The following is a 144,179-nucleotide window of genomic DNA, read 5'->3' as shown; positions in this document are numbered from 1 at the left end:
AAGTAGAGATCAGGCCTGCAAGCAGGTCTGAACTTGACCTCAGAGACTGGTGAAGTGAGGTTTGTGGTCAAGAAAATGGAGGAGTACTGTGACAGCTCCATATAGACACAGGACAACCTACTTACTTCATGGAGTCATTATTTCTCTGTTCATATCCATGCATGGTTGATGAATTGGTTACTTGACTATCCTGCAGATAAATATGTAAAACAATGCTTTTTATTGTTGCGGTGTAATAACCTCTAAATGTTTTTAGTCACTTCTAATATCCTTGTATTATTCTAGCTAATTTTTGTGAGCCTCTTTCATGCAATGTATGCATGCGATTTAATAGTTTACATGATCACTTTGCAAAGGAGCAGAGAAAGTTTGTGAAATCCATACACTTGAAATCTCACAGTTTACGTAAAACTCTTCTGCGGTGTTTTAGGCTTGATTTGTTTTAAAACTATGTTGTGCCTATCAAAGCAGCAATTCCCCTCAATGACAAAGGATGAAGGCTATTGATGGGTCATGGCACCAAGATAAAGGATCAGCCACAATTTTATGAATGGCAGAGCAATTTCTTGCAGTCGTGTACAGTGCAGTTGCCATACCAAGCAATATGCATCCAGATAGAATGCATTCTATGGTGAATCAATAAAGTTGAAGAATTTGTTGCAATGAGAGGCTGTGGGGGCTAGGTCAATGGTGTATATAAGGCAGAGATTGATGAATTCTGGAACGGTAAGGGTTATCGGAGAAGGCCTGAGAATGTGGTTGAAAACAATACAGAGCCATGATTGAATGGTGGAACAAATTCAATGGACAGAATGGCCTAATTCTATTACCATGTATAGTGGATTCCAGTTAATTGGGCCATTGATTAATCAAAGCAGCCACTTACTAGGGACAACTCTTAAAGAACAAAAACTCATTGAGAAAATTGCTGGGATTCCCTTAGTTTATTTGGGGCACTATGCTGCTTAAATGTAGACTGTTGCTGGATAGTTTCTAACTAGCATCAGTCATGTGCATGTTATCTGACCATTAGACACTACACCGTGCCTAGGGTGAACAGTTGTTTAAATACCATTACTTGCGTGCGTGTTTGTGATCAAAAAGCCGTGATTTTTGTCACTGACAGTCAACAAGTAATAAGCAGTAAGACAATTCAGAACCGTTTTCCTCATGGCAGTTTCAAGCATTCAAGCTTGGAGATGCCAGAAACGGGTGGGAGTGAAAATACAATTTCACTACAAGTTGGGAACTACAAAGAATTTAAAGGTATCAACAGTCATCTTGAATGTTACAATGAAATCATCAAAAGCATTGTTTGGAGACAGTCTATTATCTGCAGCGATTTTGTTCATTTACAGTCAATCAAAAGAACACAGCGGCATACTCTTGATTAATTCCTCTGTTGATGACCATTAAGATCCAATACTCAGTTTTGTAGCACCGTAGTCGTTTTGATAGTGTTATAATATTTTCTGAATTTCATTTAAATTATAATTTGTTCCTCAGTTAAATGGTAGTTTGTCTTTTTTTATACCTTTTTAATTACTTCCATTAAGCTTCGGTTAATTGTGGCAGCCTCTTAATTGGCCCAAGATGTACTGATCCCAATGTGTCCCAATTAACGAGAAACAACTGTATATGGTCTTACTGTTCACTTATAGTCCCATACATGACTTACCGTGTAGAGGTATGGGGAAATACATACAAAACAAATACAAACTCAATTTTTCTACTCCAAAAGAAAGTCATACAAATTGTAATAAGACAAGTTATTATGAGCCAACCAATCCACTATTTATTCAACTAAACACTTTAAAATTCAGAGATTTTGTAGATTTTAAAATAATACAAATTATGTATAAAGTATAAAATGGACAGCTACCACAAATTATCCAAAGGTTGTTTAAAATGAGAGAAAGTCAACATGATTTGAGAGGAACATGTGTATTTCAAAAAGAAAGGATAAGAACAAATGTAAAAAAAATTATTGTATTTCAGTCAGAGGGGTGAATCTATGGAACAGTTGTAATGAGAATTTAAAACATGCACCACACTTAAGTTTAAAAGTTATTTAAAAATAATTTAATGAACAAATACAAAATATATGATTTTAAATGAATGGGAATAATGTAAATAAATTACACTTGGAATTGGATTTTATGTTAAAAGATTATGAAATTTTTTGTTTTGATGTGATGATTGACACCAAATATGTTGTTGTATAAGTAAGAGGGGTAGGCGTAATAAGCTGTAGCTTCAGCCTACACTCTTTCAGTCTGTTTTAAAGAATATCTTTTTTGTTGTTGTTATTTTGTCCTATGAAATCATTGTTGAAAATGATGCTTTTTGTTATGTTTGTACTGACCAAAATATATTTAATTAATTAATTCATTCATTCATTTCTGGCTATATGCTTATCTAGAAATGTAGCACGGCATAATCACTTCTCATTGGGTTGCAGTCATGCCCAATGAGAGGACATAATTCTTTAATTTAGAAAATGTTTTCTAGAAATTGGTACAATATTGTAATATTTAAAGCAGCACACACAAATGTTGGAGGAGTTCAGGTCAGGTAGCGTCTAGGGAGATGAATAAACATTCAACATTTCGGATCGCAATGGGGAATGGATAAGATAAAAGGGGGAGAGGGAAAAATTACTATAATTTAGAGAAACTAATGTTCATGCTATCAAGTTGAAGGCCACCCACCCGAATTATGCGATGTTCTGGCCTCCCAATTACCCCTTCTCTACTCATCTGCCCATGCCTCCATCTGGTGCCCCTCCTTCTTCCCTTTCTCCCATGGTCCATTCTCCCCTCCTATCAGATTCCTTCTTCAGACCTTTGCCTCTACCACCTGTCACCTCCCAGCTTCTCACTTCATTCCCCCTTCCCACCCCACCCACCTAATTCCTCTTCTGGTTTCAGCTATCACCTTCCAGCTTGTATTCCTTCCTCTTCCCCAGCCCCCACCGCCTTCTTACTCCGGATTCTCCTTCCTTTCTAGCCCCGCTGAAGGGTCTCAGCTCAAATTATCGACTATTTATTCCTTTCCATAGATACTGCCTGATTTGCTGAGTTCTTTCAGCATTTTATGTGTGTGTGTTTCTGGATTACCAGCATCTGCAGAATCTCTTGTATTTGTGAGACTTCGTAGATTGAAAATTAGGTCCCATAGAATACAGGGAGAGCTGGTTGGGTGGATTCAATTTTTTTCTCGGAGTTAGGAAGCAAAGGGTTGTGGTTGAAGATTACTTCTCAGAATGGAGGCAATGGTGTTGTTATTGGGACTCTTGTTATTGGCTATTTACATAAATGATTTGGATGTGAGTGCACAAAAGTTTACAGATGTCACAAAATTTGGAGGTCTTGTTGATTGTGGAGAAGGTTATTGTAGATTACGGGGAATCTTGGACAGTTAAGGAATTGGACTGTGAATTGGCAAATGAATCTCAATACAGATAGATGTGAGGTGATACATCTTGGGAAGTCAAACTAGCATAGCACTTACTCTAGTGCTCTATTTTTGATAGAATAGCCGGCAGAAAGACCCAAGGAGTACAAGTGCATTTCACTGAAAGCAGTGTCACAGGCAGACAAGTTGGTGAAGAAGGTGTTCAACACCCTGTCCTTCATCAGTTAGGGCATGGACAATAGAAGTTGGGACATTACGGTGCAGTTGTATAAATCATTGGTGAGGCCAAGCGTGTTGTATTATGTACAGTTTTGGTCATCCCTGTTGTTGGAAATATTATGCAATTTTCTGCAGAAAATATTCACCGGATACTTCCAAAACTAGAAGGCCTGATTTATAGGGATTGGTTGGCCAGGCTAGGTTTTTATGGGAGATTGAGAAAGTGATAGATAGGAGCTGCAGGATGTCGTCACAACTAGGCTGCTGGAGACAGATACCTGTGTGATTGTCAGGAGAGGGAAAGGGAATAGGCAGCCAGTGTAGAGTACGGTTGTGGCTAATCCCCTCAATAATAAGTACTGTATGCAACTTTTAATACTGTTCTGGGGAGACAGCCTACCCGCAGCGAGCATGTCCCTGGCATTGAGTCTGGCTCTGTTTCTCAGATGGGAAGGGGGAGAAGAGGACTGCTGTGGTGATAGGGGATTCGATAGTTAAAGGAGAAGAGAGGCGATTCTGTGGACATGAAAAGGACACCTGGTGGTATTTTGCCTCTCAGCTGCCAAGGTCAGGAATGTTTTAGATCAGATCCACAGCATTCTAAATGGGGAGGGTGAGCAGCCAGAATTCATGGAACATATTGATACCAATGACATAGGTAGGAAAAGAGAGGAGGTCATGAAGAGAGAATATAGGGAGTTTGGTGGAAAGCTGAAAAGCAGGACCTCCAGAGTTGTAATCTTTGGATTGCTACCTGTGTCTTGAGCCAGTGAGGGTAAGAAAAGGATGATGTAGCAAGTGAATGATTGGCTGAGGAATTGGTGCAGGGGTCGAGGCTTCAGAGTTCTGGATCATTGAGATCTCTTCTTGGGAAGGTATGACCTGCACAAAAAGGTTGGGTTACACCTGAACCTGAGGGGGACTGATATCCTTGTGGACAGGTTCACTGGAGCTTATGGGGAGGGATTAAACTAATTTGGCAGGGGAATGGAATGGGGCAATTGGTGCACAAGTAGATGCAGTGTGTAGTGAGACTGTGAGGAAGGACAGGCAGATGATAGGGCAAGATGGCAGACAGTGGGGTGAGTTGAAGAGTAATATGTGGGCAAAATGTAAAAGAATGATGAATACAAGACTGAAGACATTATATTTGAATGCACACAGTATACAGAATAAGGAAAACGCTCTTGTAGCGCAATTAGAGATTGGCAAGTATGATGTTGTGGGCATCACTGAGTCATGGCTGAAAGATCATAGTTGGAAGTTTAATATCCAAGGATACACCTAGTATTGAAAGGACAGGGAGGTAGTTGCAGGGGGTGGGGTGGTTCTGTTGGTAAAAAATAAAATAAAATCCTGAGAAAAAGGTGGCATAAGATCAGAAGATGTAGAGGCTTCATGGCTAGAGTTAAGAAACTGCAAAGGTAAAAAGACCCTGATAGGAGTTATATACAGGCTTCCAAAATAGTAGCCAAGATGTGGGATACAAATTACAATGAGAAATAGGAAAGGCATGTAAAAAGGGCAATGTTGTGATAGTCATGGGGGATATTGATATGCAGGTAGATTTGGAAGATCAGGTTGGTGCTGAACCCCAAGAAAGGGAATTTGTAGAATGCCTTTGAGATGGGTTGTTAGAGCAGTTTGTGGTTGAACCCACTAGGGGAAATGCAATTCTCGATTGGGTGTTGTGTAATGATCACATTTGATGAGAGAACTTGAAATAAAAGAAGCCTTAGGAGGCAGTGGTCATATTATGATAGAATTCACCCTGCAGTTTTAGAGGGTGAAGATAAAGTCAAATATATAACAGTATTACAGTGAGTGAAGGGAATTACAGAGACGTGAAAGAGGAGCTATTTTAAGGTGATTGAAAGGGGACACAAGCATGGATGATGGTAGAACAGCAATGACTGGATTTTCTGGGGGCAATTTGGAGAACATAGGATAGATACATCCCAAAGATAAAGAAATATTCTGAAGGGAGGGATGCAATGATGACTTCAAGTGAAGTCAAAGACATCATAAAAGGATAAGGAGGGCATATAATATAGCAAAAATTAGTGAGAATATAGGGAATTGGGAAGCTTTTAAAAGCCAACAGAAGGCAACTAAAAAGACAAGGAGAGAAGCAATGAAATATGAATTAGCCAATAATATAAAAGAGGATACTAAAAGTTTTTTCAAATATCTGAAGAGTGAAAGAGAGATGAGAGTGGATATCAGACCATTGGAGAAGTAATAATGGGAGATAAAGTAATGGTGGATGAACTTAATAAGTATTTTGCATTAGTCTTCATTGTGGAAGACACGAGCAGTATGCCAGTAATTTGAGAGTTTCAGGAGGCAGAAGTGAGTGTAGTTGCTATCACTAAGCAGAACGTGCTTGGGAAGCTCAGAGGTCTGAAGATAGATAACATTACTTGGACCAGATGGAACGTAAACCCAGGGTTCTGAAAGAGGTACCTGAAGAGACTGTGGGGCATTAATGATGAACTTTTTAGAATCACTAGATTTGGAAATAGTTCCAGAGAAATGGAAAATTGCAAATGTCACTCCACTCTTTAAGAAGGGAGGGAGACAGAAGAAAGGGAAGTATAGGCCAGTTAGCCTGATTTCAGTGGTTCGGAAGTTGTTGGAGTTAATGAAGGATGAGGTTTCGGGGTACTTGGAGGTATACAATAAAGTAGGCCAAAGTTAGTGGCACAAAGACTAGAAAATCTACGGATGCTGAAAATCCAAGCAACACACACAAAATGCTGGAGGAACTCACCAGGCCAGGTAGCATCTATGGAAAAGAGTAAACAGTCGATGTTTTGCGCCAAGACCAAAAGATCAGGAGCATGGATTCTTTAAGAGGAAATCTTGCCTGACAAACCTGTTGGAAGTAACAGGCAGGATAAACAAAGGAGAGTCAGTGGATGATGTTTTCTTGGATTTTCAGAAGGCCTTTGACAAGGGGCCACACATGAAGTTGTTTAACAACGTAAGAGCCCCATGGTATTACAGGAAAGATACTAGAATAGAAAGAAGAGCAATGGGATTGAGAGGGATAATAAATCAGCCATGATGGAATGCAGACAAGACCCAATGGGCTGGATGGCCTAATTCTGATGCTAGTCTTCTGGTCTTCTAGTCTTTATTCCTTGGAGCGTGGGAGAATGAGGGGAGACCATATGGAAGTTTTTAAGATCACAAAGGGCATCAAAAAAGTAGATGGTGATGGTCTTTCCCATAGGGTGGGGCAGTGCATAACAAGGGGGTATAGATTTAAGGTGAGAGGGGAAAGATTCAAAAGGGTCTTGAGGGGAAACTTGTTTTTCCATGAAGAGGGTGACAAGTATATGGAAACTGCCGGAAGAAGTGTTTGAGTTACGTATAATAGGATTATTTAAGAAGCACTTGAAAAGGCACATGGGGGGATCAGGGTTTGGACAGATGTGGGCTGAACACAGGAAGTTGGGATTAGATGGGTGATCATTGTGGTCAGCATGGCCTTGTTGAACCACAGTGCCTATATCTATGTTGTTTTGCTCTGTAACCTGACCATGGGCAAACTGAATTACAATTATTTTCGTACCATATATCCCGATAGAATAGCATGCTGCTCGTAATAGAGAAAAATAGATTTGTAAATCAAAAGCACATACCCATGGAGTCAATGGTGTCATAGCTATAGTTTGTTTATTCATTTAGAGAAACAGCACGGAATAAGCCCTTCTGACCCTTCGAGACACACAGCCCAGCAAGCCCCGAGTTAACCCCATAAATCAAATAATTGTAAATAGAAGATTTGATGTTGGGCAGTACTGTTTAGCCCAATGATACAGGTGAGAAAAGAAACCATTAGTGTGCCACCATGCATCAACACTCAAATGGGAAGAGAGTGCAGCCATGCCAATGTATAGCACTACTGTTGGATTACAACATCACAGCAGATTATAACTAATAAGTAATGAAGAGAAAATCTAATGCTCGTCAAAATACATTTCATAAGTGTTTTATTGGTACAGTTATGTTACAATGAGTATATTAATGAGACAAATCCATCACTACTAATTATGAAATATATATGACATTTAATTACAAGGTGAAGTTTCTGGGTACATAATGGAATACTGCCTTCTACCTGATGACACTGTGCCCGAGTACATTCTTCACACTCAGCTAGATCCCTTACAGGCCGAGCCTTTTTGAAGTCCTCAGGGCCTGCTAATTGCCTGAGGGGGAACCATGTCTGATGAGATGTTTAATCATGATGAATTTAGAGGAAAGCACATGAATTAGTGAATGACATTTTATTTAAAATGAACAAAACTGCAGGTGCTGGAAATCTGAAATAACAACAGAATACTGTAAATATAATATGACAACTTATATTGTGATTTTGAAACTATGTAAGCTCTTCTGAGTAGCAACAACAGCATTTAATGTGGTTGTGTTATGCCTGACATCATGCATTCAGATTGAAAGTGAACAGAAAATGATAATATATTCCAATTAATATTGTGCATCTTGCGTAGTAAAAAATCAATCTAATCCTGAGGCATATAGAGAGATGGTAATGCGGGACAACAAATCTTAGTCAAAATATTGAAGTGGAATCTCAACAAGCAGGTTGAGGGTTGGAATTTGAGGTGGGAATTCCAGAATTTAGTAGCCCTGGCTGATTTTGGGGCAATGCTGGGAAAATGAAATCAAAGAGCACGAGTCCAGGCCTAGTTAAGTATAGATAGTGTATCTTGGCAGGCTGCAGAGATGGTGCTGTGGAGAGAAGATACTTTATACTTTATTGTCGCCAAACAATTGGTACTAGAACATACAATCATCACAGCGATATTTGATTCTGCGCTTCACACTCCCTGGATTACAAATATTAAATATTAAAGATATTAAAAATAGTTAAAATTAGTGGATATTAAAAATTTTAATTATAAATCACAAATAGAAAATAGAAAAATGGGAAGTAAGGTAGTGCAAAAAAAACCGAGAGGCAGGTCCGGATATTTGGAGGGTACGGCCCAGATCCGGGTCAGGATCCATTCAGCAGTCTTATCACAGTTGGAAAGAAGCTGTTCCCAAATCTGGCCGTACGAGTCTTTAAGCTCCTGAACCTACTCTCGGAGGGAAGAGGGATGAAAAGTGTGTTGGCTGGGTGGATCCTGTCCTTGATTATCCTGGCAGCACTGCTCCGACAGCGTGCAGTGTGAAGGGAGTCCACGGACGGAAGATTGGTTTGTGTGATGTGCTGTGCCGTGTTCATGACCAGACCCTGGAGAGATCTCAAAATGTGGAGAGGAATTTGAAAATTAGATACTGCCAAAGAGAGATGTGTGCAGGTCAGTAATGGAGGTGTGGTGGTCATTGGGATGTGATTCAAGTTGTTTTCAATAAGTTAAAAATGAGCCAACCAATTAAATGCTTTACAATGAAGAATGTTGATGCGAAACAATGAACTAATGTATATAGAGTAATAAGAAACAACTATTATTGACAATAACTCTACCAATATTGTTTTGGGAAGATCTCATTCAATCTGCCCAGTGAAGTTGGTAACTAGCATCCATAGACCCAACATAAGCTATGCACAGGAGCGGCATTTGTGTGTTGCTCCTTCGAATTGATTGTAAGGATTTGAAGAAGATGATGCTGATGATACTTTTCCAAGGCACCCAGATTTTACAGGCATTGAAGCAGCTTGGTTTATCGATGCCACTGCATGGTGTCTGAGAATTGTGATGGTTGAATGCGGGGTGTATTTGTTCTCATAGGCAGAACCTAGTAGCCATTTCAGTGCTGGATAAAGTTCCCACTATTGCATTCTGCTTTTTGGGTTTGTCCAGAGGATGGTTGACACCTGGTAACGGTGTAAGCTATCCTGACTGATTCATGGTGAGGGTGTACACTGTCTAGGAGATGATCTGGCTATGGTGTGGGTGTGGCCTATCCAGGGGACAGTTCGTACATGGTGGGGGCATGGTCTGTCAAGGGTTGGCTGGTGTCACACTTTTATTCTTTCTACTGATGGCATTTGAAAAGATGGTCCGCCCGATATCCTCTGTATGTGCTGTGATATTACAGTCATCAGCATCCACAAATTCAGTGATTGACATTCTGCTGGTTTTGAACTTGAGGAGTAGATGAGCAAGACTGGTAAGTTCTTATGTATCATTTCGATGGTAGCTGCTTTTGGAAGGTGGTCTGTGAGAAACAGGATGCAAGCAAAATAAAAGGTTGGGCAACAATTGGTTCGTGCTGATGAGAAAAGGTTCCGTGTCGGGACCACTGCCCCGGACCGTGGCAGTCATGTGGCTCTGCAGTAAGGCTACTATATTAACAAACTTCTCCAGGGATCAGAATTCAATCAGCCATTTTCACAGAACTTCACAGTCAACAGTGTTGCAAGGGAGAGTGGATGAAAGTAAAGTGTAAATGGGTGATTGATGATCAGCATGACTCAGTGGGCAGAGGGCCTGTTTCTGTGATTCAAAGACTGCAGAGGGATTAGTGAGAGACACGAACAGCTCCACAAAATACATTCTGGAGTTTCCCATGCTAGTCTCAAACCACAGTGCAAATCCAGCAGGATTTTCCCAGAAAGGGGAAGGATACTGTCTAGGAGAGTTTGATGAAGAGGAGTGAGGCGCCATGGTAGTTCACACAATGACACCTTCTTCACAAATGTGCTCACTGTTTCAATATTCCCTGGATCAACGGGAATTTCTTCACAATCCCACGTATCACAGCCATGAGGTTCTGACAAAAGCATCCTCCACGACATTATCATTGTTTTTCCTTCTGCAGGAGCTGCTTGGCTTCCTGAGAGTTTCCGGCGTTTTCTCAATTCATTTCAGATTTCCAGCACTTCAAGTATCTTCTGATTTCCACAACAAAGTTGTGGCATCTCCTCTGGTTTTCAAGTTTTTTTGCTGGAATGCTGTCTTGTTCGGAGTCCTTGTTCTTTCTCATCATCTCAACAGTACGGCAAAGGTCACTGCCTATGAGAACAAATACACCACGCATTCAACCATCACAATTCTCAGACACTGTGCAGTGTCAATAAGTTAAAAATGAGCTAACCAATTAAATGCTTTACAATGAAGAATGTTGACTCGAAAAAATGAACTAATGTATATAGAATAATAAGAAACAACTATTATTGATAGTAACTCTATCAATATTGTTTTGGGAAAAGCTCATTCAATCTGCCCAGTGCAGTTGGTAATTAACATCCATAGGCATGAAGGGCTGAGGTTAGAGTGAAGGCTTACCAAAAGTGGGGGACCTGGTGGCCACCCATTTCAATTTGACTTCCCATTTCCCATTCTGACTTGTTAGTCCATGGCCTCCTCTATGGTCATGATGAGGCCACTCTCAGATTGGAGGAGCAACACCTCATTGACATAGTCCACCTAGGTGATCTCCAACCTGATGGCATAACATTGATTTGTCTAACTTCCAATAATTTCTTCCCCCACCCCTCACTTCTCTCTCTTTCCATTCCCGATTCTAGCTCCCCTCTTCCCTCTTCTCTTCTCCGCCCCTGCCTATCACCTCTCTCTGGTGCCCCTCCTCCTTCCCCTTCTTCCATGGTCCACTGTCTCCATCAGATCCCTTCTTCAGTCATTTACCTCTTCCACCTATCACTTCCCAGCTTCTCAGTTCAGCATGCCTCCGCCACCAACCTACTTTCCTCATTACCCGATTTCCCCGATTACTTGCCAGGTTGTATTCCTTCGCTCCCCCACCTTACTATTCTGGCTTCTTCCCCCTTCTGTTCCAGTCCTGATAAAGGGTCTCAGCCCAAACCATCAACGGTTTATTCCTCTCCATGGTGCTGCCTGACCTGCTGAGTTCCTCCAGCATTTTATGTGTGTTGTTCTGAGGCTGCGGAGATCATTTTTTGTTGTATACTGCAAGATGGATTCAATGGTGCCATCAGTTACCCGAGTCCCTGATAATAAGTGTTGAAAAGTGCATTTAACGTGCCTTCAATATGATAAAATGCCTTATAAGATCAATCTTCAATCACATCCCATTCACGGCCCACTGCAGGCAGATGATACAAGTAACTGGTGTGTCCATCAGGTTTCCTTTGACTGACCAGCTGGCATGTGCTTTAAGAAGCAAGCAAGTTACCAGCTGGAACTTGTGGAACAGAAACTTATTTAAGAAGGAGGCACTTATAAGTATTTTACACAAACCATAACATCAATTTTCACAATGATTCAATTAAAGAGCAAGTTAAATGCTATTGTATCATTGCTGCCCTGCTAGCTTCAACAATGCAGGCTTCTAACATTTATTAATTGTCCTTTCGTGAAGAACCAATTGTAATCATGGAATGTCTTTTTACTTGTGCATGAAATTTACATTTATATACGTATCAGTATTGAGCCTTTAAATACATTCAACTTCCAATTCTAAATGACAGATGCAGGTTGCTCAAGTCCTTCTTAATCCTGTGACATGCTTGAATTAACAAAAGCAAACTACATAATAAGATTCTAATTTGTCCAATGTTGAAGTGATACTATATGAAAGAATCTTCCCCTAATGAGAATCAAGTTCTTCCTTGTATATCTTTTGAAGGTGCTAATGCACTAATGGTCAAATAAGTAACTTTTTTTTTAAATAGTTTCATTTTAATTACTTCCACTCTGTGCTGTAAGAAATTAATACCATCATTAATTGATTCCATAATTGCTTCAATGGTTTATTTGCAGGATTTTTTTATTATGAGAACAATACAATTGGTAGCTGGTTTATTATTGTCACGTGAAATATCATAGAGTAAAAAGCTTTGTTTGCATGCCACCCAGACAGATCATTCCAAACACTGTGGTAGTACAAAGGGATAAAACAATAACAGAATGCAGAAGATAGTGCTACAGTTACAGAGGAGGTGCTGAACAGGAAGACAGATAAGGGTCAAGGCCATTTCACTGAAATCACCTCAGTATGATGAAAGTACCAAATTTATATTTTGAATTACATCTGCCTTTCTATGCAAACACGAGGAAATCTGCAGATGCTGCAAATTCAAGCCACACACATCAAAGTTGCTGGTGAACGCAGCAGGCCAGGCAGCATCTCTAGGAAGAGGTACAGTCAAAGTTTCGGGCCGAGACCCTTCATCAGGACTAACTGAAAGCCTCCGGGTCCAACATATTATTCTCTGTACTTCTGCCACCTCCAACAGGATCCCACCACTAAGCACATCTTTCCCTTCCCCCGCCCCCCCCCGCTTTCCGCAGGGATCGCTCCCTATGTGACTCCCTTGTCCGTTCGTCCCCCCCATCCCTCCCCACCGATCCCCCTCCTGGAACTTATCCGTGTAAGCGGAACAAGTGCTACACATGCCCTTACACTTCCTCCCTCACCACCATTCAGGACCCCAGATAGTCCTTCCAGGTGAGGTGACACTTCACCTGTGAGTCGGCTGGGATGGTATACTGCGTCCGGTGCTCCCGATGTGGCCTTCTATATATTGGCAAGACCCGACGCAGACTGGGAGATCATCTCGCTGAACACCTATGCTCTGTCCGTCAGAGAAAGCAGGATCTCCCAGTAGCCACACATTTTAATTCCACATCCCTTTCCCATTCTGATATGTCTGTCCATGGCCTCCTCTGCTGTAAAGATGAAGTCACACTCAGGTTGGAGTAACAACACCTTATATTCCGTCTGGGTAGCTTCCAACCTGATGGCATGAACATTGACTTCGCAAACTTCTGCTAATGCCCCACCTCCCCCTCGTACCCCATCCGTTATTTATTTATATACACACATTCTTTTTCTCTCTCTCTTTTTTCTCCCTCTGTCCCTCTCACGATACCCCTTGCCCATCCTCTGGGTTCCCCCCCCCCTTTTCTTTCTCCCTAGGCCTCCTGTCCCATGATCCTCTCATATCCCCTTTGCCAATCAACTGTCCAGCTCTTGGCTCCATCCCTCCCCTTCCTGTCTTCTATCATTTTGGATCTCCCCTCCTCCTCCCACTTTCAAATCTCTTACTAGCTCTTCTTTCAGGTAGTCCTGACGAAGGGTCTCGGCCCGAAACGTCGACTGTACCTCTTCCTAGAGATGCTGCCTGGCCTGCTGCGTTCACCAGCAACTTTGGTGTGTGTGATCTGCCTTTCTACTCTTTTTCTCCTTACACATATCTGAAAGCTGACCTCTTTGACCCAACTTTTTGCCTACTGTCCTCGCTCAGCAAGTTTGTTGTACTGTACTGTAGAGTCCCTTTGACGTAACCCAAAGCCAACAGCAGAGCAGTCACATATGCCAGCAATTTAGCTCCAGTTGTCTTGTATTATGACCTTTCATCACATACATACATACATACATACATACATACATACATACATACATAAAATCTAAAAGCAATTTAGACCTCTGCACTCAACTGGGCAAGTTTCAGTTCCAGTTTTTGAGTTAATTACAACAATGACAAATGCAGTCTCTAATAAACTGTAGCTTAACTTCCTGCTGGCAGTGAATGGCAAGGTTTAATCAGCTATAATTATTCAAATCATTGTTAGCATATATTATTTGGATGCTAATTTGTGCCAATAGCATTAATAGATCTAAAGTTGCTGTTCGGCATATGTTGTCAGAGGAAATGATATTGAAACTAGTTTAAAGGCTCCAAAAGGAAGAAGGTTTTCCATTGCAATCTGGGTACCCGAAAATTATATCGGCAGATTTTAAATAGTATTAAAAGTAGTTAAACAGCACTCTGCATGACACCTCTTTTAGCATGGTATTAATATCCCCTGCATAAACCTCTCCATGTCTGACATACATCTCCACCAACTGCTTGCCATTTCCAGCAAGGATGCATTTTCATAGCCTTTTTGTATCTTTGCTGCCTCAATGAAGATATTAATTGTTCATGGAATATGATGTTTAAATACAGGAGGGCAAAGGATATTCAGATCAGAAGGAAATGCAAATGGCTGGCAAGCATGTGCCAAGCAGGATGCGTTATTTTGTGATACTGTACATTGCTAATGGACGATATGTGCACAGTGGCTCAGCCAAGTAACTTGATAGTAAAGATGCTCCAGCAACCCAAGTTTGATTGTGACCTCGGGTACTGTGTACTGTTTGCACATTCACCCAGTGATCACAGGCATTGCTTTTGGATGCCCTGTTTCCTTCCATATCCCAAGGGGGTGCAGATTGGTGGATTTATTAGACACCGTAAATTGTCCCTAGTATATGGGTGAGTAGTAGAATCTGGCAGAGATTTATTTCCTTGAGGTACACTAGTACAGAGAGAAGCAATAACAGAATGCAGAATGAAGTCTTACAGTTACAGAGAAAGTTAGACAATGAAGTGCCTGGCCATAATGAGGTAGATTCTGAGGTCAAGAGTCTATCTTATCATACCTGATAACCATTTCAGTGTGGGCTCATAGCCAAGTGGTTAAGGCATTGGACTAGCGACCTGAAGGTCGTGAGTTCAAGCCCCAGCCGAGGCAATGTGTTGTGTCATTGCTCTGCGATGACACTGGTGCCAAGCTGCATGGGTCCTAATGCCCTTCCCTTGGACAACACTGGTGTTGTGGAGAGGGGAGACTTGCAGCATGGGCAACCTTGCCCAGACCTGCGCCCTGGAGAGTGAAGACTTTCCAGGCGCAGATCCATGGTCTCGCAAGACTGAAGGATGCCTTTATTATTATTTATTTATTTTAACCATTTCAATAGTCTTATAAAAATGGAATAGAAGATAGAAGCTGTCCTTGCGCCTGGTGTATTGTGCTCTCAGGCTTTTGTATCTTCTACCCAATCAGAGAGGTGTTGAGGTCTTTAATAGTGTTGGCTGCTCTACCAAGGCAGTGAGAAGTGTAGACAGAGTTCCTGGAGGGGAGACTGGTTTTCCCTGATGTGCTGAGCTGTGTCCATAACTCTCTGCAGTTCCTTACAATCTCAGGCAGAGTGTGTTTGTCCATCGTCGACGTCGATGAGGACCTCGACACCATTGACGGTGTCGAGACTAGCGCGTGATTTGGATTTAAGTGAGGGGGAGTTGCGCAGCGTCAGCCTCACTCTCTCTTCCCAATTCCCATCTGTATCCAGTGGCAAGACAGAGTCGAGACGGCTGGAGATGGGACTAGGCGCAGTGGATGACCGGGACGCCTTCTGTGTCTTGTCCTGCTCTACAAGTTCCACGACGCTTGCAGAGACCGCCTTCTTGACCGTTGGACCTTCCATTGGTCTCGTCCGCTCAATCCGCCGGAGTCTGTCTTCACATGCTGGGATAGACAACTCCCTATCTCACCGAGGGTTTGAGACCCGTCGGCTACCCTCAACTGGTTTAGCCGGCTTGTCAAAGCCATTGCCCGGGGTGTGGCTGCTGTCGCATGCAACCAGCTACGAGGAGTCACAGGTGAGAGCTGAGTGCCAGGTGGGGACCAAAGGTGGACTAACCACCTTGAAAAGGACGCGACATGTTCCCCCACCAGAGGTGCTACCCCTCCCTGACACCCCATACACCCCAGGCAGGGTAGTTACCATACCAACCTGTGATGCATCAGATAACATACTGTAAATTAGAGGGGATGACCAAGCCAGTTTTTAATGTTCCTATACTGCAGTTGTACAAGATGATGGTGAGACTGCATTTAGGATATTGTGTTCAGCTTTGGTCACCCCACCCCTGCCATAGGAAAGATGTCAGCAAGCTGGAAATAGTGCAGTGGAGATTTATGAGGATGTTGTTCAGACTCTAGCTACTGGGTCATGGAAAGAGGTGAGGAGATTGGGACTGCCGTCATGGGAGCACTGGAGAATGCTCCAGTGAGGGACACAGATAGGTTCAATACACACAGTCTTTTTCCCAGGGTTGGAGAATCAAGAATTAGATAGTATAGGTTTAAGATGAGAGGAAAGAGATTCATTAAGAGCCAAAGGAGCAAATTTTTTGCCAGTGTGTGGTCAGTATATGGATTGAGTTGCCAGAGGAAGTGGTTGAGGCAGGTACTTAAGGTACATAGATAGAAAAGGTTTATAAGGAAAAGGGCCAAACACAGGCAAATGCAACTAGTTTAGATGGGATAGGCCAGATACCCACTTCTGCTCTGTATGTCTGACTCCATGACTCTTCTATCCTCCTTCATAAAATATACATTCTCTTAAGTTAGCAATCGTTTTCTCCCTCCTCGCCCCATTGTTTTAATGCAATATGACATCTAATTGCATCTTTCTAGGCATATTGTAGAAGTTTCTGGAATAGTCATGTTGCTGTGAGTTCGCTTCTCCAGCACACATCTGATCTCATAGATTGAAAGCAAAGTTATCCTAACCTGTTTCAGCTATACAGTCATGAATATGCATTGTGATTAAGTTAATAGCATGGGCTATTTATCTGCAGAAGTATTCAAATCTCACATGGCCCCTAGGGAAGTTAAATTAATTTAATTAAGTAGCTCTGTTACAATAGTATTAGTAATAGTGGCAGTTAAGTAACTGGACTATCATAAAGAAAGAAGAAATCAAATGTCCTGGTGCAACACAGAACAGTGTGTGAAGGAACTCAATGGTCAAGTAGCATCTATGGAAGGAAATGGACGTTCAGAATGTTGCATCAAGACCCTTTATTTGGACTGAGAGAAAGAGGGATGATAGCCAGTAAAAAAGGTAGAAGGAAAAAGTGGGAAAAAAAGAGGGAGGTGGAAAAGGTGTGTGTGTGATGAGCTCACGGAGAGGTTGTGGGAGGAGAAAGAGATATGTGATAGGAGCCAATTGGATCGGGGAGAGAGAAAAGTAAAAAGAAGGAAAAGGACAGATGGGCAGCAGTTACCAAAAGTTTGAAAAATTCAATGTTTTTTTTGTGTCACCAGGTTGGACACTGCTCAGTTAGAATACGAGTTGCTCTCCCACCTCTCTCCCTTTATTCTATGCTCTATATGCTTCTGCCCTCAGATCCCATCATTTTGGCACTTTCACCTGTTACCTCCCAGTTTCTGATGCCAGGCCTATTCTCCTTTCTCCTTCAACTGCCTATCACTTCCCTCCCCGTCTGAATCCACCCATCGCCCACTCGCTCTTGTTCCACCTCTCCCCTCCACTGGTTATCTCGCTCTTTCCTTGCTCCAACATCTGCAGTCTCTTGTGTGCCCTTACTTGGTCTTGCCTGCGTGCATCTCCAAATCCAGTCAGACTTAAAAACCTCTGAAAACAGACCAACATGTCAGTTCAAGATTAATTAAGAGCAGATAAGAAACTCTGGCCTTCCTGGTGACATGCATTTCCAGTGAATGAATGTTTTATAAAAGGTCATTGCACTTTCATCTTTTTTAAAATTGGAAAATAACTTCTTTTCTCAATGCACGTGAGAACAATTGGAAACAGCATGTCTTAGCTGATTATATTGGAATGATTTTGAAATGGGAATAATTGGATAGGCCCTTCAAGAAGCCAGGCTTTCTTTTTGCTGTTTCAATGGTTCCAAATTCTGTATCTTGCATATAACATTTCAGTAGATTAGACTATGACCATAAGCCAAGTCCCACAGTCATCTAGAGTCTTTCAGTACAACTGCATCCCACAGAGTGCACCAATACATCTGCAACCCCTCCCCCACCCCATATCGATCCCAGCCCCCTACCCTCTGACAATTTAACCTCTGAAATTCAGACCCTGTGATCTATCAAGCTTCCATTGGTGACCTTGGTCCCAAGTAGACCCTTCCTACACAGCTATGATTTATTTGTACCTTAACCCAGTATCTCCTCCCCACCCAACTGACCTTTCATCCCTTTTCATCCTCCCACCCAACACTTAATTCCTGTAACTCAAACACTGACCTTGATTTCTTGCCAAACCAGTTATACTTTTCCATTCTTCCTCATCAACTCTGAATCAAGTCCTGCTCAAATACTCACACCCCATCACCTCCCCAACAACTGAAACTCTCCCTTTTTATGAAACTTCAACACACACTGTCAAGGTTATCTGCAGCCCTGTGTTAATACCAGAATGATGAGCTAGGACAATTTCTAGGCCATCAACTTTATTCTGTCAAGGTACTGAACAGTTTTCCCAAGTCTCAGCCAAACTTTTTGTAAGGAGAATCGGTGTGTATATAGGACATTTTTTGGAGAGAATACAGTGAATTTCAAAGAAGCTTTTACAATGTAGCTCTACAAATTGAATTCCTGCAAGATGAACCTTTGACTCCAAGATAGATCAATCCATTAGGTTTGTATAGAGATAACCACACACTTACAAATGTATTGTGGGACTGCAATTAAGAAAGTCACACTGTGCAATAATCATTTGACTGGGTTATAGACATGAATTCTAAAATTAATTTATAACCCATGATTGACAGTTATCTGTCTATTAACGCATATTATTTGTGGGGCTCAGTACTGATCTTGCACATAATGTCCCTGACGCATAAAATGATTCACCAAAGTTTAAGCCACAAGAGGACAGGATTTATTTTAGTTGGTTCAGTGACTGTTATTAAATATGCTGCCCTGTGAGGCACATACACCGAGATGGCTAAAGTAATGACTCGGCGGGTTAGGCTGCACCTGTAGAGAAAGAAACAGAGTCGATGTTTCAGCTCATTGACCTTCTGTGAAAGATTCCGAAGAATGTTTTCAGACTGAAATGGTAACATTTCTTTCTCCTCAGATGCTATTTGACCTGGAGAGCATTTGCAAAATTTCCTGTATATGCTTCAGATTACTGGTGTCTGCACTGTTCTCCTTTGGAGACTGAGAGGGCTCCAACTTCTCCCCTTTTCTGGCCGCTGAATTAACTCGTCCCATTTGAGATAGTGGTAGTGTTACTACATGGCATGAGTGCCTCTAAGATCTTAGAGCCATGGTAAATATAATTAAGGGGAGGAGATTCAAAAGTAGGGGGATGGGGGGGTTATTCTGAATTTAGAAGAGAATCAGAGGCCCAGGGGACATTGCAGTTTGGACTCCAAGATTATCACTGGAAGCAGAAGGGTGAGGGTTTGGAACCAAGAGAAGTAAGAAGGGGATTAAAATGTATGCTGAGGAGAGATGTGAGGGCAGGAGAAAACGGATTTTGAGGGCCAGTAGGAGGATCAAGGGGAACACAGGTGATGCCAGGCAGGCACAAAGCTGTTCCAAACATGTCCTTACCTGAGAACTACCTATTCTTACCTATAGCCCTCTATTTTTCCAAGCTCCATGTACCCATCCAAGAGTCTCTTAAAAGACCCTATTGTATCCACCTCCACCACCGCTGCTGGCAGCCTATTCCACTCACTCACTACTCTCTGCATAAAAAAATTTACCCCTGACATCTCCTATGTACCTACTTCCAAGCACCTTAAAACTATGCCCTCTCATGCTAGCCATTTCAGTCCCGGGAAAAAGCCTCTGACTATCCACACAATCAATGCCTCTCATTATCTAGTACACCTATATCAGGTCACTTCTGATCCTCCATCGCTCCAAGGAGAAAAGGTCGAATTCACTCAACCTATTCTCGTAAGGCATGCTCCCCAATCCAAGCAACATCCTTGTAAATCTCCTCTGCACCCTTTCTATGGTTTCCACGTCTTTCCTGTAGTGAGGCGACCAGAATTGAGCGCTGTACTCCAAGTGGGGTCTGACCAGGATCCTATATAGCTGCGACGTTACCTCTTGGCTCTTAAACTCAATCCTACAGTTGATGAAGGCCAATGCACCGTATGTCTTCTTAACCACAGAGTCAACCTGCGTAGCAGCTTTGAGTGCCCTATGGACTCGGACCTCAAGATCCCTCTGATCCTCCACACTGCCAAGAGTCTTACCATTAATGCTATATTCTGCCATCATATTTGACCTATTAAAATGAACCACCTCACACTTATCTGGGTTGAACTCCATCTGCCACTTTTCAGCCCAGTTTTGCATCCTATCAATGTCCCGCTGTAACCTCTGACAGCCCTCCACACTATTCACAACACCCCCAACCTTTGTGTCATCAGCAAATTTACTAACCCATCCCTCCACTTCCTCATCCAGGGCATTTATAAAAATCATGAAGAGTAGTGGTCCCAGAACAGTTCCCTGAGGCACACCACTGGTCACTGACCCCCATGCAGAATATGTCCCATCTACAACCACTCTTTGCCTTCTGTGGGCAAGCCAATTCTAGATCCATAAAGCAATGTCGCGTTGGATCCCATGCCTCCTTTCTCAATAAGCCTTGCATGGGGTACCTTATCAGATGCCTTGCTGAAATCCATGTACACTACATGTGACTGCTCTACCTTCATCAATGTGTTTAGACACATCCTCATAAAATTCAATCAGGCTTGTAAGGCATGACCTGCCTTTCACAAAGTCATGCTGACTATTCCTAATCATATTATGTCTCTTCAAATGTTCATAAATCCTGCCTCTTAGGATCTTCTCCATCGTCTTACCAACTACTGAAGTAAAACGCATTGGTCTATAATTACCTGGGCTATCTCTTGAATAAGGGAACAACATCCACAACCCTCCAATCCTCCAGAACCTCTCCTGTCCTCATTGATGATGCAAAGATCATTGCCAGAGGCTCAGCAATCTCCTCCCTCACCTCCCACAGTAGCCTGGGGTACATCCCATCCGGTCCCGGTGACTTATCCAACTTGATGCTTTCTAAAAGCTCCAGCATATCCTCTTCCTTAATATCTACATGCTCAAGCTTTTCACTCTGCTGCAAGTCATCCCTACAATCGCCAAGCTCCTTTTCTGTATAGTGAATACTGAAGCAAAGTATTCATTAAATACCTCTGCTATCTCCTCCGGTTCCATACACACTTTTCCACTGTCACACTTGATTGGTCCTATTGTCTCACACCTTATCCTCTTGCTCTTCACATACTTGTAGAATACTTTGGAGTTTTCCTTAATCCTGTCCACCAAGGCCTTCTCATGGCCCCTACTGGGTCTCCTAATTTCATTCTTAAGCTCCTTCCTGCTAACCTTATAATCATCTAGATCGCTATCATTACCTAGTTTTTTGAACCTTTTGTAAGCTCTTCTTTTCCTCTTGACTAGATTTACAGCAGCCTTTGTACACCTCAGTTCCTGTACCCTACCATCCTTTCCCTGTCTCAGTGGAACGTACCTATGCAGAACCCCATGCAAATATCCCCTGAACATTTGCCACATTTCTTCCGTACGTTTCCCTGAGAACATCTGTTTCCAATTTATGCTTCCAAGTTCCTGCCTGATAGCCTCATATTTCCCCTTACTCCAATTAAACATTTCCCTAACCTATTCAAAGTTCTATAGAAGTTCTAACCTATTCAAACCCTTTGCTGTAACTCAAGTCTCCAGGTCCTGGCAACATCGTTGCAACTTTTCTTTGCACTCTTTCAATCTTAGTAACATCTTTCCAGAAGGTAGGTGACCAAAATTGCACACAATACTCCAAATTAGGCCTCAGCAACATCTTCTACAATTTCAACATAACATCTCATCTCCTGTACTCAATACATTGATTTATGAAGGCCAAGGTGCCAAAAGCTTTCTATATGACCCATGACACCACTTTCATGGAATCGTGGATCTGTATTCCCAGATCCCTCTGTCCTACCATAGTCCTCAATGCCCTAACTATCACCATGTAAGACCAATCCTGGTTGGTCCTCCAAAGGTGCCACACCTCACACTTGTCTGCATTAAATTCCATCTACCATTTTCAGCCCATTTTCCCAGCTGGTCCAGATCTTGCTGCAAGCTCTGATGGTCTTCCTTGCTGTCCACTATACCTTCAGTTTTGGTACCATCCGCAAATTTGCTGATTCAGTTTACCATATTATCATCCAGATTGTTGATACAGATGACAAACAATGAACCTACACCGATATCTGCAGCACACCACTAATCACAGGCCACCAGTCAGAGAGGCAACTATCTACAACCACGCTTTGGCTTTTTCCACGAATCAATCTGTAATCCAATTTACTATGTTATTTTGAATGCTAATTGTCTGAACCTTCTTGACCAACCTCCTATATAGGACCTTGTCAAAGGCCTTGCTAAATTTCATATAGACAAAATCCACTGCCCTGCCTTCATCAACTTTCCTGCTAACTTCCGCAAAAAACTCTGTAAAATTGGTTAGATGCACTCAAAGCCATGTTGATTAATCCATCTAACCAAATACTTATATGTCCAGTCCCTTAGAATATTTTCCAATAACTTTTCCATGACTGATGTCAGGCTTACCTGCCTATAATTTCCAGTCTTATTCTTACAGCCTTTCTTAAACAACAGAACAACAGAAGCTATCATCCAGTCCTCCAGCATCTCATCCATGGCTTAGAATGTTTTAAATATCTCTGCTACGGCCCCTGCAATTTCTGCACTTGCCACCCACAGGGTCTAAGGGAACACATTGTCAGGCTCTGGGGATTTATCCACCTTTAGTTGCCTCAAGAGGGCAAGCACCTCCTCTTCTGTAATCTTTATGGGGTCCATGACCTCACTGTCACTTTACCTGCCATCTATAGATTCTGTGTCAGTCTCCAGATTAAATGCAGATGCAAAAAATCCACTTAAAATCCCCCCACATCTTTTTTGACCCCACACATGGATTACCACTGATCTTTCAGAGGACAAATTTTTCACCTTGCTATCCTTTCGCTCTTAATATATCTGTAGAAGCCCTTGAGATTCTCCATCACTTTGTCTACTAGAGGATCCTCTTGCCTTCTTTTAGCCCTCCAGATTTCCTTCTTACCTTTCTTATACTCAAGAACCTAATTTGTTCCTGCCAGGACCTCAATATCAATATAAACCTGTTATCCTTGCCTTTTATTTGGACAGGACCATATAAACTCTTAAAATTTCATATTTGGAGGTCCCCCATTTACCAAGTATACCTCTCCCAGAAAAGAACCCAACCCAATCCATACTTGCCAGATCATTCTGATACCATCAAAATTAACCTTTCTCCAATTTAGAATCTCAGTCAGTCTCATCCCTTTCCATAATTACTTTGAAACGAGTAACATTATGATCACTAAATGCAAAGTGTTCCCCTACACAAATCTCTATGACCTGCCCTGTCTCATTCCCTAGTAGGAGATCTAGTATTCTACTCAATCTTGGGACTTTGGGAAGTTGGGATTTCTATGTACTGATTAAGGAAACTTTCCTGAACACATTTGACAAACTATTTCCCATCCAGCCCCTTTACAGTATAGAAAGCTAGTAAAGAAAAAAGTCAAAAGTAAAGAAATCAAATGCAAAGGATACAAAGGTAACTAGATTCTAAAAGGACATTGAGTGTAAGGGCACTTTATCTGAATGCCTATAACATTTGCAACAAGGTCAGAGGACCTGTGGCACAAATTAGTACAAAGGAATATTATTTTTGTAGCTACTACAGAAATGTGGTTGCAGGGTGGAGATGACTGGGAGAGAGATCCAGCCTCAGATAACTAAGGAGCTAGAACCAGTTATAATGCTTTCCATGGTACATCTGTAGAAATTTGCTAGAGTCATTGGTGACATAACAAATCTCTTCAAACTCCTAATGTATACAACCGCTGACATGCCTTCTTTGTAATTGCATCAGTATGTGGGCCCCAAGACAGATCTTCAGAGACATTGACACCCAGGAAAACATTTACTCTTTCCACTGCTGATCCCTCACTGATGAGTACTGTATGTTCATTTGATTTCCTCTTCCTGAAGTCCACAATCAATTCTTTGGTCTTACTGATGTTGAATGCAAGATTGTTGTTGCAGCACCACTCAACCAACTGATGCATCTCACTCCTGTACACCTTCTTGTCACCATCTGAGATTCTGCCAACAACAGATCTATCATCAGAAAAACTATAGATGGCATTAGAGCTATGCCTAGCCACACAGTCATGCGTATAGACAGAGTAGAGCAGTGGGCTAAGCACACATCCTTGTGGTGCACCAGTTCTGATTGTCAGTAAGTAGGAGATATTATTTCCAATCTGCACTAACTGTGGTCAAGTTTCCAGTTGCAGTGCGAGGTACAGAGGCCCAGGTTTTGATCCTTGTTGAGTACCGAAGATATGATGGTGTTCAATGCTGAGTTGTAATCGATAAATCACAACCTAATGTGGTATTGCTGTTGTCCAGATGGTCGGAGGCTGAGTGGGCCATAAAACATGGGAGCAGTATTAAGCTATTTGGTCCATCGAGTTTGCTCCACTATTCCATCATGACTGATTCATTATCGTTCTCAGCCCCATTTTCCTGCCTTCTCCATGTAAACTTTGAAGTCCTGTCTACCAAGAACCTATAAACCTTCACTTTAAATATACTCAATGAATTGGCCTCCACAGCCATCTATGGCAATGAATTCCACAGATACCCCACCCTCTGAGTAAAGGACTTCTCCTCATCTCTGTTCTAAATGGAGGTCCCGCTAATCTGGGGCTGTGCCCTCTCATCCTAGACTCCCCCAATATTGGAAACATCCTCTCTGCATCCACTCTATTTAGGCCTTTCAATATTTAATTGGCTTCAATGAGATCCCCCTCATTCTTCTAAACGCCAGTAAGTACAGGCCCACAGCCATGAAACAGAAACATTCCTGTGAACCTCCTTTAGACCCACTTCAATGCCAGCACATCTCATCTTTGAAAAGGGGCCCAAAACTGTTCGTAATATTCTGTGTGGTCTGCCCAGTGCCTTATAAAGCCTCAGCATTACACTCTCGCTTTTACATTCTAATCCGCTCAAAATGGATGCTCAAATTGCATTTGCCTATCTTACCACTGGCTCATCCTGCAAGTTATCCTTTAGGGAATCCGGCATGAAGACTCTCAAGTATCTTTGCACCTCTGATTTTTGAATTTTCTCTGGGTTGAGAAAATAGTTAACGTCTTTATTCCTTCTACCAAAGTACATAACCATACACTTCCCTTCACTATTCTTCTACTTGTCACTTCTCTGCCGTTCTCCCAATCTGTCCAAGTCCTTCTGCAGACTCCTTGCTTCCTCAACACACCTCCGCTTATCTTTTATCATCCACAAACTTGGCAACAAGGCCATCTAAATGATTGACATATACATGAAAAGAATCAGTCTAAACACCAGCTCCTGCAGAACACCACTAGTCAGCAGCAACCACATGAAAAAGCCCCCTATATTCAGACTCTTTGCCTCCTGCCAGTCAGAAGAGCCAGAAAGATTGCAGATTGAAGAGCCAGTGAGGTTGCATCCATTTGCCTATCGTAGATAGGCAAGTTGGAACAGGTCCAGGTCCTTGCCTGACAGGTGTTGACTCTGGCCATGAACAATCTCTCAAAGTGCTTAATCACAGTTGATGTGAGTGCAACTGGGCAATAGTCATTGAGGCAACTCTCTTTGGTCTTGGGCACTGGTTTGATTGACACCCTTTTGAAGCAGGGAAGCCAGGGAAGAACCTCCAATTGCCATATTGAAAATCTGAAAATGTCTTTGAACACTCCCACCAATTGGTTGACACAAGTTTTCCAGGTACACCAATGGGTCCTTACGTCTTGTGAGATATTCAGATGTCAGCTTCTGAGACGAGATCACAAAGTCACCAGATGTTGCAAGGATTCATAGGTCTCCTATCAATTCCTCAACATCACCCCAAACAAAGATGAGGAAAGTGCTTTCACACTGGAGTAACCAGATACTCAGGATCTTTGTCATTAATATTTCCGAACAAACAACTGCAAATATCACTCCACTCTTTTGGAAGGGAGGGAGGCAGAAGAGAGGAAATTATAGGCTAGTTAGCCTGACTTCAGTGGTTGGAAAGATGTTGAAGTCTATTATTAAGTATGTGGATTCAGGGTACTTGGAAGCAGATGACAAGATAGGCCGAAGTCAGCATGGTTTCCTTTAGGGAAAATCTTTTCCAACAAATCTGTTGGAATTCAATGAGGAAATAACGGGCAGGATAGACAAAGTAGAATCAGCGGATGTTGTCAGTGGTGGTGTAGATTGATCTTCAGAAGGCCTTTGACAAGGTTCTGTGTATGAGGTTGCTTAACAAGATAAGAGTCCATGGTATTACAGGAAAGATACTGGCATGGATAGAAATTGGATGACTGGCAGGAAGCGAAGAATGGGAATAAAGAGGGCAGTTTCTGGTTGGCTGCCAATAACGAGTGGTGTTCTGCAAGGGCCGGTGTTAGGAGTGCTTTTTTTCCCTTTATACAACGTGTCAATGACTTGGATGAAGAAATTGATGGCTTTAAGGCCAAGTTTGTGGATGATACAAAGATAGGTTGAGGGGCAGGTAATGTTGAGGAAGCAGGGTGCCTGCAGAAGGACTTGGACAGATTGGGAGAATGGGCAAAGAAATGGCAGTATAGTACGGGGGAGGCATGGCCATGCACTCTAGTAAAAGGAATAAAAGTCTAGACTATTTTCCAACTGGTGAGAAAATTCAAAAATCTGAGGTGCAAAAGGACTTGGGAGATTTCATGTAGAATTTCTTAAAGGTTAACTTGAGGGTTCAGTCAGTGGTGAGGAAGGCGAATGCACTGTTTGCATTCATTTCAAGAGTACTAGAATACAATGGCAAAGAGGTAATGCTGAGGCTTTATGAGGCATTAGTCAGATCACACTTGGAGTATTGTGAGCAATTTTAAGCCCCTTATCTAAGAAAAGATGTGCTGGCAATGGAGGGGGTCCAGAGGAGGTTCACAAGAATGATCCCAGGAATAAAATGGTTAACAAATGAGGAGCATTTGATGGCTGTAGGCCTGTACTCGTTGGAGTTTAGAAGTGTTACGTAACTGGCAACAATGAATATCAATCGAGACAGGTTATATAAAAACAATCAAACATTTATTAAACACGAATAAATGATAAAAAACAAACGAAAACTTTAGCTGGAAGTTAACCGTTATGCAGCCGTTCAACAAATCGTCACTGGGCACTGGTTCGTAAAGCGTTAAGTGCAAAACAGTTCTTAAAGCGATAAAGTCAGATATTGTTCTTAAAATGGTAAATTCAAAAGTCCAACAGATTTATACGTTCAATTGGGAGAGACTTCTCTGGAGAAGGATTTCTTCATAGGTGCGACTTTCCTGCCGGTTCTGTCCAAAGGATTCACGATGCAGTAAATAAACAGTTTAAAACTACTGACCTTAATTCTAGAGAGAGCAAACCTTTGCATGAACTCTTTGCTCTTTTGGCAAGAGTTATCTTTAATGCAGGTCACTACTCCTTCAACGAAGACTCAATAAGGTCGATCCTTTATTAAACTGCCAAACGATGCCGACTCCTCTCAATCCTTCAGGTCCTGTACTTCGATAAAATCTTCACTCTCCCTTCTACTGCTGGAATAGGGTAAATCAACACATCTAGACAAAAATTTCCAGTCCAATAATATTGTATCTTCCAATAGAACGCAACACTCCATTTTAAAAATGAAACTGTGTCACAAAAACAAACACGCAACAGAAACGGAGACACAGCACGTTCTACCTGGAAATCTACCAACTAAAAACTAACTGCGTCATCTGGGGTCTACCCTTATATACCCGTGGTGCATATGTCATCACGAGACCTTACATCAGCGGGAAAATTACATCAGGTGACCTCCAAAAGACCATTACATCATTCTCACAAAAAAAAATAACAGATCTCCTTGAGGCATGTAACACTTCCCTCCAAAAAAAAAATGTTTTGGTCTCTTAAAGAACAAAATTTTAACAATTAACAATTTATACAAAAAAAAACAAAGGTATAAAATTTACAAAATACAGAATATATACAGTCTTATCCTTCAGCCCTTTACAAACAAATGTACAGTAGGAGTGATACAAATGTTAAAATATCACTCCATAAAAAAACAAATTTTCATTGTACATTTAACATCTAGACAGACAATCAGCAATCACATTATCTTTACCCTTAATATGAGTGATTAAAATATTGTACTCCTGTAACATTAGACTCTAATTTAATAATCTTCTATTTTTGTTTTTCATCTTACTCAAAAACACTGATGGATTATGATCGATATAAACTGTGAGTGGTTTATGAGTAGTACCAACATACACTTCAAAATGTTGTAAAGCCAAAACAAGAGATATCAATTCTTTTTCTATTGTTGAATAATTTCTTTGATGGGCATTAAATTTCTTAGAAAAATAAGCTACTGGACGATCAACTTCATCACCATCATCTCTTTGAAGTAACACTGCTCCTGCAGCTTCATCACTGGCATCTACAGCTAACGAAAATGGTTTTTCAAAGTCGGGAGATTTAAGTACATGTTGACTACATGTTATAGTTTTCAATTTATCATATGCCTCTTGACAAGACTCTGTCCAAACAAACTTTTCATTTATCTTCAAGAGATTAGTTAATGGAAGAGCAATGTTTACAAAATCCTTACAAAATTTTCTGTAATATCCTACCATACCCAAGAACCTTCTGAGAGTTTTTCTACCATTTGGAATGGGTACTTCTAAAATTGTCAGAGCTTTCGCTTGAACAGGTGCTAATTTCCCCTGACCCACAACATAACCAAGGTAAGTCACTGTGGCATGACCAAATTCACTTTTAGCTAAATTAATAGTTAAGTTAGCTTTTGAAAGTCTCTGAAATAGTTTCTCCACCACAGTAATATGTGCTTTCCACATATTATTTCCTGTAACTAAGTCATCAATATAGGCATCTGTATCTTCTAATCTCTGAATCACACTATTAATCATCCTCTGAAAAGTACCTGGTGCATTCTTCATCCCAAATGGAAGAACATTATATTCATATAACCCAGATGGGATTACAAATGCTGAAATCTCTCTACCTCTATCCGTTAATGGAACACACCAATAACCTTTTAACAAATCAATTTTTGTAAGGAATTTCACCTGTCCAACTTTATCCACACAATCATCTACCCTAAGGATTGGATATGCATCAGTTTTTGTCACAGTATTCACCTTTCTGTAATCCGTACAAAACCTAGTACTATTGTCTGGCTTAGGCACCATAACACACAGTGAACTCCAATTCGAATTAGAATGTCTAATAATATCATTCTCTAACATATACTTAATTTCTTGTTCAGCAAGTTCACATTTTTCCCTGTTCATTCGATACGGATGTTGTTTTAAGGATTTTGCATCTCCAACATCTACATCATGCATAGCTACGGTGTTCTTCTAGGGACGTCTGGAAATAAATCTCTATATTTAAAAATTAACTGATTCATCTGCTCTCTCCGCTCTGGCTGTAAATGAGCTAATTTTTCATCAATATTTTCTAGAATTTTTGAATTTGGTAACCTGGCTGAAATAATGTTGTGTTTAAAATGAGTTTCAAATGAATCCTCCACTAAGTTTTTATCAAGATCAGACTTATTATTGATCACAACAGTCATAGTAGCAGCTTTTCTCTCATAATACGGTTTTGTCATATTTATATGACACAGCTGTGTTGTCTTTTTCCGATCTGGGGTTTTTACCACATAGCCTACATCATTTACCTTAGACGTAATCTCATAAGAACCATGAAATTTGGCTTGTAATGGGTTTGTTTGCACTGGGAAAAGAACCAACACCTTATTTCCAGGCTTAAATGACCTCATCCTAGCTTCCTTGTCATACCACGTCTTCATCTTCTCTTGAGCTAATTTTAAATTTTCCTTGGCCAAACTACAAGCTTTATACAATCTTTCTTTAAATTTCAAAACATAATCTAGCAAATTAGTGTGTACTTCTTTATTAATCCACTCTTCCTTCAACAAGGCCAAAGGTCCTCAAACTCTATGCCCAAACACATTCAAAAGGATTAAAACCTAATGATTCCTGTACTGCCTCCCTTACTGCAAAAAGTAGTAAATGTATACCTTCATCCCAGTCCTTTTCATTTTCCACACAATATGTCCTACTCATAGTTTTTAGTGTAGAATGAAATCTCTCCAAGGCTCCTTGTGATTCTGGATGATAGGTTGAGGAAATAATCTGTTTTGCTCCTAGTTTATAAACTATCTGCTGAAACAACCCAGACGTAAAATTACTACCTTGATCCGATTGTATTTCTTTAGGCAACCCAAAATAAGTAAAGAATTTTGTAAGAGCCTTTGTCACAGTTTTGGCTGTTATATTTCTAAGAGGTACTGCCCCTGGAAACCTAGATGCTGTGCACATGATAGTTAATAAATATTGATGTCCAGTTTTAGTTTTTGGCAAAGGACCTACACAGTCTACAATGATTTTTGAGAACGGCTCACTGAATACTGGAATTGGTTGCAGTGGGGCCACTGGAGTAACCTGAATAAGTTTACCCACAATTTGACACGTATGACACGTTCTACAAAATGCCACCACATCTTGTCTTAAACTAGGCCAATAAAAATGTTTAGAAACTTAGTTCATAGTTTTCTTTACACCTAAATGACCACCCAAAGGAATACTATGAGCCATAGTTAAAATCGCATTTCGGTAAATTTTAGGAACTACTCCCTGATGATTAACTTCCCATTCCTCACTAGCAGAAATTGTAGGTGATCTCCACTTTTTCATTAATACTCCCTTTTCAAAATAATATCCTACTGGCACTTTTTCAATTTCACTATCTGGAAGAGCTTGTTCTTTTAATTTAACTGTCTCAGGATCTCTATCCTGCTCTGCAATCATCTCTTTTCGAGATAAAGACAAATCTTCCTGATCAGACTTACCAACAAAATCCTGATCAAATAATGTAGGTAAGAAAGTTTCTGATACATCCTCAAAATTCGAATCTTGATTTGTACTTTCATGGGTAACAACTTCATCCTTTACATCAGTCTTTTTAGCCATAGCTCTTGTTACAACACAGGAAGAATCTGTGTTAGAATCCCTCTGTGATTCCTCAGAATTTGAATTTATTGTCAAATGCACTTCAGGAAAAACTTGTCCGCCTGCTAAATCATTCCCGAACAAAAGAGAAACATCATTCACAGGTAAACTGGATTGTAGTCCTACTTTAACAACCTCTGTAATTTCTCCTGACCTTAAATTTACTCTATGTAAATGTACTGGCATAAGGGCACTCCCAACTCCTCTTATATAGTTTACCTCACTAATGTCAGACTCATCACTAAACGTTAGCACACTGTCTAATGTTAGTGATTGAGAAGCTCCAGTATCTCTAAGTATCCTTATTGGTACTGAATTGGATCCTTCTTTCAAGGATACAGATCTTTCTGTTATAAAAGTTTCATATCCCTTCTTAACTTGGTCAGACTTTGACACATCTTCATGCTGCACACAACCATCTGGGACTATTTCTTTCTCTTTCCTTTTCAATCAGAAGCAATTAGCTACTACATGTCCAGGTTTCTTACAACAATTACAAATAGTACCAAAATGTCTTTCCTTCACAAGTCTCCCTTCATCCTTACTTTTCTCACTAACTTCAGATTTAATTTCTGGTTTACCTTGACTCTCTGTGCTATTTTTCCTTTTAAAAATTTTACCTGGAGAAAATTTATTTTTGTGAATTAAAACATACTCATCAGCTAATTTAGCAATCTCCTGCAATGTAGCAGTGTCCCGTTCATTTAAGTATGTTCTCACTTCAACAGGAATGCTTCTTTTAAATTCCTCCTGCCAAATCACTCTTTTAATTTATTATACTCCCTATTCACATTTTTAGAGGAAACCCATCTCTCAAAACACACAGATTTCTCATAGGCAAATTCCACATGTTTTTTCTGCCAATTTCTTCAAACTTCTGAATCTTTCTCTATACGCTTCCGGAACCATCTCATATGCCTCTAATATATGTTTCTTAACAATATCATAATTCAGTGCTTGATCAGCATTTAAAGCTGTATAAACTTGTGTGTCTTGCCTTTAATTACACTTTGTAACATCACTGGCCATTGGTCTTTCGGCCACTTTAAACTCAGAGCAACGATTTCAAAATGCTGGAAATATTTGTCCACCTCAGCTTCATTAAATGGAGGAGCCAAAATATCCTCACGACTAGCAATAAACTGCTTCGTAGAACCAGAAGACTGATTCCTGGACTTTAATTTCTGCATCTCTAGCTCAAATTTCCTCTGGTTTTCAGCTTCTCTTTCTTCAAATTCCCCTTTTTATTAGCCTCTCTTTCTTCAAATTCCCTTATTTTAATAGCCTCCCTAGCCTCGAATTCCTTCTGTTTATTTACAGCTTCTAAGCAACTCTTTTCCGAATCAGCTTCTAATTGCTTTAACTTTATTTGTTCAAGATGTAACTGCATTTCCAGATTACTTATTGGAAACTTATCCAACACCTCCTCATCAAACAATTTCAAAGTAAAATAATGTTCAGTGATTTTTCTTTGTATGAATGCCTTGGTGGAATTCCTCATAATTCCTTTAATATCCAACTTCCCAGCAATCTCCGATACCTCAGGTTTTCTCACATTCACTAAAGACCCTGAGTTAGGCATGTCCATAAACCCGTCAATATCCATTGTTGCCGAATACCACTCACACACCAATCAAACTAAAAAAAATTGGATATTTCCATTTTCCAAATCAAAATGGCAATTACAAAATCGGAACACAGCCCGGACGAGCCCCCGCAGATTATGTTACGTAACCGGCAAGAATGAATATCAATTGAGACAGGTTATATAAAAACAACCAAATACGAAGAAACGATAAAAAAAACAAACGAAAACTTTAACTGGAAGTTAATCGTTAAGCAGCCGTTCAACAAATCGTCACTCGGCACTGGTTCTTAAAGCGTTAAATGCAAATCAGTTCTTAAAGCGATAAAGTCGGATGTAGTTCTTAAAATGGTAAATTCAAAAGTGTGACAGATTTATACGTTCAATTGGGAGATATTTCTCTGGAGAAGGATTTCTTCATAGACGCGACTTTCCTGCCGGTTCTGTCCAAAGGATTCATGATGCAGTAAATAAACAGTTTAAAATGACTGACTTTAATTCTAGAGAGAGCAAACCTTTGCATGAACTCTTTGCTCTTTTGGCAAGAGTTATCTTCAATGCAGGTCGCTACTCCTTCAATGAAGACTCAATAAGGTCGATCCTTTATTAAACTGCCGAATAATGCCAACTCCTCTCAATTCTTCGGGTCCTGTGCTTCGTTAAAATCTTCACTCTCCTTTCTACTGCTGGAATAGGGTAAATCAACACATCTAGCCAAAAATTTCCAGTCCAATAATATTGTATCTTGCAATAGAACGCAACACTCCATTTTAAAAATGAAATGCATCACAAAAACAAACACGCAACACAAACAGAGACACAGCACGTTCTACCTGGATATCTACAAACTAAAAACTAACTGCGTCATCTGGGGTCTACCCTTATATACCCGTGGTGCACATGTCATCATGTGACCTCACACCGGCGGGAAAATTACATCAGGTGACCTCCAAAAGACTATTACATCATTCTCACAAAAAAAAATCACAGATCTCCTTGAGGCATGTAACAAAAGGAATGAAGGGGGATCTCATTGAAACCTATCAAATACTGAAAGGACTTGATAGAATAGATGTTGAGAAGATGCTTCCTATTGTTGGGGAGTCTAGGACCAGAGGGCACAGCCTCAGAGTAGAGGGACATCCATTTGAAACTGAGAAGAGGAAAAATTACTTTAGCCAGAGGGTGGTGAATCTGTGGAAATCATTGTTAGAGACAGCTGTGCAGGCCAAGCCTTTGAGTATATTTAAGGTGGGGGTTGATAGGTTCATCATTAATCACAGTTTATGGGGTTGAGAGGGAAAATAAATCAGCCATGATGGAATGGCAGCGAAGACTCGATGGGCTGAATGACTTAATTCTGCTCGTATGTCTTATGGTCTTACACGTGTGAACTATAACCTCATCTTTTTTGAAATGTGATTTTTAGTCGGCAGGGAAGTCTGCACTCAATGGGCACTTCATTAGGTACATCCGCTCATTAATGCAAATATGTAATCAGCTATCATCTGACAGCAGCCAAATACATAAAAGCATGCATGCATACATGGTCAAGAGGTTCAATTGTTGTTCGGACCAAACACCAGCATGGGAAAGAAGTGACTTTGACTGCAGAATGATTGTTGTTGACAGATGGAGTGGTTTGAGTACCTCAGAAATTGCTGATCTTCTGGGATTTGCACACACAACAGTCTCTACAGTTTGCGGAGAATGGTGTGGGAATAAAAAACAAAAAAAAAAACATCCAGTGAGTGGCAGTTCTGTGGGGAAAATGTCTTGTTAATGAGAGGGGTCAGAGGAGAATGGCCAGACTGGTTCAAGCTGACAGTAACTCAAATAACAGTGGTGTGCAGAAGAGCACCTCTGAATGCTGAACACATTGAACCTTGAAGTGGATGGGCCACAGCAACAGAAGACCACAAACATACACTCAGTGGCCAGTTTATTAGATACTGGAGGTGTCTAATAAAGTGGCCACTGATTTTATGTCTCTATGTCACTATTCCACCCCCCAACACCCATGAATCTATGAAAAGTTAACCTGATTTTCTGCCACAATTAGCTAGCCATGCAAACCCATTTCTCCCCACAGAAATGCCTAGATTAGCCCAATTCTTCTGCTCACCTATTTCCTCAATCACTGGGTAACTAACACCTTTTTTAAATTCTCTGCTTTTCAGAACTCTGGGCTGCTTCACTTCCAGTTTATAGCAGAGATATTTCACTTCCTCACCACCCTCTTGACAGGTATTTTGAAGCCAATTACCCTTGCACTGTTTGTAAAGTATCTTTCTCTATCCTCACTTCAATTTTTTTTTGCATGATTATCTATACTTGTGTCCTCTGCCTAACCAATAAAATTAATTTCCACTACTTACATAGTATCATCAATCCCAATTAATGGCACTGAATTATACTTGGCTTCGCTACCACCACAGAAAGGCAGATAATTTGATAGCAGATCTCCAAAAAAAATATTGCACTCATACATGGATAACCCAACTCTCTGCGAAGGAACACCACCCAATCAGCATAGTTTGAGTTGACCATATTATGGTCATTTATGTGCACTCTGCTTTTCATTACTCAGATAATAAATGTCAACATATGAAGGGCACTTCTTCATAAAATCTGATGGGGAAAACATATCTATATAAGGTGCTGAAGAACCACAATAAATCCCAAGTTTTTAAACATAAATTGCAGCCTAGTGATTCCACTTCATTAATTACAGTCACTTCTGGTTACACCAATCTTCTCCCTAAATTAGAACAAGTTATCAGGGGTTACTCAAGTTCAAAACTCTATTAACTCTAAGTGCCTATTGAAGAGTTGTAGGCTGTACAAGAAGTATCGAAAACCCTTTATCTGCTAAAAACAGATCTGATTAAATCCCAAAATCAATGCCTTGCACTTAAGCCAGTAATTAAGTACACATGGGGCAGGAAAGAGAACCTAACATTGGAAGCAGCTGTGGTATTGTTTAAGAGGCCTTTAGATAAAAATGTAAATATGTAGGAAATGGAGAGATTTTGAACACATGCAGACAGAGGAGATATAATTTAATTTGATATCACGTTCAGCATCGACATTGTGGCCAAAGAGCCCGTTCCTGTGGTATATCTTCTACGTTCTAAAGAAATAAGGGCATACATAAAGGAGGTGGCTAAGGAGTGGAACTCAAATTATGGCACTATAAAAGTATTTTGAACTGCGTGAATGCAATGTACGTTGTTTCACACAGAAGTATCGTGAGGCCATATTTTCTTCTTTCAATTCCTTCACTGGTTGGTGTGAGTGCATATCTGGCAAAGGAGATTGCTCATTGTCCAATTCTGTACTTGAATTAGGTGCCTTTGTCAGAGTTAGAGTCACATATAGCCCAATAAACAGTGACAGATTTCCTTCCCTTGTAAAAATGAGTGAACTGCATTGCTTTTACAGGAACTTAGAACTTTATGATCCCCATTTTACCTACTAGTTTTCTCAAAACTGATATTTAACTAATGCAACAGATTATTTATTGATAATACTGTATCAGGCAATGAGCTGAAGCTGAAAGTGGACCAGCCATAGAATACAGCAAACAGTCAATGATATATTAGAGTCTATGTACTCAGAAAACGATCTGCTTCAAAACAGGAGACAGGAACTACGGCAAGAAGACAAAGGGGTCTATAGATACAGGAACCTTAAACAAGAAAAGCAGAATGTTCTAAGAATTCAGCAAGTCATGGAGCATAAGGTATAAGCGGATGTTTTGCGTTGAGACCCTCAGGGCTAAGAAGGAACAGAAAAGATTTCCAGTATATAGCAGTCATTTTCCAGGCTTTTGAACTGGGAATCCAGTAACATCACCACCCTAATGCCATGTCATGTTTTTTACAGGCATGAAGATCTGGGCGTTGAAGTTGAAGACACAGCATCCAAGTGTGCAAATGAAACATGGAATGGGGTATGTGGGAAATGAAGCTGAGCATCTTGGCTCCAAGAACAGATGGTTACGATCACAGAATGGATCGGTGCATGTTAGATACATTTCAATGGGAAAAAAATATGAACTGATGCATTCAGGATAAAGGAAAGAGACGCAAAAATCCGAGGGCATTGGTTTAAGGTAAGAGGGAATAAATTAAAAGGGTCCCGAGGGGCAACTTTTTCCACACAGAGTGGTATGCATATGGACAAGCTGCCAAAGGAATTAGTAAAGGCAATAATGATAGTTGAAAGACACATGGACAGGTATATAAATAGTAAATGTTTGGAGGCATATGAGCCAAACATGGGCAAAAGGAAGTAGCTTGGATGGGCATCTTGGTTGGCATGGATGCATTGGGCTGAAGGGTCTGCTTCTGTGCAGCGTAATTCTATGATTCTAAGAATGGGAAAGGTCATCTCCTTAGAATGAGAATATTTTAATTTGAGAGGAGGTGGAACTAAAGCTGCTGCAGAGAATAACTGGTTATAATACTATAAATAGATGCATTCATATGCAAAACAAAACAGAATCCTTGATTTTATCTTGTGAGCAAACAGCGCTTTACACCAGACCACATTGTGAGTATCATGTGTGTTGAGGATTTGCATTGTAGGAAGGAGATAAAGATGAATATAAAGAGATTTGCATATTCACTGGGGTGTTATTATGGACAAGTGGTCAGTTATGCTGAGAGCAGACAGGATAAATTATGGTCCCTTCATTACTTTAATGTAGTCAATATAGACTTTATGTGTTTGTGTCTATATTTTACCAGCATAAATGCAAATTACAAGCAGAGTTGGTCTCTCAACCCTTGAATGAGCTCCAGCTACAAGTAAGATCACAGCAGATTTACAAACTCTGCTCGGTAGTCCCACCAACCTATGAAATCCTTTTGCCCCCTTGCACCTGGAGTATTTCCATCTCTGCGTAAAAAGTAGTCATAAGACTCTGCTTCCAGTGCCCCTTGAGAAAGAGGTTTCCAAAAAATGACAAAATGAGCTGAAGAGTCTGTGAATTCCTCCATGATACTGAGAAGAAATATTCAGCCCCATCTCTGCTGTAAGTGAACCTCCCCTTATTTTTAAACACTGACCCTACCTAGTTCTAGAATATATTTTCATCTGAGTTCTAGAAATCCATGAAAATAAGGATAAGTGATGTCAATTATGGAGGACAGCATATGTATAAATGTCTCTCTCTAGCAGACTTCCTCATGATCATCATGACTCCAGGATTTCTACTATTTTTTAATGTTTCTTAATTGTACATATGATTTTTTTTTGTGTTCTATTGCTGAGCAGCAGTAAACCATCTCATTGGCCTATCAGAGTTCTCTTTTGGAACTAGTTGACTTGATCAGCATTTCTGATCTGGCTATTGTTCATGATTGCACTTAATAATAAAAAAAATTAACATTGTTTGAAACAGGGAAAAAATATTTAATTCATGATGAGTGTTACCTTGAATTTTACAGCCATTCTTAAATGGATGGAAAGCAAATTAGCAAAATGTTCAGAAGAAATGTTTGATAATTGGAGAATCTTGTCAAGATTATGCAGGATTGCTACACTCCTACCCTGTCAAGAGCCCATGAAATCTTTTATGTTTCAATTAAATCAACTCTTATTCTTCTGAACTCCAGTGAATGCAAGCTTGTCGATGTTCCCTTATAAGACAATCTGTTCATTTTCCAGGCAACTATTAAACCATCTCTGAACTGCTTCCAATGCAATAACATCCTCCCTCAAATGAAGACCATAATACTGTAAACAGTATTCTAAGTATGCTCTCACTAATGCAGTGTATCTGTGTTCAATTCAACTACAAATGAATGATAACATTCAGTTAACTTTCCTAATTACTGCTTGTATCTGCATACTAATCTTTTCTCAGTCTTCTCTGGAAAATTCAAATCCCTCTAGACTTCTGAGCTCTGCAATCTGCCATCATTTAAATAATATGATTTTTTAAAAAAATTCTTCTAGCCAAGATGCATAATGTAATATGTTCTCATGTTATACTCCATTTACCATATCTTTATATATCCAAGGCCCTTTGTTGGTTGGGGTCAACTGTGAATGTTGCATCCTAGCTGCAATACGTAATCCAGCACGCAAGCTAGGGCAGTATGATATGGAGATCCTGTGCAGCACGTTCCCTCTCTCCACACAGCTGATAAATCTAAAGGAACAGCAGACACTGATACAGTGTGGCATATACAATTTTATTCTAAAATCAGGATTCATTTCAATCTTTCCTGAGCGATTCTTACATAATCTCTACAAAAATGTCATCAATTGACAAGGATTTTCTTTAACCTTTTCACAATTTGCTTTCGATTCATTCAAGAATGACTTAAGGTCCAAAGTTACACAAATAACAAATGAAATATATAATACTATTCTCAACCAGTAATTTTGACCCATTTTAATTATCTATACTTTCACAAAAAATTATCATGGAGAGGAAAGTATTTTCTCTAATGACTTGCAATAATAACTTCATCATATTGGAGTTATGAATCAGAGAATCTGAACTTCATGTTTGAGAGAAAATAATTAAGGTACACCAATGGGAACACTTAGAGCTATAATTTATTATTCTACAAGTTTGCTTAACCAACAACGTCAGCTATGCCTCAGAGGTAATTCACTATGTGTGATTGATTGCTTTAGCGTATTTTATTTCTTTGACCTTGAATTTCCTTGGGTTTTTTTCAGATCCCCTTTGGCAATAGACATCCCTCCTCCCAGGAATGTTGACAACAAGGGAAAACCTTTCTTTCTCTTCCAACTGATTCCCTTCACCAGGTAAGATCACTTACAACTTCCACTGGAGCCCACACAGCTTATCAGATAGTTCAAGAAAAGTCGAGTTTATTGTCGTATGCACAAGTATAGTGAGGCACAGGTGCAATCAGAAACCTACTTGGAGCAACATTACAAGAATATTGTTTATTGTATCTGCCTCCTCCACCCCAACACTAGTTAGTAGGGTATCCAGGCAAAGTTATTATTTGCCTCAGGTACTTATGGAGGAATTATTGAACAATAAATAAGTTTCCATAGACACTGGGTTCCTTCTCTTTCAGTTTCTTTCTCTTTCTCGCTCTCTCCCATTTCTGTTCCTTCCATTCTTTCCTCCCTGTCCCCACCCCTTTTCCATTTCTTCCATTCCTACCCCTCCCTCCTCTTATTTGCCATCCTCTTCTCTTTCCCTTCTCTCCTCTCCTTCAATCTTCCCCTTCATCACCTCTCTCCTTTGCCTCCCTCCCTCCTCTCCCCACTCCCTCTCCTTCTACCCACCTTCCCCCTTCTCCCTTTCTCTTCTCCACCTCGTCTCTCCCTCCCCTACTCCCCATCCCCTTCCGTCGTCCATCCTTATTCCCTCATTTTTTCTCATCTATTTCTCCCCAACTTGCATCTCTCAGCCCCTCTCCCACATACCCTCCCCCTTCCTATTCCTTCCCTTCATCCTCCCTCTCTCTGTCCTGCTACTCTCCCTCTCTTTCATTTCTCTGATTTTCTTTGTCTATCCGTCTCCCCACCGCTCTACCTTGCTCTCCCCATTTCCTTCACCACCTGTCTTCTCTATTTTCTCTCTCTCTCTACATCCATTACCTCTTCCCCTTTCTTCACTTTCACTCTCTCCACCGCTTCTTAGCTTTCTCTCCCCTCTCTGTTTTACGTAAGCTTATTCATTACTGAAATACTAATCTCTTACTTTTCTATTTTTGTGTGGTGTGCTTTTCATGTTATTAGCTTTCCATTTTTGAAAAGATTGTCGGGTTATTATGTGCAAGGTTAGTCTTTTTTTGAGACATGAAGGTTTAATCTGTTGCTAAGTGATTGTAAAGTCTGAAGGACTGACATCCAATGTAGATCAGAGATCTGTTTCTATTTGCTTATATCGGATATCAGTTAGTACGGTAAACAGCAGAAGACAATAACTTTCAGAAGCCTTTCGCAGTCCAAAGTACCACACAGCTTGCCACTGTAATAATATGGAAAATGAAAGAATATGCATCTGCAGACCAAGCGTCAATAAACAGCAGTGCAGTTACTGATATGATCCTGATGTAGCTGAGATAGATGTGACGATGAGCTTGTACAATATGACAGCCTGTAGCCTGCTTCTGAAAAGTGGCCATATTGCAATTAATAAAAGCAAATTTCAGAAGCATCTGGTGCTATGTTATACAATTTAGAACAATGGAAATACAAGACTGCAGATTCTGGAATTTGGAGCATCAAACAAATTGTTGGAGGAACTCAGCAGGTTGAGCAGCATCTGTGAGAGGAAAGTAATTGTCAATGTTTTGTGTTGAAATCATGCAGCAGGATGGATGAAGGATTTCAACATAAAATAACAACTATGCTCTTCCACCGACAGATGCTGCTTGAGCCACTGAGTGTGAACTGAAAATCAGATTTAGCTGATAAACATGAGAAAATCTGAAGGTGCTGGAAATCCAATGCAACACACACAAAATGCTGGAGGAAGTCAGCAGGACAGGCAGCATCTATGGAAAGGAGTAAACAGTCGATGTTTCAGGCTGAAACGCTTCATCAGAATTAGCTGATAAGACCATGGGAGCAGAATTAGGCCATTCAGCCCATCCATTCCACTCCACCATTTCATCATGGCTGATCCCAGATCCCATTCAACACCATACACCTGTCCTCTCATCATATCACTTGAAGCCACAACCAATCAGGAATCTATCAACTTCTGCTTTGAATATACCCATGGGCTTGGCCTTTGCCACAGTTGTGGCAGAGCATTCCATAGATTCACCTCTCTTTGGCTAAAAAAAAAAATCCTCTTTACGTCTGTTCTAAAAGGTTGCCCCTCAATTTTGAGGTTGTGCTCACTAGTTCTGGATACCCCCACCAGAGGAAACATCCTCTCTACATCCAAAGGGAGGGCATACAATAAAGCAAAAATTAGTGGGAAGGTAGCAGAAAGGAAATTATAGACCAGTTAGCCTGACCTCAGTGGTTAGGAAGATGTTGGAGTCAATTGTTAAGGGTGAGGTTATGGAGTACTTGGTGACACAGGACAAGACAGGACAAAGTCATCATACTTTCCTTAGGGGAAAATCTTGCCTGACGAACCTGTTGGAATTCTTTGAGGAGATTAAAGGGGATGTAGTGGATGTTGTATATTTGGACTTTCAGAAGGCCGTTGACAAGGTGCCACGCATGACGCTGCTTACAAAGTTAAGAGCCCATGGTATTACAGGAAAGTCACTGGCATGGTTAGAGCATTGGCTGATTAGCAGGAGACAGCAAATGGGAATAAAAGGATCCCTTTCTGGTTGGCTGCCAGTAACTAGTGGTGTTCCACAGGGGTTAGTGTTGGGAGCGCTTCATTTTATGCTGTATATAAGTGATTTAGATGATGAAAAAGATGGCTTTATTGCCAAGTTTTCAGATGATACGAAGACTGGTGGAGGGGCAGGTAGTGTTGAGGTAGCAGGTAGGCTGCAGAAGGACTTAAGACAAATTAGGAGAACGGGCAAGAGAGTATCAAATGAAATACAATGTTGGAAAATGCATGATCATGCACTTTGGTAGTAGAAATAAATGTGCAGACCATTTTTTTAAAAGGGGTGAAAATCAAAAAATCTGAGATGTAAAGGGACTTGGGAGTTCTTGTGCAGAACACCATAAAGGTTAACTTACAGGTAGAGTCAGTGGTGAGGAAGGCAAATGCCATGTTAGCATTCATTTCAAGAGGTCTAGAATACAAGAGCAGGGATGTGATGCCAAGGCTTTATAAGGCACTGGTGAGGCCTCACCTTGAGTATTGTGAACAGTTTTGAACCCCTCGTCTAAGAAAAGATGTGCTGATATTACAGTGGGTCCAGAGGAGGTTAACAAGGATGATTCCGGGAATGAGAGGGTTATCATACAAGGAATATTTGATAGCTTTGGGTTTGTACTCATTGTAATTTAGTAGGATGGGGGAGGTAATCTCATTGAAAACCTTTCGAATGATGAAAGGCCTAGACAGAGTAGATGTGGAAAGGATGTTTTCACATGGTGGGAGAATCTAGGACAAGAGGGCACAGCCTCAGGATAGAGTGGCATCCATTAAAAACAGAGATGCGGGAAAATTTCTTTCGCCAAAGGATGGTGAATTTGTGGAATTTATTACCACAGGCAGCTGTGGAGGCTAGGTCTTTGGGTGTATTTAAGGCAGAGCTTGATAGGTTCTTGATTGGACACGGCATCAAAGGTTACGGGGAAAAGGCTGCAGAGAGGAAAAAATGATCAGCCATGATGGAATGGTGGAGCAGACTCAATGGGCCAAATGGCCTAACTTATCCTCCTTATCTAATCCTTTCAACATTCTTTAGGTTTCAATGAGATCCCCAACATTCTTCCAAATTCCAATGAGTACAAGCCCAAAGCTGCCAAATGCTCCTCAAATGTTAACACCTTCATTTTCGGAATAATCCTCTTGACCTCCATGGACTCTCTCCAATGGCAACACATTCTTTCTGAGATATGGGGCCCAAAACAGTTGACAATACTCCAAGTGCAGCCTGACTAGTGTCTTATAAAGTTTCAGCATTATCTCTTTGTTTTTATAGAAATATAGAAAATAGTTGCAGGAGTAGGCCATTCAGCCCTTCGAGCCTGCACCGCCATTTATTATGATCATGGCTGATCATCCAACTCAGAACCCCGCCCCAGCCTTCCCTCCATACCCCCTGACCCCCGTAGCCACAAGGGCCATATCTAACTCCCTCTTAAACATAGCCAATGAACTGGCCTCAACTGTTTCCTGTGGCAGAGAATTCCACAGATTCACCACTCTCTGTGTGAAGAAGTTTTTCCTAATCTCGGTCCTAAAAGGCTTCCCCTCTATCCTCAAACTGTGACCCCTCGTTCTGGACTTCCCCAACATCGGGAACAATCTTCCTGCATCTAGCCTGTCCAATCCCTTTAGGATTTTATACGTTTCAATCAGATCCCCCCTCAATCTTCTAAATTCCAACGAGTATTATATTCTATTCCCCCTGAAATAAATTCCAACATTGCATTTGCCTTCTTTACCACAGACTCAATCTGTGAATTAACCTTTTGGGAGTCTTGCACAAGGACTCCTAAATCCCTTTACACCTCTGATATCTGAATTTTCTCCCCCATTTAGATAATAGTCTGCACTATTTTCCTTTTACCAAAATGCATTTTCATACATTTCCCAACACTCTCTTTCATCTGCCACATTTTTGCCTATTCTTCCAATTTATCTAAGCCCTGCTGCAATTGCATTGCTTCCTCAGCACTATTTACCCCTCCAGCTAGCTTTGTATCATCCACAAACTTTACCACAAAGTCATCAATTCCATTATCTAAATCACTGACAAACAATGTGAAAAGAAGCGGTCCCAATGCTGACCCCTGAGGAACACCACTAGTCACTGGCAGCCGACCAGAAATCACCCCCCCCCTTATTCCCACTTGCTGCCTTCTGCCTGTCAGCCATTCCCAATTCCTGTATCTATGCCAGTATGTTTCCTGTAACACCATAGGATTTTATCTTGTTAAGCAGCCTCTTGTGAGGCGCCTAATCAAATGCCTTCTAAAAATCTAAGTAAATGACATCTACCGCCTCTCCTTTATCCACCCTGCTTGTTAATTCTGAGAAGAACTCCAACAGATTTGTCAAGCAAGATTTCAGTTTACAAAAACCGCGTTGACTGTGACTTATTTTATCATTAGTTTCCAAGTACCCCGAAACCTTGTCCTTCATGATGGACTCCAACACTTTCCCAACCACTGAGGTTGGGCTAACTGGCCTATAATTTCCTCTCTTTTGTCTTCCTCCCTTTTTAAAGAGTGGAATGACATTTGTAATTTTCCAGTCCTCTGTGTCCATGCTAGAATCAAGTGATTCTTGAAAGATCATGACCAATGCATCCATTATCTCTTCAGCAACCTATTTCAGGACTCAGGGATGTAGTCCATCTGGTCCAGGTGACTTATCCACCTTAAGACCTTTGAGTTTGCCTAACACATCTTTGTTTGTAATAGCAATGGCACTCACTTCTGCTCCCTGACACTCACAGACCTCTGGCACACAGCTAGTGTCTTCCACAGTAAAGACTAATGCAAAGTACCCATTAAGTTCATCTGCCATTTCTTTGTCCCCCATTACTACCTCACCAGCATCATTTTCTAGTGGTCCATTATTAACTCTCACCTCCCTTCTAATCCTTATATAACTGAAAATACTTTTAGTATCCTGCTTTATATTATTGGCTAGTTTGCCCTCATTTTTATATTTTCCCTTTCTTTAGCTTTTTTAGTTGCATTTTGTTGGATTTTTAAAGCTTCCCAATCATCCAGCTTCCCACTCACTTTTTCTACATTATATGCCCTTTCCTTGGCATTTACGCAATTCTTAACTTCCCTCGTCAGCCACGGTTGCCTATCCCTGACATTTGAGAACTTCCTCAGTGGGACATATCTATCCTGCGCCTTGTGAAACTTCAGCCATCTCTGCTCTGTTGTCATCCTCACCAGTATCCTCTTCCACCTGGATAAGCTCCTCTCTTGTGCCTCTGTAATTCCCTTTATACCATTGCAATACTGACACTTGACTTGTGCTTCTCTCTCTCAAATTGCAGTGTGAATTCAATCATACAAGTATGTGAAGAACAAGAGGATAATACGTGAAAGAATAGGACCTATCAAGCGTGACAGTGGGAAAGTATGTATGGAACCGGAGGAAATAGCAGAGGTATTTAATGAATACTTTATTTCAGTACTCACTATGGAAAAGGTTCTTGGTGATTGTAGTGATGACTTGCAGCAGACTTAAAAGCTTGAGCACGTAGATATTAAGAAAGAGGATGTGCTGCAGCTTTTGGAAAGCATCAAGTTGGATACTTTGCCAGGACCTGATGAGATGTACCACAGGCTACTGTGGGAGGTGAGGGAGGAGATTGCTGAGTCTCTGGCGATGATCTTTGCATCTTCAATGGGGATGGGAGAGGATCCAGAGGATTGGAGGGTTGTGGATGTTGTTCCTTTATTCAAGAAAGGGAGTAGAGATAGCCCAGGAAATTATAGACCAGTGAGTCTTATCTCAGTGGTTGGTAAGTTGATGGAGGAGATCCTGAGAGGCAGGATTTATGAACACTTGGAGAGGTATAATATGATTAGGAATAGTCAGTATGGCTTTGTCAAGGGCAGGTCGTGCCTTACAAGCCTGACTGAATTTCTTGAGGATGTGACTCAACACATTGATGAAGGAAGAGCAGTAGATGTAGAGTATATGGGTCTATGGGGCATTAGGGAGGGGTAGTACTTCTGGTGGGGGTACATGTTGCATCCTTCTCAGGGCGGTTTGTCCACCTTTGGTCCCCACCTGGCACTCAGCTCTCACCTGTGGCTCCCCGTAGCTGTTTGCATGTGACAGCGGCCACATCCCGGGCAACGGCTTCAACAAGCCGGCTAAACCAGCTGAGGGTAGCCAACGGGTCTCAAACCCTCGGTGAGATAGGGAGTTGCCTATCCCAGCATGTGAAGACAGTCTCCGGCGGATTGAGTGGACGAGACCAATGGAAGGTCCAACGGTCAAGAAGGCAGTCTCTGCAAGCATCGTGGAATGTGTAGAGCGGACAAGACACAGAAGACGTCCTGGTCATCCACTGCGCCTCGTCCCATCTCCAGCCGTCTCAACTCTTGTCTTGCCACTGGATCCAGATGGGAATTGGGAAGAGAGAGTGAGGCTGACACTGCGCAACTCTTCCTCACTTAAATCCAAATCAAGCGCTAGGCTCGACACCATCAAGCCAGCTGGTGGCGCAGTGACTTCAGCGCCGGACTCCAGGAGCGAAGGTTCCCGAGTTCAAATCTAGTTGAGCCACTCCTGGGCACGCTTTCCATCCGTGTCAGGTTGAGTGTCGAGCTAGCATCTCGACCTTATAAAAAAGTACTAATGGTGTCGAGGTCTTCATTGATGATGATGGACGAACCTTATATGGATTTCAGCAAGGCATTTGATAAGGTACCCCATGCAAGGCTTATTGAGAAAGTAAGGAGGCATGGGATCCAAGAGGACATTGCTTTGTGGATCCAGAACTGGCTTGCCCACCGAAGGCAAAGAGTGGTTGTAGACGGGTCATATTCTGCATGGAAGTCAGTCACCAGTGGAGTGCCTCAAGAATCTGTTCTGGGACCCTTACTCTTCGTGATTTTTATAAATGACCTGGATGAGGAAGTGGAGGGATGGGTTAGTAAGTTTGCTGATGACACAATGGGAGTGTTGTGAATAGTGTGGAGGGCTGTCAGAGGTTACAGCGGGACATTGATAGGATGCAAAACTGGGCTGAGAAGTGGCAGATGGAGTTCAACTCAGATAAGTGTGAAGTGGTTCATTTTGGTAGGTCAACTATGATGGCAGAATATAGTATTAATGGTAAGACTCTTGGTAGTGTGGAGGAGCAGAGGGATCTTGGGGTCTGAGTCCATCGGATGCTCAAAGCAGCTGTGCAGGGTGAATCTGTGGTTAAGAAGGCGTACGGTGTATTGGCCTTCATCAATTGTGGAATTGAATTTAGGAGCTGAGAGGTAATGTTGCAGCTTTATAGGACCGTGGCCAGACCCCACTTGGAGTACTGTGCTCAGTTCTGGTCGCCTCACTACAGGAAGGATGTGGAAGCCATAGAAAGGGTGCAGAGGAGATTTACGAGGATGTTGCCTGGATTGGGGAGCATGCTTTATGAGAATAGGTTGAGTGAACTCGACCTTTTCTCCTTGGAGCGACGGAGGTTGAAAGGTGACCTGATAGAGATAAGATAAGATGATGAGAGGCATTGATCGTGTGAATATTCAGAGGCTTTTTCCCAGGGCTGAAATGGTGCCACAAGAGGACACAGGTTTAAGGTGCTGGGGAGCAGGTACAGAGAAGATGTCAGGGGTGAGTTTTTTACTCAGAGTGGTGAGTATGTGGAATGGGCTGCCGGCAACGGTGGTGGAGGTGGATACGATAGGGTCTTTTAAGAGACTTTTGGATAGGTACATGGAGCTTAGAAAAATAGAAAAATACATGTAAGCCTAGTAATTTCTAAGATAGGGTCATGTTTGGCACAACCTTGTGGGCCGAAGGGCCTGTATTGCGCTGTAGGTTTTCTATGTTTCTATATTATGATCACTGCCTCCTAAGGGTTCCTTTACATTAAGCCAGCCAATAAAATTGGGGTTATACATCTATGTTCGGTTTAGGTCCTGACTGAAGTGTGCTAGCCACTGAAATCCCATTTTCCCTTTCACACTCCTGTCAACTGAGCACCACCATTGCACACCAACCCCTTGCAATTCTCAATCCACCAACCTATACTAAGGACAATTTTACCATAGATAATGAACCTGTCAACCAGTATGTCTGTAGTATGGGGAAAGAACTAGAGTACCCATAGTAATCTGATGCAGAGAATCTGATCCATCCATACACCACCCAAGGATAAGATTGAACCCAGGTCACAGGAGCTGTGAGGCAAATGAAGATCTCAATCAACATATCATGAGGCATCAAGTTTGCATCTAGTTTGAGACCAGGTGAAGGGTCTTAACCCAAAATATCCTCTGTCCATTTCCTCCCGAAGATGTTACCTGACTCACTGAGCTACTCCAGTGTTCTGTGTTGTATTATTTGCCTGTCATTTAAATCAAATGGTAAAACATTTCAGTCACTTTTTCCTTTGAATTGTTTTAGTTCATCAGCTCTTTCCTTCACTAACCCCATAACATTTGAGTCCCTGAGTAACTTTTTAAATGAATCCCTGCTTTGAATATGCTCAGTCACTGGTCATCTGGCCTCCTGAGTAAAAAACTTTCGAAGAATCAAGGATCTACTCTATTCACCGTATTAGAAATTTACCATGATGTGTTGGTGCGACACGTATCTAAAAGCTCCAACACTCAACAATTATAAAGAATAAAGAATTGTATAAAAATAAAGTTAGAGGTTAAAATACAGATTTAGAATAGAATTTGTAGAAATACACAAATACCAACATGGATTTACAAGTAATCAGCATTACAAGAAGTGTTTACAGTAATCAAAGTAATAGATAGAGGGGATTGGAAGAGATAACTAGAATCGTTGATCAGATTAACCACCTGAGGGAAGAAACTTTTAAAATAGTGCCAAAGTTTTGTTTTAATAGCCTTACAACACTTTCTAGAAGGGAGCTTTTGGAAAAATCAGCTTGCTGGGTGGGTAGTGTCTGTAATGACTTCTCCTGCCTGCTTCTTTGTCCCGGACAGATTCTGCAGTGACGGTAGACTGTAGCCAATGACCTTTTCTGCTGATCTGACAGTTCGCTGCGGTTTTTGTACATATTCTGAGAGGATGCTGCACCAAACCAGACATTTAATTGGTGATGTGAGGATGATCTTTGATGGCAGAGTAGGATTGCCACCAGGGTGTCCTGGGGAAGATGGAATTTTACCAACTGATGCAAGAAGCACATCCTCTGCTGAGCCTAATTTCATTGTCCTTTGATTCACTGTCTTCTAACTGAAGATACTTTTTCTTGTCTTTGTCCCAATGCCCAACTACATTTTGATAATGGTGTTGATAGGGGTCCCATCTTGTGGATGAGACATTAAGTCAAGGGCTGGTCGGCCTTTTAAGGAGGATGTTAAACAAATTGCATGAACATTTCCATTAGAGGTCCTTACTGGTGGATAATAATTACCCCTTAGCCAAGATAGCTCCTGATTACAGTGTTTCGACCCAATGTATCAACAGTTCTCTTTCACCCTATGGATGCTGCTCAACCCCACTTACAGATTGGCTGTTGCTCCAGATTCCAGCGTCTGCAGTCCTTCGGAGTCCCTGGCAGAAATAAAAGGTAAGGTTTTGTTGTGGAGTGGAATGAAGGGGAGATTTAAAGGAAAATGGTGGTGTCATCACATGGAAAGGGGACTGCTAGTGGGATGGGAAAAGGGATGAAGGGTGGGACAATAGATTGGGAAGAATAGCAGAATCCTTGTATGAAACCATTGAATTCAGTGTTGCCCAGAATGTTGTAATAAACCTAATTGGTTTGAGTGCTGTTTGAGCAATGCCAGAACATGAGGCACAAGACAGGGTGATGAGAATGGGAGGGTCATGGAAATGGAATGTGATACCCAACAGGACATCTTGGCCACACTTGTGTCTCTCAAAGGAATAGCCAGTCAGCTGAGATCAGAGAATACACACAACTTAGTTCCAAAGACGTCTAACAATATGGACAGTCAAGACATCCGGAGTTGTTATATGCAGAAATATGTATGGTGAGGTACAAGCATAATGAAAAAAATTGTTTGCGGCAGCATCATGGGCACGGGGATTCACGAAATGCACATTATCCAAGACTGAAGAAAAAGACTGCAAAACAAGACATTGATGCAAAAAAAAATCACTATCAGTGATAGATGATGTTAGTTCAAGAGGTGGTCGATTGTGTACTGCGCCTACATAGGACTAGCGTTGTGTAGATCGTTTGAAAAAAAAATGAATAGGAAAATAGCTGTTCCTGAAGATAATTGCGTGGGACTTTGGGCTTCATTAGACAGCTGGACAACACAAGTGCTGCTTCCTTGTCATGTCCAAGGAACTGTATTTAATCCGGAGGAAACTCCTGCAAACACGCAAGTACTCTTCCAGGACATCAGGGCTGAGTCGGAGAATGGGCAGGGTCGGGCGTGGCGTGGCGTGCGTGACGCTAACGCCGCCAATTAAGAGTACAGTACACAGAGAGCAACTTCGCTGTTCCACTGAACTGGTTGTGCAATGCTGGATTGAAAACCTCTCAAATTGTGGTATGGGATGCGTTGGGGGAGAAGGCGTGTGTTCGTTCTATGGGGTATCAAAATCTTGAAGGGAAGATAACGAAGTGAAGTCAGTCTAGCCCCAGATCAAGATCAAGAGGCTTGAATGTTGGTTTGGAAGATGGAGGGAAATACATACTTCTTGCCTGCACGTTGCCTCGAATCTCCTTGAACTGGGTTAACGGGTCCTGTTCTCGCTGGAGCGAGCGCTGTTCCAGACTCATCCAGCCCACGTTCAAGGCTGATTGTGAGCACTGTGGTGAGGAACTCTTACGAAGGCATGGCGTGAAGAGGAAGAGTAGGCAGTCGAGTCAGTGTGGGTGAAAGTGCGGGGAGAGTCTGCCCCGCTTCATTTTTTGATCCCTCTCTTTGGAAGAAATCTCTGGCGGTTGTCAGTTTAGTTAATACTTGTTGCAATGGTGTGGCCGTGCTTTATACACGGAACCGGGATGGGTTAACATGTATTTTTCCAACTGGGAATTGTGAGCAAATCAACGGGCTTGCAATGAAGCGAGATGGGAAAGGAAACGCTGATCTTTGTGCAGGAGGGAGGGAGTGTGCGATTTGCAAAAACTGATTTTGTTTGTAAATGCAAAGTGGCAGATTAGCGGAGACACGTGTGTGGTGCCGAGGGTTAAACGTGAGGTCCGTCCACAGAATCGAGTGCTGTTATCTGGAAAGAGTGACGGGGCTCTTCAAAAGGTTTTCGAAAATGCTTAAAAGGGATCGGTAAGGGTTGATTCGGGGAAAGTACTTGCGAAGAGGGGTTCACTGCCGTAAGAGAGTGGGATAGACGTAACGAAGTGTCCCCGACTGAATGATAGACTGAACGTGGAAGTCGCTACTGCTGTGGCACGGACGCTTTTAAGTTGGAGTGCGAGAGTGAAAGGAACAGAAAAGAGTTGGTTGCTAGGGTTCCCTGGAGAGGAATGGGAGCGAGCTGAGGCAGGCATAGAGCAGTTGGGCCGAACGGCCTGTGTGCTTGCAGTAAACCATTGTGTCACCATTCATTAAACAAACGAACCCTGACCTCGGGGGCTCAACTACGAGGGAGATCAAGTGATTTCTGGATTTTCGAGGGTCGATTGCGATCGCAGTTTGGGTTGGGGCGGGAGGGCGAACAACATAATCCTCTTGCCATTTCTTGCTCAGCTGGCTCGTGGAGAGGGGTGAGACCTGGGCAAAGAACGGTCGCTGTACGCAATGGAAACCATGTGTGAGCGCCACGTTCGACTGAAGCAACAGGTAAGGCTGTGGGAATCCGGGGCAACAGGTCACAGGGGGCGTTGAACGAGCTGGTACCGGGGTGGGGGGGGGGCGCTGGAGGTCAACTTCACTCCGAGCGCAGCAACGAGAGAGCGCTTCATGCACCACTCGGTTAGAGAGTGAAGAAGAGAAAATAAATCGGGATTGAAATTAACTTCAATATATCTCCCTCAGCCTGCGAAAGAAGGGCGAGTGCTTCAATAGACGCCGGACTGTGTCCACTTAAACTGCCAGGGATTTCTTTTGAAATATGATTTTCATTGAATAGAACTTATTTAACACGGGGAGTAGTTATCCGAAATCTCGTGTGCTCCTGTTTCTATATAAGGGAACGACACGCCTCTCCCGTCAAAACTCGGGGATCTAATCGTATACTTCTCCAAATGAGACGCCCTCTCCAACGCAGTGGTTTCGAACTCGGCGATCTGTGCTCGCTGAACGCCTCGTGAATAGGCGAACTAACTGGTTTGGCTCAAGTGAGATTGTTCTTGCAGTTTGTACCAGTCCTTTTATTTAATGCATTGTATTCTGAGTGCGCGCTCGTACCTTGACTCTCTCAGCCGATCAGAGCAAGCGAAGGTTTGTAATATCAAACAACATTCAATTATATCTACATCACACATCGTATTATTTGGGATCCTGCACTTGTTTCTGCTTGGGGATGATTGCGCGGTGTTTATTAGATTTCATTTGTACATTGGCGTTCTGTGTTGGTGTATGTGATTGTAGGTTGGCATTCTGGATACTGTATAGTTTGTGGGTTGGTATGCTGCCTTTGGCTTTCTGATGTATTTCTGCATTAGGAATATGGTTGTGTGTTATTGTTTGGGATTCCCTATCAGGGTTTTACTTGTTTACCTTGAGCTCTTCATTTTATCATGAATTTGTGAGTTGGGAGCTCTGTTCCGGTATCCTATAGGGTTACCATTTGAAGTCCTGCCTGGCACCGGTATCTTCAGTTCTGTAAAAGGTTTATGCAAATAATTTATTGCAACATTTTACTAAATTAGAATCCTATTTACTTGGAACTTTGAGCTCTCAGTTTAAAACAAAATACAAATCCAATTGAAATAGATGTCTGTTTGTTCTGTGTAAAAGATCAATTTGGCAGTTTGCATAATATACAAAAGCACTGTGAATGTGGAGGCTGTTGGTTTTGCAATGCATATTGCATCTCTATAATGTTGTATGACATTTGTATTGTTCATTGTTCCAATCATATTTCCAACTTTAATAACAATGGCTTTTGCTTAGTAAGTGCTTCCTTTGGCAGTGGCATTCTGAGATTATGAAAGGTACTATGGAAATTTTCCTTCGACTGGCATTCTGTTTAGTATGTTTTTCTCTTGAGCAGTTTTTGTTGTATATTGTAAGTGCAGTAGATCAGACTAGTTCTTTCCAACCGTGCGTTGTTGTCATGTTCTGGGAGTGAATCGGTGCATAGAAAACAATTTCATCCAATATTGCTAGTATTAGACATTTTGTGATACCTAAGGTAATACACACATGAGCTTGGATTAAGTAATCACTTCATGTAAACATCATAACCCTCTTGATTGCAGATCTATATGCAGGATCTTCATGTTACGAACATCCAAATCTGCTCTAATCTGCAATGATTGCAGATTTTGAGTATGCCTGTTACTGTCTTTATAACCTAGGACACCCACTTCCCTTTCCCCCATTCAGAGTCGCTAGTGTTTAGGCAAAGATGTGGAATCAAGCAATCTTACAACGCAGGAAGTGGCTTTTTTGGGCGGTCCGTCCACATCAGGTCTTTGGAAAAAGAACCTAATTTGTCCTACATTGCAGCAAATCTTTTCTTCGCGCAAGCTCACACGTCAATCTCAAATACTTGTCGGCTTGCATTCTTAAGGATCCTCTTGAACCTGATTACTCACTACTGCGGGCATTGTCTGCATGGACTTTACGGAGGCTTTTGACAAGGTCCCACATGATGGCTTGGCCCAGGTCATATGAGATCCAGGTGAGCTAGCCAACTGAATGCAAAATTGGTCTGGTGGAAGATGTTGGAGTGTAGTAGTGGAGGGTTGTTTGTCAGATTGGAGCTGTGGCCAGTGGTGTACAGAAGGGACTGGTGCTAGGGACCCTATTGTTTGTTGCATATATTAACTGTGGATGAGAATGTAGGTGGCATATCAGAACTAGGTTTAATTATCACCGGTATATATCATAAAATTTGTTGCTTTGCTGCAGCTGTATATTGCAATACATAGTAATAAGAACTATAAATTATAATAAGTATATATTTTTTTAAAATAAATCAGTAGTGCAAAAGAGAGGGGAAAAGTACTGTTCATAGGTTCATTGTCCATTAAGGTGTCTAATGGCAGAGGGGAAAAAGCTGCTCCTGAAATGTTAAGTGTGCGTCTTAAGGCTTCTGTACCTCCTCTTTGGTAGCAACGAGAAGAGTTTATGTCCTGGGTGATAGGTGCCACCTTTTTTTGAGGCATTGCCTTTTGAAGATGTCTAGGATGCTGAGTAGGCTAGTGCCCTTGATGGAGCTGGCTGAGTTTACAACTTTCTGCAGCTTTTTATGATCCTGTGCAGTGGCCCCTTCGTATCGGATGATATTGTAATCAGTTAGGCTCTTCACGGTACATGTGTAGAAAGTTAGTAGTGTCTTTGGTGACATGCCTATTCTCCTCAAACTCCGAATGAAATATAGCTATGGTCATGCCTTCTTTGTAGCTGCATTGATATGTTGGGCCCAGGATAGATCTTCAGAGATGTTGACACCCGGGAACTTGAAAATAATCACCCTTTCCACTGCAGATCCTTTGATGAAGACTCTACTTGCTACCCTTCCTGAAGTCCACAATTAATTCCTTGTTCTTACCTACATTGAGTGCAAGATTGTTGCTGTGACACCACTCAACCAGCTGATCTACCTTGCTCCTGTATGCGGCCTCGTCACCATCTGAAATTCTGCCAACAATAGTTGTGACATCGGCAAATTTATAGAGCCATTTAAGCTGTGCCCAGCAACACAGTTGTGGGTGTGGACAGAGTAGAGCAGTGGGCCAGGCACACATCCTTGAGATGCACAGTGTTGATTGTCATCAGGGAGGAGATGTTATTTCCAATCCATACAGATTGTGGTTTTCCAGTGAGGAAGTCAAGGAAGTTGCAGAGTGATGTCCAGAGGCCCAGGGTTTGGAGCTTTTTGATTCGAACTGAGGCTATGATTGTGTTGAACACTGAGCTGTGGTCAATAAACAGCAGCCTAACATAAATATTATTACTATCCCAGTGATCCAAGCCCACGTAGAAGTCCAATGAGATTTCATGCACTGTATACCTACTGCGGCAATAAGAAAATTGCAGTGAGCCTAGATCCTGTTACGTACCCCGTAACTGGGTTGCCAAACCAGCAGAAATGGATCACTCAGTTGGAGTCTGGATTACGAGAACTAAGAAAGTTTTATTAAAGAAACAAGCAACACAGTAATCAAAAGGATAATAAATGCAACAGTTCAGCAATGATAAACACACATGTGCACAGAATTAAGATAACAGCATCAATCAAGCTCTATCGTTGTCTAGAGGTAAATGACCAAATTTCAAAGTGACACAAAAGTTCAGTCCAATTTAGTTCAGTTCGCAGTAATCGTTGCCATGGCGATGGACAACGTGGGGGGAGAGAGAGAGAGAGAACGGGAACGACCGATCATTCAGACACGGCTTCCACTCACAGACCAGCGATATTGCTCACAAGCAGCTTTCGGGCAGGTCCTTGGTGATGTCACCTGAGGTCACCGACTGTGACCCCTCCTCCAGATGCGGTCGATCCTCTACAGTGAACCCAGCACCCAAGCGAGGGTGGACACACACCGGGTTCCCACTGATCGTACCTTTCCACCCTGTGCATTTAAGGTCCGGTACTTCCCACCGACTCGTGAGAGGCGCACCGCTTCCAGGGTCTCGTTACCTCGGGTGTCGTGTGTGTCCTGCCTTAGCGAACCTGTCCCTTTTTATCCCCCTGCTGGGGTATCGCTTGTCCATCACTTCAAACAGTTCAGGGTTCAAAGGGGGGAGCCGCTCCAGACAGCTCTCTCTCCCCCGTCCCTTCATTACACATCTCCAGACGCTGCTCCATTGTTCCTTATCTCTCCTTCCCCTGAGGACAGGTGGCAGACCACTTGCTGATGTCACTGATGCTAACCCAGGCCAGCAAACATCTTAATTTTATGTGTATTCTCGTCACAATCCTTAGGCGGGAATTGATTTTAGCCATGATTAACCTCTCAAAGAAATTCATCAGAGTGGATGTGAGTGCCACTGGGTGTAAGTTGTTGAGGCTGTTCTTCTTGTGCATTGGTATAACTAATTAGTAAGTTTGTGGATGACATCGACATTCCTCTTGTGTTGGGCAGTGAAGAAGGTTGTCTAAAGATGATACAAAGATTGGTGGAGGGGCAGGTAGCGTTGGGGAAACAGGTACGATGCAGAAGGACTTAGATTAGGAGAATGGGCAAGAAAGTGACAAATGAAACACGATGTTGGAAAATGCATGGCCATGCACTTTGGTAGTACAAATAAATATGCGGTCTATTTTCTAAATGAGGAGAAAGTCCAAAAATCTGAGATGCAAAGGGACTTGGGAGTCCTTGTGCAGAACACCCTGAAGGTTAACTTGCAGGTTGAGTTGGTGGTAAGGAAGGCAGATGCCATGTTAGCATTCATTTCAAGAGGTCTAGAATACAAGAGCAAGGATGTGATGCTGAGGCTTTTTTAAGGCACTGGTGTGGCCTCACCTTGAGTATTGGATGAACAGTTTTGGGCTCCTCATCTTAGAAAAGATGTGCTGGCATTGGAGAAGGTCCAGTGGAGATTCACAAGGATGATTCCAGGAATGAAAGGGTTATCATATGAGGAATGTTTGATGGCTCTGGATCTGAACTCACTGGAATTCAGAAGGATGAGGGTGGGATCTCTTTGAAACCTTTTGAATGTTGTAAGGCCTAGACAGAGTTGATGTGGAAAGGATATTTCCCGTGGTGGGAGGGTCTAGGACAAGAGGGCAATGCTTCAGGATAGAGGGGCGCCCTTTCAAAACAGAGTGCAGAGAAATTTCTTCAGCCAAAGGGTGGTGAATTTTTGGAATTTGTTGCTACATGCAGCTGTGGAGGCCAGGACTTTGGGTGTATTTAAGGCAGAGATTGATAGGTTCTTGATTGGACATGACATCAAAGGAAGAAGGCCAGGAACTGGGGTTGTGGAGGAGGAAAAATAAAGGATCAGCCATGATTGAATGGCGGAGCAGACTTGATGGGCCAGATGGCCTAATTCTGCTCCTACGTCTTATGGTCTTATGGTCTAAAGTGACCACAGAATTTAAATCAAATGGGGAAGGGAATAGCAGATGGAAATCTAACTAAAACAAGTGTGAAATGATGTACTTTGGAATGCTAAACCAGTGCAGGATGTACATGGGACTCTTGAGGAGAGTTGTAGAATAGAGAGACTTTAGGGGTACCTTTATAACTCCAACAAATCCTATATGAATCTTGTCATCCTCGCCAAAATGTTGTGCTCAAAATTACAGAAAGAGGATTAGCATAGGTTGGGGCTCTGGTTCGGCAATTTGTAGTCCAGTGTGTTTTACATCTGTCGTATGTATCTGTACTAATTAACTAGCTGTAATTAAGATCTAAAATAATTAACTAATTACTAATCTGTAGCTGGCCGGCTGGTGGTGTAGTGGCATCAGCGCCGGACTTCGGAGCGAAGGCTCCCGAGTTTGAATCCAGTCGGCTGCCCAGGCACGCTTTCCATCCGTGCTGGGTTGAGCATCGAGCTAGCAACTCGGCCTCGTAAAAATAAGAAAGCCTGCTAAAAAGAAAAATTCCATCATGACGGTGTCCTGATGACTCCACTCGGAGTTAAGGGCTTTCTCTTTCTCAATCTGTAGCTAATTAACCCATCGGTGCATCTTTTGCCGTCTCAGCTGCATTTCCGATTTAGGGAAACTTTGGGTTACGGACAGTTCTCAAAGCCCTCCAGTTTCTATTACTCACAGTCTCCCACCTGCTTAAAAGGGATAGTTCTCTTACTCAGAAGATGATCAGGTAAATTTCTGTGATCTGACATTGATCCCAAGGGTGACACATGAGAGTTTCAACCTGTGTTGGCAGTTCGTTGTAAGCCTGTGAGCTACATGTAGGCTGAGATATACGGTACGTCCAGGCTTGAGGGAAACACACAACCATGCAGCTGATCGTGTACTCATAACATAATTCCTTACAACATAGAATAGGGCGACGACCCATCAGAGTCTATGTGGATTCACACAAGCAATCCCTTCCCCAGCAATTTGCCCTGTAATCCATTCTCCTCACATTCCCTGTAACTATCCTCTCACTACACACAGGGAACCATTTAGCGGCCAATTAACCAGTCAATTCACGTAGATATGGGAGGAAACCTGAGAACCTGGAGAAATCGCACTAGGGAAAATACGTAAATGTCACACAGACAGCACCAGCAGCCAGGGTTAAATCTGGGTAACTGGAGGTACAAGACAACAGTCTGCTCACCGCATCATTGTGTTGCCCAACATCAATTTACTCACAAATAGTCAGCTTAACAAGCAGAGGAAAGAAAGGAATAGCAACTTTTTTGCAGTTTATTTGCATCAGGAACTTAGAAAAAAAGCCATGGAGTAATACAGCATGGAAATAGGCCTTTTGACCAAACTCACCCATGACAACTGCAGTGCTTACTAGCTAGCTTCCTACATCCCAAGAAATATAGTCCTAGCCTGTTCAACCTCTCCCAATAGCTCAAACCTTCAAGCCCTAGCAGCATCTGTTTAAATCAGGGGTCCCCAACCTTTTTTGCACCGCGGACCGGTTTAATATTGACAATATTCTTGCGGACCGGCCGACCGGGAGTGGGGGGGTGGGTGTTCAAATAGGGTTAAACTCACCTCCACATGATGTCTTTTACAGTTAGGGTTGCCAACTTTCTCACTCACAAATAAGGGACAAAAGTAGCAGTCAAATCCCGGGCTCTTTACCCCAGGAAAGCCTGCCATGACCATGAAGCCTTGCGCGGGCACCTGTGTGTGCATGCGTGACGTGCGCATGTAATGTGCGTATTCGCGTACATGCCGATTTCCCCCCCCCCACAGATTGGTTTTGCCTTCATCTTCCGGACTATACTGTACATACATTACTTGTACTTTATCTAGGCTGTGTATTTATCATATCATTCCTGCTTTTACTATATGTTAGTGTTATTTATTTTCGGTTTTATGTGTTATTTGGTATGTATTGGTAGGTTACTTTTTGGATCTGGGAATGCTCAAAAATTTGTCCCATATAAATTAATGGTAATTGCTTCTTCGTTTCACTCCATTTTGGCATGAAAGGTTTCATAGGAACGCTCTACCTTAGCGGGGGAAATACGGGACAAAGGCGGTCCCGTATGGGAGAAACTAATTTAGCCCAATTTATAGGATGTCCCGGCATATACGGGACAGTTGGCGACCCTATGTTCAAGTTCAACAGTGCGTGGTGTTAGGTAAACGGCAACAATGAATATCAACTGAGACAGGTTATATAAAAATAACCAAACATTTATTAAACACGGATAAATGATAAGGAAAAAAAAAACAAACAAGAACTTTAACCGGAAGTTAACAGATATGCAGCCGTTCACCAACTCGCCACTCGGCTCTGGTTCTTAAAGCATTAAATGCGAAAACAGTTCTTAAAGCGATGCAGTCAGATATAGTTCTTAAAGTGATAACTTCGAAAGTCCAACAGATTTACAAGTTCAATTGGGAGAGACTTCTCTGGAGAAGGATTTCTTCACAGACGCAACTTTACTGCTGGTTCTGTCCACAGGATTCACGATGCCGAAAATAAACAGTTTAAATCAACTGACCTTAAATTCCTTTAGAGAGAGAGCACCTTTTTGCATGAACTCCTTGCTCTTTTTGGCAAGAGATATCTCTGATGCAGGTTGCTACTCCAACGAAGACTCAATAAGGTTGATCCTTTATTAAACTGCCACCAACGATGCCACTCCTCTCTATCCCTCGATCCTGCACTTCAATAAATTCTTCACTCTTCCTTCTAATGTTGGAATTGAATAAATCAACACATCTAGCAAAAATTTGCAGTTCGATAATATGGTATCTTGCAACAGAATGCACACTCCGTTTTAAAAATGAAACTGCGTCACAAAAAACAAACACGCAACAGAAACGGAGATACAACACATTCTACCTGGAAATCTACAAACTCAAAAACCCACTGCGTCACCTGGGTCAACCCTTATATAGTCATGGGTTAAATGTCATCACGTGACCTCACATCGGCGGGAAAATCACATCAGGTGACCTCCAAAAGACCATTACATCATTCTCACAAAAAAAAACACAGCCCCATCTCCTTGAGCATGTAACAGTGGCAGGGAATGAGGAAAGGTGCAGCTGACTCATATCATTTCCTCATGGCCCGGTGGCTGGGGACCGCTGGTTTAAATCTTCACTGAAGTTTTTCTCTAGTTTAATGATGTCTTCCCTAACAGGCTGACCATATCTGTTCACAATACTCTGACTCACCAATTATATGCTTCAACTTAGTGTTGTAGTACTGATGGAATTTCCAAATGTCCACTTTGTCTTATAGTCTCATTGCCATTTTATGCAGTTCCAGGTAAATTATTTCAGTCAAGGTCCCAGTCAGAGTTTTGTCTAAAAAAAACTGGTGTGATTTCTGTGCCTTTTGAGTTGCATTCTTTTTTAAATTTTCACAGACCCATTTTCAATTTGCCCTGTTGCCTTTGAGACATAAGTTATGTACACCAAGCCAAGTTTATGCTAGCTCTCTGCTGGTTCTCCCACAATGGTTCACTTTGTAGATCCCAAATCAAATGTCATCTCTTCAGATTTGTCCTTTTTACCCATCTTTCTGTGTCTCCCTATTACTGCTCAACTTTATTACTTGCCCAAGTTGTAGCATTGCTAAACCCCTTGTTAGTAAGTCCAGCCTATTTACATTAGGAAGTAATCACAGGTCCTAAAGCTGGCCCAGGAGGACATTCCAAAATTCACAGGGCTCTGGGAGTTAACATAACGAGAACATTTCACTAATTCACTAAGTGAGGAACTCATGGGGTATTAAGATTAGGATGCAAAGAAATACTGTTTGAGTCCAAGTAAACAGTGTTGACCTGTAATATTCTCTGTCACTTTCCCTCCATAAACACTGCCTTCCTGCTTGAATTCCGCCAGCAGTTTGTCGTGATTCCAGCATCTGCAGTCTCTTATATCTCCCTTTCTCCTGGGTTCCTCAGCTGTGTTCAAGGAGATTTCCTGACCATCCCAGTGAGATGGTAAACTTACTTTTTCAGTTAGAACAGGAGTTCACAACCATTTTATGCCCATGGACCAATACCATTAAGTATTGGGTTCGTGGACCCCAGGTTGGAAAGCACTGAGTTAGAAGAAGGACTAAGATTTGGAGTCTATTTGACAATTTCTTGTGTGTTAAATTACCTGTGGAGCCATTAAACACTCCCTTCCTGTTTGAAATCATACACATTGTCCTGAGACATATTTTCCTGGAACTAACTTGAAAGAAGGACATAGCAGAGTGAATCAATAGCGCAGTTAGGAAGCTGCCTTGTGCATTAGAAGCACTTACTGAAAATACATGCAGCGATAGAATGACCTCGGCAGGCAGCAGTGAATGGTTAATGTACAAGACATTTGAAATAAGCTCATTAACTCCAGTAGGCAAAGGAAGTTAATGAATCTGACTGGGCTGTGTGGGATATTCGAGGATGATATTTGTATTGGGAATTGCTCTTTTACATTTAGGCTTTTTAAAAAAAATTGTAATGCTATCATTGTGGTAAGGGATCATTGCAGGGAAGAGGAAAAATGATTAATCATTATCTGAGAGTTGCTAAGTTGATTTTTTTAAAGTGTGCTGAAGAAGGTTTTGATTTCTCTCTCGTTTATCAATGTCATTACCGTTGCAAATTTTTTGTTAAATCCCCAAACAATTGAGTCTGCGACAGGCCATCTTCAATGATTCTGGCCCTGATTAAAATTATGGATAATGTAATAATGCTGTGTTTTGCTCATGAGCAGTCTTGGTAGTTTGCAAGTTCTCAATCAGTGGCTGCTCTTTCTTTGAGATGTAGGAATAGCATAGCAGATAACCATGAAAACACAGACAGAGGGTTTATATCAGAGAAGACTCGTGTATGTGTGTGTGTATGTGTATAATAAATGAATACAGTTTTTTTAAAAACGCAAACATGAGGAATGCTTCTGCAGATGCTGGAATTTCAAGCAACACACACCAAAGTTGCTGGTGAATGCAGCAGGCCAGGCAGCATCTCTAGGAAGAGGTACAGTCGACGTTTCGGGCCGAGACCCTTCGTCAGGACTAACTGAAGGAAGAGCTAGTAAGAGATTTGAAAGTGGGAGGGGGAGATCCAAAATGATAGGAGAAGACAGGAGGGGGAGGGATGGAGCCAAGAGCTGGACAGGTGATAGGCAAAAGGGGTATGAGACGATCATGGGACAGGAGGCCCAGGGAGAAGGAAAAGGGGGAGGGGGGAAAATCCCAGAGGATGGGCAAGGGGTATAGTAAAAGGGACAGAGGGAGAAAAAGGAGAGAGAGAGAAAGAATGTGTGTATATAAATAAATAACGGATGGGGTATGAGGGGGAAGTGGGATATTAGCGGAAGTTAGAGAAGTCAATGTTCATGCCATCAGGTTGGAGGCTACCCAGAGGGAATATAAGGTGTTGTTCCTCCAACCTGAGTGTGGCTTCATCTTGACAGTAGAAGAGGCCGTGGATAGACATATCAGAATGGGAATGGGATGTCGAATTAGAATGTGTGGCCACTGGGAGATCCTGCTTTCTCTGGCGGACAGAGCCTAGGTGTTCAGCAAAACAATCTCCCAGTCTGCGTCGGGTCTCGTCAATATATAGACGGCCACATCGGGAGCACCGGACACAGTATGTCACCCCAGCTGAATCACAGGTGAAGTGTTGCCTCACCTGGAAGGACTGTCTGGGACCCTGAATGGTGGTAAGGGAGGAAGTGTAAGGGCATGTGTAGCACTTGTTCCGCTTACAAGGATAAGTGCCAGGAGGATCAGTGGGGAGGGATGGGGGGGGGGCGAATGGACAAGGGAGTCGCGTAGGGAGTGATCCCTGTGGAAAGCAGAGAGCAGGGGCGGGGGAGGGAAAGATGTGCTTAGTGGTGAGATCCCGTTGGAGGTGGCGGAAGTTACGGAGAATAATATGTTGGACCCAGAGGCTAGTGGGGTGGTAGGTGAGGACCAGGGGAACCCTATTCCTAGTGGGGTGGCGGGAGGATGGAGTGAGAGCAGATGTGCGTGAAATGGGGGAGATGCGTTTGACAGCAGAGTTGATGGTGGAGGAAGGGAAGCCCCTTTCTTTAAAAAAGGAGGACATCTCCTTCGTCCTGGAATGAAAAGCCTCATCCTGAGAGCAGATGAGGCGGAGACGGAGGAATTGCGAGAAGGGGATGGCGTTTCTGCAAGAGACAGGGTGAGAAGAGAAGTAGTCCAGATAGCTGTGAGAGTCAGTAGGCTTATAGTGGACATCAGTAGATAAGCTGTCTCCAGAGATAGAGACAAAAGATCTAGAAAGGGGAGGGAGGTGTTGGAAATGGACCAGGTAAACTTGAGGGCAGGGTGAAAGTTGGAGGCAAAGTTAATGAAGTCAACGAGCTCAGCGTGCGTGCAGGAAGCAGCACCAATGCAGTCGTCCGATGTAGCGAAGGAAAAGTGGGGGACAGATACCAGGATAGGTTTGGAACATAGATTGTTCCACAAACCCAACGAAAAGGCAGGCAAAGCTAGGACCCATACGGGTGCCCATAGCTACACCTTTAGTTTGGAGGAAGTGGGAGGAGCCAAAGGAGAAATTATTAAGAGTAAGGACTAATTCCACTAGATGGAGCAGAGTGGTGGTAGAGGGGAACTGATTAGGTCTGGAATCCAAAAAGAAACGTAGAGCTTTGAGACCTTCCTGATGGGGGTTGGAAGTATATAGGGGCTGGACAGCCATGGTGAAAGTAAAGTGGTGGGGGCCAGGGAACTTAAAATCATCAAAAAGTTTAAGAGCGTGAGAAGTGTCACGAACATAGGTAGGAAGGGATTGAACAAGGGGGGATAAAACTGTGTCGAGGTATGCAGAAACGAGTTCGGTGGGGCAGGAGCAAGCTGAGACAATAGGTCGGCCAGGACAGGCAGGTTTGTGGATCTTGGATAGGAGGTAGAAACGAGAAGTGCGAGATGTGGGAACTATAAGGTTGGTAGCAGTGGATGGGAGCTCTCCTGAGCGGATAAAGTCAGTGATGGTGTGGGAGACAATGGCCTGGTGCTCCTTAGTGGGGTCACGATCGAGGGGTAAATAAGAGGGGGCATCCGCGAGTTGTCGCTGTGCCTCGGCAAGGTAGAGGTCAGTATGCCAGACTACAACAGCACCCCCCTTATTGGCGGGTTTAATAGTAAGGTTAGGATTAGAGCGGAGGGAGTAGAGAGCAGAGTGTTCGGAAGGAGTAAGGTTGGAATGGGAACAAGGTGCGGTGAAGTCGAGACGGTTGATGTCCCATCAGCAGATAGCAATAAAGAGATCCAGAGCAGGCAGAAAACCAGAGCGGGCTCTTCCTTCAGTTAGTCCTGACGAAGGGTCTCAGCCTGAAACGTCAACTGTACCTCTTCCTAGAGATGCTGCCTGGCCTGCTGCGTTCACCAGCAACTTTGATGTGTATTGCTTGAATACAGTTTTGCAAGTTTGAATCATGTTCTTGTGTGAAGGTTGTAGAGTCTGGGTTGCTAGTTTTATGACTGGGTGGCATTCAGGTCTGTTGTTGTTGGAGTAGTCCTGAGGGCTCTAATCTTCCCGATCAGTACAAATACCAATGCCAGGATGGCATTTATTGACTATAGCTCAGTGTTTATAGCCCGTCATTCCTACAGTTCTGAACGAAAAGCTCCAGAACCTGGGTCTCTGTAGCTCCCTCTGCAATTGGATCCTCAACTACCTAACTGGAAGACCACAGTCTGCTTGGGTCAGAAATAACATCTCCACCTACCTCACTGACAATCAACACTGGCACACCTCATGGACGTGTGCTTGGCCCACTGCTCTACGTCTTTACATCCATGACCGTGTGTCTAGGCACAGCTCAAGTGCCATTTACAAATTTGCTGATAATGCAACTATTGATGGCAGAATTTCAGATGGTGACAAGAAGGCTTACAGGAGCAACATATATCAGCTGGTTGAGTGATTCAGCAGCAACCTTACACTCAACGTCAGTAAGACCAGATTGATTGTGGACTTCAAAAAGGGTAAGATGAAGGTACACACACAGTCCTCATAAAGGATCAAAAGTGGGAAGAGTGAGCATCTTCAAGTTCGTGGGTATCAGTATCTCTGAGGATCTGTCCTGGACCTAACATATGCAACTATAAAGAAGGCACGACAGCAGCTATATTTCTTTAAAAGTTTAAGGAGACTTGGGATGTCAATAAAGACACTCACAAATTTCTACAGATGTACTGTGGAGAGCATTCTTATTGGCTACGTCATTGTCTGGTATGATAGGTGGGGACTCAGCTCTCACCTGTGACTCCCCGTAGCTGTTTGCATGTGACAGTGGCCACACCCTGGGCAACGGCTTTGACAAGCCGGCTAAACCAGGTGAGGGTAGCCGACAGGTCTCAAACCCTCGGGTGAGGTAGGGAGATGTCTATCCCAGCATGTGAAGACAGTCTCCAGCAGATTGAGCAGACGAGACCAGTGGAAGGTTCAACGGTCAAGAAGGCAGTCTCTGCAAGCGTCGTGGAACGTGTAGAGCAGGACAAGACACAGGAGATGTCCTGAACATCCACTGCGCCTCGTCCCATCTCCAGCCGTCTCGACTCTTGTCTTGCCACTGGATCCAGATGGGAATTGGGAAGAGAGAGTGAGGCTGACGCTGCGCAACTCTCCCTCACTTAAATCCAAATCATGCACTAGTCTCGACACCGTCAATGGTGTCAAGGTCTTCATCGACGACGATGATGGACGAACGGGGGGGGTGGTGGGGGCTACTGCACAAGATCGAAATAAGCTTCAGACAGTTGTAAGCTTAGTCAGCTCCATCGTGGGCACTAGCCTCTGTAGTATCCTTTGTCTCCACCACATCTGTTCCCAGGTAGAGGCTTCCCTTTTCAGGACATCAGAGATGTCCTCCTCCTTCAATGAAAGGGGTTTTCCTTCCTCCACCATTGATGCTGCCCTCACTCATATCTCCAATTCCCAGACATCCACCCTAATCCCATCTTCCTGCTGTCATAACAGGGATACAGTTCCTCTTGTCCTCACCTACCACCCCATGAGCCTTTGCACCCAACACATCATCCTCCACAATTTTTGCCATTTTCAATGGGATCCTACCACCAAATGCCTCTTTCCCTCTTCGCTTTCTGCAGGATTCATTCTTTCCGTGATTCACTTGTCCGTTCATTCTTCCCCACTAAGCTCCCTCCCGGCACTTATCCCTGCCAGTGGAAGAAGTGCTTCAGCTGCCTATCCACCTCCTCCCTCACCTTCATTCAGGACCCCAGACAGCCCTTCCAGTTGAGGCACACTTCACCTTTGAATCTGTTAGGGCCGTCTACTATATCAGGTGCTCCCAATACGGCTTCCTCCAGTGAGACCTGATGTAGATTGGAGGACCACTTTATCGAGCACCTTTGCTCCATTCACGAAAAGCCATAGCATCTGTCATACACCTGGCCCTGGCACACCTGGAAAACAAGGGGATTTGAGTCAGAATGCTGTCCATGGATTTTAGTTCAGCATTCAATAATATTGCCCCACAGAGTTTGCTGACTAAATGCCTACTCCTCATCTAAATACAGAACTGTGCAACGGGGTGTTGGACTTGCTAACCAACAGCCTTCCGATAGTCAGGGTGCACAATCGTTTCTCCTTCCCCATCATTCTCAACTGGGTGTCCCCCCCCCCCCAGGGTTGTGTGCTGAGCCCATTGCTATACACTCTGCTCACACATGACTGCAAGCTACACACCTGAGTAATCACATTGTCAGATCTGTCGATGACATTAGTAGGGCTCATCACCAACAACGATGAGATGCAAACAGAGAGGAGACGGAAGAGCTCAAAGCCTGATGCCAGACAAATAACCACTTCCTCAATGTCACCAAGACAAAGGAGATGGTTATCAACTTAAGGAATACTTGTACCACTCCCACACTTCTTTACATTGATGGCACAGCAGCGGGGACTGTGAGCAAATTTGAAATCCTGGGAGAGCACATCTCGCACAACCTCTCATGGTCCCTAAACACATTCAACACAATAAGGAACACTCACTAACACCTCCATCGCCTGAGGAGGCTGAAGAGAGCTGGACTATGCATGTCTGTACACAATCCTTCTACAGATTGCCAGTAGAGAGCATCTTAACGTATTGCAATATCTTGTGGTACAGAAACTGCACTGTAGCAGGCAGGAAGGCAGGCTCTAAAATGGGTCGTCAAAACTGCTCCATGCATCATGGGCACCAGCCTAATCGCCATCAAAGAGGTATATACAGAAAAGGAAAGGAAAGGTACGTCGCATCTGGAGTTTCTCCGGTTAGCGGACGATTTCCCTCCACGTCCCTCTGACGTAGTGAGGAACCATGTACGAGGCAAGTTACAGCAGTGGTTTGTCATTGTCTTCTGCCAGGTGAGTTTCCAAAGAGATCACCAGCTCATAGCCCAGCATGGATGGGAAGCATGCAGGAGAGCCGGCTGGATTCGAACTCGGGACCTTACCGATGCCACAATGCCACTACGCCACCAGCTGGATCATATATATAGAAAGGTGCTGGAAAAAGACCAGTTATATCATGAAGGATCCCGCACACCCTGTTCATGGACTGTTTGTCCCATTCCCATCAGGGAGGAATCTACGACAGAAACTCTTGTGTTTTTGTGTTGCTGACATTGATGGAGAAGTTGTTGCCATGACATGAGGTTCTCTATCTCCTTCCCCATCATTATTCCAATTCATCATCATTATTGAGTTAACGGCCCACCATAGTACCATCATCTACAAACCGATAGATGGAGCTGGAGCAGGTTATGGCCATGCAGTCATGATTGTACAGGGAATAGAATAGAGGCTAAGGATGCAGCCTTGTGGGGCAAGAGTGTTACACATAATCATGACAGAAATGTTGCTGCCTGTCCTTACTGATTGAAGTTCGTTGGTCATAAGTCAAGGATCCAGAAACAAAGTGATGTCCTAGGTCTGGGAGTTTGAAAATGAGTTTACTTGTAATAATAGTGTTAAAAACAGAGCTATACTCAATAAGCAATTGTCTGATGCTCCAGAGATAAATATAGGACAAGGGAAATGGCTTTTGTCATAGACCTGTTTAGGTGGTAGATGAGTTGCAATGGAGGCTGAAGTGAATGCATGCCATAACCAAACTCTCAGAGCTCTACATGCTGATGGACATTGGAACCAACAGGGGGTACTCATTAAGTCACGATACCTTGGTTTTTCTGAGGTACTGTGATGATAGTTTCATTAAGATGGTGGTGCACTCAGATGCACTGGCCTCTCCAGGCCTAACCAAGGGTGTTTTTGTCAATGTTGGCAAGACAACGCTGGACATTAAGAACTTCAGTTCTGCAGGTTTACCCTATCAGCACATTCCTTGTTAGCAGAGGAGCTGGACTTGGTGCAGACTGTTTTGCTGCCTGCTACAGAAAGGCATCAGGGTTAGCTCATGAAGTGGTGTGCAGTCTTAACAGTGTGTGATTGTTTTGGACGACTTTCTTGTGATCACAAGACACTGTTTATTGGAGAAACAGATGGTGGGGGAGCTGCGTGACCTTGGTTGTAGCGAGGACTAGGCCTCATGCCGCAGGCTTGCCTGCTGCAGCTGTCAAGATGGAAAGATGTCAGAGGTGATCTGGCGCAGCATTGATGCTGTACTGGGGGCTGACCCCTTCTGTCGGTACTACTCTCCAGTGCTCGCTTAGTGGAAAACGAACTGGATTGAGTGCAGGCGTTGGTCTGCAGATTGCTGAGGGGTTGTTCTTGCCGACAACAAACGTGCAGCATCAATTTACAGGGCAGGGACTTGGGCCATATATTATTTTTGTGTGACTGTATTTTACTGCTATCTTATATGTGCTTTATGCTGTGTATCACTGTTGGTATGGAGGAATGCTGTTTTCTTTAGCTATATTCTTGAATATTCATGTATGGTTGAATGATAATTAAATTTGAACTAGTGGTCTTCCTAAAGCTAGTTTGAACCTTACATTGAAGCAAGGAAAGGATAAATATGTCTCCATCTACCTCCTCCAATTGCGTTTCAAAGGATCTCAGGACACTGCAAGTGACATCATCTCTTTGTGTGTTTGCTGTCCTGAAAACTGATTTTATGTCTGCAGTGATAAACTGTGGGTTCATGTGCATTGGAAACTGTTTCAGTGCATCAATTTAGCACAAAGGATAAGCATTAATAGAATGCAGATTATGGTGCCACATGTACAGAGAAAGTGAAATGCAGGCAGACAATAAAGTGCAAGGGCCACAATGAAATACGTTTGTATATTGTGATGTCACGACACCATCTTATTTAACAAGAGGTCCATTCAATAGTCTTATTCTCAAATTGTAGAAGAAAGGCCCAGAGAGACTTTCCAAAGAAGCTTTTTGTATGACGCATGGCTCCGGGGTGGAACACCTAATGGGTTTTTTCCCCCTCACTTTTCCTTGCTCAGTAGGGGTTTTCTCCCCCTCCTTTTTGTCACCAAAATTTTTTCAATCTTTAAAACAATGTTTTTTTTCTTGAGACATTGTAAGTGTTGCCTACTTCGATGTACTCTTGTTAATTTTGGATAATAATAATAAAAAGATTTGAAGAGAGAAAAAATGTATTGTGATGTCGTGGCACCATCTTATTTAACAGGAGGTCCATTTAATAGTCTTATTCTCAGGTTGTAGAAGAAGGGCACAGAGAGACTTTCCAAAGTACTCACACGTGCCCATTCCCTCAAGCACCCCATGTCTCATCTACAGCACAGTCTAGAGATCCCATGTAGGAGCAAGTCAAGGAGCTTTCCCTCAGAGTCCAGGCATTGCCTGAAAAGACCACTTGTGGCACATAATGTATGACCTGGTAAATGCGTCATGGGTCTATTGGGTGGCCACGTTTTAGCTTGCATTCGCTTTGACTTTGACTCACAGTTTGCTAAAGTTATGTGCTCAGGTGCTTGGGGGAATTGGGAATGTGCAGTGTATGGTGTAAGGCAGAGTGATATTTCAGGTACCTGGTTAATGGTCTGTTCTTTTGGATCGATCCCTTAAATCAGCAAAGTAATGCCAGAACAACGTGGGAAGAAAGCATCAATGATTTAACCACAAATGTCATGGAACATTAGAAAGATCAATTTAACAAGGGTTGGCATTCTAGGGACATTTTATTTCCCTTTTGTAAATGATGCCAATAAATTGAATGAAGTACAACGTGACTTTAATGTACTCAGAAATAATGTTCAGATTGTCATCCAAATCTGTCCCACAGCTGTCTGCAGATAATTTATTCAGAACATTGTAACCTTGTGTGTGCAGCTTAAACTTATTTTTTGATACTTTGCAGTCAGAATTTGCTTTACGACATTTTATGCACGCTGCACTATTGCTTCCTAGGAAAGAGGGGCGTGGACAGAGGCAGGCAAGTGAAATGTTTTGATTATTCTGTTTGAAAGCACAAGGGCTTCATTGCATTGCTGGAAGTTGAATCCTTCAGTAAGGCTGTGTTCTACATATCCAGCTTGCAAGGCTCCACTGAGATTTTTTGTGCCTCAAAAAAAAGCACAGTCTGGTTGACACCCAAAAAAATGCTGGAGGAGCTCAGCAAGGCCAGCAGTATCTATGGAGAGCAATAAACAATTAACGTTTCAGGCTGAGACTCTTCATGGGGAGCAGAAAGGAAAGGGGACAGAAGCCAGGATTTGGAGGTGGGGTGAAGGATGTCAGTGATAGGTGAAGATGGATGGGTGCGGGAGGGAGGATGAAGTAGGAAGCAGGATATCTATACCTTCCCTCACACTTCCTCCCTCACCACCATTCAGGGTTCCAACAGTCCCTCCAAGTGAGCCAACACTTGACCTATGAGTCTGTTGGGGTCATCTATTGTAGCAGGTGCTCCTGGTGTCTCCTCTACATTTGTGAGACTATATGCAGATTGGGGGACTAGTTCATCAAGCACCTTTGCTCTGTCCACCATAGAAGACAGAAGCTCCCAGTGTCTACCCATTTCAATTTCACTTCCCATTCTCATTTTGACCTCCTGCCATGATGAGGCCAAACTCAGGTTGCAGGAGCAACACCTCATTTTCAGTCTGGCTGGAGGATGCAGTCCAACTTGATGGCGTGAACATCGATTTCTCTAACTTCTGGTAATTACTCACACCTCCCCCTTCTCTCTTTGTGCATTCCTCATTCTGATTACCTTCTTATCCCTTCTCTTCTCCACATTCCTCTGGTTCCCCTCCCCCTTCCCTTTCTTCCATGGTCCATAAGACATAGGAGCAGAATTAAGCCATTTGGCCCATCGAGTCTGCCCTGCCATTTCATCATGGCTGATCCATTTCCCTCTCAGGCCCATCTCCTGCCTTCTCCCCGTATCCTTTCATGCCCTGACTAACCAAGAATCTATCAACCTCTGCCTTAAATATTCTCAATGACACAGCCTCCACAGCTGCCTGTGGCAAAGAATTCCACAGCTTCACCACTCTCAGGCTAAAGAAATTCCTCTTCATCTCCATTCTAAATGGACGTCCTTCTATTCTGAGTGTGTCCTCTGGTCTTCTGTCCTCTCCTATTAAATTCCTTCTTCCACCTATCACCTCCCAGCTTCCTGCTTCATTCCACGCCCCCCCCCCAACCCACCCACCTTCCTCTCACCTCTCTAATCTATCATTGGCCATCTTTCACGCCTTCCCCTCAACCCTGCTTCCATATTCTGGCTTCTTAGCCCTTCCTTTCTAGTCCTTGTCAAGAGTCTCGGCCCAAATGCTGGTTCCTCCAGCATTTCCTGTGAGTTGCTAAAGACTTCCAGCATCTGTAAAAATTTTTTGTGTTTACGATCAGACTAGTACTAAGGTTTGTGGTGTGGGGAGAAAGAAGGATGGGAGAGAGGATAGTAGTTGTTTTTCAAAAGAGGACATTGGATGTGGATTGCTGAAGGAGAAAGACCAAAAAGCTAGGAGTTGGAAACCAAAGTTTTCAAGCTGCTATTGGCTGACTTTTATAGACTCCAAAAGGAGTGAAGTTGGAGTAGGAATTAGAATATGCCATTTAGGTCATTATGTTCTTATTGCTCCATGATTTATCAAAATGAATTTACTTGTCAGATGTGTGCAACCATGTAATTGGAAATGTTGCAATTGGTATTTTAAGCCAAAATTTATCCATATCATTAGGAAATAGAATGTTGGCTGGCTTGTGCTTTCATTCCAGGCTCAAGTGCTTTAGCATCGGATGGCTAGTACTTTGTATGGCTTGTTACTGACTGGGCAGTAATGGTACTGTGGTTTCTTAAGAAGGCCAGCTGCTCTTCATAAATTCCTGCTCTTCACTGTCCTCTTGAGCAGAGCTCTCTAAAAGTGCCTCCCTGCTTATTTCAAAGTACTGTCAGAAATAACATTCATTGTAGCTAGGGAGCTTTTGCTTCACAGATGGTAAAACCAGAGGGTTGATAGACATTGGCTCTGTTTATGAAAATCAAAGTGCTAATGAAATTTAGTACGAAGTGAGCTACTGGTTCATCTTTTTGTGATATATAATAAATCGTGCTGTTCCTTTTCCTTAATAACATCTATGGCATAAGAAATTAAGAGATGGGAATGTACATCTGATATATTGCAGGAGTGAGGAAGCTTTATTACAGTTGCATAGGTGAGACTGTATTTGGGACATTGCGTACGGTTTTGATCTCTTTGTCTGTGAAAAGGATATGCTTGTCAGAGAGGGAGTGCAAAGAATTTCCAATTGACTGGTTCCAGGGATGGAATCACATGAAGAGCAGTTCAGTAGCTTGAGACTGTGTTTTCTAGAGTTTAGGATTTCACTGAAACATAAAAAAATTTTAGGGTATATAAGACCGAGTACCAAAATTGTTATTCTCCTGATTGACAAGTCAAGGATCAGAGGGTACAGATTATGAATAAGAACTGGGCCACTTTGGACTGAGATGAGAAGAAATGTCATCGCTCAAGAGTGTGATGTACCTTTGGAACCCTCTACCCCAAAGGGTCATGGAGGCTTGTTGTTATGTTTCTCAAATAGAAACCAATTGATTTCTGGGTATTAATGGAATCAAAGGGACATGGAGACGTGGGTAGAAAATAATGCTGAGCCATAGTCTTGATGAACAGCAGAGGAAACTCAAAACTCCATATGGCCGACTCCTTATTCTTCTGTTGTGAACTATGCCAATCATCCGTTGACTGAAGGAACAATATGAAGTGGGGTACAAGGACTGCAAATCTGACTGAGAATGAGCACTGACTCTCACATGGATATTGTGGAGCCTGAAACAATTACACAATCTTCAAGATGGATGATGTCTGCAGAGCAAAGGAGCCAATCAGCTGTAGAAGGTGTGGTTTTACCAGTGATGACATCAGCATACATGGGGGGGCAGGTCATGTTACTATCCCCAATTCAGCAATACGCACTATTACTGAATTCATTAAGATCATGTCTTTGAACTGTCCCTAATTGTTCCTTCTAATCAGAGATCCTAAAATCAGTTGAAATAAAGTTAAATGACATACAATGTTGGTAAAACCATATTTAAATACATATAAACATAGATAAACCATGCATATTGTGGCTATAGCAATGCAGTGAGTGGGAGCAAGTCATCAGGTTGGGCTGGGTTGAGTATCTGCGCTCTGCTACTCTGTATATCTTTGAATTTTTTTGTCCCTGCACACTGCAGCAAGGAAGGACAGGACACTCTGAACATCAATTGGATGGATTGAGGGGTCAAAGGTTTCAAAGGTACATTTAATGTCAGAGAAATGTATACAGTATACATCCTGAAATTCTTTTTCTTCACAACCATCCACAGAAACAGAGGAGTGCCCCAAAGAACGAATGACAGTTAAATTTAGAACCCAAACCCCCCCGCTCTCCCCCTCCCACACACAAGCAGCAGCAAAGCAATGACCCCCTCCCCCTCCTCCATCAGCAAAAAGCATCTGCACTCCACACCGAGCACGCAAGTGTGCAGCAAAGCATCAATAAAGACACAGACTTGCAGTACCCCAGAGGCTACTCGTTCACCCAGTAATTCAATGTTACCACAGGCTCTCTCTTCCTCTCTCCCTAAAAAGGGAAAAAGTCACGTCCCTGTTTCACAGTGGGAAGGGAGCTGATTTATGGGGTTAAAAGTCTGTTGTGTTGCTTTTTCCAGGCTCTGCGCCCAAAGAACTCGGGTCTCTGGGCACACTGCCAGCAGCCAGCTTGCTGCTTTCGATCTTCCGTGTACTCCCATGACACCCTAATTTCCTGTGGAGGCACCGACCTCGAGTCCACCTGCTTCCAGAGCCATGAAATCCCGGAACCCTGAAGGCACGCTAGTCTTCTAGGCCACGTTCTTGGCATATCGAATAGCGGCCAGTCGTGATACTCCGAGGGCGGGTCCCATTCCTGCAAGGAACCAAAGTCAGCCTGTAACTCCAGGTCAGGGTCTTCAAAGGAGCCCGGAGAAAGAAAAATAGAGATATTAAAGATAGAAATAGAGCTGTTTCCGAAGATTCAAGATAAGGAGTCGCCGTTAGGCACCATTGGCCTCCTAAGGGTCATGATGTATTTTACATTTGACCCATCAACTTTATTCCAACACAACCTCAGTCATTGGTTGGTATTTTCATAAATGGAAAAGGTAAGTGAACAGTTTGGTAATGCTATTCTGTTAGATGAGATACCAGGTAACAATGCATTTACTATATGAGGTATGTGTAACAGAAGTGTGTGGCAAATGTAATATAGGTTGATATCAATTTAAGAATTGTATCATGTGCTCAACTACTCCAGATATTGTTGCAACAGCCTTTAGTGTGAATCATGTCAGAGAGTCTCTGTGGGAGGAAAAATTCCCAGTGATGGGAAAGGCGCTGTAAGCTGATATTTATTAAAGTAACACACACAAAATGCTGGTGAACGCAGCAGGCCAGGCAGCATCTATAGGAAGAAGGACAGTCGACGTTTTGAGCCGAGACCCTTCGACAGGACTAGCTGAAAGAAAGAAGAGATAGTAAGAGATTTGAGAGGGGGAGGGGGAGGTCCGAAATGATAGGAGAAGACTGAGGGATGAAACTAAGAGCTGGAAAGTTGATTGGCAAAAGGGATATAAGGCTGGAGAAAGGGGAGGATCATGGGATGGGAGGGCTAGGGAGAAAGAAAGGGGGAGGGGAGCACCAGAGGAAGATGAACAGCAGGCAAGGAGTTATTATGAGAGGGAGAGAGAGAAAAAAGGAGAGAGAAGGAAAAAAAAGGAATAAATAAAGAGGGGTGGGGTAAGAAGGGGAGGAGGGGCATTAACAGAAGTTAGAGAAATCAATGTTCATGCCATCAGGTTGGAGGCTACCCAGATGGAATATAAGGTGTTGTTCCTCCAACCCGAGTGTGGCTTCATCTTGACAGTAGAGGAGGCCGTGGATTGACATATCAGAATGGGAATGGGATGTGGAATTAAAATGTGTGGCCACTGGGAGATCCTGCTTTCTCTCGCGGACAGAGCGTAGGCGTTCAGCGAAACGGTCTCCCAGTCTGCATCGGGTCTCACCAATATATAGAAGGCCGCACCGGGAGCATTGGACACAGTATATCACACCAGCCGACTTACAGGTGAAGTGTCGCCTCACCTGGAAGGACTGTCTGGGGCCCTGAATGGTGGTAAGGGAGGAAGTGTAAGGGCATGTGTAGCACTTGTTCTGCTTACAAGGATAAGTGCCGGGAGGGAGATTGGTGGGAAGGGATGGGGGGGGGGTGACGAATGGACAAGGGAGTCGCGTAGGGAGTGATCCTTGTGGAAAGCGGGGGGGGGGAGGGAAAGATATGCTTGGTGGTGGGATCCCATTGGAGGTAGTGGAAGTTACGGAGAACTATATGTTGGAGCTGGAGGCTGGTGGGGTGGTAGGTGAGGACAAGGGGAACCCTATCTTTAGTGGGGGGGGGCGGGAGCATGGGGTGAGAGCAGATGTGAGTGAAATGAGAGAGATGCGTTTGAGAGCAGAGTTGATGGTGGAGGAAGGGAAGCCCCTTTCTTTGAAAAAGGAGAACATCTCCTTCGTCCCGGAATGAAAAGCCTCATCCTGAGAGCAGATGCGGCGGAGACGGAAGAATTGCAAGAAGGGGGTGGCACTTTGGCAAGAGACAGGGTGGGAAGAGGAATAGTCCAGGTAGCTGTGAGAGTCCGTAGGCTTATAGTAGACATCAGTAGATAAGCTGTCTCCAGAGATAGAGACAGAAAGATAAAGAAAGTGGAGGGAGGTGTCGGAAATGGACCAGGTAAACTTGAGGGCAGGGCGAAAGTTGGAGACAAAGTTAATAAAGTCAACGAGCTCTGCATGCATGCAGGAAGCAGCGCCAATGCAGCCATCAATGTAGCGAAGGAAAAGTGGGGGACAGATACCAGTATAGGCTTGGAACATGGATTGTTCCACAAAGCCAACAAAAAGGCAGGCATAGCTGGGACCCATACGGGTGCCCATGGCTACATCTTTAGTTTGGAGGAAGTGGGAGGAGCCAAAGGAGAAATTATTAAGGGTAAGGACTAATTCTGCTAGACGGCAGAGAGTGGTGGTAGAGGGGAACTGGTTAGGTCTGGAATCCAAAAAGAAGCGGAGAGCTTTGAGACCTTCCTGTGGGGGATGGAAGTATATAGGGACTGGACATCCATGATGAAAATAAAGCGGTGGGGGCCAGGGAACTTAAAATTATTCAAAAAATTCAGAGCATGAGAAGTGTCATGAACATAGCTGGGAAGGGATTGGACAAGGGGGGATAAAACAGTGTCGAGGTATGCAGAAACGAGTTCGGTGGGGCAGGAGCAAGCTGAGACAATAGGTCGGCCAGGACAGGCAGGTTTGTGGATCTTGGGTAGGAGGTAGAAACGGGAAGTGTGGGTGTGGGAACTATAAGGTTGGTGGCAGTGGATGGGAGATCCCCAGAGCTGATAATGTTGGTGATGGTGTGGGAGACAATGGCCTGATGCTCCTTAGTGGGGTCATGATCGAGGGGTAGATAAGAGGAGGTATCGGCGAGTTGTTGCTGTGCCTTGGCAAGGTAGAGGTCAGTATGCCAGACTACAACAGCGCCCCCCTTATCAGCGGGTTTTATAGGATCTTACTAAAGTATCTTGTTTGTTAGATTTTCTGACTCTCTTACAGAATATTCAATACATAGAGAGTGTGTGGGTCACATTTCTTAAGTGTATGAGACTAAATGAAGGATCCCAATCTAAACATTGACTGTCCAGTTCCCTCCATAGATGCTGACTGATCGCTGAGTTCCTCCAGCAGCTAATTTTTTTTTGCTCCAGATTCTACTGTCTGCATCCTCTTGTATAACATCTAAGTGTCTGTTTTGACTCACCTCTCAACTGCTTAGCCAGGCTGGAGTAATTTTGAGAACAATTTTGTAAAATTTTCCTATACTAAGTTGCAACTCATGAGTTGCATGTTTAAAAATTTTGGTTGCATTGGACTGATTGAAATAAAGTGCAGTTCACGGAACCAAAGTAATGTAACGGTGTATTTTTGGAGTAAGAGTATCAAAAAGGGAAATACATCGTTAAACAGGCAATGGCATTGTCATGACTTGCATACATGTATTAACTTGGTAGAAAGTGTTATGTACCCCATAACTGGGTTGCCAAACCAGCAGAAATGGACCACTTAGTTGGAGTCTGGATTACTGGAACTAAGAAAGTTTTATTAAAGAAATAAGTAACACAGTACTCTAATCAAAAGGATATAAATGCAACAGTTTAGCAATGATAAAACACACATGTACACAGAACTAGGATAATAGGACCAATCAAGCTCTATCGCAGTCTAGGGGTAAATGACCAGTTTCAAGTGATGCAAAGTTCAGTTCAGTTCACAGTAATCACTGTCGTGCTGTTGGGGCGGGGAGAAGAGAGAGAGCGAAAGCGAATGAATATTCAAAACGGATTCCACACAGACCTTCGATATTCCTCGCAGTTAGCTTTCGGGCGAGCCCTTTGTAATGTCTTCTGAGGCCACTGACTGTGACCCCTCCGTTCCAGATACGATCGTTCTTCTGCGGTGAACCCGACACCCAGGCAAGGGCGGACACACACATCAGGTTCCCACCGACCGTATCTTTCTACCCTGTGCGTCTATGGCTGGTCCCGCGACCAGATCTCAAAAACTCCCACCAACTTGTGGGGGTACACCGCTTCCAGGGTCTCGTTACCTCGTGGAGTCGTGTGTCTGTTGGTTGCCTTAGCGAACCTGTCCCTTTTTATCCCCCTGCTGGTGTATCGCCTGTCCATCAAACTTCAAACAGTTCAGGGTTCAAAGCCACCGGTCTCTGACAATATTCAGAGCCGTGTCTCCTTTCAGTAATCTCTCTCGTCTCTCTCTTATTAGCACCTTGCATGTTCCCCCATTGTCCTCTTATCGGCATCAATCTTCTGATAACTGGTTCTTTTCTCACATCCCTACCCTTCAAAGGATTTTTACCGTGGTAAAAATAATAGGCAGGAATACATTCTTAGGTACACACAAGTATACATGTTCATCAGCTATTTGGCTAATACAGAGAATTTTAAGTTGTCAACACCTGACAGACAGTCAGCAATCACATTTTCCGTTCCTTTTATATGTGTTATTTTAATAATCCTCTAAAACCAGGCTCCAACTTAGCAAACTTCATAGTGGCCGAAAACACTAATGATTTGTGATCAGTGTAACTTCTCAGTGGTTTTCGCCCCGACAGATAACAAGGGTCGTCCCATACCAACTTAGCATTCTTTGGCAAGGACTTAGTAAGAGGGTGGGTACTATCCGCAAAGTTGTTTTTTTTTCTTCTGCAAAACTTCCGATAGTACCCCACCATCTCCAAGAACCTTCTCCAGGCTCTCTTGTCTGACGGGATGGGGACTTCAGAGATAGCCCGCACCTTAGCTTGCATCGGAACCAGCTGCCCGTCCTACCACAAGTCCCAGATAAGTGACCTTCGCGCGGCGGAACTCACTTTTTGCGAGGTTCACTGTCAGGCTGGCTTCAGACAGCCATCTAAGCAGCTCCTCTACCGCCATAATGTGCTCCTCCCACGTGTCACTCCAGACCCCTACATCGCCAATATACACTTCTGTGCTCTTTAGCCCGTTTGTCACTGAATTAATCATTCTATAGGGGTGTTGCTCACTAGGCTGACCTGATGTGGCAACAGCTCCATGTCCCAGCTCTTTGCATCGCCTCGGGACATCTGGGCGTGCGTTTAATTAGCTCTCGTAGCGGTTTGCTTTGTTCGGGGATTAAGGGAGAGACCTCATCGGCAAGGTCGGTCAACATAGAGTTCTCCCATCTGGTCAGCACCACACATATCTTTTCAAAATGGGCCCTCCCCTTATCAGGTGGCACCCTAGCCTCATTAATTTTCATGATATCACCAGCTAGAACCGTTTTCTGATCGTGGTGAGCTTTTAACATGTTAATAGCCTCTAACTGTGTTAACTCACGTCTACAATAGTCAATAACATCCTTCCTCCTGTGCAGCCAGTAAAACTCTTTCATGATTCCGCCGACTGCTTTCCTCCCCCCAAAATGTCCACTGAGGGTTACCTTGTGAGCCAGGTTAAGAATCTCGTCCCCATAAATTTTTGGCACCATCCCCCATTCCTCATCTGCGGGCACGGTACTTGGTCTCCCTTTCTTCCTTAGCACTCCCTCCTCCACACAATAGCCTACTGGTTCCCTTTTTAATTCTGCTTCAGAGAGAGCTGTTCCCGCCGAAACCATCAGCACCTCGTCTCGCTCCTGTGCCTGTACAAATTCTCTCCTTTCTAATGATAAATCTACCTTAATTTCCTCACTTCCTCCTGTTTCACTTTCTACCCCCTCCTGGTACAAGGCTGGTAGAAACGTCTCAGCTAGAGCTATTTCGGCAGTCTTCCTGGACATACGCCGAGTCACTGCGCAAACGGGATAACCCTGTGAGTCCATGGGCGGGACCTCAATGCTGGCAGGCGGGCCTGTCAATTTTACTGCTGGATACGCTTCCCCGCCGACGAGATCATTACCGAGTAAGACTTCCACGCCTTTCATCGGTAGTTCGGGCCCCACCTCAATCGTGACCAGTCCAGAGATGAAGTCGCTTTGTAGGTGTATCTGGTGCAAAGGCACTGCTTCAGTCCCTTGCCCAATGCCTTTGACCCTGACCTCCCCAGTCTGGATCTCTGAACTAAACTCAAACACACTCTTTAATATCAATGACTGACACGCTCCAGTGTCTCTCCAGATCCGTATTGGAACTGGGTTTAACCCCTCCTTCACCGACACCAATCAGGTCGAGATAAACCTCTCGCGCCCTTCCTGAACTTTATCAGACCTCTCCTTCCCCAGCGGTTTGTTTACCAGCTCAATACAGCCCATCGGAATCGCTGTTTTTCCTTTTTCCGTCTCCTTCTTTGGGGCAAAGCACCTGGACGCAAAGTGTCCGACTTTCACACAATTATAACATACGACCCCAGGAGACTTCCTACCAGACTGCTCCCGGTCTACCTTATCCTTCTCACTAGTCCCTGGCTTACTTTCTGACTTTTCTGGCTGACTCTCCCCGCCGTCCTGACTACCCTTCTGGTAGCCTTTACTCAGGGCAAACTTCATTTTATGTGTCAACGCGTACTCATCCGCTAACTTAGCAGTTGCGGCTAAAGTGTCTGCCTCTTTCTCATCTAGGTAGGGTCTCATACTGTCAGGGACACAACCTTTAAACTGCTTAATCAGGATCAGCTGTAGCAGTCTGTCATAATCCCCATCTACCCCCTTCGAGGCGCACCAACGCTCACAATATGTCTGCATCTCACAGGCAAACTCTAAATACATTCGGTCCCACTGCTTCCTCGCATTCCGGAACCTCTGCCGGTAGGCCTCCGGGACCAACTCCTAAATCCTAAGGATGGCCTCTTTCACCACCTCATACCTCTGGGCATCTTCCGCGGACAAAGCCGAGTAAGCTTGTTGGGCTTTTCCTTTAAGTACACTCTGAAGCAAAACAGCCCACTTATCCCTTGGCCAGTCCTGACTTGCAGCAACTTTTTCGAAATGGAGAAAGTATCGATCCACATCGGTATCGTCAAATGGGGGAACCAGCCTAACCTCCCTGAACCCTCCACCTTGGTTTAGCATGGGCCCCTGCTCTGCCCTCATCTTTAACCTCTCCAGCTCGAATTCCCTTTCCCTCTGTTTTTCTTCTCGCTCCAACTGCCTCTCTCTCTCGCCGTTCTAACTGTCTCTCTCTCTCTTCTCGTTGTCATTCTAACTGTTTCTCCTCGTGTTCTAGCTGCCGTACCCGGAACTCGTGCTCGAGTCTCAATTTTTCAAGCTGCACCTGTACTGCGTCTCCATCAGGTTTTCCAATAGATATCACCTCCAGCTCTCCTTGGGGAAACACACCTTTAGACACATAATGCTCTACGATAGCTCTGTGTTTCTCCTCTCTCCTCATTGTCGACTTCCCCTTAACAAGATTCAACCGTTTGGCCACAGCTACCAATTCTGATTTCCTGGCATCCTCTAATGCCTCCGAGGTCGGCGCCTTTAGAAATTCCTCAATCTCCATTTCTGCTGTTTGCCTTTTCTTTCTTTCGGGAATTTTAACCCAATCAATTTACTCAGTCCCAAATTTAGCGTTCAAAATCGCGGACGAGAACCCCACTTATGTTACATACCCCGTAACTGGGTTGCCAAACCAGCAGAAATGGACCACTCAGTTGGAGTCTGGATTACTAGAACTAAGAAAGTTTTATTAAAGAATTAAGTAACACAGTACCCTAATCAAAAGGATATAAATGCAGCAGGTTAGCAATGATAAAACACACATGTACACAGAACTAGGATAATAGGATCAATCAAGCTCTATCGCAGTCTCGGGGTAAATGACCAGTTTCAAGTGACGCAAAGTTCAGTTCAGTTCACAGTAATCACTGTCGTGCTGTTGGGGCAGGGAGAAGAGAGAGAGCGAAAGCGAATGAATATTCAAAACGGATTCCACACAGACCTTCGATATTCCTCGCAGTTAGCTTTCGGGCGAGCCCTTTGTAATGTCTTCTGAGGCCACCGACTGTGACCCCTCCGTTCCAGATACGATCGTTCTTCTGTGCTGAACCCGGCACCCAGGCAAGGGCGGACACACACACCAGGTTCCCGCCAACCGTATCTTTCTACCCTGTGCGTCTATGGCTGGTCCCGCGACCAGATCTCAAAAACTCCCACCAACTTGTGGGGGTACACTGCTTCCAGGGTCTCGTTACCTCGTGGAGTCGTGTGTCTGTTGCCTTAGCGAACCTGTCCCTTTTTATCCCCCTGCTGGGGTATCACCTGTCCATCAAACTTCAAACAGTTCAGGGTTCAAAGCCACCGATCTCTGACAATACTCGGAACCGTGTCTCCTTTCGGTAATCTCTCTCGTCTCTCTCTTATTAGCACCTTGCATGTTCCCCCATTGTCCTCTTATCGGCATCAATCTTCTGATAACTGGTTCTTTTGTCACAAAAGGTAACTAAGTCTTTGGCTTTGTACTGAAACAAAAGTAATAGTCAAATTACACAAAACCAAGGTGAGTCATAGTTATGATATATTGTAAACATGCAGTTTTGCTTATCATATGAACAATTAAATGGATGCTACTATGATGATATACAGTGTGTGGCCACTTTTCCACAGCAACTTCTATAAATTTCTTTTCAACAGACCAGTGGCATTTTCATTGTCAGGAGGAGAGAGTCCAACCATCTTCACTGGATCATCAGTTATTGACCCTCTGTGATGATAAGGCCAATAATACTGGATAGTAAGAGATGATAGCTGAGAGGATAATCAGAGAGCAAAGTACTGTATATATAATGATGACAAATAATGAAGATACTAGGCATTGTTTTGCTGTAGCTTGAATGTGAAATTCTTAAAGAGTGCAGGTAATGATTCATTTTTCGCCATGTGAATCGCATTACTCCTTTGAAATTTGGCTCATTGAAATCTGTGGGATTGTACATTGTTCAAAATTCAATGTGCATATATGTTTGAAAATAAGTGCATGAGAACACTACGAGGTTGCGTAAAAGACTTGCGTGGTAGCTTTAGAAAAATAAGTGGTACTGCTGTTCCAATAACCGGGTAGAATCCAAATCTCTGATACTGCACTTGTGGAGTTTGACCACTGTCCTTGAGAACGCATCGGTTACCTAGGATGTTCTGGTTTCCTCCTGCATCCCAAAGATGTGCTGGGGTTGGTAGGTTAATTGACTGCTGATATCAGCGTAGAAGGTGGGGAGAGAATGGATTTGTAGGACAGTAGGTCAGGGAATGGGATTGCTGTGAGAGCAAGTATCAACTCAATGGGCTGAATGGCTTCCTGTGTAATGGGGAGAAATGAAATTATGTAGGATTAGAGTGAAAATGTGTTGCGAACTGATGGGCCATTGTTGAGATGCAGTTTAGAATAAATCTTAGGAATGGGAAAATAATTACTTGAAGCATAAGAGGCAACAGGAATTTATTGTAGTGTTATTTGAGCTGTGGGAAATACTATTGTTGCTCTCCACAACTTCATGAAGTTGCCTGTTGTTTCAACTTTATATTGACATGTCAATTAGCCAAACAGAAATGAGTTTAACATGCAAATAATAAAAAGTTGTGTTTCTATAACACACTTCATGATCTTCGTCATTACAAAGCATTCATAGCCAATGAACATAGTTATGTCAAAATAGAGGAAACGCAGTGGCCAACTTGCATCTAAGCAAACTCCTACTGAAAGCTATGGAGGCAGGAAAGGCTAGAAACACTCAGCTGGTCAGGTAATGAGTGGTGGGGTGGAAAGTTAACATTTAAGGTCCAGGAGAACTTCATCAGAACTAGAAAAGAGGGACAACAGCTTAGTTTTCAGTAGAAGAGAGGTGGGGGGAGGGGAAGAAAAGTTAGAACAAAAAGAATAACTTAGAAAGGGATTTCCTCTGTTCTGTGCACTCCTTCCTCTAGCTCCTCTGCTAAAACTAACCTGTTTTGTAGTTCTGGTGGAAGTTATCATACCTAAAATTTCAACTGCTTTTTCTCTTCACAGATGGCGTCTGAGTGCTTCTGTTTTTTCAAATTTTGTACGTCTTGCCTCTTCAGTTTCTTATTTTTTGGTGGGTGGGTAGTATTTCCATTGATTTTTCCCACATTTTTTTTGTGTCTGTTTCAGAGGAGTGAGAAGATATTTAAACATGTCATTCTGAAAGCCAGCTGCTCCAACATCAAAGTTCTCCCTCAGCACTGCCTGGGCTGAATTCTCTGAGGTGGAAATAGCTAGAATTTAAAGGCAAGAATCATGGTTACACTGAGTCAGAAAACCAAGAGGCTGACTGAAGTGCAGTTTGATGTATATTCGGAAGAGCAGAGAGTGACAACCTCATCAGTGGTAAAATGCAGAGCCATTGCTGATGGTGAAGACTATGGTTACCAGGAATATTGATTTCATTGGCTAGCAGGGTGGCCTGGTGGCAGAGCTGCTGCTTCATGACTCCAGCAACCCAATTTCAAACCTGAGTGGAGTCTGCACTTTGATTCGAAGAAGGAAGTCTGAGAGTCGGAGCGGGAGTGCGGAGGAAGACATTTTTGAATTTTTCGGGTTTTTTTTCCATCGGCGTTCAGAGAGGCGGGACTGCGCAGGCATGTGATGTCGGGCAGTGAAGCGCGGAAGATTTAAAAGGAACAGAGCCTCATTCAGCGGGCAGCGTAGTGAACTGGGAGCAGAGTGAAGGCTTAAGGGCTTCGGTTCAACGGGCTTAGGCGGAAACGGGTGAGGTGAGGAAGGTTTGGTATTCATTTTTTGTTGTTATTTGAGGAGAGGGGCAGTATGAGTGTGAGGGCAGTTTGTTGTTCTCGGTGCCGGATGTGGGAGGCCCTGGAGTCTCCGAGCCTCCCGGACATCCACATCTGCGCCAGGTGCGCCGAGATGCAGCTCCTAAGGGACCGCGTTAGGGAACTGGAGCTGCAGCTCGATGACCTTCGTCTGGTCAGGGAGAGTGAAGAGTTGATAGAGAGGAGTTACAGGCAGGTGGTCACACTGGGACCACAGGAGGCAGACCAGTGGGTCGCGGTTAGGAGGGGGAAGGGGAAGAGTCAGGTAATAGAGAGTATCCCGGTGGCTGTGCCCCTTAACAATAGGTACTCCTGTTTGAGTACTGTTGGGGGGGACAACTTACCTGGGGGAAGCGACAGTGGCTGTGCCTCCGGCACAGAGTCCGGCCCTGTAGCTCAGAAGGGTAGGGAAAGGAAGAGGAGTGCAGTTATAACAGGGGACTTGATAGTAAGGGGGTCAGATAGGCGATTCTGTGGACGCAGTCCGGAGACCCGGATGGTAGTTTGCCTCCCTGGTGCCAGGGTCTGGGATATTTCTGATCGTGTCCAAGATATCCTGAAGTGGGAGGGTGAGGAGCCAGAGGTCGTGGTACATATAGATACCAATGACATAGGTAGGAAAAAGGGAGAGGTCGTGAAAGGAGAATATAGGGAGCTAGGAAGGGAGTTGAGAAAAAGGACCGCAAAGGTAGTAACCACGTGACAGTGAGAGTAGGAATGCAATGAGGTGGAGGATAAATGCGTGGCTGAAGGATTGGAGCAGGGGGCAGGGATTCAAGTTTTTGGATCATTGGGACCTCTTTTGGTGCAGGCGTGACCTGTACAAAAAAGACGGGTTACACTTGAATCCTAGGGGGACCAATATTCTGGCAGGGAGATTAGCGAGGGCTACTCAGGTGACTTTAAACTAGAATGGTTGGGGGGTGGGAATCAAATTAAAGAGGCTAGGCAAGAGGAAGTTAGTTCACAACAGGGGGATGGGAACCAGTGCAGAGAGACAGAGGGGTGTAAAGTGAGGGTAGAAGCAAAAAGTAGTAAGGTGAAAAGTAAAAGTGGCAGGCCGACAAATCCAGGGCAAGCATCAAAAAGGGCCACTTTTCAACATAATTGTATAAGGGCTAAGAGAATTGTAAAAGCGCGCCTGAAGGCTTTGTGTGTCAATGCAAGGAGCATTCGTAACAAGGTGGATGAATTAAAAGTGCAAATTGTTATTAATGAATATGATATAGTTGGGATCACAGAGACATGGCTCCAGGGTGACCAAGGATGGGAGCTCAACATTCAGGGATATTCAATATTCAGGAGGGATAGACATGAAAGAAAAGGAGGTGGGGTGGCGTTGCTGGTTAGAGAGGAGATTAACGCAATAGAAAGGAAGGGCATAAGCCAGGAAGATGTGGAATCGATATGGGTAGAGCTGCATAACACTAAGGGGCAGAAAACGCTGGTGGGAGTTGTGTACAGGCCACCTAACAGTAGTAGTGAGGTTGGGGATGGTATTAAACAGGAAATTAGAAATGTGTGCAATAAAGGAACAGCAGTTATAATGGGTGACTTCAATCTACATGTAGATTGGGTGAACCAAATTGGTAAGGGAGCTGAGGAAGAGGATTTCTTGGAATGTATGCGGGATGGTTTTTTGAACCAACACGTCGAGGAACCTACTGGAGAGCAGGCTATTCTAGACTGGGTATTGAGCAATGAGGAAGGGTTAATTAGCAATCTTGTCGTGAGAGGCCCCTTGGGTAAGAGTGACCATAATATGGTGGAATTCTTCATTAAGATGGAGAGTGACATAGTTAATTCAGAAACAAAGGTTCTGAACTTAAAGAAGGGTAACTTTGAAGGTATGAGACGTGAATTAGCTAAGATAGACTGGCAAATGACACTTAAAGGATTGATGGTGGATATGCAATGGCAAGCATTTAAAGATCACATGGATGAACTACAACAATTGTTCATCCCAGTTTGGCAAAAGAATAAATCAAGGAAGGTAGTGCACCTGTGGCTGACAAGGGAAATTAGGGATAGTATCAATTCCAAAGAAGAAGCATACAAATTAGCCAGAAAAAATAGCTCACCTGAGGACTGGGAGAAATTCAGAGTTCAGCAGAGGAGGACAAAGGGCTTAATTAGGAAGGGGAAAAAAGATTATGAGAGAAAACTGGCAGGGAACATAAAAACTGACTGTAAAAGCTTTTATAGATATGTGAAAAGAAAAAGATTGGTTAAGACAAATGTAGGTCCCCTACAGACAGAAACAGGTGAATTGATTATGGGGAGCAAGGACATGGCAGACCAATTGAATAACTACTTTGGTTCTGTCTTCACTAAGGAGGACATAAATAATCTTCCAGAAATATTAGGGGACAGAGGGTCCAGTGAGATGGAGGAACTGAGGGAAATACATGTTAGTAGGGAAGTGGTGTTAGGTAAATTGAAGGGATTAAAGGCAGATAAATCCCCAGGGCCAGATGGTCTGCATCCCAGAGTGCTTAAGGAAGTAGCCCAAGAAATAGTGGATGCATTAGTGATAATTTTTCAAAACTCTTTAGATTTTGGACTAGTTCCTGAGGATTGGAGGGTGGCTAATATAACTCCACTTTTTAAAAAAGGAGGGAGAGAGAAACCGGGGAATTATAGACCGGTTAGCCTAACATCGGTGGTGGTGAAACTGCTAGAGTCAGTTATCAAAGATGTGATAACAGCACATTTGGAAAGCGGTGAAATCATCGGACAAAGTCAGCATGGATTTGCGAAAGGAAAATCATGTCTGACGAATCTCATAGAATTTTTTGAGGATGTAACTAGTAGAGTGGATAGGGGAGAACCAGTGGATGTGGTATATTTGGATTTTCAAAAGGCTTTTGACAAGGTCCCACACAGGAGATTAGTGTGCAAACTTAACGCACGTGGTATTGGGGGTAAGGTATTGATGTGGATAGAGAATTGGTTAGCAGACAGGAAGCAAAGAGTGGGAATAAATGGGACCTTTTCAGAATGGCAGGCAGTGACTAGTGGGGTAACGCAAGGCTCAGTGCTGGGACCCCAGTTGTTTACAATATAAATGACTTGGATGAGGGAATTAAATGCAGCATCTCCAAGTTTGCGGATGACACGAAGCTGGGCGGCAGTGTTAGCTGTGAGGAGGATGCTAAGAGGATGCAGGGTGACTTGGATAGGTTAGGTGAGTGGGCAAATTCATGGCAGATGCAATTTAATGTGGATAGATGTGAAGTTATCCACTTTGGTGGCAAAAACAGGAAAACAGATTATTATCTGAATGGTGGCTGATTAGGAAAAGGGGAGGTGCAACGAGACCTGGGTGTCATTATACACCAGTCATTGAAAGTGGGCATGCAGGTACAGCAGGCGGTGAAAAAGACGAATGTTATGCTGGCATTTATAGCAAGAGGATTCGAGTACAGGAGCAGGGAGGTACTACTGCAGTTGTACAAGGCCTTGGTGAGACAACACCTGGAGTATTGTGTGCAGTTTTGGTCCCCTAATCTGAGGAATGACATCCTTGCCATAGAGGGAGTACAAAGAAGGTTCACCAGATTGATTCCTGGGATGGCAGGACTTTCATATGAAGAAAGACTGGATGAACTGGGCTTGTACTCGTTGGAATTTAGAAGATTGAGGGGGGATCTGATTGAAACGTATAAGATCCTAAAGGGATTGGACAGGCTAGATGCAGGAAGATTGTTCCCGATGTTGGGGAAGTCCAGAACGAGGGGTCACAGTTTGAGGATAAAGGGGAAGCCTTTTAGGACCGAGATTAGGAAAAAACTTCTTCACACAGTGAGTGGTGAATCTGTGGAATTCTCTGCCACAGGAAACAGGGCCAGTTCATTGGCTATATTTAAGAGGGAGTTAGATATGGCAGTTGTGGCTAAAGGGATCAGGGGGTATGGAGGGAAGGCTGGTGCAGGGTTCTGAGTTTGATGATCAGCCATGATCATACCGAATGGTGGTGCAGGCTCAAAGGGCCGAATGGCCTACTCCTGCACCTATTTTCTATGTTTCTATGTTTCCTCTTTGGGTGCTCTGGTTTTCTCCCTCATCCCAGTACATTGCCCCAAGTGGTAGGGATCTGAGGACAGCTGATGTGAATGTGGGAAGATTTAAAATGGGATCAGCATAAATAAGTGCTTGCTGGTTGTTGTGGGCTCATGGACCAAAGGGCCTTTTTACGTACTTTGTGGTTTTATGACTCCCTATTGTTTATTTAATATTTTATAAAATATTTGCATTTTTTTATTGTTTACATCATTCATTGCAGGTTGTATGTAAAACTATGTGAATGGCGTATGTCATCATAAGTTTGTGCCTCAGTTAAAGTAAAAATGAAACTAAAAAGTTATCCCAGGCCCTTCCTTATTTTTCATTCGATTAGTTTTTGGAGTTGCAAAACACAACAGTGGTGAAGAGTAGATTTTGAAACAAACTTGCAACAGCTACCTACTTAAAGCGCAGCGAGACATTTGAATTTTAAAAAATTCACCACGTGGTTTCTCTGGAAAAGGAGAGAGAAACACGGTGGATTTTTTTTTTAAAAAGCAGAAAATGTACGAAATTCATGAGTTCATAAACAATGAATACTGGGTGATAATAATCAAAAAAATTTTTAAAGAAGTAGAAATGGCTGGCTACATTAGAAAGATACACATGTTTGATTGCACAAGGGAATACTGGATATTGTACACTGAGCGAATTGAACAGTATTTTGAAGCAAATGAAATATCCAGTGAAAAGTGAGTGCCAGTTTTGCTGAGTGCATTGGGTAGAAAAGCATACAGTTTGCTTAGAAGTTTAACCGCTCCAACCAAACCAGCCCAAATGAGTTTAGCTGATATTGTGAAAGTATTGCAGGAACATTTTGAACCAAAACCATTGTTTTCAGTTTCATAAGTGGAATAAAAAGGAAGGGGAGCCCATTTCAGTGTATATGGTTGAACTGAAGAGCTTGCCTGAGCATTGTCAGTTCAGTGGTGAGCTTAATGATGCACTGAGAGATCATTTAGTTTGTGGAATCATACAAGAAAGCATTCAAAAATGACTCCTAACTGAAGCACAACTCCATTTTAAAAGAACAATTGAAATTGCAGTATGAATGGAAACAGAGACGGAGACATAATTGAGTTGCAGCCAGGGATGAAAGTTAGCTTGAACAAAGTAGCAACCTCTAAACAGTAAGCTGCTGGCTGAACGAATTGTGTTTCCTTTGTGGCAGGGGCTCATGTACACCACACCAATGCAGGTTTAAGTTTCAAAGTTGAAGTTCAAATTACATTTATTTTCAATGTATGTATTTTATATATAACCTTGAGGTTTGTTTCCTTACAGGTAGCCACAAAACAAAGGAACCCAATAGAACCTGATGGTGCAGAAAATTTGAACAAATCACACAAACAGTAAGAGTAAGCAAATAACATTCAGAACTGAAGTTCACAAAAGTGAGTTCACAGTCACAAAGCCAATCATCGCTGCACATGATCTAGAAGCCTGTTAGTTGCTTCAGCTCAGCGTGGAGACAGCTAAGGCTTGCAGAGCAGTTGGCTGAACACTGGCCCATCTCTGGCCTCAATACCCTGACCTTTTTAATCTGGCTCAGCACTTAGATCGGCTAAATCTTGGGTCATTCATTGCTTTTGAATCCAGGCCCTGCTGCTTCAATACACTCTTGGTTCTGATTTACAAACTTGCTCTCCGCTTCACATTAACAAATAAAATACAGTGCAAATCTGAGGCACCTATCTATATATATGTGTATACTGCATAGAAGACATATGAGCAGAATTAGGCCATATGACCCTGTCGAGTCTGCTCCACTACCTCAAGGGTTGATCCATTCCCTCTCAACCCCATTTTCCTGCCTTCTCTCTGTAACTTTTTCCACCCTGACTAATCAAGAGTCTATCAACCTCCACTTAAAATACACCCAGTGACCTGGCTTCCACACAGCTGCCTGTGGCAATGAATTCCACAGATTCACTACCATCGTCTAGCTAAAGAAATTCCTCTTTATCTCAGTTTCAAAGGATGTCTCTACAGCCGGAGGCTGCCCCCTCTGGTTCTAGACTCCCTGCCATAGAAGCCACTGTCTCCACATCCACTCTATCTAGGCCTTGCAACATTCAATAGGTTTCATTGAGATCCACCCGCCCCCCCATTCTTCTGAATTCCAGTGAGTATAGCCCCAGAGCCATCAATCCCTCCTCAAAGGATAAACCTTTCATCCCTGGAACCATTCTCCTGAACCTCCTGTGAACCCTCTCCAATGTCAGCACATCCTTTCTTAAATAAGGGGCCCAAAACTGCTCACAATACTCCAAGTGAGGCCTCACCAGTGCCTTATAAAGCCTCAGTATTATATCCTTGGTTTTGTATTCTGGTCCTCTTGAATTGAATGCAAACAATGCATTTGCCTTCCTTACCACTGACTCAATCTGCAAATTAAACTTTAGCGAATCATGCATAAGGACTCTCAAGTTCCTTTGCACCTCGAATTTTTGGATTTTCTCCCTGTTTAGAAAATAGACTATGTTTTTATTCCTTCTACGAAAGTATATGACCATGCAGTTCCCTACACTGCATTCTATCTGCCACTCCTTTGCCCATTCTCCTAACCTGTCTAAGTCCATCTACAGCCTCCTTGCCTCCTCAACAGTACCTGCCACTCTATGTTCATATCATCTGCAAACTTGGCTACAGATCTATCAATAACATTATTCAAATCACCATACAACATAAAATGAAGTGGTTCCAATATTGACCCCCTGCAGATCACCACTTGTCACCGGCAGCCCTTCAGAAAATGCTCCCTTTATTCCCACTCTTCGCCTCCTGTGAATCAGCCAATCTTCAATCCATGCTAGTATCTTTCCTGTAATACCATGGGCACTTAGCTTGTTAAGCAGCCTCATGTGTGGCATCTTGTAAAAGGCCTTCTGAAAATCTAAATAAGCAATGTCTCCTTTATCTATTCTGCTTATTATTTCCTCAAAGAATTCCAACAGACAAACAGAAAGGTCTTAAGGTGGATAAGTCACCTGGACCAGATGGACTACATCCCTGAGTCCTGAAGGAGGTTGCTGAAGAGATAATGGATGCATTGGTCATGATCCTTCAAGAATCACTTGCTCCTGACATGGTCCTGGAGGAGTGGAAGATTGCAAATGTCACTCCACTCCTTAAGAAAGGAGGAAAGCAAAAGAAAGGAAATTATATGCCATTTAGCCTAACCTCAGTGCTTGGGAAAGTACTGGAGTTCATTATTAAGGATGAGGTTTCAGGGTACTTGGAGACTAATGATAATAAGGATGAGGTTTCAGGGTACTTGGAGACTAATGATAAAATAAGTCAAAGCGTAGATCCTGTCAAGGGAAATCTTGTCTGACAAATTTGTTAGAATTCTTTGAGGAAGTAACAAGCAGGTGGACAAAGGGGAGGCAGTGGATGTCATTTACTTAGATTTTCAGAAGGCATTTGATAAGGTGCCTCACATGAGGCTACTTAACAAGATAAAATCCTGTGGTGTTAATGGAAAGATACTGGTATGGATAGAGGAACGGCTGACAGACAAGAGGCAGCGAGTGGGAATAAAGGGGACTTTTCTATTTAGCTGCCAGTGACTAGTGGTGTTCCTCAGGGGTCAATGTTGGGACCACTACTTTTCACATTGTCTGTCAATGATTTAGATAGTGGAATCTATGGCTATGTGACAAAGTTTGCAGATGATACAAAGGTAGGTGGAGGGGTAGATAGTGCTGAGGAAGCAATGCATTTGCAGCAGGACTTAGTCGAATTGGAAGAATGGGCAAAAACGTGGCAGATAGAATACAGTGATGGGAAATGTATGATAATGCATTTTGGTAAAAGGAACAATAGTGCAGACTATTATCTAAATGGGGAGAAATTTCAAACATCAGAGGTGCAAAGAGCCTTGGGAATCTTCATGCAAGTCTCCCAGAAGGTTAATTCACAGGTTGAGTCTGTGGTAAAGAAGGCAAATGCAATGTTGACATTTATTCAAGGGGAGTAGAATATAAAAGCAAGGAGATAATGCTGAGGCTTTATAAGGCACTAGTCAGGCTGCAGTTGGAGTATTGTCAGCAATTTTGGGCCCTATATCTCAGAAAGGATGTATTATTGTTGGAGAGTGTCCAGAGGAGATTCACAGGATGATTCTGGGAATGAAAGGGTTAATATCTGGGAAAGAGGAGCATTTGGCAGCTTTGGGCCTGTATTCACTGGAATTTAGAAGAATATGTGGGGATTTCATTGAAACCTACTGAATGTTGAAAGAACTAGATAAGGTGGATGTGGAGAGGATGTTTCCACTGGTGGGGGTATCCAAAACCAGAGGACACAGCCTCAAAATTGAGGGGCGTCCTTTTAGAACAGAAGTGAGGAGAATTTTTTTTTTTTAGCCAAAGAGTGGTGAATCTGTGGAATGCTCTGCCACAGACTGCAATGGAAGCTAAGTCCGTGGGTGTATTTAAAGATGATAGTTGATAGGTTCCTGATTGGTCAGAGCATTAAGGGATATGGTGAGTTGGCGGGTGTATGGGGTTGAATTGGATCTGGGCTCAGCTATAATGAAATGGTGGAATGAACTTGATGAGCTGAATGGCCTAATTCCGCTCCTAGGTCTAATGGTTAGGCAAGATTTTCCCTTGCGGAAAGCACACCAACTACGGCCTATTTTATCATGTCCTCCAAGTACCCTGAGTTCTCATCCTTCACAATTGATTCCAACATCTTCCCAACCACTGAGGACAGACTAACTATAGTTTCCTTATTTCTCCTTCCCTCCCTTCTTGAAGTGTGGAGTGACATCTGCAATCTTCCAGTCCTCCAGAACCATGCCAGAATCTATTGATTTTTGAAAGATTATTACTTATGCCTCCACAATCTCTTCAGCTACATCTGTCAGAACCCTGCGGTGTTGTCCATTTGGTCCAGGTGACTTATCTACATTCAAACCTTTCAGTTTCCCAACCACCTTCTCCCTAGTAACAGCAACTGCACTTTGTGGATACCATAGAGAGAGTGCAGAGGAGATTTACAAGGATGTTGCCTGGATTGGAGGGCATACCTTTATGAGAATAGGTTGAGTGTACTTGGCCTTTTCTCCTTGGAGCGATGGAGGATGAGAAGTGACCCGATAGGGGTGTATAAGATGATGAGGGGCATTGATCGTGTGGATAGTCAGAGGCATTTTCTCAGGTTTGAAATGGCTAACGTGAGGAGGCATAGTTTTAAGGTGCTTGGAAATAGGTACTGAGGGGATGTCAGGGCTAAGTTTTTGACACACAGAGTGGTGGGTGCATGGAATGCACTGCTGGTGGTGGTGGTGGAAGCGGATACAATAGTGTCTTTTAAGAGCCTCTTAGATTGTATATGGAGCTCAGAAAAATAGAGGGCTATGCACTAGAGAAGTTCTAGGCAGTTTCTAGAGTAGGTTACATGGTCAGCACAGCATTGTGTGCCAAAGGGTCTGTAATGTGCTGTAGATTCCTATGTTCACTTCTCTCCCCTGACATTCTCGAACTTCCAGTGTACTGCTAGTGTCTTCCACAGTGAAGACTAATGCAATATACTTATTCAGTTCTTCTGCCATTTCCTTATCCACTATTACTATCTCTCCAGCATCATTTTCCAGTGGTCCAGTATCTACTTTTCCCTCTTTTACTCTTTATATTTCTGAGAAAAGCATTTGGTATCCTCTTTGATATTGTGTCCTCCCTTATGGCTTTTTTTGTTGCCTTCTGGTGTTTTTAAAGTTGTCCAATCCTCTAACTTTTCACTAATTTTTACTCTATTATATGCCCACTCTTTTGCTTTTATACTGGCTTTGACTTCTCTTGTTAGTCACTGTTGCATCATCTTGCCTTTGGAATACTTCGTCTTCTTTGGAATGTATCTATGCTGCACCTTCCAAATTATTCTCAGAAACTCTGGACTTTGCTGCTCTGCTGTCATCCCTGTTAGTGTTCCTTTCCAATCAACTTCGGCCAGCTGCTCTCTCGTGTCTCTGTAATTCCCTATACTTCACTGTAATACTGATACATCTGACTTCAGCTTTTCCTTCTCAAATTGCAGGGTGCAGGGTGAATTCGATCATATTTCAATTCCTGGCTCCGAATGGTTCCTTTACCTTAAGCTCCCTAATCAAACCTGGTTCATGACACAGTACCCAATCCCGAATGGATAATTCCTTAGTGGGCCGGGCTCAACCCTGAGCTGCGCTAAAAAGCCATCATGTAGACATTCTCAAACACGAGGAAATCTGCAGATGCTGGAATTTCAAGCAACGCACATAAAAGTTGCTGGTGAATGCAGCAGGCCAGGCAGCATCTCTAGGAAGAGGTACAGTCAACGTTTCAGGCCGAGACCCTTCGTCAGGACTAACTGAAAGAAGAGATATTAAGAGATTTGAAAGCGGGAGGGGGAGAGAGAGATCCAAAATGATGGGAGAAGACAGGAGGGGGAGGGATGGAGCCAAGAGCTGGACAAGTGATAGGCAAAAGGGATATGAGGGGATCATGGGACGGGAAACCTAGGGAGAAAGAAAGGGGGAGAGGGGGGAAAAACCCAGAGGATGAGCAAGGAGTATAGTGAGAGGGACAGAGGGGAGAAAAAGGAGAGAGTATACATATATAATAATAAAGAAGAAATAAATAATGGATGGGGTAGTGGGGCATTAACCGATGTTAGAGAAGTCAATGTTCATGCCATCAGGTTGGAGGCTACCCAGACGGAATATAAGGTGTTGTTCCTCCAACCTGAGTGTGACTTCATCTTTACAGTAGAGGAGGCTGTGGATAGACATGTCAGAATGGGAATGGGACGTGGGATTAAAATGTGTGGCCACTGGGAGATTCTGCTTTCTTTGGTGGACAGAGCGTAGGTGTTCAGCGAAACGGTCTCGCAGCCTGCGTCGGGTCTTGCCAATATGTAGAAGGCCACATCGGGAGCACCGGACGCAGTATATCACCCCAGCCGACTCACAGGTGAAGTCCCACTTTTAAATCTCTTACTATCTCTTCTTTCAGTTAGTCCTGATGAAGGGTCTCAGCCTGAAATGTTGACTGTATCTCTTCCTAGAGGTGCTGCCTGGCCTGCTGCGTTCACCAGCAACTTTTATGTAGACATTCTACAAGGATCCAGCACCAAACTAATTTTTCCCATTCTACCTGAATATTGAATTCCCCCAGGAATATCATAACGTTGCCCTTTTGAAATGCCTTTACTATGTTCCTTTATAATTAGCAGCCCACATTCCAGTTATTGTTCAGAGGTCTGTATATAATTCCCATCAGGCTCTTTTTACCCTTGCAGTTTCTTATCTCTACCCATAAGGATTCTACATCTTCTGTCACCTCTTTTCTGAGGATTTGAATTCATTTTTTAACCAACAGAGCCACCCCACCCCTTCTGCCTATCTGTCTGTGTGTGATTTCTTGGATGTTACACTCCCAGCTATGATCTTCCTTCAGCCTTACTTAGCCATGCCCACAACGCCATACCTGCCAATCTCTGTGTCACACGATCATCTACTTTATTCTGTATACTTCATGCATTTGAATATAACACTTTCAGTCCCATATCCATCATCCTTTTCAATTTGTCCTCCTTTTACACTGCAACTCATCCCACTGCAGTTTTGCCCTATCATCTGCCTGACCTTCTTGACAGCCTCACTATACACTGTTTCTGCTTGTAAACCAACACCCCTATCCTCCACTCTATCACTCCAGTCAAAACCCCCTGCCAAATTAGTTTAAACCCTCCCCAACAGTTCGAGCAAAAGTGCCCACAAGGATATTGGTTTCCCTCAGGTTTAAGTGTAACCCGTCCCTTTTGTACAGATCGTACCATCGCCAGAAGAGATCCCAATGATCCAGAAATCTGAAACCCTGCCCCCTGCACCAGTTTTTCAACACATATTCATCTGCCGAATCATCCTTTTCCCCTCACTGGTGTGTGGCACAGGCAGCAATCCAGAGGTTACTACCCTGGAGGTCCCACTCACCCTGCCCTTTTCAAATATTGTGGACCCAATTCGAGACATCCTTGACCCTAGCATCTGGGAGGCAACATACCATCCAGGAGGCTCCATCATGTCCACAGAATCTCGTGTCTATTCCTCTAACATTGGAATCCTCTATCACTGTGTATCACTAGTGCAGTCCTCCTCTCCCCTTTCCCCTTCCCTCCTACACCACAGCACCATACTCAGTGCCAGGGACCTGGTCGCTATGCCTCTGTCTCTGTGTGTCTGTCTGTCTGTCTGTCTCTCTCTCTCTCTCTCTTTCTTTCTTCCCCCCCCCTCCTCTTCCCCCCCCCACAAACCCGGTAGATCATCTCCCTCAAGTGTCCAAAAATGCTATACTTATTATTGAGGGGAACAGCCACCGGAGTACTCTATATTAGCTGCCCATTTTCCTTCCCACTCCGGACTGTCGGCCATTTACCCGCATCCTGCTATTTAGGGGTGACCACCTCCCTGTAGCCCCTGTCTGTTACCTCATTTTCCATCGAGCGGCAGCTCCGATTCCTTAAGATCGTCTCTGAGGAGCTACAGCTCAGTGCACCTGCTGCAGATATGGTTATCCAGGAGGCTGGAGGTTGCACAAAGAGTACAACACTGCCCCTGAGCCATTCTCACTGCTCTGTGTACTAACGGACAAAGAATGAAGAAGTAAAAACTGCACAGATGCTTAGCTTGCCGAAGCCTGGGGTGCCAAAGCCTCCGCACTCTTAACCCTGATCCACTCTCACGCGTTATCCTGGGCTGTCCTTTGCTTTTCTTTGCATTTGTTTTTTGAAGTTACAAAACATAAGACCTATCAACTAGGGTTTTAAGTTATTTATTCAGTTCTGAACAGGCAATAGTTGAGCAGGTCTAGAGAGCTGTCAATGTTTTGACAAGCAAAGGAAACATCAAATGAACCAAGAAATACAGATGACTGTTGAAAACTTTCACAACATTTGATGGTATCATGATTCACAATGATTGAAAGCAAATGTCACCCTTAAGCTTGTTAGGAAGAAATGTCAAAATCAGTGGAAAATAATACAGCAGCTGTTTGTTCATTTAGGTTGTCAACTATTTTGTGGTTAAACTTAAAAGCAAAATAAAAAATAATTGAATCAATATTTTGTTCTGAAGCGTATCATGGGCTTAGAATAAATTGCCAATACATGAACCAGACAGTAATGTATTCCTCTGTCTTCTCCAAACAGTTACTAACTGTTTCAATACTCATCCTACACATCACCCTCTTCAGGAAGAGCTCATGTATATGAAGTAACCTCTATGTTTTGCTTTATTTTGATTCCACTTGGCTGACCCTGGAATCACTGGCTGTGAGATAACCATTACACAGAGTAGTTTGTCTCTACACCCACGTGAAATAACGAAATTTACCATACATTTAGGTCAGCAATTTACAATTCTCAATTATCTTCATGATCTGGGTTTATATCTATTATCCAGATGTACTTTTTTTTAAACAATGATCACACACAGTTTGTTTCTGTAGTTTGCCACATCAAAGCAACAATAATTGAAGAGTTACAATTTTGCAAAAAAAAAATTCTGCATCAATTTAAGCAAATGAAGCATTAGAACAGCATGCCGTGACAATGCTTTTGGTTGAATGGTTGTTGTATTCCGTAAATTTTCCATTATGACTGCTTGTGTAAAAGTCCAGCTTGCAGACTGTTATCATTTTGTTTTCAAGACATTTTGCAGATTTAAATTTTCTATTAGTTTTAGGCAGTTAGTCATGGTGCAATGATTTTTATTTTCATTTTTTAAATCTTTTTATTAATTATTATTACAGATCAACAAAAAATACATTAAGGTAATCAAGTCAATATGTCAATATGTACAATGAAGAATTAAATTAGCAAATAACTGATTAACAAAGCTAAGCAATATATCAATAATAAGAAAAAATAAAGTGTTAAGAATATTTTTTAAAGAAAAAAAAGAAAAAAAAACCCTACTAACTGAAAAAAAACAGAAAAAAAACTTCATTGGGAGCACAACCCCGGAGCTATAACTCATACAAGCTTCCATAAAAGAAAAACATCAATCCGCCAACTCAAATCCATTTAAACAAACATTGGAAGGAAACCATATTAATGAACTCAAATCAGATGATAGTAGCAGGCAAATAAACCCCACCTTTTCTCGAAATCAAATGGAGGATCAAAAGTTTGACTTCTGATTTTCTCCAAACTAAGACATAGCATCATCTGAGAGAACCATTGTATCAAAGTAGGAGCAGAAGCATCTTTCCATTTCAACAAAATCACCCTTCTGGCCAATAATGTAATGAATGCAATTACATGTTGGTCTGATTGAGAAATACCATGAATATATTGAGGGATTATACCAAACAAAACTGTCAATTTATTAGGTTGTAAATTAATTTTTAAAACTTCAGGAATTGTAGAGAAAATAGATTTCCAAAGATGTTTCAATACAGAACACGACCAAAACATATGTGTCAATGTAACTGTCTCGGTTTTACACTGACTATCAACATTAGGAAACATTTTCGACAGTCTCTCCTTTGTCAAATAGTAATGATGTACAATTTTAAATTGAATTGAAGAGTGACTGGCACAGATCGAATGGTGCAGTGATTGTTTAAATGATTAGGTAAAAAGAGCTGGGGCCCAATGAAAAAGTCTTTCTCTTCACCTCTGTCATTCCCTTGCGGTCTGCTGATCCTATTCCTTTGCATCTCTAAAAGATGACCTACATGCTCTCAACTTGGGTGTTGTGCTGTTCTCAGTGTGAACACTGGGACTGAACTGCACTGCTCTCATTTCAAGAATATCTATACAACCAGTCTCATTATGTTTGGATTCACATGATAGAAATATAACAAGTGAAATGTACAAAGCTCACAGAGATTGGCATGATTTTTTTTTATTAATACGAAGATACTATTTGCATTTTAATAATAATAAAATTGATGAGCTCATTCTGCCCATCAAGTCTGGACCAGCTCTTTGGAGGCAATCCTATCAATCCCATTGCCATGCTCTTTCACCACCGCCAAAGCAAATTGTTTCTCCTTAAAGTGCCTTTCCAGTTCCCTTTTGAAATATTTTTTGAGATAACTCCCCAAAAAGAGAAAGGTTTGGATTATGTCAAATGCTAATATTTGAAGAAATATCCTTGATAAAAAATTCCCCAACACCTCTCAATCCTAGAGGGAAGGCAACAAAAGGTGGATTACCAATCTGCCTGCAGCGTGAACTTCCAATATCCTGATGAGGGTGACCTCCTGTCACACTGGAGAATTGACTGTGCTTATTCAGGCATCAGGAACAATGGATGAAAACAGCACAAATTGGTGAAGGAGGAAATTTAACCAAATACTTAGGTGTTCTGTTTGGGAGGATAGAGTTACTCTGGCTGGAGCTCCCTTCTGAAAAAGATAAAAGAATATTTATTGATATTTTGAAAACTAGAAGTGGCCCATTCAGTGTTTGTGGCATCTGGTGTAAGAGAATCAGGGGTTTTGACCCATATAAAAAGTATTTATTTGGCACCCATTTCTTTCCTGTTTTGGCACGAAGGAAATAAAGTAAGGTAATTTTTTTTCTAGGTTTTCTCCCTTTAGCTTGCCTCTCAGTTTGATTCTGAAGATATTCCTGATCTCATTGAAGTAGCTGCTGAGGCCTGTGACAATTCCTTTCCCCTATGCCCTGTAGCGCTCAGTATGGCTTTTTTCACATTTAAAGATTTTTTCCTCACTCCTGTTAGTGGGGCCTTATAGCACATCCAGTTCATGCCTTGTTTTTCAGGGCTCAGCACTCGCCTCTCTTTCCCTGACCATATATTTGCCCTTGAACTAGCTTTCTATCTCAGCTGTCATTCCCCTTCCATTTCAAAGTTCAAAGTAAATTTATTATCAAAGTATGTATATGTCACCTTATATTACCCTGAGATTTGTTTTCTTGCGGGCATTCACAATAGATGCAAAGAAGTACATTAGCATCACAAAAAAACTACACAAATAAAGACATACAAACAATGTGCAAAAGACACACCACACAAATACAATGCTAAATAAATAATACTGAGAACACGAGTCCTAGAAAATGAGTACATAGGTTGTGGAAACAATTCAGTGTTGAGGTGAGTAAAGTTGTCCATGTTGGTTCAGGAGCCTGATGGCTGAAGGGTAATAACTGCTCCTGAACCTGGGGGTGTGGGACCTAAGGCTCATGCACATCCTTCCTGATGGCAGCAGTGAGAAGAGAGCAAATGGCTGGCACAGTGGGTTTTATTGATAATGGATGCTGCTTCCTTGTGGCAGCACTCCTTGTATATGCAATCACTGGTATGGAGGACTTTTGCTGTGATGGACGCTGCTGTATGCACTACTTTTTGTAGGCTTTTCTATTCATGGGAATTGGTGTTTCCATAGCAAGTCGTGATGCCACCAGTCAGGATACTCTCCACTGTACATCTATTGAAGGATGTCAAAGTTTTAGACAATATGCCAAATCTGTGCAAACTTCTAAGAAAATAGAGGCTCTCTTGCCTTCTTTGTAATAGAAGGCAAGTGTGCTGGTATTAGAACAGATCCTCTGAAATGATAACACTACTGTTACTGAGCCTCTCCACCTCTGAACTCTTGAAGAGGACTGATTTATCGAGCTGCTCCAGAAGTCAATAATTATCTCCTTTGGTCTTGGTGACATTGAGTGAGACGTTGTTGTGGCATCACTCAATCTCCCTCCTACATGCCAATTCATTACCACCTTTGATTTGGCCAAAAACAGTGGTGTTGTCTGCAAACGTACAATATGGCATTGCAGCTGCACTTAGCCTCACAGTTATAAGTAGAAAGTGAGTAGAGCAGGGGACTAAGCACACTGCCTTGTGGTGCACATTTGGTGATGGTGATTGTGGAGGAAATGTTGCCAATCCAAACTGACTGGGGTCCACACTTGAGGAAATTGAGGATCCAATTGAACAAGAAGGTATCAAGGCCTAATCTTCATTAGTTTTGAAGCCTAAGCTGTAGTCAATGAAGAGCATCCTCCTGTGTACAGATGTCCATGGCTAATGTCCAGATATCCTAGAGCTGAATGAAGAGTTAATGAAATGGCATCTGCTATTGACCTGTTGTGACAATTGGCTAATTGGAGTGGATCCAAGTTGCTGCTTAGGCAGTAGTTGATATGTTTCATCACCAACCTCTCAAAGCACTTCATGACACTGGATGTAAGCTACTGAACAATGTCATTGAGGCAGGTTACAGTGTTCTTGCGCACCAGTATGATTGAAGCCTGCTTGAAGAAGTTGGATATCTAAGACTGCTGAAGCAAGAGGCTGGAGATGTCAGTAAACACTCCAGCCAGTTGATTAGCACATGTCTTCAATACTTGACCATGTACCAGAAAGCATCTGGGCCAGATGTCTTTTGGGGGTTAACTGTCCTTGGAGGATGCTCTCACATTGGCCTCAGAGGCTGAAATCACAGGGTTGTTGGGGGCTGTGGGAATTCTTGAAAGTGGCTCCATGTTCTGTCCGTCAGCTAGTAAGTTCATCTGGAAGCAAAAAGGTGCTGTCACATATGTCACTTGGTTTTACTTTGTAGGAATTGATAGCATTCAAGCTGTTGAGAATCCCTCTGTGATCCAGGTTTGGTCCGGAATTGCCACTTTGCAGGTGAGGTGGCTTTCCGGAGATCGTACCCGGACCTCTTGTACTCCCTTGGTCACCAAACCTGAACACCACAGATCTAGTCCTCAGCAAGTTGCAGAGATCGTAGTTCATCCAGGACTTCTGGTTGGGGAAGACCCTGAATAATTTTGTGGGGGCACACTCATCTTTATAAAGTCTGTAAACATGGCCCGGTCCACCGACTGAAAGCAATTCTATAGCCGCTCCTCTGCCTTCCACGTTCCACCTCTTCGGTGCCTTGGTATTTAGCCTCTGCCTGTATGCAGGTAGGAGGAGGATGGCCTGATGATTAGATTTCCCAAAATGGGGTCTAGGGATGGAATGGCAGGCATTCCTGATGGTGGTGTAGCAGTTGATGAGTGTGCTGGGACCCTGGTGCTGCAGATGATTTGCTGATGGTAATTGGGCAGAGATTTCTTCAAGCTCACCTGATTATAGTCCCCGACAAGGATGTGAACAGCATCGGGATAGGCTGTTTCTTGTTTGTTAATCATGACACTTAGTAGATCAGGTGCTTGTTTAATACCTGCCTTTGGCAGTACCGAACCTGCAGTTCGGATCATGGTGGAGAACTCTCATGGTAAGTAGAACAGTCAGCACTTAATCATTATATGTTCCAGGTCAGAAGAATAAGAATGCGACAAAAATACTGCATCCATCCACCACAAAGAGTTTACCATGAAAAACAGTCCCCCACCATCTTTGAATTGGCAGTTGGGTCCATCTGGTTGACTGAAAATCCCTTGGACTGGATGTTCATGTTGGGATATGTGGAGTGAGCCATGCCTCTGTGAAACAGAGAACACAGCAATCCCCCATTTCCCTCTGATACAGCAATCTTATACATAGATCCTCTATCTTGTTCTTCAGTGACTGTACACTAGCCAACATTATGCTTTAATCTGGCTTGAGGTCTGCCCCGGTGACTTCTAGCAATGGTTGAGCTCAGTCTCCTTCAAGGTGTCATAAGTGCATTCCTGAAGTAGATTGAAAAAAAAACACTGCTTTTTAATTAGACAGCCATTGGCCCAAATGAATAACATAACACAAACATACACAACTGACACCATTTAAATAACTGTTCACTCTAAGCACAGTGTAGTGTCAAATGGCCACACAAGTGCATGAGACTGATGCTAGTTAGAAACTGTTACATCCTTCAAATCTTGATCTTCATTGTAACTTTCAGGATGATTGCTGATACATTTAAATTTCTCACAGTTCCTAACTTGCTGAATTAAGTATATCATTTCATTTTTACTCCTGACAATTTCTCACATCTCTGAGCCTGAATGCTTGAAACCACAGAGAGCAAAACAGCTCTGAAATGTCTTGCTAATTTCTCGCCAATTATCAGTGACAAGAATCACTGGTTTTTGAACACAAAGATACACATCTGATGCTACTTTTAAAATTGTACACTCTCAGCATAGTATAGTGTCTAATGACCACACAAGTGGACACAACTGAGGCTGGTTAGAAACTGTTTGGCAAGGGTACCCTGTCCCAAATAAACAAAGAAAATCCGGCTATTTTCTCAATTGTTGTTCTTTAAGAGTTGTCCGAAATACCCTACCCTAATTAACTACCCTAATTAACTGATGTCCCAACCTTCCTGAACACACCTAACAAACTCCACCCCTTCTAAACTCCTCACTCTAGGGAGATGCCAATCAATTATTTGGGTAATTAAAATCTCCCACCACAACAGCCCTTTCCAGAATCTGTCTCCCTATCTGCTCCTCAATGTCTCTGTTACTATTGGGTGGTCTAAAAAAACACCCAGTTATTGACCCCTTCCTATTCCTAACATCCACTCACAGAGACTCCGTAGACAACCCCTCCATGACTTCCTCCTTTTCTGCAGCCATGACACTGTCCCTGATCAACAGTGCCACACCCCCTCATCTTTTGCCTTCCTCCCTGTCCTTTCTGAAACATCTAAAGCCTGGTACGCAAAGTAGCTATTCCTGCCCCTGCACCATCCAAGTCTCTGTAATGGCCACAACATCATTGCTCCAAGTGCTGATCCACGCTCTGAAGCTCATCCACTTTGTTCATAAGACTCGTCGCATTAAAATAGACACATCTCAAACCGTCGGTCTGAGCACGTCCCTTCTCTATCACCTGCCTATCCTCCCTTTCACACTGTCTCCAAACTTTCTCTATTTGTGAGCCAAGCTCCCTTTCCTCCGTCACTTCAGCTCAGTTCCCACACCCCAGCAATTCTAGTATAAGCTCTCCTCAATAGCCTTAAAAAACCTCCCCGCCAGGATATTGGTCCCCCTGGGATTCAAGTGCAACCCATCCTTTTTGTACAGGTCACACCCGCACCAGAAAAGGTCCCAATGATCCAGAAATCTGAATCCCTGCCCCCGCTCCAATCCCTCAGCTGCGCAATTATCCTCCACTATACCATTCTATTCTATTCCTATACTCACTGTCACATGACACAGGCAGTAATCCCAAGATTACTACCTTTGAGGTCCTGCTTCTCAATTGTTTTAATATGTACTCTAGTTGACTGACAATAATGATTGATTTTTATTCATGAATTTGTCATTTCATGATTTTATTCTCTCCTCCATTAGTGACTGTTTCTGCTGCTCTGGAATTTGCTCCCTCTATTTCCCTTCTCTCCACTGCTCTGCTTTCCTTTGGCATACCCCTCAATCCCATGTACTCTTACGTGTCCTGGGAGATTTCTTTACACCTGAGATGCTATGAGTTGCAAGTTGTTGTCGACAGTTGGCAGCTTTGGGCCTGTACTCACTGGAATTTGAAGAATGTGGGGGGATCTCATTGAAACTTACCGAATGTTGAAAGGACTAGATAGGGTGGAGGCGGAGAGGATGTTTCCTATGGTGTCCAGTAGAAGACACAACCTCAAAATTGAGGGGCAACCCTTCAGAACAGAAGTAAGGAGGAATTCTTTAGCCAGAGAGTAGTAAATCTGTGGAATGGTCTGCCACAGGCAGTGGTGGAGGCCAAGTGCGTGGATATACTTAAGCCGGAAGTTGATCTTTTCCTGATCAGTCCGGGCATCAAAGGATATGGTGAGAGGGCAAGTGTGTGGGGTTGAGTGGGGTCCGGGATCAGCCGTGATGGAATGGTGGAGCAGACTCGATGGGCTGAATGGCCTAATTCTGCTCCTATGTCTTCTGCTCTTGTATTTCTTTCTTTTTCAATCTTTTTATTAAGTTTTGGATTAATAAGCATAACAATAATAATGATGATACAAAGAGTAAGATATGTACTCTTAATAATTAGCGTGAAAAAGAATTTTTAAGCAAGAAACCCCCTAAACTAAAAAAAAACAAAAACAGAACAAAACAAAACAAAGACTGGGCTGTCATGTTCCATCGGTTACAATCATTGTTTGTTATTAAGTCTGCTCCTCTATACATAAACAAAAGGTTGTTGAAAAGGATTCAGAAAGGGCCAGCTTACATCATATGAAAATGTTGAATAAATGGCTTCCAGGTTTCTTCAAATTTAACCGAAGGGTCAATAGTCTCACTCCTAATTTTTTCCAAGTTTAAAAATGTTATAGTTTGGGAAAACCATGGAAATGTAGTAGGTGGATCAGAATCTTTCCATTTAAATAAAATAGATCTTCTGGCTATTAATGTAACAAATTCAATCAAAAGGCAAGCTGAAGGGGATTAATGACTAGCATCTATCACTGGTAATCCAAAGATTGCAGTAATAGGGTGAGGTTTTAAATTAATACGCAAATCTACTGAAATAATATCAAACGTGTCTTTCTAATATTTATCCAAGAGAGGGCAAGACCAAAACATATGTGTCAAAGAGGCTACTTCAGAATTACATCTGTTACAAACAGGATTTATATGGCGATAAAAACGAGCTAATTTATCCTTGGACATATGGGCCCTATAAACTATTTTAAATTGTATCAAAGCATGTCTAGCACACATTGAAGTAGTATTAACTAGTTGGAGAATTTTCTCCCATTTCTCATAGGTAAGGATACCTGAAGTTCTCTTTCCCATTCATTCTTTATTTTATCCGATGTACCTGGACATATTTTTGTAATTAAGTCATAAACAATTGTTATTAAATGCTTCTGATAGGGGTATAAACCTAGAATTTTTTCTGTAATATCAGTTTGATGTGGTATCGGAAAAGAAGGTGAAATAACATTCAAAAAATTTCTAATCTATAAATATCTGAAAAAATGTGAACTAGGCAAATTATATTTATTAGATAACTGTTCAAATGACATGAAACAATTATCTGCGAATAAGTCACAAAAACATACTATTCCCTTCGTTTTCCATAAAAAGAAAGCTTGATCAATACTAGATGGTTGAAAGAAAAAAAATAGATATAATAGGACTAGACAGGATAAATTTATTCATTCCAAAAAATTTACGAAATTGATACCATATTCGTATTGTATGTTTATTTATTGGATTAATCGTTTGTTTATTCAATTTAATTAATGCAAAGCGAAGCAAAGCTCCAAAAATAGAAGCCAATGAGAACCCCCGCACAGACTCACCCTCAAGGTTCACCCATCGTGGACGTTGAATTTCATCCCAATCTTGCGTCCAAAACATTAGATATCGAATATTAATTGCCCAATGGTAGAATCTATATTTCGGCAATGCCAAACCACCGTCCTTTTTTGATTTCTGTAAATATTTCTTACTTAATCTAGGATTTTTATTCTGCCATATATATGAAGAGATTTTAGAATTAATAATATCAAAAAAGGGTTTAGAAATAAAAATTGGTACCACCTGAAATAGATACAGAAATTTAGGTAAAACAGTCATTTTAATAGGATTAATTTGACCAATCAGTGATAAGGACAATGGGGACCATTTAGTGAACAATTGTTTAACATGATCAATTAATGGTAAAAAGTTATCTTTAAATAGATCTTTATGCTTTTTAGTAATTTTGACACCCAAATAGGTAAAATAATCAGTGACTAATCTAAATGGTGATTGTCTATAGATTGGAACTTGCATATTTAATGGAAACAACTCACTCTTATTAAGATTCAATTTATAACCAGAAAAACTACTAAACTGAGCAAGTAGTGATATCACTACAGGGATGGATTTCTCTGAGTTATAGTACCAGGTCATCTGCATATTGTGATGCCTTATGCATCCCATTCCCACGAATAATTCCAAATATACTGGGTGAATTACGAAGAGCAATTGCCAAGGGCTCCAAGGCTATATCAAATAATAAAGGGCGCAAAGGACAGCCCTGTCTAGTGCCTCTAAAAAGCCTAAAAAAAGGGGGAGATCTCTGATTATTGGTAAATACAGAAGCCAAAGATGTATGATATATCAATTTAATCCAGATAAAAATTTTGGGATAAAGTTAAATTTCTCAAGCACATTGAATAAGTAACTATCAAACGGCGTCAAGTGAAATAACACATTCTGGAATTTTAGATGAAGGACATACAATGTTCATTAACCTCCTGACATTAAAATGCGAAAAACTGTTTATAATAAATCCTGTCTAGTCATCAGAGATGATTTGTGGCAGTGCATTTTCCAATCTATTTGCTAATATTTTAGAAAAAAAATTTGGAATCTACATTCGACAAAGATAGAGGTCTATATGATGCACAATCAGTGGGGTCTTTATCTCTTTTAGGAATTAAAGAAATGGATGCTTTGTAAAAGGATTGTGGTAACTTACTTACAAATAAGGCATCCTTGAAAATTCTACATAGCCAAGGGGAAAGTAAATTTGAAAAGGATTTTAAAAATTCTACTGTATATCCATCCAAACCCGGTGCTTTACCAGATTTCATCGAAAAAATTGCTTTCTTAATTTCTTTTTCTATAATGGGTGCATCTAGTGCCAAACATTCATTAAGTGGTAATTTCGGAATATTCAATTTCCTTAAAAATTCATGCATTATGGTAGAGTCTTCAGGAAGTTCTGATTGATATGAAGTGGTATAGAATTCTTTGAAAGATTTATTGATTTCGTCATGATGAACCATTAAAATACCATCTCGTTTACAAAATTTACTAATCAGATGTTTAGCCGAAGTGGCTTTCAATTGGTTGACCAGTAACTTACCCGATTTATCACCATGTATATGAAATTGGCTCTTAGTTTTAAGTAACTGATTTTCAATTGGGGAAGTTAATAACAAATTGTGTTGCATCTGAAGTTCAACTCTCTTTTTATAAAGCTCCAGATTAGGTGCTACAGAATATTTTTAAATCAATTTCTTTAATCTTATCAACCAATGTACGTATCTCATTATTAATTTGTTTTTTCAATCCAGCAGGATATGAAATAATTTGCCCGTGAATATATACTTTAAAAGTGTCCCATAAGATCCCACTGGAAATTTCTTCCGTAAAATTAGTTGAAAAGAAAAAGGCAATCTGTTCTTTAATAAAGTTGACAAAGTTTAGATCCTGAAGCAGAAAGGAATTGAACCACCATTGTCTAGCACTGGAATAAATTAACATCGGCTAATTTAATTGATAGTTTCAAAGGCGCATGATCAGAGACGGCGATTGTATCATACTCACAGGGAATAACAGACAAAACTAAACGAGAGTCGATAAAAAAAGAAATCAATTCTAGAGTAATTATGATATACATGAGGAAAAATTGAGAACTCTTTATCATTAAGATTTAAAAATCTCCAAACATCTAAAATTCCGAAGTCAACTAAAAAGGAATTAACAAAAATAGTGGATTTGTTTGGAGGTACCTGATTGGGTGCAGACCTGTCCATCGAGGGATTCAAGCAACAGTTAAAATCTCCACCCATTATCAACTTATATTCATTTAAATTAGGAAGAGATGCAAATAAATGCTTGAAAAATTCAGGATAGTCGGTATTTGGTACATAAATATTAGCCAGAACAACTTTTTGGTTATAAAGTAAACCAGTAATTATCAGAAATCTACCATTCGGGTCTGAAATTGTTTTATAATGAACAAATGAAATCGAGTAGCCTATAAAACTAGAGACTCCTTTTACCTTAGATTGTAAGTTCGAATTAAACTTTTGTTCCTTCCAAAACCTAAAAAAAGTACTGATTATCCTCCTTCCCTACATTAGTCTCCTGGGCAGAGATAACCTGAGCATTCAATCTTTGGAAAACTTAAAAGGATGTTTGTTAAGTCCTCTGTTATTTAATTTGGTGTTGGAACCCTTGGCCATTGCACTTCATGAAGCTAAAGATATCCATGGAATTTCCATAAATGGGACTATTCATAAGATCTCCCTTCATGCTGCTGATATCTTAGTTTATGTTTCGAATCCTGAAGAATCCATTCTGAGTTTATTGAAATTATTAAATTAATTTGGAAAGTTTTCAGGGTATAAATTAAACCTTCATAAAGGTGAATTATTTCCTCTAAATGATTCTGCTTCTATAAATGTTGACATTCCTTTTAAGGTTACGGACTCTTTTAAATATTTAGGTATAATTATCACTAAAAATCACAGAGACCTTTATAGAGCTAATTTGATTCCTTTAGTGGATTTCATGAAGCAATTATTTTGTAGATGGAATCCACTTACACTTTCATTAGCTGGCCGAATTCATGCAGTTAAAATGATAATTTTACCAAAATTTTTATATGTATTTCAAAATATTCCTATTTTTTTAACTAATAAGTTTCTTGATCAGGTTGATTCTATTATTTCATCTTTTGTTTGGAATAATAAAAGACCAAGAATTGGAAAATATCATTTACAAAAATTAAAAAAGAATGGAGGTCTTGCTCTGCCTAATTTAAGAATGTACTTTTGGGCTGTTAATATATGTTATATGTGTTCCCGGTTATATTGGGTTGATAAAAATGAATGACCACCTTGGGCTGATTTGGAATTGAAAGCTGTGAAACAATGTTACTTAACCTCGTTATTAGGAGCTTCTTTACCTGTACAACTGGCCAAAATTTCTAATCTAAATTTATATCCTATGATTAAGCAGTCATTACAAATTTGGTACCAGTTTTGTAATTTTTTTAATCTCAAAAAATTTAACCTTCTTTGTTTAGCTTATCGAAATTATTTACTTAAACCTTCATTAAGTGATCCTACCTTTTTTTTGGAGGAATAAAGGAGTCTGTTCCTTCATGGATCTGTTCCAAGAAGGCCAATTGATGTCTTTTGAGAAATTAGTAACTTTCTATGGCAACAGGCGAGATTTAAGGATGGTGTGCTGCCTCCCTGGTGCCGGGATCCAGGATGACACGGACCGATTGCAGGGAATCCTCAAGAGTGAAGGTGAACATCCGGAAATGGTGGTGCATGTCGGCACAAATGACGTGGGAAAGAAGAGGAAAGACATTCTACAGCGCGACTTCAGAGAACTCGGAAGAAGGCTCAAAAGCAGGACTTCCAGGGTGGTTATCTCCGGTTTGCTTCCGGATCCCCGTGCTGGAGTGGTCAAGAACAGGGAGATAATGGATTTGAATGTGTGGCTGAGGAACTGGTGCAGGAAGCAAGGATTTACATTCTTGGACCACTGGGGTATGTTTCGGGGTAAGGATGAATTGTACAAAAGGGACGGGTTGCACCTTAATAAGCGGGGCATCAGCATTCTGGCAGGCAGGTTTGCCTCTGCAACACAGGTGTGTTTAAACTAAGTAGTGGGGGGGGGGAGGGGATGAACTGGAATTATAAGGATGGAGATAAAGGGAAAGTGAGAATAAGAGAAGTTAAGAAAGACAGCAGAATCAACAGAACAGAAAGCTCAAGAAGGGATCGTACAGTATGGCCAAGTGAAATAGAAATTGATATGGGAGGTGAGGGGAGTAATGAATTAAAAGTATTGTATATGGATGCACGGACTATAAGAAATAAAGTGGATAAGCTTGAGGCACAGCTGGAAATTGGTAAGTATGGTGTTGTGGGAATAACAGAGACATGGCTTCAAGTGGACAGGGCCTGGGAAACGAATATTTAAGGGTATACGTCCTATCGAAAGGACAGACTGAGGGGCAGAGGGGGTGGGGTGGCTCTGTTGGTGAGGAATGATATTTAGTCCCTTGCGAGGGGGGACATAGAATCAGGAGACGTAGAGTCAGTATTGATAGAACTGAGAAAATCTAAGGGTAGAAAGACCCTAATGGGAGTTACCTACAGGCCCCCAAACAGTAGTCTGGATGTAGGGTGTAAGTTGAATCAAGAGTTAAAATTGGCATGTCGCAAAGGTAATGCTACAGTTGTTATGGGGGATTTCAACATGCAGGTAGACTGGAGGAATCAGGTTGGTACTGGACCCCAAGAAAGGGAGATTGTGGAGTCCCTCCGAGATGGATTCTTAGAACAGCTTGTACTGGAGCCTACCAGAGAGAACACAATTCTAGATTTAGTGTTGTGCAATGAACCGGATTTGATCAGGGTTCTCGAGGTAAAGGAGCCATTAGGAGGTAGTAACCATAGTATGATAAGTTTTAATCTACAATTTGAGAGGGAGAAGGGAAACTCAGAAGTGTCAGTATTACAGTTGAACAAAGGGAACTATGGTGCTATGAGGGAGGAGCTGGCCAAAGTTCAATGGAACAATACCCTAGCAGGGATGACAGTGGAACAGCAATGGCAAGTGTTTCTGGGAATAATGCAGAAGGTGCAGGATCAGTTCATTCCAAAGAGGAAGCAGGATCCTAAGGGGAGTAAGGGGAGGCCGTGGCTGACAAGGGAAGTAATGGACAGTATAAAAATAAAAGAGAAGAAGTATAACAAAGCAAAGATGAGTGGGAAGCCGGAAGATTGGGAAACTTTGAAACAGCAACTGAAGGTAACTAAAAAGGCAATACGCGGAGAAAAAATGAGGTACGAAGGTAAACTAGCCAAGAATATAAAGGAGGATAGTGAAAGCTTCTTTAGGTATGTGAAAAGGAAAAAAATAGTTAAGACCAAAATTGGGCCCTTGAAGACAGAAGCAGGTGAATTTATTATGGGGAACAAGGAAATGGCAGACAGGTTGAACAGGTACTTTGCATCTGTCTTCACTAGGGAAGACACAAACAATCTCCCAGATGTGATAGTGGCCAAAGGACCTAGGGTAATGGATGAATTGAAGGAAATTTATATTAGGCAGGAAATGGTGTTGGATAGGCTGTTGGGTCTGAAGGCTGATAAGTCCCCGGGACCTGATGGTCTGCATCCCAGGGTACTTAAGGAGGTGGCTTTAGAAATCGTGGACGCATTGGTAATCATTTTCCAATGTTCTATAGATTCAGGATCAGTTCCTGTGGATTGGAGGGTGGCTAATGTTGTTCCTCTCTTCAAGAAGGGAGGAAGAGAGAAAACAGGGAATTATAGACCAGTTAGCCTGACGTCGGTGGTGGGAAAGATGCTGGAGTCAATTATAAAAGATGAAATTACGACACATCTGGATAGTAGTAACAGGATTGGTCCGAGTCAGCATGGATTTACAAAGGGGAAATCGTGCTTGACTAATCTTCTGGAATTTTTTGAGGATGTAATTATGAGAATGGACAAGGGAGAGCCAGTGGATGTAGTGTACCTGGACTTTCAGAAATCCCTTGATAAAGTCCCACATAGGAGATTAGTGGGCCAAAATCAGGGCACATGGTATTGGGGGCAGAGTACTGACATGGATTGAAAATTGGCTGGCTGACAGAAAACTAAAAGTAGCGATTAACGTGTCCCTTTCGGAATGGCAGGCGGTGACCAGTGGGGTACCGCAGGGTTCAGTGCTGGGACCGCAGCTGTTTACAATATATATTAATGATTTAGATGAGGGAATTGAAAGTAACATTAGCAAATTTGCTGATGACACAAAGCTGGGTGGCAGTGTGAAATGTGAGGAGGATGTTATGAGAATGCAGGGTGACTTGGACAGGCTGGGTGAGTGGGCAGATGCATGGCAGATGCAGTTTAATGTGGATAAATGTGAGGTTATCCACTTTGGTGGTAAGAACGGGAAGGCAGATTATTATCCAAATGGAGTCAAGTTAGGAAAAGGGGAAGCACAACGAGATCTAGGTGTTCTTGTACATCTGTCACTGAAAGCAAGCATGCAAGTACAGCAGGCAGTGAAGAAAGCTAATGGCATGCTGGCCTTCATAACAAGGGGAATTGAGTATAAGAGCAAAGAGGTCCTTCTGCAGCTGTACAAGGCCCTGGTGAGACCACACCTGGAGTTCTGTGTGCAGTTTTGGTCTCCAAATTTGAGGAAGGACATTCTTACTATTGAGAGAGTGCAGCGTAGGTTCACAAGGTTAATTCCCAGGATGGCGAGACTGTCATATGTCGAAAGATTGGAGTGACTGGACTTGTATACTCTGGAATTTAGAAGGCTGAGAGGGGATCTTATTGAAACATATAAGATTATTAAGGAATTGGACACGCTGCAGGCAGGAAGCATGTTCCTGATGATGGGTGAGTCCAGAACCAGAGGCCACAGTTTAAGAATTAGGGGTAGGCCATTTAGAATGGAGTTGAGGAAAAACTTTTTCACTTAGAGAGTGGTGGATATATGGAATGCTCTGCCCCAGAAGGCTGTGGAGGCCAAGTCTCTGGATGCTTTCAAAAAAGATATGGATAGAGCTCTTAAAGATAGTGGAATCAAAGGTTATGTGGATAAGGCAGGAACTGGATACTGATAGTGGATGATCAGCCATGATCACAGTGAATGGCGGTGCTGGCTCGAAGGGCCGAATAGCCTACTCCTGCACCTATTGTCTATTGGCTAAATACTCTCTCTCATACTCACATTTCTTGCAATATCTTCAGGTCAGACATTTCTGACAAGAATATTTAAGTAATTTTCCATATATACAGGATTCTGACCTGTTAGACATTATTTTAAAAATGAATCCTTTAGTGAAATGTTTTATTGGGAAAGCTTATAATTTACTGTTACAACAGTACAATTACCCTTAACTTAAGTTTTTTTCAGATTAGTTTATGAGGACACACAGTCCTCTTTTATTGTTATTTAGTAATGTATGCATTAAGAAATGATACAATGTTCCTCCAGTGTGATATCACAGAAACACAAGGCAGACCAAGACTGAAAAACTGACAAAAAACACATAATTATAACACAAACAACAGGAATTCTGCAGATGCTGGAAATTCAAGCAACTTTGATGTATGTTGCCATAATTATAACATATAGTTACAACAGTGCAAGGAATACCTTAATTTGATGAAGAACAGAGCATGGGCACAGTAAAAAAAAGTCTCAACGTCTCTTGAAAGCCCCATCATCTCACGCAGACAGCAAAAGGAAGGAAACTCTCCCTGCCATGAGCTTCCTGCACAGCAAATTTGCTGATACAGCATCAAGCACCCGGCTACAGTCTGGCTCTGAGTCCGTCCATAAACTTCGAGCCTCCGACACCGAGCACCATCTCTGCCGAGCGCTTCGACCCCAGCCCCGGCCGCCAACAACAGGCAAAGCCAAGGATTTGGGGCCTTACCCTCCGGAGATTCTCGATTGCACAGTAGCAGCGGCGGCGAACCGGGCATTTCAGAAGTTTCTCCAGATGTCCCTCCGTGCTTCTCACGTCTGTCTCCATCAAATCAGAATTGTACACAGCATCCTACTTACAAATATGATATCATTCACCGGAGAGGCCACGCGCGCTGCATCGCGCCGTCATCTTTCCTCCCTCTTTAAGCAAGATTGAGAAAGAGAGCTTAACATGACCTTGATAACAGAGGATTGTTTGCGAATTTTGAAGTTGGTTAACTCTTCTTCGATTTATGCCAGTCACTCTAATTCAATTTAAAATTGTACATCTTTACTATTTGACAAAGGAGAGACTGCCTAAAATATTTCCTAATATTGATAGTCAGTGTGATAAATGTAAAACTGAGACAGCTACATTGACACATGTTTTGGTTGTGTTCTATATTGAAACGGTTTTGGAAATCTATTTTCTCTATAATTTCCAAGGCTTTAAAAATTAATTTACAACCTAATAAATTGACTGTTTTGTTCGGTATAACCCCTCAATATAGTCATGGTATTTCTAAATCAGACCAACATGTAATTGCATTTGTTATATTATTGGCCAGAAGGGCTATTTTACTGAAATGGAAAGATGCCTCTGCTCCCACTTTGATACAGTAATTTTCTCAGGTGATGCTATGTCTTAGTTTGGAGAAAATCAGAAGTCAAACTTTTGATCCTCGATTTGATCTTGAGAAATTTGGAGTTCTTTTGCCCGTTACTATCATATAATTTGAGTTAATTAAGATGGTTTCCTTCTGATTCTTGTTTAAATGGATTTGAGTTGGCGGATTGATGTTTTTCTTTTATGGAAGCTTGTATGGCATATAGCTCCAGGATTGTGCTCCCAATGGTTTTTTTCTTTTCAGTTTTTTTGTTAGCAGGGTTTTTTTTTCCTTCTTTCTTTTTTCCGAAAATATTCTTAATACTTTATTTTTTTGTATATTATTGATATATTGTTTAGCTTCATTAATCAGTTATTTGGTAATTTAATTCCTCATTGTACATATTGACAGATCGACTTGATTACTTTAATGTATTTTTTGTTGATCTTCAATAATTAATAAAAATGATTTAAAAATGAAAATGAAAAACTTTAAAAATCTTCTTCTGTTTAAGCAGATGGTTCAAACCATGGTATGTAAAGAGTTAACCTTACTGCATAGGAAACTCCATGACTCAGGAAGAGGGAAAAAAGTTTAAAGAGGGAGTGGAAGTTATGATAATTCAGACATATTTGTAGTTTCAGATCAGCCCAGATGAAAAAAACTAAGCTAAAAGTAATCCCATCCCCCACCCACCAAAGCCCAAAAACAAAACTGGCCAATAAACAACCAGAAAGCTAACTAAAAACTGCCCTACCCTTATCTCTCCTGAAGCCATATATCCAAATGAAAAGAATGTAAAATACCACTCATAGACAAAATATTGGGAGGACAATACCATGAAAAGAACTAAACAAATATTTTAAAAAGCAGCCATTTTGCAAAACATTTTGAAAGGTGAGATCTTGAAAAGTGAATCAGAATACAACCTTATTTATATATCAAAAAAAACAATCAGTCACCAAATCAGAATATTAATTATTTTCAAAAACGAACAGTTAAAAAGAACAACATAAAATAAAAAAGGGGGAAAAACCTTAACATCAAAGCATGATAAACCTCTATATTCCAAAAACAAAGTACAGGTATAATCAAACCAAGGACAGAGTTTTTCAAACTTTAAAGGTCCAAATCTACACATTGGTTATTAACTTATAAGCAACTGCATTCAAGCATGAAGAGACAGTAAATTTATTAGACAGCTAAAATCGAACCTTGATCATCAAGGAATTGACAAGCTTCATCCACGGATTTAAACCATTTACGTGATTTATCAGGCAAAACAACCATTAGATGAGCTGGAAGTAATAGAGCAGGTTGATACTTCCTTTCATATAGCTCCGACATCACTGACTTAAAAAGGGATCTCTCTTGCATTAACTCCAGACGAAATTTGAGATCTCCGTATTCAATAACCCCTTTACAACGGGCAACTCGAATTAAATACTCCTTGGTATACACATAGTGAAATCGAAGTACAACAGGTCAGGGTTTCAGTTCTTTCGGGGGTTTTGCCCTCAGCACCCGGTGCGCGTGATCAAGTATAGGGGGAGTAGAAAAAACTTCAGAACCGAACACATCCTTTAAAAATTGAGCAAAGAACTTGGTAAGGTTGCCAATCTCCACGTCTTCACAATGTCCTATAATCGGCAAATTCTGTCTACAACTGCAGCTTTCCAAGTCAATAATCTTGACTTTATACTGTTCCAGTGTTTGAGTGGTCAAAATTAATTTCTTATCCAGCGAATCCAATCTACGGTCCCTTTGTCTGCCAGCTTCATCAAGTTCGGAAATTAGCCGTTGTTGTTTTTCATTCTCACGTTCAAGTGCTCCCAGTTTACCTTCGATCTCTTTTAACAGTATTTCCAAAGTAGAAAATCTTTTATCAGATATATCATCCAAGAGCTTTGATATAGCTCCCAAAGTGAGTTGAGCCTGTTTAGACTGTTTAGGATCGCCGCCTTCCCCTCCATTTCCATTATCACCTTCCTTGCCTTCGGTTAATGCCTTTTTCCCTCTGGTTGCCATTTCCAGCAATTAAAAATCAAAATTCAAGCATGTTATAAACACTTTATTATAAATAATAAACGGATGGTAAAAGGATTGAAAAATGGACAGAGCAAAGCCAAAACGCGACTTACTCCATCTAGTGCTTCAAGAGAGTGCGTCTTATACTTCATTTATAAAATTATGAGAGGCAAAGATAGGGTAGGCAGTCAGAATCTTTCTCCCAGGGTAGAAGTATTAAACACTGGAGGACATTAATTTAAAGAGAGGAAGAAAGTTTAAAGGAGATGTGCAAGACTATTTTTTACACAGAAAACAATAGATGCCTGGAAGGGACTGCTAGGGTTAGCAGTGGATACGGATACAGTAGTGGCATTTAAGAGGCTCTTGAACAGACACATGGATATGCAAGGAATGGGGGCGGGGGGATATGGATTGTATGCAGGCAGAAGGCAATTAGCTTGTTTTTGCATCAAGTTCGGTGCAGATGGGCCAAAGGACCTGTCCAATGTTCTATTCTATGTTACTATTACATGGATTATCATGGTTTTGTTGTTTTAACCTCTTTGTTTTGCTTATTACAGATGCAGCAGTTTTACTTCATTGGGTCTTTTACCATGACAATGGTCAACTGACTGGTCCATCCCTGGAGCAGATCACATTGCAATGGCTCTTCTAGCTGAAGGCAAATCTGAACGACAGCTCGGCAGCTTCACCTGCACCTTGGAGAAAGTGGAAAACTGCACCAGGAAGGGGATTTACTACCAACAAGCCAAACTGCTTCAACCCAACGAGGATGCATATAGCATCGCCCAACTCAATGACAGAACCTTTGTTATCGTCAATGTTGGAGGCAATAAGTATCAGATTCCATGGACTACACTGGATCAGATCCCACTGACACGCCTGGGCAAGCTGAAAGCATGCAGCAATTATGAGGAAATCATGAATATCTGTGACGATTACGATGTAAACCACAATGAATTTTTCTTTGACCGCAATCCTTGTGCCTTCAGAACTATCATGACGTTCCTGACAGCTGGGAAACTCAGACTCCTCAGAGAAATGTGTGCCCTCTCCTTTCAGGAGGAGCTAGTTTACTGGGGCATTGAGGACGAAAACCTGGAATGGTGTTGTCGCCGTAAACTCTACCAGAAGGTGGAGGATTTTAAAGAGATCAAGAGGGATTTTGAAGTGCTCCTTACTGAAGAACCACAGGGTGCCTTTGATGATACGACCCGGCTGGGTTATTGCATGAAGAAGCTCAGGGACATGGTGGAAGATCCCGATTCAGGAATCCCAGGAAAGATCTTCGCCTGCCTCTCAGTTCTATTTGTGACAATCACTACAGTAAGTCTCTGCGTCAGCACCATGCCTGATCTAAGGCAGGAAGAGGAAAGGGTAAGTCTCTGTTCCAAATATTCGACCAGAGCACTGAGCATCTGCAAAAATTGCAGCTGTTTATAGAGGCATATGGCCCAACTTGTCCATGCAGGCAATGTTGCCCCATGAGCTAGTCCCATCTGCCCACAGAACTCCTCTCAGAGCAAAAGTATATTAGCAAAAACTACCCAAGGCTTTTTAGAGGACATCAGCAAACAAAAAATTAGTGCCGAGCCTCAGTGTTACCTTGAGTACAGCAAATAATGTGATGACTATATTTCATCTGTCATGGATTTCTTAATGGTCTTTCTCTGTCTCTTCATTTCAATAGCTAATGAATCCTCAGAAAGGAGTCCAAAGTGCTTCAGGTTGTCCCAAAGTCATAAAATGCATTCGCAAAAATGAGTTTCTGGGCTACCTCCCTGCACTCTTCACTTCTCAACCCCTCTCTCTAACATTCTCCTTTAAACCTCTGATCGTCAATCTCATTATCTCCTTGGGGAGATCTAGTTACCTCCAGTAAAACAGAAAATGCTGTAAACACTCAACATGTCAGACAGTGGATAGTTCCTTTCCTGATATTTGACCTGAAATGGTTTCCTTCAGACGCTGTCTAGCCTGCTGAATGTTTACAATATCTTTTGGTTGCAGAATCAGAAGTCAGAATTGAACCTGACTTTGTGGAACTTTGTGGAACATCGCTAACCACAGCACCACAGTGCCTGATATAGTTATTGTTTTGACCTTGCACATAGAGTTATATTGTACAGAAACAGGCCCTTCTGCCCACTTTGTCTGTGTCAACCATGATGCCTACCTATGCTAATCACTCTTACCTGCATTAGGCCTGAATCTCTCCACTCCTTTTCTAGCCAGGTACCTGTCCAAATGTCTTCTCGGTGCTGTAATTGCATCTGCATATGCCTCTATCACCTCTTCTGCAGCTCATGCAATACCACCACCACCTTCTTGTTACACTTGTGGCACATTTACAAAAAGTCAGTTCCACAAGTACCAACCAATGGACGCCTGATACTTCCCAACCCACAGTGGGGAGAACAAATGACTGTTAATTCGAGGAAGCCTGTGCTCAATTCATTCCTCACATCTGAAGCAACAGACAAAATACTGGGGGAACTCAGCAGGTCAGGCAGCATCCATGGAGGGAAAAGGATAGTTGATGTTTTGGGTGTAGACTTTTCATTTGGACTTCATGCCAGCCGTTGAAAATCAAAAGGTAAAGAGAGGATATAGAGCCAGAAGTGGATGGCCAAGAGGAAAAAGGTGTTTGGAAATGGGAGAAAGCACCATCAGTTGGGGTAAGGATTCCTTACCAAAGAAATATGAAGAGGCAGAGGTGACGGAAGAACTGAACATCATGGTGGGCCCAGAACTCATTGATGTGCAGCTGCAGGGTTACAAAGTGGTGGCGTCTGCTGAGGACAAACTACTCTGTATCAGAGACAGAAAGTCAGGAAGGATGATGGAGTCCAGATGAAGGGTTGTGAACTGAAACATCAACCATCCAATTCCCTCCTCAGGAGCTGCCCAACCCAGAGTGTTCCTCCAGCATCTTGTGTTGCATGAGATTCCAGTATCTGCTGTCTCTTGTGTCTTTGGTCAAATTTGCGGAGCTGGAATTAATCACAGGGGTTTAAGTTAATATGTTCACATTTAAAACAAGCTTCTAATGCAGGGGTTCCCAACCTTTTTTATGCCATGGACTAATACCATTAAGCAGGGGCAACCCAGGTTGGGAACTTCTGATCTAAAGTCACTATTCCATTGAAGATTAATGCAGGAGAACCACAAAGGATAGAAATTATTAAAATGTAATCACAGATCTTTTGTTGATAATTTCCTATCTGATAGATTTACCTGAGGTATGGTTTATTGAAATCCACTTCAACCCTAAAACATGGGTATCTTTTGACAGGCAAATGTAGTGGTGGAATTGATGGAAGTATAGGAGAATAAAATGAGACTATATTAAGGTCACTCGATGGTGAGAATGAAAGTTGTTGGGCCAAAGTGCCTGTTTTTGTACTGTATGCATATCATTTGTGAAAGAAGGCTCCAAGTCAAGGGTGTACAGCACAGGCTCACGATCAAGCATACTTTCTTCAGCCAATGATTGGTGTGTCAAGGCTGACCTGGATGGGAAAGGCAGTTTCCCGGAGCAAATAGCTTTCACCACATTGCGTCCAGATATAATCATATGGTCTGACACCAGTAGAGAAGTGGCTATTGGTGAACTCACAGTCCCCTGGGAAGACAACATCGATGAAGCCCATGAGCACAAGTTAACCAGGTATGCAGAATTAAGATCAGAGTGCAGAGACAGAGGGTGGAAGGTCTCATGCTATCTATTCGAAGTAGGCTGCCGTGGGTTTATTGCGTTCACTCTCCAGAAGTGGCTGCGTGACCTTGGCTTCACTAGAAGAGAGATCAAGTCAACCAGCAGGGCTGCAGCTGAGGCAGCAGAGAAAGGATCAGCATGGGTGTGGACCAAGTATGTCCAGAGGGGCAGATAGTCAGACAGTGTACACATTATCTTGCAAACCCTTCAGTAGTTCCATAGACACCTGAAGAGCAGACTATCTGTTGGATGGAAGTGACCAACAACTCTGATAGAGGCAGATGCCAAGTTTTTAAGCTCACCAGGGGGAGGTGGTGCTTTAGCACTGCTGGCCCACCACCTCGAGGGAGTCTTGATCATAAGCGGGCCGAAACTCCTGAAGACAGGTGGCAGATCAACTGATGATCCCACTGGTGATAGCACACGACAGTTAACATCTTAGTCCATGTGTATTTTTTAACTGTTGGGCCAAAGTGCCTGTTTTTGTACTGTATGGTAGGTTCTAAGTTGGTCATCATGCTGTGTAATAAATGTAATAAAACACAGAGCCTAATTTTCCCTCACTATTTAGCAAACACATCTACAAGTCCAATCAACAGTTTCCAGTTTACGGAGGTCAGCATCAGTAGACCACTCTCGAGTTTTTCAGATATCACATTCAGGCACAAATACCTTGGCCCTGCGTTTAGCAGCTTAAGATTATTGATAGGTGTATTCTCCATCCCTGTGTGTGATGTAAGTAAGCTCGGGCTGTATTGAAGAGGAGATCAGTTGAACAGGTAAACCATTGGAGAATTTTCACCCCAAATTGTTTTATTCTCAAAGTAAACAAATCTGCTTCAGAAAAGAAATCATAATTTGGTTGATCTTATTAGCATCAATTTCTTTCTCGGATTACATCTATTAAACCTACTGCAGCCATGAAATCAATTGTGGATATATTTACATCCTGGAATTACCGTGTCTTCTGATTTAGTGAAAGTTCTACACAATTGCTGCATGATCGAAAGGCAATTGAGCAGAATGACTGTGCGTAAAATGTGAAGGCAGATTACTAGTTGAACTGCTGAGAGAAATATAGACATAGAGAAAAATATATCTGTTGTCACAACCATCAGCCTGCCTTAATAAATGGTACTGAAGAAATCTCCTCCGGGTCCAGTTAACTCCAAACAATTGCTTAATCTATGCTCCAGCAATACAATCTTGTAAAAAAAACTATGCTAGGCAACAAAGACACTGTGGTGGCTATGTCGCGACAAATTGCATTAATACTGCTTGAAACAGTATGTGTGGTGGGTCATGTGATGTGATGGGTTATTCCAAGATGTCTTACAGTAGAATATTTGATACTGAAACACAGGAAAGGTTTAAAAGGTTCAAGGGTTCATTTTATTATCAAATGATGTATGCAAAATATAACTCTGAGATTCGTCTTCTCCAGACAGCCATGAAATACAGCAAAAATCATGGAAGTCATTGAAAGAAAAGACTTCAACACCACCCCTCCAATGAAAAAGAAAAGGAAACACTAACTCTCAAAACCCCCCCAAACCCTCCCTTGAACAAAAACAAATCACCCACCCAGAAAATGGCAGCTATAACTTCAAACCCCCATCCCCCTCTCTCTCACACAAAAAATAACAACAGATCACCCATATGGAAAAACAGCAACAAGATCATCAGAACCTCTCAGTTGTGACCAAAACCTTGATTGAAGAAGAATTAAAACAAAGAACATTAGAACACTCAGTAGGGCAGGCAGCAACTGAAGAGGGAGAGGGGGGGAGAGGGATGGGAGAAGGGGGGAGGGGGAGGGAAAGGGAAAAATGAACAGTTGTATTAACAACATGTTATTCTATTTCAAATTTCTACCATTCAATGCAAAAGCAAAAAGGTGTTGTGTTGAAGAGAGATGGAGACAGAGGGATGTCCAAAGTTTTGGACTTTGCTGATAGCATACCCTAATTGCTGTGAAGTTGAGTTTATTGTCATGTACATGGCACATATATTCATAGGTGAAATGTAAACTTTAATTGCAGCTGCATCACAAGTATCTGATAAGTAGTATTCACAAAAAAATTCATAAATTATGAAGAATCTTTATAAGAACGAACACATTTGGAACAAAATAAATCCATAGACCCAAGAAGTACTGCAGATGCTGGAAATCTAGAGTAATACACACAATGTGCTGCAGGAGCTCAGCAGGTCAGGCAGCACCTATGGATGGGAGGAAACAGCTGGCATTTTGGGCCGAGACCCTTCATCAGGATCATTACGACTCTGAATGGAAAAAAATCCATTGTAGTGCAAAGTGATCATTGTATAGTGAATAGTGTAGTGATTAGATTCGGGAAACTAATAGAGGCTGGGATTGGAGTACCAGAGCTTTGATGGTTAGAGAGGCCAGGATTGGAGTACAGGATCGTTGAAGGCCACAGAGACCAGGATTGGAGTACAGGGGCATTGAAGGCCACAGAGACCAGGATTGGAGTACAGGAGCATTGAAGGCCACAGAGACCAGGGTTGGAGTACAGGGGCATTGAAGGCCACAGAGACCAGGATTGGAGTACAGGAGCATTGAAGGCCACAGAGACCAGGATTGGAGTACAGGGGCATTGAAGGCCACAGAGACCAGGATTGGAGTACAGGAGCATTGAAGACCACAGAAACCAGGATTGGAGTACAGGAGCATTGAAGACCACAGAGACCAGGATTGGAGTACAGGGGCATTGAAGGCCACAGAGACCAGGGTTGGAGTACAGGAGCATTGAAGGCCACAGAGACCAGGATTGGAGTACAGGGGCATTGAAGGCCACAGAGACCAGGATTGGAGTACAGGAGCATTGAAGGCCACAGAGACCAGGATTGGAGTACAGGAGCATTGAAGGCCACAGAGACCAGGATTGGAGTACAGGAGCATTGAAGGCCACAGAGACCAGAGTTGGAGTACAGGAGCGTCGAAGGCCACAGAAACCAGGATTGGAGTACAGGATCATTGAAGGCCACAGAGACCAGGATTGGAATACAGCAGCGTCGAAGGCCACAGAGGCCAGGATTGGAGTACAGGAGCATTGAAGGCCACAGAGCTAACATGAAAATTAAGCACAAATGATGGTGGAGTAGTGCAGCAAGGTTGATGGTTGATCAAAATTTGATGAAGGTTGGGATTTGGGAGGCAAACTTAGGGGATGAGCTGAACTGGATAGAGAGTGAAAAGAGCATGGGCAGGTGAATGTTGCACAGGATGGGTCAAAAAGTAGCAACGACTGATGGTTTCAGCAGCAGATAAGTCAAGGCAATAGGATATAAGGTTAATAGTATTATTACTGATGTGAAGCCTGAAATAAAGATGGATGTACTCACCAGTTTAGACAGCAGCTGCAGAGAGGAAGAGTTGACATTTCATGTCAGAACCTTTAATGAAATATTAGAGGTGGAGACAGGTGGTCTTGTTGACAGGAGGTAGTCAGTGAGGTCTATTGCATGTGCTGTATCCCACGGGAATATCAGCATTCCAGTTAACCAGTCCTTTTCTGATTATTGCTCGTGGATCTGGCCCAATCTGCAAGCTCGCCCCCTGTTGTACCCACATGTACTAATGTGAAATGAATAGAAAGGACCAGACCAACTAAACTCGTGAGGCCCTCCTGCGAGATGTGAATGGCGCCAAGCAGTGACTTAGTGAATTCTGTGCCCATTTCCAAAGACAGTTGAGTAATTTTAAAAGTTTCTGATACATCAAAAACAGGGCAGAAACTTAAATAATTTAAAGATGAATGATTTTAATTTTCTTTAAAAGGCCAAAACATTAAAACTTTAATTTATTCACCCGGATCTATGGACATTTTCGGGATCAGTGACCCCCTCAGCTCTATATGTGTGTGCCCCACTGCTGGGCTGACTGTTCAACCTCTCAATGCACGGATGACGAATTTGTGAATGAGCTGGGCAGTGAAACAGTGATGTCCGTCTGGTAATTCTCCGCCAACAAAGATGACCACAATCTGGTCTATTGTCTGACTTGCCATACATCTTAAAGGAACATCAGAAATTTATGTAGTTTGCCCTTATTCCATGGAAAATATTTAGCTTCAAACTGAATTACATTGTGCAGTTGTCTTAAGAGAATCATTCTCATAAGCATTGTGCAATAACTGTTTTTGGAAAGAAAGCTGTTCCTCGTGCATTACTAAATACCCATAGGTTCTCAAACTATGACTGTTACTAAACAGATAATGATCATCTCTTGGGGACAGGCATCAAGAATGAAACACTTATGTACCTAAAGCAAATGATCTGCAGAAAGAAACCAGCCTCCTTTTTAGCTGGAATTATAGCTTTATCTTCACTGAAGCCTGTAATATAATTGGCTGGCTGATCTCATTACCAGAAAGAACAGGTCTAATTATGTTGCTCATATCATATCTTTACCAAAAATGTATCTATTAAAAATGAACCACGCCATAAATAATGCAATTAACAAGTTTGCTAATTATCTAAAGCTCTTCTGCAGTTATTCATCTGCAGATAGTGAGCTTTAACATGTGAGTATCTTTTTCAGAATACTGATCATTTGGATGTTATTTTTAAACCTGTAAACAAGACACAAGGAGAATACAAGAGCTCACAAAAAAAACCTTCCCTGGTTTATACTTTAAGGAGATGAGGTGAGATTTTTTCCTACGGGAGGGTCTGTCTGAAAGTTGGAAGCGGCGGATGTTCAATAGCAACTTTTAAGGGAAATTTGATGGAGGGGAAGAAAATTTCAGGACTGAGAGAGGCACTAATTGATCAGCACTTTCAAGAAAGCAGCACTGACACAATGTGCATAAGTGACATTCTTCTGTGCTCTAAAATTCTATGAATCTGAGCTTCTACAAAAGAGGTTGTTTTGCCTGCATTTAGTAATTGTAAAAACAGTTTTCAAAGGCAGCTACAGATTAATTGCTGAGGTGGCTGTATACCATAATAAAATCCACTGGACTAGTATATACCAGCACATTGTAAAACATTAACACTCTTTCTGGTGCTAGTTTTACCCCTTTACAAAGGAGAAGGAGATAGGGGAGGGGCAAAGGGAAGGAAGGAGAAAAGTGTATGGAAAGATAAGATACATTGAAGTGGGAAAGGTGAGAAGAAAGAAGAGGAAGACAGGATGAAAAGATGAACAGGTAGTGGAAGATCTGCCCCAATATGTAAAGGTTGGTTCAATACAACAAAATATTCTGTTCTTAGATCTTTTTTTTTCCTTCTGGAATCTACATCCCTTGCTTATGATCCTGTGTTTATTCCTGTGTGATTATAAAAGTATAATCTTGCCAAGGATGAACATAATTACTCTGTAGTGATATTTTGCCAACTGGTTAGTGGCATTTGTAATGAATACTTATTTGCATTCTTTAAGATTTTTTTTCTGCATCATCAGTGCATGAATTCCAGCAGTGAGCTTGTAGAAAAGTTAGTAGTTGTTCGCAATGCATCATGGATCAAAAATTCTGCAGGTACTGCATCGTGTAATATTCCATTTTAGCAATTATACAGCTGGTAAATCTACAATTAAGTGGAAAGATAGAGATATCTTGTTTAATCTGGCATAATATTAATGTCATAGTACTGTACTGTACAGATTCAGAAATTGGTTTTCATTGAATTACAGAGAAGCTCAATGTGAAAATACTAATGAATGTTTAGTCCATAAAGCAATGGACCATATTGGCACGTGGCCAAGTGGTTAAGGCGTCAGTCTAGTGATCTGATGGTCGCTAGTTCGAGCCTCAGCTGAGGCAACATGTTGTGTCCTTGAGCAAGGCACTTAACCACACATTGCTCTGCGACGACACTGGTACCAAGCTGTATCAGGCCTAGTGCCCTTCCCTTGGACAACATCGGTGGCGTAGAGAGGGGAGACTTGCAGTATGGGCAACTGCCGGTCTTCCATACAACCTTGCCCAGGCCTGCGCCCTGGAAACCTTCCAAGGCGCAAATCCATGGTCTCACGAGACTAACGGATGCCTTAAAAAAGAAGCAATGGACCAGTTTATGGGAGGGAGTGAGGGAAAAGGAGAGAGGTGGTGAGTTGAAACAAAAGAGCTGTGGAAAGGAGAGAAAGGGGGAAATTTACATTGCACAGATCTCCTTGTATTCAATAGGATGATCTCCAGCACTATTAATTCCGCTGGCACTCTGTCCAGGATTTAACTTAACGATGAGGAAATTTAGCAGAGAAGAAGCAATTCAGCCAATTTTATCTATGTTGTCAGCCAACATTGGTGAAAAATCTCAAAACAAGTCAACACCAGAGCAACAGAGATAAGAAAAAGAGGGACGTGGACTATTTTCTTTTTAATTTGTTCAATATAAATTGCATTTGATAATCCATTGTTTATTTGGATTAATTGCCTAGACTTCCATTTTCTGTTTTTATACCATTTCCAGTCAGACTGTCAGATGTAAGGGTGGAATCACAAGCTGTTTTCTAGTCCCCTGGTTAGGCAATGTTATTATAAATTTTGAGTAAATTTCCAACAACTCTGCAAACATTTTACAGATATTTTGATCTAAAGGACTTAACCTAATAGGTTCAGTTGCACAAGTTAATGGTTTTTTTTTTAAATTTTAAATAACTTGTCGGTTTAGTGCTGTAAAGGAGTCCAGTCAGTGGTCAATTGTGTTCATAACTGTTGTGAAAAGAATCAATGGAAAGATACATGGTATATGATCAGTGCCCTCATTGGTCATGAAGTGTTTTCAGTGTCTCTATTTGAGCTGTATTTGAAGCAGAAGCTCCCGATTTAAGATGCTGATTGGGAGAGATTTCCCTTGTGTAAATAATGGACCTGATGCTAGTACAGTATTTTCTCCTTTTGCCTACTTTCCTCAAGGGACTGCAGATTGATGAGCTTATTTCTGTAGGATGCAGTTGCTCTTGAATTTTGCACAAGCAATATGCAATGGTCATGGGGTGGGGTGGGGTTAAGTGTCCTACAAGCCCAAGGATTTTGGCTCACCCAAATCCATTCATCGACTTCTCCATACATCCATCAACTTCATTGAGATTCTTCCAAAAGATAACTTACAGTGGCTAATTAACATTGAACATTACAGCACAGGCCCTTCAGCCCATAATGTTGTACTGATCTTTTAACCAGCTCTAAGATCAATCTAATCTTTCCCTCATATAAAGTCCTCCATTTTCTACCATCCATGTGCCAATGTAAGCTTCTTAAATGCCCCTAATATATCTACTTCTACCATCAATCCTGGTAAGGTGTTCCATGTGCTTACCACTCTGTCTAAGTATTTTAACCCTGACATCCCCTCTACACTTTCTTCCATTCAAATTAAATCCTTGTATTAGCCATACTCTTGATCTATGTCTCTTACTATCTTGTACGATTCTATCAAGTGACTTCTCGTTAAGCAACCAACCCACACCATTCTAGGATGTAGGAGGAAACCAGAGCATTGGGTGGTCACAGAGAACATAAATTCCACACACACAGCATTGGTGGTGAGTATGAACCTGGGTCATTGGAGCCAAGAGGCACAGGCTCTACAACTGTGCCAACGTAGACTAATGTATTTTAGACAATGACATTCAATTCCTCCCTAAATTCAGCTAAATCTGGAACTAGGATTAGTATTGAAATGACTGATATAGTGAAAGGCATCTCCTATTCTTTAAGGGAAATCTGCTAAATATACATACTCTGTCCCAAATGTGATTCCAGACCTATTAGAACCCATCAACTCTTGCCCTGTGAAATGGGTTAGCAAGTCATTCAGTTGAAATATTATTAGGAATGGAGAATAAATAAAATAGGGACTGGAGTTAAAAAGAAGAGGAATTTGGAGGGTCAGGCAGAATCAATGGTGGGAAATGGACAACCGGTATTTTGGTTGAGACACTCCATCAGGACTGAAAGAGTAGAGAGGAGATGGCCAAAGTATAGAGGCAAGTAGGAGAGGTGGAGCAAGCCACAGGCAGATCTGGGTGAGGAGGCATTGTGGAGAAGGGAAGGGTGTTAGTAATGATAAAGGCTGGGAATTGATAGTTTGGGGCAAAGAGCTGCAGATTGTGGAATGTACAGTGTACAATATGATCATTAGCCTCCAGTCCAAATTTCTTACCCAATCTCCGTAATCCCTTAATTTTCCTGAAGTCTAAAAATTTCTTACTGCCTCTTTAGAGAATTCTGAAGATTCACCATCCCAGATGAAATTCCCCTCAATCTATGACTGCCTAAACCAAGACTATACTCCCATGTTCTACCACTGGAACCATAGAACCATAGAACACCACAGCACAGAAAACAGACCATTCGGCCCTTCTAGTCTGTGCCAAAACATTATTCCGCTAGTCCTATTGACCCACACCCAGTCCACAATCCTCCAGACCTCTCCCATCCATGTACCTATCCAATTTATTCTTAAAACTTAAGAGTGAGCCCACATTTACTACGTCAAATAGCAGCTCATTCCACACTCCCACCACTCTCTGGGTGAAGACGTTCCCCCTAATGTTCCCCCTAAACCTTTCCCCTTTCACCCTAAAGCCATGTCCTCTCGTATTTATCTCCCCTAATCTAAGTGGAAAGAGCTTATTCAAATTTACTCTGTCTATACCCCTCATAATTTTGTAAACCTCTGTCAAATCTCCCCTCATTCTTCTACGCTCCAAGGAATAAAGTCCTAACCTGTCCAATCTTTCCCTGTAACTCAACTCCTGAAGACCCGGCAACATCCTAGTAAATCTTCTCTGCACTCCTTCAACCTTGTTGATATTCTTCTCTATACTAGAGGAGCCATTCCCTCAGGATGTACCCTGTCAGATCCCATAACGATCATGTGTGTTTCAGTATCATCTTTCTCTCTGTACTCCTGTGAGAAAGATTCTTGAATGGACCTTCTGTACATTGAAGATGAACTCTTGATGTCATAATCTACCTTATCATGTCCTTATACGTTATCCTCTGCCTACACCGTTCTTTTTCTGTAACTAACAATATTCTACATTCTGTTAACACACACAAAAAGTGCTGGTGAATGCAGCAGGCCAGGCTGCATCTATAGGAAGAGGTACAGTCGACGTTTCGGGCCGAGACCCTTGGCCTGCTGCGTTCACTAGCATTTTTCTGTGTGGTGTTTGAATTTCCAGCATCTGCAGATTTCCTCATGTTCTGCATTCTGTTATTGGTTTTCCTTTGTACCATTAATGAATTGATCTGAACAGATGGTTTGCAAAATTTAAGATTTTCCAATGAATCTTGGTACGTATGACAATATAAACCATACCAGACAATAAGACCAGGTAAATTCTTTTCTGTTGTTAAGGCCATCACAGTTGGGTATGTCCCTGTCCGAAACAAACGATACTTCCTAGCACTGTTTAGTTGCATTTTGTTGTAAGGACCCTTTCTGATCCCTAACATAACTGATCAGAATACTGACCAGGAATCAAGACACGAGATTCCCACCCACTTGATAGTGAGAATTTTTTTTTGATAAAGGAGGCATTTGTAACCAGAGGGGGTACACGGGTTTATGGTAAGGAGTCAGGTGGTTAAAAAGAGAGAAGCATTCATCCAGAGGATGGTTAACATCTGGAACTTGCTGCGTAAAGGGATATTGGAGGCAGGTACTCTCACAACATTTAAAAAGTATCTGGATGAGCATTTGAATCACCAAGGCATAGGAAACAACTGACTAACTGTTGGTCAGTTGGATTAATATAGATGGGTACTTAATGATCAGCATAGACAAGGTGGGTCAAAGTGCCTGTTTGTGCTGAATAAATGCATGACCTCATCTGCTTGGCTCAGTATTCCCTTTAATCAGGTTGATTCACCCAGTAAGTCACTGGATGTGATAGAATGTTCAAATCTTCATCATGTTAAGATGATTTTCCTCTTTCTCTTCCCCTAGGGTGAATGCTCCCAGAAGTGTTACAACATGTTTGTACTGGAGACTGTCTGCGTGGCCTGGTTTTCATTCGAGTTCCTACTGCGGTTCATCCAAGCGCAGAGCAAGTGTACATTTCTGAGAACACCTCTGAATATCATCGACATAATGGCCATTTTGCCTTATTATATCAGCCTGATTATTGATGCCTTTTCGGTTGAGGAGAAGCCAAGCGGCTCTGGAAACCTGGATTTGGAGAAAATAGGCCTGGTCCTCCGGGTTCTGCGTGCCTTGAGGATTTTGTACGTGATGAGGTTGGTGCGCCATTCTCTGGGGTTACAGACACTGGGACTCACAATTCAACGGTGCACTCGGGAATTTGGGCTCCTCGTGCTCTTCCTCTGTGTGGCTATGGCGCTTTACTCACCCCTGGTGTTCTTAGCCGAGAGGGAGCTGGGTGCCAAACATGAATTTGCCAGCATCCCCAGCAGCTACTGGTGGGCAGTGATCTCGATGACCACCGTAGGTTACGGGGACATGGTCCCCCGCAGCATACCTGGTCAAGTAGTGGCTTTGAGCAGTATCCTGAGTGGCATCCTCCTCATGGCGTTCCCAGTTACCTCGATCTTTCACACCTTCTCCCGCTCCTACTTGGAGCTGAAAGATCAGCAACAACGCATTTCAAACAGCAAGGCCCTGCTCAAGGGGGACATAAAGTCCCCGAACAGTGACAGCTCTCAGGAAACGGACATCTCCTTCCCAATGAACTTTGATAAAACAAGAGAGTTACGTACACAGGGGCCGGCAGACTGAGAAGAGCGTTACATCAAAGACCTTCATCTCTGTCCAGACTGGAAATGACCAGCATCTTCACGCAAAGTTGTTGAAACCGGTGTTTATCTTCTCGTCTCTGTATTTGGGAGTGACTTGTTAACATGGTTGGAGCTGATGCCCAACTTTGAAAAACACATGGAAAAGCCAGACGGCAAACCTTCTGTAGCCTATCACACTGCATACTGCATATATAGTGAGAAAAACATTTGGCATCTTAGTTTTGTACAGTGTCAGGTGGAAAATCAAATTATGCGCAAGTGCTTAGCAGTTAAAATTTCTCGCATCGACTGTGATAGTGCTGGCACAGTGCATGGTCTGATTCTACTTTCCTTTCATTTGAGTTAGTGCATTCTTTAACTGATTTAGTTAACCATTACATTTACCATCCGACGTGGTAACATTTTGTTTGATGAAGAAATGAATTTGCATTCACAATATTAAAATTTTCTTACTTACTGCATCAACCTCCGTCCTCTACCTGAAATAGTTTACTAAAGACCCACCATGTTGGGGATTTGACATAAAAATATTTACTGAGTTTCAACATTTATTTAAATCTGCTAATTCATAGCCTGGATAATTCGTTCTCTTAAAATTGTGCAAAATTCCATTTAAATCAAGTTTTATGCAGTGAGAAAATATTTTGCAATGTTAAATGAAAGACTGCAGTCATGCTCCAGATGATGCAATGAATTAGCATATCCAAGGAAACTGACAATGCGGTTGCCGGATTTAGGAACAGGGCTGTCAGTGTGGTGAATTCATTGATAATTTGGATATTTTGATGATCAGTGACTGGAACATAAGGAATCAGGAATATTGACCTTTTGCCATTTACACAGAAGACGAGACTCATCCTTTGAGTGGTTGCATTGTTTGACTGGGATCATTGCTGACTTCTACTGTGATTCCATTTAGTTACCTGTGTTTAAGGTTGCAACATAAAAACAAATCTAAAGATGAGCACGGGATGTTCACAGATCTAACCGAAACAGCTTTCTGATTTCACTCCTACATAGCCGGGTCTAATTCCAGAACCCCCCATTAGTCAAAACAGATTTTTCTATCTTGAATGGCATTATCATTTCAAACATCATGATTCCATTGCCACCCAACATGCATATCCCAAGGGAATACATGCAAAGATTATGTAATGCTGTTGGAAGGGAAATTAAACAGAACTCCAGATTGCTGCCTGCCTGTACCTCTGTAGCTTTGCTTCTCCAGTTCTGTATTTTACCATTGATAACTCTTCCTGCTGCTGATGTGAATACATAGGTACATTTATTGTCAACCCCTACTTCCAATCATTCACCAGTCATCCCCATCTGTTGTGGTACTGGCCAGTTATGGTCTGGCAGTGTCACTTTTATAACCTCCTGTAAATATAATGATTTTAAATGCAACTTGAGTATAAAATTTATTTTCCTCGTACATTATTGACACAGAAAGTGAACACAGCAGAACAGATTCCTGGGTATGTTACTTTGTCACATTCTGTATACCATGGAATAAACTTCTATTCTTTTGTTTTCTCTTGCTCCATCTGCTTTTACTTTTGTTTATGGTCCTTTATGCAGAAAGTGAAACAGATGCTTTCTGAAATCACATGTACTCGACATCATTAGTCATCTCCCCATGCATGTGACCACCTCGATCAGATCACTTTGAACATAAAAAACTACAGCATAGCAACGGGTCCTTGGCCCATCATGTTGTGCCGAACTAATTAAACTGAAGACTGCAGAAAAGATTTACAAGGATGCTGCTAGATTTGAAGGTCTAAGTTACAGAGAGAAGTTGGACAGACTAGGATTTGATTTCCTTGACACAGGAGATTGAGGGGTGATTTTTGAGGTATATAAAAACATGGGGGATATAGATAGGATGAAAGCACATACCCTTTTTCAAGAGTGGAGAGAAACTAAAAACCAGAGGGCATAGTTTTAAGGCAAGGGGAGAAAGATTTAAAAAGAGACCTGGTTGGGGGGGGCAGCTTCCCACACAGAGGAGGGTGCATACATGGAATGAGCTGCCAGAGAAAGTAATTGAGGGAAGTAGAGTAATAACATTTAAAAGTCATTTGGACCAGTTCATGGATAGGAGGGGTGCTGGATATAGGTCAAATGTGGGCAAATTAGATGGTGGGCACCAGCATTGGCATAGACAAATTGGGCCAAAATGCCTGGTTACATGCTGTTTTGCTCTATTACTAAGAACTCTCTTGACTGGCTTCTAACTTAGATTTACAATTAAATTTCAAAATGTTTTGAACGTGCAGTCTGTTGCTTTTTGACCTTCTTTTCTACCACTTTTGGTGCAGCCTAGGTTATCAATCCCAATATTGTGTTGCTTTATCCAGAGACATTGCGAAAATGACCAGTCCTGCCCGCCAAGTCTGTGCCTAGTCCTACTCGGTTACCAGCTTATTCTGTGCTTAGAATCTACACATTAGGGGCAACTTATAGGAGCCAATTTTGCACATGTTTGGGATGTGGAGGGAAACCAGAGGACCTGGCAGCTGTGTGCAAACTCTACACAGACAGAAGTCAAGATTAAACTTGGTTCACTGGTGCAGTGTTTTTTTAGCACATGACCCAGCTTATTGACCACATTACCTTCTCCATGTCAGTTTTGTTTTGAAGTGTGGAAGTGCACCTTAGGTATTGGAAAGTGTCTGTGGGATTAAGGCATGATTTGACCTCCTACTTTTGACGGTTTAGGCCGAGATGGTTAGCTTGTGGGCTTCACAGAGGCTGCCCACAGACTGGCACTGAAGCCAAAGTTAACTCACCATTGATCAGTTCAGGTTTGGTTGTACTCTATTTCCATTTGGAGGACCTGTGGATTGAACACAATGTCGTAATCCTGTTGGTAGAGAACTCCTGAACTCTAGCTTGACCCAGGATAGGGTTATTGCTCCCGATTCACAGATGCAGCAGCTCTGGACAATAGATGATTTTGGTTGATCCTCATTGTGGAAATAACATACCAGTTATTTTTAAAATGCCTCTTAATAGCAAAAGGTCATTCTAATCATCCATTAGGATAAACTAAGTGCATTTTCCTGACGAGTATTCCTATGTAAAATATGACACTTAGAGGAAAGAAATATTTTTCCAAATGGCACAAAATACAAAACTAGAAACGTGAAACTGTAACAAGCATTCAGTCTGCTTAAGATTATGATGGATGTGCACACTACTGAGGCTTTAAGGTTATGGGGAGCTATGCAACTAGAAAAGATGAGGCTGGTGTGGGGTGACCACAGGCAGTGGTTCAGATCAAGTATGGCCCTACCTACTTCCATAAATGGGCAGAGATTTGTCCCATTGTGTTTATGCTGGCTCTCTAAGATGCACGGGAGGCCAGATCTGAAGGAACACAGAGCTCCAAACATTGTAAAGATAGAAAAGGTTGCAGGCATAGTGAAAGGTAAGTCCAGTGAGAGAGAGAGAGTAAGCACCAGAAGCTACTGTCAGTCAGTAACTGTGGTGATGGGTGAACAGGATTTGGTGCAAACTAGAATTTTGGTGAGAGGCTTGCCAACAAGTGCTGCAATGTAACACAACACGCTGGAGGAACTCAGCAGGTCGGGCAGTATCCGTGGAAACAATCAGTCAACATTTCGGGCCGGAACCCTTCGACAGGACTGGCGAAGGGTTCTGGCCGGAAACGTTGACTGATCATTTCCACGGATGCTGTCCGACCTGCTGAGTTCCTCCAGCGTGTTGTGAGTGTTGCTTTGACCCCAGCATCTGCAGATTATTTTGTGTTTACGAAGTGTTGCAATGTTTAAGACCACAGAGACTAATTACATTTCTGGCTTTTAAAGTGCCCTTAATTTTCCATGTGATCTGGAGCTTCTTACCAGTGCAATTGGCAAAACACAAAACTGAGATGCTTGGTTGTGTGAAATAAACATCCTGAACGTCTGTATTGAAAATAAATGAAGGAACTTGAGACATTTTTATTAAAAGGGACACCAAATTCAGTCAACTTTAAACAGCACCATGATTTAACATGATGCCTGCTCCACTGCAATTTTACCTATGAATAGAACTAGCAACTATGATGACTTGATAGAGTTATACAAAATGTCTGTTGTGGCTCAGTTGGGATATTAGGGTCAGAAGTTTGTGGGTTCAAGACCAGCCCTAAAATCCTGAGTACAAATACCTTGGCTGATATTCCATTGCAGTACTGAGGGGTTGTCGAACAGCTCGATGTGCTGCAATCCTAATATTGTAATATGGTAGAACTTTATATAAAGATTGAAAACTGAAATCAGGATCTTATAACTGCATGAAGTAAACTGAAAGAGACAACTATAAACAACTAATGGTTAACTTTTAAAGAACTAGTACATAAATTACAAAAAGAAAATTCCCTTCAAGAAAACAGAAAGTGCTGCTGCCATAGCTGTTCAAAAGTTATTTCAAGGAAAGGCTTATAAAATTGTCAAAAAAAAAGCAAGTTTGGAGACTGGGATAAATGTTAGAATTCAGTAAATTTGGACGAACATTGATGGAGGAAAGGAAAATAAGTAGGCTAGCAACAAACAAAATAAAAATATATTCTAAGAGTTAAAGAAGTAAAAATCAACTAAATTTGATGCATGTCTCTTGCAGACTGAAGCAGAGAAATTATATTAAGGAATAAGTAAATGGCAGAGAAATTTAATGAATAACTTCAGTGTGACTTCGTGGATATAATTTTTTTTTAAAAACTCATACAGATTGAATACTCCTTACTCGAAATTCAAAAATCCGAATATCACCGACATCCAAAATTTTTTTACGCATTGACATGATGTCACAAATGGAAAACTTCACAATGCGCTGGGAAGGTTCCCAGGCAATGAGCAGGTCTCTGCGTATCACGGACAGTTCTAAGAAGTGACATCACATACGTAACAAACAGAAGTTAATGGAAAACTAGAAGAACCCTACATAAAGCAAAAAGTGAAGATCTCGATTGGGTATTGAAAGAGTGGATTAGTCAGCAGAGTGATCATATGCCACTTAAAGTTCAAAATGTATTTATTATCAAAGTGTGTATATTATACAACTTTGAGATTTGTCTCCTTACAGGCAGCCATAAAACAAAGAAACCCAAGAGAACCCATTAAAATAGAAGTCATCAAACACCCAATGTGCAGAAAAAAAACAAATCATGCAAACAATATAAGTATGCAAAAAACATTCAAAACTGAAGTTCATGAAAGTGAGTCCCACAGCCATGAAGTCAGTCATCACTGCAACCGATCCAGGAGCCTGTTAGTTGCAGGCCACAACCTCAGTTCAGCACAGAGATGATGACTGAACCTCACGGAGCAGCGAGCTGAACACCGCCCCATTCCTCCCCTCTGGCCCCCACATCCTGACCTTTTCAATCTAGTCCAGAGCTTAAATCGGCTCCTTCCTTGCTCTTGGACCCCGGACCCACCACCGCAACCCTGCCTTGCCTCAGTTTTGCTGCTTCAAACTGCCTCCAAGTCTGCTCCAGCAATGACCAAACATTGGCTCATTTCCTACACTTTGGCCTGGGGCCTGCCACCTCCTTATGGCCCCTACATTCGATGCTGCAACCATCCTGTACCTTCGAGACTTCAGTTCACAGCACAGAAAGGCCAAGTCATACAGATACTTCAAAAGCTCAATTTCGAAAGGGAAGCCACAAGGAAAGATTGAAATGATCCTTTGAGAAAAACAAAGTAGTTAATAGTTTTGTTTGCTGCCAGAAAATCAACACTGTGCTTCACCAGTGGCATCTTAAATGATATGCTGATCATGAAACAAGCAGAGATCTATCATGACAAACTGAGAATTGAAGGTAATTGTGAATATTCAGCAGGCTGGGTGCAAAAAAATTAAGACACCATTAAATTTTTAAAGATTAAAAACATTTTTAAGATAAAGCATCTGCAGATCACAAAGCGGCAGAGAAATTCATTCATGAATGAATATTGTCACTGATGAAAAGCGAACCTCAGAACAAGTTTATGTAGCCTGGGGAAAAGTACACACTCAGGACAACAAAGACTTTTTCAAGTTTTAATTCCTTTATCAGTTTTCAATGTTTAAGTGCCAGAGGAGGGTCACGAAACAAAATGAACGAACTTACAAACAGTTCTTGCCATTACAATCTCAGCTTAACTTCCAATTCACACCCTTGTGTATGGACAGAATTGCGTATGCAGTATAAAAACACCAGAACTAATACGGTAATCCTGAAGGAACACAACACAAACAACATTAGAATCCCACTCACCCTACATCTTATACATAACAGCGAAAAATGTAAGCGAATACATCTCATCTAAGAGGTACACACGTGCTGAACTTCCGAACAGAGACTAAACATTCATGCGACACAGTTACATGCACAATCAGTCCTGATACAATGAAGTTAGACAAAAGGTACACTTTTACAAGGTATTGCAGGTAGTTAAATTACAGGAAGACTGATCTACTTGGATGGTGAGGAACTTGGTATAAGCCACGCGATCCAGCGTTGATTTCTTCACTGGTGGAAATCTAAAGCATTGACATGTAAAACATGTCAAATTACCAATATTCTCAATCCGCCAACAAGCATAAACGACTTCACATGGATATTGTCCATTAATGCTCACCTTTCCTCACCATGCCCAGCACACTCTGGGAAGAACCCAATTCCAACACCTTACCACGTCTTCAGCAGAAAGCAAAATGGTCTCACCACTATCCCGCGCATGTGTAATGACATCACCGTCTCCCTTAAAGGCACAGACAACTATTCTGGCATTACCCGGATGGATGCCTAAGTACACTTTTAACGATACTGAATAAGAAGGCAGATAAATCCCCAGGGTCAGATGGTCTGCATCCCAGAGTGCTTAAGGAAGTAGCCCAAGAAATAGTGGCAAAGTTATCCACTTTGGTGGCAAAAATAGGAAAACAGATTATTATCTGAATGGTGGCCGATTAGGAAAAGGGGAGGTGCAACGAGACCTGGGTGTCATTATACACCAGTCATTGAAAGTGGGCATGCAGGTACAGCAGGCGGTGAAGAAGGCGAATGGTATGCTGGCATTTATAGCGAGAGGATTCGAGTACAGGAGCAGGGAGGTACTACTGCAGTTGTACAAGGCCTTGGTGAGACCACACCTGGAGTATTGTGTGCAGTTTTGGTCCCCTAATCTGAGGAAAGACATCCTTGCCATAGAGGGAGTACAAAGAAGGTTCACCAGATTGATTCCTGGGATGGCAGGACTTTCATATGAAGAAAGACTGGATGAACTGGGCTTGTACTCGTTGGAATTTAGAAGATTGAGGGGGGGATCTGATTGAAACGTATAAAATCCTAAAGGGATTGGACAGGCTAGATGCAGGAAGATTGTTCCCGATGTTGGGGAAGTCCAGAACGAGGGGTCACAGTTTGAGGATAAAGGGGAAGCCTTTTAGGACCAAGATTAGGAAAAATTTCTTCACACAGAGAGTGGTGAATCTGTGGAATTCTCTGCCACAGGAAACAGTTGAGGCCAGTTCATTGGCTATATTTAAGAGGGAGTTTGATATGGCCCTTGTGGCTACAGGGATCAGGGGGTATGGAGAGAAGGCTGGGGCAGGGTTCTGAGTTGGATGATCAGCCATGATCATACTGAATGGCGGTGCAGGCTCGAAGGGCCAAATGGCCTACTCCTGCACCTATTTTCTATGTTTCTATGTTTAAGAACCGACAGTCACCCAGTTACACATACAATGCTGCTTGTTTTTATACTTCACATAATACCTAGAAAAATATGTAAAATACAAATAGGGTTCCGAAACATTTTAATTAAACTGGGCATCGTAGGTGGAGACTGAAAGCCTGCCTTTGTTCAACAGCTAATTCAGGTATTCTCCCGATGCTGCTGTTGGCTTTTGTTACCCTGCTCACTTTATATTTTCATTATATTAATTCTTCTTCCTTTACCCATTACACCGCTGGCATTTACAGCAGCAATGAAGGTCCTCTGTCTCTGGCTTCCTTCATCGCGTCAATAACTTCCTCTCAGTTTTACTGTCAGTCATGCACATCCCAGGTGGAGACTCAGGAATGTTGTCACACACAGATGAAGAAGGATTCTTTATTGCTTTTTCCATAGCCATTTTCTTTGACAAGTCAGTGTTGTTAGCCCTGAGCTGAACCTCTGAACCTGGAAGACTGGTGGACCACTCTTGCCCGGCCTCTACCCTTTGACCTGTTTGGCATAGGTGACCCTACCAAGAGCCAAAGCATAAAGCCCTGACTCCAGCCAACATAGTTGTCCGTGTCAATGAGGCACGCAATCCTCCAAACCACAACAAGGTTGTGGTCCTCTTTGTGGATATGTAATGATCTTTACTGCTAAGTACATATGTGTGAGGAATGAGTGTAAGACAAGGACTGCTTACGAGTAGCACTTCAATTCAGACTTGGACATGATGGCAATCCCAAGTTATTTCACTATAAATTCCAAAATCTGAAAAATTCTGAAATCTGAAACATTTCCGGCCCCAAGAAATGACCTAAATCATAAAGGTGATAAATTTCAAGGACCTGTCAGATGGAATAGAGTGTAGAGAGATGTATGGTCATGCACGTTGGTAGAAGGAATAAAGGAGTAGACTATCTTCTAAAAGGTGAGCAAATTCAGAAATCAGAAGTGCAAAGGGACTGGGAGTCCTAGAGACTTTTTCCTTAAAGGGTAACTTGCAGTTGAGTTGGTACATGCAATTTTAGCATTCATTTCAAGAGATCTAGAATATAAAAGCAAGAATATAATGCTGAGGATTTATAAGGTATTGGTCAGACTGTACTTGGAGCTTTGTGAGCAGTTTTGGGCCCCTTATCTAAGAAAGGATATGCTGGCAATAGAGAAGATTCAGAGGAGGTTCACTAGAATTATCCCGGGACTGAAAGAATTTACATATGTGGAGCGTTTGATGACTCTGGGCTGGTACTCAATGGAGTTTAGAAGAATGAAAATGAATCTGATTAAAACCCATTGAATATAGAAGGGCCTATGTAATGCCCTGGTTCATATTTTTTACTGTTATGCTGTTCTGTACTTCATTTTGTGCTGTTCTGTGCGAGCTGCTTGTTTTCCTCTTATGTTTGTGTTACTGCTGAAGATGAGAGATTGGAGAATTGTGTGCCATCCAAAGAGGATGGTCGGATTAAGGGACGGTTTCTCTGGTGAGAGACACTAAAGTTGGGCTTGGGGCTTTTGTTGAGAGATGAAGTGAGAAAACGCCGGAGAGAAGAGGTTATAGGATTTGACCCAGAGCGGGGCCATGACTCAGTGAAGCCCGGGGTAATCGATGGAGGATCGGCGATTGGGAAACCCGTGAGCACCAACTTATGCACGCGAGACTGTTTAATTAAAATTGGCATATTTCTTTTTTTTTGTTCTTTCTTTGCTAACCCTTTAGTCAAATTAAGAACTATAAAGCTACATCTTTTAATTGTATGCAGTGTACTGTCTGTTATTCTGTGGCACTCATTTGTAATGGTAACGAATCACACAGCATCCACTCAAACGGGGTTTTGGGGTGGTCTCGCGTCTCAATCTCACACGTTTGGCGGGGCCGGAGATGATCTTCCCTAGACTTTCGCAGCTGACGGAAATTAAAGTGTTTCCCTAGATAAAGTGGATATTCAGAAGATATTTTCAATAGTGGGAGTGTCTAGGACCAGTAGTCACAGTGTCAGAATACAACAACATCCCATTAGAACAAAGATGAAGGGGAATTTCATTAGCCAGAGGGCAAAGAATCCATGGAATTCATTGCCAATGACAGGTGTGGAGGCCAATTCATTGGGTATTTTTAAGTCGGAGGTTGATAGGTACTTGATTAGTAAGTGTGTCAAAGATTATGGGGAGAAGACATAAGAATGGATTTGAGAGAGATAATAAATCAGCCATGATCAACTGGCAGAGTGAGCCAAATGACCCACTACTGTTTTTAAGTCTTGTGGAACTGCATTTTAATGTTTTGGATGTGGTTTGTGGATGCACAGATTATCTGCTAAAATTTTAGAAAGTCCAAAATTAGTTTAAACAAATTTTAAAAACTGTTTAAAAATGGAGTGAAAAGACAGGGAAGACCAGGCAGTCTGATACCAGTAGCACGGAAAATACAGGAATCAGAATCAGATCACTGAAATTTGTTGTTTGACTGCAAAAGCCTAAAAATCGCGCAACTAAACAAATAGTGCATAGTAAAAAAAAAGAGGAAAAATGACGTAGCATTCATTTTTGATGGCAGAGGGGAGGCGCTGATTCTAAATCATTGTGTGGGTCATCAGGTTCACGTACCTCCTCCCTGACTGTAGTAACGAGAAGAGGGCGTATCCACGATGGTGAAGGTCCATAATGATAGATCCTGCCGCCTTGAGGCACCATAATATGAAGTGGCAACGGGCTGTTTTAAAATTAACAATAAAACTAGGCAGAATCAATATGGAACTATGAAAGGAAAACGACGTTTGACAAATCTGTTGGTTTTTTTTGAAGTTATAACCAGCAGAATAGGCCAGAGAAAACCAGTTAATGATTGTATTAAGACTTCCAGAAAGTCTTCAAAAAGATACCATAAAGGAGATAATAAAACAGAACTAGGCTGCACAACATTGCCAACATTGGGGTAAATTTTAAGCAGCCAAAAAGATTTTGGAGAGCAAGAATAAATATCAAGGTGGCTACTTGTCCTGACTGTCTCCCCCGCCATTCATAAACACCATGCTAACCAGCTTTCTACAGCCTTCACAAACATTTTCAATCAGTTGCTTAAACTATGCAGTCACTATGCATGGTTCAAGAAATCCATTATTATTCCAGTCCTCCCTCCAAAAAAAAATCAACGATCACAGGACTCAATGACTACAGGTCAGTTGTAACCACATCAGTCATAATGAAGACTTCTGAAAGGCTGGTTGTGTCATTTCTCAAATCCATAACTCAGTATTTTTTAGATCATCTGTAGTTTGCCGATAAAGCCAACAGATCCTCAGATGATGCAGTTGGCATCAGTCTTATCATTTACCACCACACTAAAGCGAAGTCCTAATACATGAAATTGTATATGGTGAATAAAGTTGATCCTTGAAATGGTTAATTTTCAGTTTGAGGATTGTAACTGGTGGGGATCCTCCAACTCTGTACAAAATGTGAAATAGGTGAGTAAATCAAGTATACGTAGAACAGCGTAAAGGTGTTGGGGATAGGTACATGGGCAGAAAAGGTTTAGAGGTCTATGGGCCAAATGCAGGCAGGCAGAACTAGCTCAGGTAGGTAACTTGATCAGCAAGAACAGATTGGGCTGAAGGGCCCGTTTCTGTGGTCCATGATTCTATGACTAATATGTTCAAGTTTGCTGATATAATACAGAATTATGTAGGCTGCAAGATAAGGCAGAGGCACTTCAAGGGCTACAGATATAAGTGAATGGGCGAGGATGTTGCAGACAGAATATAATGTAGGAAAATGCAAGGCCATCTTCCTAGATACATACTTTTCAAACAATGAGATACTGAACGTTGA

The 144,179-nt window shown here is 42.1% G+C and overlaps 1 protein-coding gene across 2 annotated transcripts; it reads left to right on the top strand.

The window, feature by feature from the left end:
- The first annotated feature begins 50,794 nt into the window (after positions 1–50,794).
- Positions 50,795–134,081, top strand: LOC134340476 (potassium voltage-gated channel subfamily G member 2-like). 2 transcript variants are annotated; one of them, XM_063037815.1, is made up of 4 exons: positions 50,795–50,837; positions 51,999–52,091; positions 118,731–119,547; positions 131,819–134,081. In XM_063037815.1, exons 3-4 carry the CDS (start codon positions 118,813–118,815, stop codon positions 132,605–132,607), a joined length of 1,524 nt encoding a protein of 507 aa, XP_062893885.1. In that variant the 5' UTR covers positions 50,795–50,837; positions 51,999–52,091; positions 118,731–118,812; the 3' UTR covers positions 132,608–134,081. The 2 variants fall into 2 exon arrangements, with proteins under 2 accessions (XP_062893885.1, XP_062893946.1); XM_063037876.1 differs by lacking the exons at positions 50,795–50,837; positions 51,999–52,091 and adding an exon at positions 52,644–52,691.
- The last annotated feature ends 10,098 nt before the right edge of the window (positions 134,082–144,179 follow it).

The sequence above is a fragment of the Mobula hypostoma genome, chromosome 1 (genome assembly GCF_963921235.1).
Source record: "Mobula hypostoma chromosome 1, sMobHyp1.1, whole genome shotgun sequence".
NCBI classification, from domain to species: domain Eukaryota; kingdom Metazoa; phylum Chordata; class Chondrichthyes; order Myliobatiformes; family Myliobatidae; genus Mobula; species Mobula hypostoma.
This window is presented reverse-complemented; position numbering and strand designations above follow the sequence as displayed.

Excerpts from the sequence above, each read along its gene's own strand:
- LOC134340476 (XM_063037815.1), top strand. The coding sequence starts at position 118,813 with ATGGCTCTTCTAGCTGAAGGCAAATCTGAACGACAGCTCGGCAGCTTC. Across the intron at positions 119,548-131,818 it reads TAAGGCAGGAAGAGGAAAGG|GGTGAATGCTCCCAGAAGTG; the intron begins GTAAGTCTCTGT and ends CTCTTCCCCTAG.